Consider the following 137,320-nt stretch of genomic DNA (forward strand, 5'->3'; position numbering starts at 1 on the left):
AACCCATTCTAACCACAACTTCTGTAAATGAGCCTTTCAGGTTGCAGCTGATGGAACCGCTCCACCTGAAAGACACTGACTGGCATTTTGTCTCCGTGAACCCACAACAGCAGGGTACCTGGCATGAAATTCGCTGTAAGTACATCATCGTTGGGGACACCAAACACACACCACAAGACATCGAAATTGCTCCAGGGATGATAACATCAGATCCTGGGCAATTCGTTCTCTGGCTGCACTGTTTCCACCCACCTCTGTTTCTCCCCAAAGGACAAATCATAGCACAAGCTATCCCAGTGCCAAGTCTACTGAAAGCACTGGAAAACAAGGGCCCACAGTCGCTCGGGTCCAGGCTGTCGGGAGGGACAAACCCAAAATCTGGTGTAATGTCAGAGGGGGTGGGGAGTCTAAACGCATTGAAATGCTCTTAGACACGGGTGCAGACTGCACGGTGATCCCAGCACAGGATTGGCCGTCACACTGGGCTTTGCAAAACGTGGCTGGTCACGTTCAAGGTATAGGGGGCTTGCAATTGGCGAGACAATCCAAGAGCATCGTCCAAATTGAGGGGCCAAACAGATAATTGGCAAATATACGTCCGTTTGTTTTAGACTATCCAGAACCCTTATTGGGGAGAGACCTGATGGCCCAGTGGGGAGTCACAATTGACATTCCAGACTCTCCACAGGATTTTTGGGCAGCGGTCACTGAGGAGCGCCCTATCCGAAAAATTAAATGGAAGACAGATACACCAGTCTGGGTAGGACAGTGGCCGCTCAGTAAACAAAAACTTAAGGCGCTGAATGAACTAGTGGAAGAGCAGCTGAAAAAGGGCCACATTGTGGAGACCGAGTCTCCGTGGAACTCTCCAGTGTTTGTCATCCAAAAGGCTGACAAAAGGAGGTGGCGGCTCCTCCATGACCTCCGAGAAATTAATAATGTCATTGAAGATATGGGCTCTCTCCAATCTGGTATGCCATCCCTGGCGATGCTCCCCCAAAATTGGAATTTGGCTGTCATTGATATAAAAGATTGTTTTTTCCAAATTCCCCTGCACCCTGACGATGCCCCGCGTTTTGCATTCACTGTCCCCTCCACCAACAAAGGAGACCCACAGAAAAGGTACCATTGGAAAGTTCTTCCTCAAGGACTAAAGGTCTCGCCAACGATCTGTCAGTGGTATGTTGCTTCCTTTCTGTCCCCAGTGCGTGCAGCCGCAGAAAAGGCCATCATCTATCATTACATGGATGATATCCTTGTGTGTGCCCCCAGTGATGATCTACTCACCCACGCGCTTGACCTAACGATCAATGCATTGGTTGTTGCAGGGTTCGAGCTCCAGGAAAAGAAAATTCAAAGGATGCCACCTTGGAAGTATTTGGGCTTGGAAATTGGAAAGAGGACCATTGTTCCTCAAAAATTAGAAATCAAAACAAAGATCGAGACATATGCAGATGTTCAAAAATTTTGTGGGTCTTTGAATTGGGTAAGGCCCTGGCGAGGTCTGACTAACAATGACCTCGGCCCCATTTTCGATTTATTAGAAGGGGAAAAGGACTCAGGGTCTCCTCGGGCTCTTACTCCAGAGGCACAGAAAGCTCTAGAAAAGGTTCAGACAATAATGTCCACAAGAAAGGCCCACCGATGTCAGCCTGAGCTGCCATTCCAATTTATCATCCTAGGTAAGTTGCCACATCTCCATGGGATCATTTTCCAGTGGGAGCAGAAACAAACACCAAAGGCAGGAGAAACACCTAAAAAGGGCCAAGACCGGAGGGACCCTCTCTTAATCATAGAGTGGATTTTCCTCAGTCACCAAAGGTCCAAAAGAATGACACAGCCCCCGGAGCTGGTAGCGGAACTGATCCGGAAAGCTAGGACCCGGATCAGGGAGCTGGCAGGATGTGACTTTGGGTGCATTCACATTCCAATTGAGATAAAATCAGGCCCCATTACTAAACCGATGTTCGAAGGTTTCCTTCGGGAAAATGAAGTGCTGCAGTTTGCCCTGGATTCCTACTCAGGACAAATTTCTATCCATCGCCCTGCCCACAAACTTTTTGAGGAACAGGCACAATTCAGTCTAAAACTGGGAAGTGTTCAAAGTAGGAGACCTTTAAAGAAGGCTCTAACCGTCTTTACAGACGCATCTGGAAAGTCCCATAAGTCTGTTGCGACTTGGATGAATCCTAAAACTCAAGAGTGGGAGTCAGACATTGCTGAGGTGGAAGGTTCACCTCAAGTTGCTGAATTGGCTGCAGTTGTCAGGGCCTTTGAAAGGTTCTCAGAACCATTCAATTTGATTACAGACTCTGCCTACGTGACAGGAGTAGTATCCAGGGCAGATCAAGCAGTACTGCGAGAAGTGCCTAACATCGCACTTTTCGAGTTGCTCTCAAAACTTGTAAAGTTAGTCTCCCACCGAGAGCAACCATTTTATGTAATGCACATCAGGTCACACACCAATTTGCCAGGTTTTCTCGCTGAAGGCAACAGGAGGGCAGATGCCCTTGCTGCGCCTGCAGACATGGCCCCTCTCCCAAATGTTTTTGAGCAGGCAAAACTCAGCCACCAGCTCTTCCACCAAAATGCACCTGGCCTGGTTCGTCAGTTTCACATCACTCGAGAACAGGCCAGAGCAATTGTAGCCACCTGCCCCCATTGCCAGCAACATGCACTCCCTACGATAAGTGCGGGAGCAAACCCGAGGGGATTGAACAGTTTTGAGCTGTGGCAAACTGATGTAACACACATACCATCCTTTGGACGGCAGAAATATGTTCATGTCAGTGTAGATACCTTTTCTGGAGCAGTCTATGCCTCTGCCCACACGGGAGAATCATCCTCTGATGCAATAAAGCACCTCCTACAGGCTTTCTCCTTCATGGGCATCCCCAAAGAGCTGAAAACTGATAACGGGCCCACTTACAAATCCAAGGAATTCGGGAGTTTCCTGCAACAATGGGGAGTAGAGCACAAAAAAGGCATCCCCTACTCCCCTACAGGTCAAGCTGTGGTAGAAAGGACTCACCGTGATATCAAAAGAGTCCTGGACCAGCAAAATCAGGTGCTAAAAATCGAACCACCCCACATCCGGTTGTCCAGAGCGCTTTTCACCATTAATTTTCTGAACTGTTCCTTTGACAACCTGAATCCACCAATTTTACGCCACTTTGGGGGGAACAGTCAGATGTCAGTGAAAGGAAAGCCTCCACTTCTAGTAAAGGACCCTGAGACTTGGCAGACAGTGGGACCTTACAAATTAGTGACATGGGGACGTGGATATGCCTGCGTGTCCACCCCCTCTGGTTTAAAGTGGGTTCCATCTAAATGGGTAAGGCCCTATGTCCCCAAAGTCTCAGGGGATTCTGCAGAAGAGCCCCAGGTGGCTAACGCTGCCTGGAGAAGGAAACGCCGTGCGTGGTCCCTGGAAGAAATTCCATCTACACTTCCTATCAGGAACAGTTTGTAATATTTTTTTCTGTCTTAAGTTGCCTTTTACCAGTTTAGATCCCGCTGTTGGTGTGCAGTGTCGAGGCACCATGAGACCAAGTCTGCTCCTCGTCTTGCTCGTGATCACCCCACCAGCGATCTCTTGGATAGTCCCTCAGCCCAAAGCAAACGTATGGACCACCTTGACCAAGCCCTTGGACAAGATCACATCTGTCTCTCCACAGCATGTGGAGACAGAGCATGGGCAGGTCTCCCCCGTCGTCTGCTCGGAGGTCCGTGCACCTTTGGCAAGCTGAGCCTGTTCACCCCAAACCGAACCAATCTAATGCATTGGCAAATAAAAAACAATACCCATAAATTGGCTATCCAAAAAAGAGACCTAAGACAATTAGACCCAGACTGTAATTCAGAAATTGTTCACTGGTCCAGGTTTAAGGCCACCGCAATTACAGTCCTTCTGCCGTGGATCTCGGCAGCAAAAAGCATGGGAGAATTAGGCCGATTGGAATGTTGGGTTGCAAAACAGGCAAACCTCACTTCTACTGCCCTGAGTGACCTCCTATCAGACGAGGAAATTACCAGGAAAGCCACCCTTCAAAACAGGGCAGCCATAGACTATCTGCTCCTCCTGCACAACCATCACTGTGAAGAGTTTGAAGGACTTTGCTGCCTCAACTTGTCATCGAAAGCAGAGAATGTCCATACCACAATCAACAAGATGAAAACCATGGTGAATGACATCAAGAGAGAAACAGACGACTGGCTGAGTGGACTGTTCAAGGGCTGGGGACTCTCGGGCTGGTTAGGATCTATACTGAAAACTGTGTTTTCTGTACTATCTGTTCTAGTTATTGTTATTGTAGTTGTTAGCATAGCTTTTGGGTTAATCGAGCGCATGTTTTATAAGTTGATTCCAAGCTCATCTTCCCCTCCTGAAGTCTACCTCCTAGAACCCCCCAGAGCCCCAGTGGAGAACCCAGAAGGCTCAGTTAACACTGACGCTCCTGAGGAAGAGGACCCTACTTACCAGCCATGGTTCGGCGAGCCTTCCGCCCCCCAAACCCAGTCCTCTTCATTTTAAAACAAAACAAAGGGGGAGATGTTGCGGTGTGTCTCCTCCCTCCCAAAGGTAACCCTCTCCCCCCGCCCCAACCCCCATGAGCCCTGGCTGTGAGACAGGGGGTCCAGGGGGTCGAGTGATTGGCAGATTTGAAAGATACCCCCTGCCCCCTGTGGCTATTGGTAGACCTAAGTGCCCCTTCTCCCCTGGCACCCCTCCCCCTCACCTGGTTGGTGGCTACCTGTCCCTGCCCCTCCCCTTACCCCCGGGTTAAAAGGACAATCCAGCCACGTGGCCGGCCGGCCACGTTGGAGCTGCCACCAGGTCCACAACTCTGTAGCTGAAATAAAGACTCTGGATCAAGCTCTAGCAGAAGTGCCTCCTTTCTTCACCATCGCCTGAAGCCTCTCCACTGAGGAATATCGCTCGCAGCCTCTGAGTAACCCAAGGGCGTCACTGGGGAGGAAACATCCCAGCTGCCGCCATTGGACTCAGCAGCAAGGCAAGCCCGGGCAGGTCTCTGTCGGAATATTGGGAACCCCAATAGTAAAGAGACCATTTTTCTGGTATTTAATGTGGTAAGCTTCCTCTGTACAGTCTGCAGCTTCTCTAGAATCAGGGCGGAGATTTCTAGAGGGGCTGATGAGACCCCTGACCCAGGAGTAGACCCAGGAGTGGAAAATCCTGAGTGGTGTGGGAAATGGGAGGATATGGGCCAAATCCTGAAGGAATTTTCTGACCCTATAGTCTGGGACTTTCCATGTGAACAAATTCAGAACCCAGCCAAGGTGGGGAAATACCTGAAAGAGAAGTGCCATGATAACCCTAAGGAGAAAAAGATCATTGCAGTGAGCTGGGCCCTCGCATATGCTTATCGCAGTCTTCTAGGTCCTGTAGGGCAGCAGATAGAGGAGGAGGGGCAGGGAGATAAATCAGCAGCTATCCCAGTCACTCAGGCTGCAGCCAACAGCCCAGGCTTGAGGCCAGGAGCTAAAGCAGACAGTGAGGCTCAACCAATGGCTGTTGCTACTAGCACGAGAAGCAGAAAGTGCACAGACAAGACCAGTTGATCAGTGGATGATGATGATGATGATGATGATGATGCAGGAGAAGGACTCTCAACGCTTCCTGACATAAAATCAGGAGTCATAGCAACAGGCACAAGATCAGAAGCCAATATTTAGTCCTTTTCCCTGAAGGACCTTTGTGGCCTAAGGAAGGATTACACTCGACGACCTGATGAGTCTATAATTAGCTGGTTAGCCCGTCTTGGGGATGCTGCAGGTGAAGCTACAATTCTGGACTGTGGCAAGCACATTTCTCTCACTCTCAGGATTTTTATAAAGGTGCACAGAGAGAAATTAAAGAGAAAACAATTTCTATTTCTGCTTCTTGTTTTTCTCTTGTGGAATGTGTTTGGAGAAGCATTTATCTGGAGTGAACGCTTGGTTGGATCATGGTGGATTGTTTGGGCCTGATGGCCAATCGGATCTACCTGTGTCTGGACTCTGGAGAACAGGGTCACGAGTTGATGGTTAGTTAGATATGATAGTTAGAGAAAGTAGCATGTAGTTTTTAGTATCCTCTTTTATATAGTATATTAATGTATTATAGCATAGTTATAATAAAGAAATCATTCAGCCTTCTGAACTGGAGTTAGACATCATCATTCTTCCCATTGGGTTCACCAGCATCTACAACACTGGACGGTTCTGAAGCCAGGCATTTGGGATCCCTGTCACATGATCCTGTCATCGACCAAGGAATGATGAGGGGGGCTAACCCTCACAGCCTCTGGGCATGGCTCCTGGACAGTGTAGCACAAAGATGCCTGTGTGCAGACAATCTCTGTAGCAGCAAACCCAGTGGAAGACCATAGAACAATGGATCCAATGCCTGAGAGAAATGGCAGTGGCAGCGATTATCTTCTCAGATGACATAACAACTAGGAATCCAGACTTGGTACCATGTACATCTGTGATGTGAAGAAAACTTGTACCACTTGGGCCGCATAAATATGCTTCTGCTTTAGCAATAATGCAGCGGGATGAGAAGGATGAGACTGTGCTCAATATGGCGAAGAAGCTTCGAGCATATGCAGATGCTGTGCATGGCCCAACACATGCCAGAACCGCAGCAGTGGAAACACGTCAGCAGCAATTAGAAGACAAGATAGAGGAGAATCATTAGAAACTCACAGAGGAGATTAAAAAGGACCTTCTCCAAATCTTGGCAGTCCAGATCAGAGGTTCTGGTATTGTCACGATCCACTAGGACAAGCGGGGTCATGATGGTTCGTTTATGGATCACAAAAGTGCAAAAGACAAACAGCAGGGGACCATCAGTTTAATCACAACAAATGCACCTTTATTGAGTGCCCACAGCAAAAGCGATAGAAGGATCAGAAAGGAGATAAAGGATAGAGAGAGAGGAGAAAGAGGGGAAGGGGGATATAACTACCAACATAGAGATGGAGTCCTCATTGTCCAGCCAAATAGATTTGCCGTTGTTCCGTGGAGGTTCACCAAAATCATCTCAGAAAGTTACAGTTTATATAGTCTTTAGCCAAAGCGAGTGGCATCTGGCCAAAAGGTGGGGAAGATTGATGGGCCATTGTGAAGAGACCCCTTGGTCTGTGAATCAAGGGCAGGCATGCAGGGACAAGCCACCGCTTGTCAGAACCTGTTTGAAGCAGTGTTCTGTGAAAGCACAGTGAGCACACCTGCAAACAATCACTTGGCAAGCGTCCACCTCAGCCAGGTCAGAACTCCTGTCGGGGGCCTTCAGCGTCCTTGTGACAGTCATGAGGCAAATGAAGGACACTTTGGACCATCTCTTACAGGTATCCAATGCAGACATTCCCCAGATGGGGAGAGAAGGTACATCCCACGAGCTGAGCTGTGGTTCTTCCTGCGTGATTGCAGAGAAAACACGAGGAGATGGGATGGAAAATCTACTGCTGCTCTGGTACAATGGGTGCGTGAATTGAAGGAAGGCAAGACTCAGAGAGGAAATTCCACCAAAAGGGAAGCAGCTCCAGTTGCCCGTAGCCGAACTTCCAGGTATGATGATGATGATGACATGTCTGATCCCCTTGAAGGAACCTCCAAGATATATGCCCAAGCAAAGAAGGATAATCAGGCTTAGAGGGGCCCTGCCTGTAGCCAGGTAGAGGCTAGGGAAAACTGTTTTTTGGGCTGTGTGGATTGGTTGGCCTGGTACATCTGTGTAGCAGCCAGAGGCCCTGCAAGGCCTCCCTGGCGGTCACTTGCCTACAGTAAGAAATGCCCAGTCATGATGACTGGACCAAAGCAGCCCCTCTTCCACACTGGGACCCTCGTTATCTCTCTGTAAGACCATGGGTCACATTCGCCTCGACCCTTACTATTGATCTGTTTCCCAAAACCCCTGTACCCTATATAAAGCCCCATTTCTGCACAGCTTGGCAGAAGAGCTGTCACTGAAACCCTTTGCAGAAGCTGCCAATAAAGACACCCCTGTGGAACCTCACACAACCTTCTCCCTCTCTCTCCCTGTGTCTGCCAAGGCACTTAGCGAGCAAAGAGCTGAAATCACTGAAGAGCTGAATTCACCAAAGAGCTGATCTCACTTAGAGCTGAGCTGCTTGCTAAGATTGCCTGCAGCTGGGAGCTTGCCTGAGGGACCGGGACAGGTTGTGCTTATCAGCCCAGCGCTATCCGGGACACCTACAGAAGTCAGGGTCAAATAGACCCCAGGAACTCCAGGCCGTAATACATCTGAACCACAAAAATATAAGGCTTTGGTCAATACTGGTGCACAGTGCACATTAGTCCCATCGAGACACGTGGGGGCTGAATCTGTCTCTCTTGCTGGCATGACAGGGGGATCACGGGACTTTACCTTGGTGGAAGCTGATGTGAGCCTGACTGGGAATGAGTGGAAAAAACACCCTATTGGGACTGGCCCAGAGGCCCCATGCATTTTGGGCATAGATTACCTCCGAACGGGGTATTTCAAAGACTCAAAAGGACTCAGGTGTGCATTTGGGATAGCAGCTGTAGTGACAGAGGGCGTCCAGCAATTGAACACCTTGCCTGGACTGTCCGAGAATCCAACTACAGTAGGACTTCTGAAGGGAGAAGAGCAAAGGTACCAATTGCCACTTCAACAGTGCATCGCTGACAGTACAGAACAACTCGGGATGCTGTGGTTCCCATCCATAAGATGATCCGAGAGCTGGGGAGCCAAGGGGTGGTCAGCAAGGCCCAGTCACCCTTCAACAGCCCCATTTGGCCTGTGTGTATATCTGAAGGAGAATGGAGATTGACGGTGGACTATTGTGCCTTGAACAAAGTGACTCTACTGCTGAGCTCTGCTGTGCCGGACATGTTAGAGTTCCAGTATGAGCTGGAGTCCAAGGCAGCAAAGTGGTGCGCCACTCTTGACTTTGCCAATGCATTTTTCTGCATTCCTCTGGCAGCAGAATGCAGGCCTCAGTTTGCCTTCACCTACAGGGCTGTGTGGTATACCTGGAACCGACTGCCCCAGGGGGGGAAACACAGTCCTATCATCTGCCATGGACTGATCCAGGCTGCACTGGAAAAGGGCGAAGCACAGGAACATCTGCAGTACATCGATGACATCACTGGGGAGGGGGGGGAATCTCGGCAATGGAAGTATTTGAGAAAGGGGGAAAAAGTCATCCAGATTCTGCTGAAAGCTGGCTTCACCATTAAAAAGAGCAAAGTTAAAGGACCTGCCTGAGAGATCCAGTTCCTGGGAGTAAAGTGGCAAGACAGACAACACCAGATACCACTGAGGTAATCAACAAGATCACAGCAAGGTCTCCACTGACCAACAAGAAGAAAACACAAGCTTTCCTAGGCGCCATAGGTTTTTGGAGAATGCACGTTCCTAAGTACAGCCAGACTGCGAGCCCTCTCTACCTGGTAACCCGCAAGAAGAACGATTTCCACTGGGGCCCTGAACAGCAGCAAGCCTTCGCCCAGATCAAGCAGGAGACCACTCATGCAGTAGCCCTTGGCCCTGTCAGGATGGGACAAGAGGTGAAGAATGTGCTTTACTTTGGAGCTGGGAACAATGGCTTGTCCTGGAGCCTTTGGCAGAAGGTGCCAGGGGACACTCAAGGCCGACCACTTGGATTCTGGAGCTGAAGTTAGAGCGTCCAAAGCCAACTCTACGCTCCCACAGAGAAGGAGATCCTGGCAGCCTGTGAAGGAGTTCAAGCTGCCTCAGAGGTACAAGCTCTCCTGGAACCTCGACTGCCAGTGCTGGGCTGGATGTTTAAAGGAAAGGTTCCTTCTAGCCACTATTCCACCAATGCCACATGGAGCAAGTGGATTGCCCTCATCACACTGTAACTGCACGCTGCAGTCACCGGGAAGATGTTCTCCAGCCAGCTCACTCTCCGAGACCGATGGGCAGTCACGAGAGTGGCCGCTCCCAGATCTCTACTGAGACCCCCCTGGGTGGCAGTGCTTACAGGGGCTTGCAGCTCCCTGCAGCAGATGGCTGTGGTGTGGGTGACACAGCAGCAACCCAATAGGGGGACCAAGGCAAAGGAATAGAGAGGGAACACTTTGTAGAGGAATTTATTGCAGAACAGGGAAATGCTATGCCTTTGCAGGGACTGGACAACCCTGGCCTGCAGATTACAGAGTTATTGTAACAATCTTGGACCGTCCTTGAACAAGCAGAACAAGGAAAAATGGACCATTGTACAAATACAAAGCTAGACACTATGCAGGATATGAGAACCGCTATGTTAGCAACCCTGACCAAGCGCTTGCAGCATGACAGACAATCAACAAGTAACATGTACGTGTGATTGCAGCCTGTTAGCCAATGAGTGTTAGATAACTGCCGCGTGAACAAAGCACAGAAATAGAAGTATGGTAAGTTTGTTAATAAAATTTGTAGAACGGCATGTAGTCATATTGGTGTGATTGTTGTTACTCGGCTGGCTCTCCAGGGGACCTCTTCATCACTTGTTTGAGTTCCAAGGAAGTTTTATTTCCCCAGAGGATTCAGGGACAAGTGACAACAGCTGAGGGCAAAAAACTGCTTTTAAGGAGAGGCGGGAATAAGGGAAGGACACAACCTTTTACCAATAGGAAGGCATTAGGGGAGGAGTGCAGGGTAAGGGCTATCCAATAGAAGCCAACAAGGGGAAGGAGCAAACCTTGCAATCCAGTCTTGCTTCAAGGAGGGGATGAAGGACAGGGAACATTCCAGAAGGAAACAAAGGAGGTACAAGGAGACTGACAGGTAAACTGACATACACTTGGCAGGAAAATCTTGGGGTGAACAACTCAGGACTGAACCAATTAGGGAAGCCAAATGGGGTACATGGAATGAACTACTACAAACTTCTAACAAGGAATGTTTAAAACCTACTACAGAAGAGTAAACTGTAAAATAACAGACTACCACAGGTCACCACAGATGAGAAATGTTCCTTTGGGTAATACTTTGGGGTGAAGAGAGGATACAGAGATCACCCAAACGGTTTTATTACACCAATCCGGATAGTTATAGGCTTTGTCAATTGGTGTTATGTCTTTTCTGAAAGTGTTTTTTGTCTGGTCAATTTCTGGCCAAATAATCTTCGGACGTCTGAAGTAAAATTTGATACAGTATATTGCTATGGATGACCCCAACAGGTCCAATTCTTGGGGTTCCTCTAGAGCATTGGGCAACATTTTTGACCATTTGTCCCAAGTATCTACCAGGTTGGGTCTCTTACCTGTGGTGCGGAGGAGCTCTGAATTATAGACGGGCCAGTCATCTGCTATGAATTGAATCCCTACTAAACATGTGGAAAGTGGGTTATCAATGCTTCCCATGGATAAGCACATGTTATCCTGTTTTAATGTCTTTGATAAGGTTACCCAAACATTATAGCTAGTCTGTGGGATAATCCAGCTGAAGGCATATGGAACAGTGAAGAGCATCCAGGCAGCAGTGAGGACAGCACCAATGGAGATAATTTTCATCTTTGGACAAGGATAGGGCTTCTGATAGGGAATATAAACAAAATTTGTTATCTTTATGGTGGGAGGATAGGGTTAGGCTTTTCTCCCTTGTTCCTTTCCTCCTTTCCTCCCCACCCCTTTTTTAAATTTTTTTTTCCCTCTATAAGCTAAGGATGGGGGAGTGGGTATAAGGTTAGGGGCTTTTGGTAAGAGTTGAGAAAAGGGAACAATAGGGGGTTTTAGGGTAAAAAGGGATAATTACATGCAATTCAGAGAACAATTTGTGTTCAGGCTGTGTCTGGCTTATGGTTTGACTACTACAGCAGAATGTTGTTCACTTTCTGTTTTGTCTGCTGTTGCATGATGGGATGGTCATTTCTTTTGTATGTGGACATTCAGCTACACCTTCGTCTCCAGGCAGAACTTGTCTGGTTTTGAGGAGGTCTTGTATTTGACTCAGGGGAATTCTTGTCACAGTTTGTGGGAGTAATGTTTGCAGTGCCTAGGTACGGTTTTATGTTTTTTCCGGGGTACCATCCTGGGCCAGATGGTAGTAGAACACACACATACCCTCTACCCCAAATAATCACCTGGAAAGGCCCAGAAATTTGATGTGTTTCTGGGTCCTTCCCTAGCATAGGTGGTTTCTCCATGAGCTTTGCTTGGGTGGTATTTGTGAAGTGGCGAAGTATTGGGGGGTCGGGTTCTTGATGTTGCAGAATTTAGGAAGTTGATGATGGAGAGAGTCTTGTAAAGTCTTTCAACTGGAGATACAATTTTTGTTTCTCTTCCCTGCTGATTGAGGACTCTTTTGAGGGTTTGATGTGTCCTCTCTATGATTGATTGTCCTGTGGGATTTGCAGGTATGCCTTTCTTGTGTTCTATTCCCCATTCACTGAAGAACTCTTTTAACTTTCAAGAGGTATAGGCAGGTCCATTGTCTGTTTTGATTTGTTTTGGTACTCCCAGAGTAGCGAATGCAAGGAGGAAGTGCTTTATGGTGTGCTGTGTAGTTTCTTCTGGATGAGCTGATGCAAATATTGCTCCAGAAAATGTGTCAACCAATACGTGCACATATTTTGACCTTCCAAAAGGTGGGAAGTGAGTTACATCTGTCTGTCACAGCTGGCAGCTGTTCAGTCCTCAGGGATTGACTTCTGTCCCCATAGATGGTATCTGATAATTTTGGCAGTTTGGGCATGTGGCGACAATAGCTTTTGCTTGATCTTTTGAGAACTTGAACATTCTGATAAGGGCAGGTACATTTTGATGATAAAATGAGTGTGACAACTTTGCCTGGGCAAAGATGTCAGGGACGTTAGCAGTTTCTACTGCCATGGCCAATGCATCTGCTTTCTTGTTCCCTTCTGTGATGATACCTGGGAGGTCGGTGTGTGACCTCACATGCCTCATATGGTAAGGCTGCTTTCTGTGAGAGATTAAGCGTGTTAATGCCAAAATCAATTGATGTAACTTTGGATTGGAAATCTCTTTGAGAAGAGCATGTTCTGCTCTCATAGCTATACCAGAATCATGCTGAATCTGTGACCAGATTAAAGGGTTCATCTTTGACTTTCTCAAAGGCTCTGACAACAGCTGCTAACTCTGCAATCTGTGGAGATCCCTCCACTATTTGGATGTCAGATTCCCATTTTTGGGTCTTAGGGTCCTTCCAGTTTATTACAGACTTGTGGGATGACCCTGAGCTGTCTGTAAAAATTGTTAGAGCTTTGAGAGGTGTTTTACTTTGGACTAAATTTAGGGTCAGATTAAAGGCTGCATCACGATTAAAAAGTTTATGTTTTGGGGTATGGATGGAAATTTGGCCTATATAGCTGTCTAGGGTGAATTGAAGATTTTCATTGGTCTGGAGCAAATGCTCCAGGTCCCCAGTTGTCAGTGGCAAGTATATGCATGTGAACTCACACCCTGCAAGAGAGCGGAGGCGAGATCTTTTTTTATTAGATGTCCCATGATTTCTTGGAAGGTGGTAATTGTCTTTGAAGGTTGGTTGTTTGTAAAGATCCATTCCAGTATCAATAAAGGGTCTCAAAGTTGAAGATCCCATTAGGAAAATCAGTCCATAAAACCGGGGTGCTTTTCCAAGAATGATGAACTGGAAAGGCAGGTTGGGCTTGAAGCGATGGGCTTGGCGTGAAGACAGGGTTTCTTGGACCTTGGTGATGGTGTCTCAGGCTTCTGTTGTGAGAGTGCGTGGAGAGTCCAGGTCTTCCTTGCCACAGAGAAGGTTGAACAGGGGACCGAGGTCCTCTGTTGTAATTCCTAGCAGGGGGCATACCCAGTTGATGGATCCGCACAGACTGTATAAGTCTCTCGGGGTTTTTGGGTCATCTCGGATGGCGAGCTGCTGGGGTAGGATGGTCCCTTTACAGATCTGGAATCCAAGATAAGTCCATGGGTTGGTGTACAGTATTTTGTCCTCGCGGATCTTGAATCCTGCTTTTTCTATGGTTTCAATTGTCTTTTTAACTGCTTTGTCTAAGTAAATTTTTTCTGATGCGCAGACGAGGATATCATCCATATAGTGGTAGATGATTGCATCTGGAAATACGTTCTGAACAGGAGACAGAATGTAAGCAACGTACCACTGGCATATAGTAGGTGAGTTTTTAATTCCTTGAGGAAGATAACACCAAGATATCTTTTGAGTGGAGCCTCTCTGTTAAGAGAGAGAACAGAGAAAGCAAACCATGGAGCGTCCTGGGGATGCAGCGGAATGCTAAAGAAACAGTCTTTAATATCTATGATGGCAAGTGTCCAGTCTTGAGGCAGCATCAATGCTGAGGGCAGGCCAGGCTGGAGGGGGCCCATGTCCTCGATGACTTCATTGAGTTTGCGAAGGTTGTGGTGGAGCCTCCACCTGTCCATTCCAGGTTTTTCCAGTACAAAGACTGGGGAGTTCCAAGGGCGAGTGGTCTCCACGATGTGACCTTTGGTGAGCTGTTCTTCCACAAGAGCTTGTAGTGCTTGCAGTTTTACTTTAGAGAGGGGCTGCTGTTCAATCCAGATTGGGTCTTGGCATTTCCAGGTGAGCTGAGGGGTATCTGGTAGTGCATGCTCCTCAGTGGCCCCAGTCAGAAATCCCGACTGGAATACATAGGGAAGCTCCCCATTGGGATAGGACGTCCCTGCCCCAAAGGGTGATGGGGGCCCTTACCACAAATGGGCAGATGGTTGCCAACTTGCCTTCAGGCTCTTCGACGAGAATGTTGTTCTTGCTTCGCAAAGACACTGTGGCTCCACCAATCCCTGAAATCATGCCTGCTACCAGTTGCAGTTCCCAGTGTGCTGGCCATTCTGAGCAAGCAATGATGGTCACATCTGCACTGGTGTCCAGCATCCCTGGTAGGTGGATCTTCTCTCCTCTGCAGGATAGACCACACTCGATGGTAGGCTTACTTGGACCCACAACTTGTGCCCACATTGCTGTAGGGTTGGTAGGAAGCTGCTCCCTGTGATTTTTTGGGAGTAGAAAGGCTTGTGTGATCAGAGTTCCCTGTGAAAGGTAAAATGGTAAGTCTGTGCAGCGCAGCTGGACAGAGATTTCTTCTGGGCCATGGAGAGTGTCACCTATAATTAAAATGTCAAAAAGACCACCTTTTGGCCCATTCTTGCCTGTGGGAACACGATAAACATCCTTATTATTAAAGTCAATAGACAGAGCAGTTACCACCTGGCGCCGGGTTCCCATTTGTATTGCTCCAAATGTTGGATCCTCTTCATGTGGCCTGGAATCTCCTGGGATGATGAATGGTTGAGTCTGGATGGCTTTTGATTTCTTGTCTTTGCATGGGGCCTGGCCATGCTTTGTCACCCTGATTTCTTAGGATTTTCTAAAGCCTTCTGAGTTTACATTCTTGTAGAGAACTTTCTCACCCAACTTTCTGTAAACAACCTATCGTTTTGCATTCTTTCATAGAGGCAGAGAAATTTGATGTACTGGTAGTTTGTCCAGTGTCGTTGGAGAGGTGGCACGTTCACCCTCCAATCCACTGGCACCTTTTGAGAACTATAAATGATTGGAGTCCAAAGAAATAAATTAGTCTCTTCATCGTGACCAAAGCTGTGGTGCGTCGTTTTTCCTTGTGTCCTCTGGTGACAACACTCCACTGGAAGTTTCCCAAACGCTGCTGGTAGCGCTGCTCATTCTGGGGTTTTTGGTAGGTGTTATGGGGGTTTCAGGTAGGTGACCCGTCTGGACAGTCTTTTATAAAGTGTCCAAAGTCTCCACAGTGGAAGCAGCAGGCCTGGTCTTTGGAAGTTACTACTGCAAACACACCAGAAACTCCTTCTGCAATACCCTTTGCAACTGCTTGGGCCACTGTGTTTTCAGTGGACAAATGACGTGTACAGCTTTCCACCATTTGCTCTACGGTAGGTTCTGTATCCCAGGGTAGGACCTTCAGAATTGTTTTACAATTAGCATTACTCATGGCAAGTTTACACAACAGTTCTTTTGTTGCCTCTGTGCTCTCTATCTGTTTTTCCAGAGCATCCTTAATTCTGTCCACAAACTTGATAAAGCTTTCATCTACTCCTTGTTTAATATTAGAGAAGTGTTGTATAGGAATAGAGTCATCTGGGGTAAGAAGTCAGGAGGTTTTTTTTTGCAATAGCCAAGTCTTATAGTGCTGCCTTAGGTAAGGTATTAGCTTGGTCAGAGGGTTTCTGCAAATCCCCTTCTCCAGCCAGCTGTTCGACTGTAAAATCTGGCCTATTTGCATCTTTAACATAAGTGTCTGATAATGTTTTTAATTGTCTTTTCCAATGCCTTTCCCATAGCATATATTCTGACAGGGAAAAAAGGCAGTGGGCAATATTTTTAACATCGTGAGGTAGTAAAACATGTGCAACAAGATAGCTTCTAGGAAATTTCTAAAAATATATGAACTTCAACCATGTTCTTTGGCTGTATTTTGTAGTTGTACAAGTTCTTTATTTGTGTTAGGTTCCCACATTTTTTTAGTGGTGGCACCACCTCTTTTTCTCTTCATATAAATTACTGGGAAGGGAGAAATTCGCTGAGCTAGTTCCCAATCCCCTGCCTGAGTAGTTTCCAATTTGATTAGAGCCCATGGATCAATGTCCTCTGTATCAGAATCGGACTCACTGTCTGGTGACAAGGAGTGTGAGTGAACAGGTGGTGCACTAAGCTTTTTTAGGCATGTTGGATTGAGAGTTTGCAGGGGTGTAGGGGACTGAAGAAAGTGTGATGGGGGTGAAGACAGTGTGAGAGGGCACATGGCAGAGCTTGGCTAGAGGGAGGCAGCAGTGGAGCAGCAATGATAGTGCCACATGTGGCACTGCCTGCGCAGGACTGAGGCGCATGGAGAAGTGGGGCGTCACTGTGGGGGGGTCTCAGAGGTGCCGTTCGGGGGAAACTGAGGGTGGGTGAGTGGTTGCAAAGCCTGGGGATGCGGGCAAGGGAGAAGCAGGGAAGAGGAGGCGGTGGGGTTGGGGGGAGCTGCCTCTGCCACAGCAGGCACGATGGGGCATGCAGCAAGGCTCGGCGAGGCTGCAGCAGACAGGCAGGCAGGAATGGTAGCAGGGGTGGGGAGATCTGTGGCGGGGATGAGACGCATGGCGGCAGGGGTGGGGGGGGGCATAGCAGGCTGCGCAGAGATGTTGGAGTGAGGGGGGATGGATCCAATAGAAACTGGCGCAGTTACACCAGAAGATAGCACGGGGGGGGGGGGGGTGCAAGCAGTGTGCCGTGTATTGCATAACGCATGGAGCAGAATCCGCACTTGCCACGTCTGGTGGGGAAGGCGAAGGATAGGCGGGCTCCGCGGACCCCGTGGGCGCGGAAAGGGTGGGTGGGCAAAACGCAATTTCTGTGTTCCCTGTCCCAGGAAGGGGGGCCGAGAGTACAGCGGTCCCAGGACCAGTGTTTGGACCTGGAGAAAGTGGAGAATGGGATTCAGGTTTTTAGGAGAGGAGTATTATCTGCCATATTAGCATTTGAAGAGACAGTGTCTGGTGGGAGCGATAAGGTTGGAATGCCCTCAGCAGGGGAAGACTGCAGAGAAATTGAGCTCTTTATATTTTTGACGAAAAAGAGATAAAGACCGAGTTACAGAAAAGTCTTCATTAGTTTGGAGAATGTATATTCTTGTTCTTACCGTGTCCCACAAAGAATCTAAACCGGTAGTGTGTGTGTTAGTGTCTGGAAATAATCCATTTTAAAAATTTTTTCAAGTTAGTTTTTGAAAGATTGTCTTTAGAGAAAGAAAAGCAGCGGATAGGATTTCTAGGATTTGTAAATATAAGTATCTCTCATTCTGGGATTGTTTTAATTTACTAGGTTTTGATCCCATTCCAGTATAATTCCCTTTCTACCCCCACCCCCCCCCAAGCAGTAGAAAAGAAAAAAAAAAAACAAAAAAAAAAAAAAAAAAAAAAAAAAAAAAAACAAAAAACAAAAAACAAAAAAGGATCCACAGTAAAAGCACGGCAAAAAAGGCTGTTTTAAAACTAATTCTTCTTCAGCCAAATGTGGGTCAAAAACTACTGGTGGGTGGTCTACCATATCCGACTCCTCAGGATCTTGTCCCAGATTTCGATATGGAGGGTGGTTGGACGCCTCTTCAGATAACTTCTATAATGGAGAACTTTTTTTCAGGAGGTCATAGTGACCCAAGGCAGTGACAATTCAGGAGAATTCTGCTCTCTAGAATGCCAGGATGCCAGCATGCCAGTTCGGTACACCTCGTATTATGGCCTGGAATTCTTGGAGTCTATCCAACCCTGGCTGCCATAGATGTCCTGGATAGCGACGTCCAGCTAAGCACAACCGACATGTCCAGGTCCCTCAGGCATGCTCCCAGCTGCAGGCAATCTTAGCAAGCAGCTCAGCTCTAAGTGAGATCAGCTCTTGGGTGAATTCAGCTCTTCAGTGATTTCAGCTCTTTGCTCGCTAAGTGCCTTGGCAGATGCAGGGAGAGAGAGGGGAGAAGGTTGTGTGAGGTTCCACAGGGGTGTCTTTATTGGCAGCTTCTGCAAAGGGTTTCAGTGACAGCTCTTCTGCCAAGCTGGGCAGAAATGGGGCTTTATATAGGGTACAGGGGTTTTGGGAAACAGATCAATAGTAAGGGTCGAGGCGAATATGACCTATAGTCTTACAGAGAGATAACAAGAGTCCGAATGCGGAAGAGGGGCTGCTTTGGTCCAGTCATCATGACTTGTTGGGGCCAAAAGGCCCACTGGTGAAAGGCTTGCAGCCCTCCCTTGGAGAGCCAGTCCTTACTGACTTCTCACTTAGGGTGAGAAATTCTCCCACACAAAGTCCCTTGCTCCATGTGTGTTAATACATTGTTACATATTGGTTTGGCTTCCCTCACCCCACCTCCAAAGTTGTGCCCGATTTGTTACTGTGTTTTCCCCACCCCTGCTTTCTCCTATAAATACCCCATTCTCTCTGTGCTCTGAGAGCTGGTTGTCACTGGCCTTCCTTCCTTCGCAGAGTGCCCTGCACTTAATGAAGGCTTTCTTTGTGGAACACCATACAGTGCTCAAAGTCTCTTGCTCCATGTCGCCTCACAAAGAGCTAGAAATCACTAGACAGGCTGGGAGACGTGCCTGTGCCCCTGGGCAGTCCTTTTCAGGACAGCTTCTTCAGGGATTGTTGCGGCACTCCACCATCAACGACTAGTCATTTCTTCAAGTGACACCAGGGAGGCCTTGCAGGGCCTGTGGCTGCTACACTCCAAGGGATAAATGGGTTACAGGTTGTTTTTTAATAATTGGGTTTTTTTCTAAGGGTTAAATGGGCTAAGGGTTAAATACCTTTCTGCTTTTAGATATAAGTTGTAATTTGTAAGCAATAAGCATTATGCCTGTGGCCTGAGTTCTCCTCTAACAGTTCCTGGAAGGGAATGCTGAAGCTCCAGTGTAAATTAGATCCACGCTGTCCTCTGTCACCATGTTTGCAAAGGGCCCTTGCAGATGGGTGACAGGGAACAAACCACAAAATATTATAAAGACAAGAAGGGTGAGATGTTACCGTGATTGACAGGGATCTTGGCCAATCAAATGTCTCCCAAGACTGAAGGCATCTCACGGGCCAGGACCTGAAGGGGCATGGAGTTCAAACCAAGGAGAGCATCCAGACCTGGTCTTTCAAATGCCCTATATAAGGGGAGGTGTTGTAATGTGTTTTGTGTTTTTATAATTATTATGTGATGGTTTGTCCTTATACTCCCCATTTTCTTCTAATGGTTCTACCCTGAGTTTACCCTTAATGTCAATCTCCCTGGAAATGCTTAGTCATCCCCCTGTTCCCCCCTTGGTACCTTGTCCATCACCTGGCTCCCTATCCCACTCTTCCAGAATTCTCCACCTAGGGCATCGAGTGATTGGATGAGGGCCAGGGGTCCCTCCTTTGGACTTCCCCCATTGGGTATTGTATCCGTTTATCCCCTCACCTTCCACTCCCTCAAATCCCCCCATTGGTTAATGGTCATCCCTTTTCCCTGTTACCACCCCCCTATTTAAACTGTTGCAAGAGAGCAGAGAGTGCTCTCAGTCGTTGGATCATTTGGTGTTTGGAGCTCCTCTGAGCCTGGATTAAACCAAGTTGCTTCCCCAGCCTTGAGTCGTCTCCTTTCTTTTCTCCTTGGACACTGTGTCTCCTCCACACTGAACTGACAACAAAGCGCTCAGTCCAAGCCACTCCCCAACTCTCCCAGAGATACAGGGGAGTGTCCCCTGCAGCAGTCTGTGTCACAGCTGGGCAAGTGAAGCCAGGGGGCTTCCAGTGGACACAACAGCAGTGACGGCTTGAGAAAAATATCTCTCTGTTGCCACATGAAATCGGGGGTGAGTGGTCTTTGTCTCCTGCGACCTCGCTGCCCCACGAGACCAAACAGATGTTCACCAGGTACCTCCCTGTTTGTGGCCGTCCACTGCCGTGCTCAGCAGGCAGCCAGTTGTGTTTGCACGTGAGCTGCCTCAGGAAGACACGCAGCAACTAGAGTGTTGAATAGCAGAGGCTGGGTGTTGTAGGTGCTGGCGAACCCAATGGGAAGAATGATGATGTCTAACTCCAGTTCAGAAGGCTGAATGATTTCTTTATTATAACTATGCTATAATACATTAATATACTATATAAAAGAGGATACTAAAACTACATGCTACTTTCTCTAACTATCATATCTAACTAACCATCAACTCGTGACCCTGTTCTCCAGAGTCCAGACACAGGTAGATCCGATTGGCCATCAGGCCCAAACAATCCACCATGATCCAACCAAGCGTTCACTACAGATAAATGCTTCTCCAAACACATTCCACAAGAGAAAAACAAGGAGCAGAAAAAGAAATTGTTTTCTCTTTAATTTCTCTCTGTGCACCTTTATAAAAATCCTGAGAGTGAGAGAAATGTGCTTGCCACAGCTGGGCCAATTATTTTTCTTTCAGAGTACAAAAAAGATGGAAAAGCACAAGGAAACATGACAGTGTTTCAGTGGAGTCTCTTTGTCCTGTGAAATTCAGTAGCTGTTTGTATTGCTGTGCTACTGCTAATCCCTTCCATGAAAAAAAACATTCCAGGAAGGAGCAACATCTGACACCTACCAAGTGTTGCCACCAGTTACTCCAGGTGCTGCTACCAACAGCCCCTGTAGGATGGAGCACAGCCCCCAGTGCATGTCAGCTTTGGCTGCCCTCTGGCAGAGAAGCTCTTTCGGGGCACAGGTTTCTGGGGCAGGTGATGGGCACCAGTGCTGCCAGGGCTCGGGGGAACTTGCTTCAGTGGGGACTCTGCCACACCTGCTGATGTCAGTGCTCCCCCGGTGTCCTGGCTTGTAAGATAAGCATATATTCTATTTGCCATCTGTTGGAGGTGGGCAGTTTTCTTATCTCTTCCAATAAGAAGATACCTCTGGGGAGATATCTTCTGATAATGGGCCATTGAATAACTCACTCCGTGATTGATGGGATTACTTCATCCCATTGCGGGATGCTCCACCCAGAGAGAGGAGCCAAGCATCCCTACTTGCATAAAATCAGCATTTTTTGGGACATGATCTCAGCCTCTTCCCTGGATTCCCAAAGGAGCAGCTTCTTCTCTGCTGGATTCCTAGAGGAAGACCAGGCCCATCTACTCTATCACCAGACCTTCAGAGAAAACTACACCATTCTACAGGACCACCGCTCAGCAGCATTTCATCTGCCACTCTAGGAGGAGCAGCCACCACTTAACTGGACTATCACCAACACCCTGACTCCTCAGGGTGTCAGGTTTCTGACTCTATAAGTAGTTTTGTTTGTACTAATTACATTTTTTTATTATTATTATTATTATTATTATTTAGCTTTTTTTCCTAGTAAAGAACTGTTATTCCCATTCCCATATCTTTGCCTGAGAGCCTTTTTATTTTGAAATTGTGGTAATTTGGAGGGAGGGGGTTTACCTTTTCCATTTCACGGGAGACTCTAGCCTTTCTTCACAGACTCCTGTCTTTTCAAACCAAGACACCAGGCCCCAGGGGTCAGAGCAGCATTCCTGCCCTGGTCCTCACATTCCTCGTCTGTCTCACACAGCCACGCTTAGGATGGCCGCCATGCGGGATGTGTCCCAAGGAGGCTGTGCCAGCTTCTGTGGAAGGCCCTGTGCCCTTCCCACTGCAGCTGCGACGGCAGCTGCGGGGGCTCCTTCTGCTGCCCTGAGCCCACAGAGCATGGCAGAGTTTGCTTATGGTTTGAGGCCTTCCTAAAGATCCTGTTGGGCTGTCTGACACACTTGGGGCAAGGCATTCCTTCCAACCTGGGCCATTTTGTGGGGGCTGGGGGCAGGCCCAGGGCAGGTAGCAGGGTATGCAAGAGCCCTTTGTGACATGGTGCTGGGTCTTCGGTGCTGCTTGTGGCTGCTCCCTGCCTTTCCCTGGTGTCGAGTGTCAGGGTATGTATTGCTTCCAAGACTTACCTTTCAGATATAAGATACACTGTTTGAAAGAAGTCACAGTGGAAGGTTAGTGGCAAATGTGGTACAGAGCCTTATCCATTCCTCGGGGAAGTTTTTGTTTTGGAGAGGTACGTGTGGCCTTTACTAAGATTTGGGCTCCTGCCATTTTATTTCCTGGGTTTGTACCTACAAAAAAGAGAATTCAACTGTGAATGAAGTTGTGTGGGGACTTACAGATGTGTTCAAGAGGACACAGAACCTGCCAGGGTCTGGGTGTATTCCCTGTCCCAGAGCAGCATCTACAGCAAGTTTTGGGGATGATGGTAGCATCTAGGCCTTCCATAATCAACAACCAAAAATGAAAACAGGTGGAGTGCCTGTTCTGATCCTCCCCAACCACACAGAGGGGCATGGCCCAGCCTGTCCTAGTCCCTAGACAGCTGAAGCACAGCCCTCCCTCTTCAGCCTGGCATGTTCAGCAGGGAGCTCACTTGAAACAGCTGAAAAACAGCTTCTTCAGGGCCACTACACTGCTCATCAAATATAAGGAAGGTCCTCAGAGAAGGGATAAAGCCTTGGCAGGCTGGATCCTACTCTGGATAAATGCAGCATGGGGTCATCCCATGGAGCTGGCCCCAGTGTGTGAGGATGGGTGGGATGTTGTGTCACTGTGTTCTTCCTGAGAGAGTCTTCTTCCAGGCTGTGGTTTTCAGCACCACTTCTGGTGGGTTTTTTCCCTGCCTTGTCCTAGCTCCGAATCTGAAAGAGAAAATAAAATCCAAATTGCTGTGCCAGTGCCTCCCAGAGCCCGGGCTAGGTCTTTTGATTTTTCCAGAGTGTCATGGTTTGACACGGAAGTGAATTTTCTCAGGAAGTTGGGTCAAACCAATCAGTGGTCAGGTTTGGATATTGGCACCCGGAGTGACCACTGAAGGCATGGACACGCCTCTGAGAAGACAGGGGGTTAAAAGCAAGAACTCCCAAGGGAACTCTCTGGTTTGGGCCATTGGAGAGTGCAGACCTGCCCCGCCCAGCCACAGGCTGGGTGGGGGAGGGGAAGCCATGTGGCCTGAGGGAGGTAGGCCAGGGGCTGAAGGACAAGAACCGGGTGGGCCCCCTGCGGACAGAAGGGTGAAGAGAAACAGAGATGCCTTTGTCTCCCCCCACCCTCAGAGGAAGAGACAGAGAGCTGACGGTACCTGGAATTTGCCGGCGGGGGGGGAGGGGGGTGGGGGGAAGGTGCCCAGCCGTGGGAGTTGGAGTTCTGCTCAGAGATTTCAGCCATCCGGGGAGTCCGAGACTTTTAACCTTTTCCTAGGAAATGAAGGCTTTGTAAAATATTACTCCTCCTCGAGCTGAAGTAGAAAAGAGACAGTCTGGGATCTGACATGTTAGAAGAAGGAATTTTTAGGTGGGAGGAGATGATGAAGTGGCTTGTGGCTGGACTTTTATTGATAGCCATAGACTGAACCACTTTCTCCTGCAACAGAGACTGCATTTTTAGAGGGATGCAATGGTGAGCCAAGAGACCTGCTTCAGCAACTACCAGCACAGGAATGGAGAGAACAGAGAAAAGATGAGGAGTGTGTGGTGATGCCCTCTGTCTTCAGGAAGAAGAGGGTGTGGTGATGCCCTCTGTCCTCAGGAAGAAGATCTCTGTTCTTGAGACCCTCAGCCCCAGGGGAGGAAGAAAATGGGGGGGACTGTGGTCCCAAAATGAGAAACTGAACTGTTGTCTCTTTTGGTCCATGGCAAAGCATCCTTAAAAGAGCCCTATGAGCAGTCTGTCCATGCACGGTGGTGAGAGCACTGTGACATGGAAAGGAGAGTGTCACCATGGCAGATTTTCTCCGGGCAGTGCCATGTGTGATATGGAAACACAGAAGGGTGACAATTGTGTTTCCTGGGTGTTATAAATGAAAAATGATCCAGCCAAATTAAAAAAATAAAAATAATTTATTTTAGCAATAGAGATCTAACTTAGCCAGCCACACGGAAAAGGACAGTGCCGAGCCCGGGATCGGCGCTGGGTGCAAGACACAGAGATCAGCCTCAGCAGAGGTTTCACTCTATGCCTCCACACCACTGTCCTGGTACAAGCGATTTTTATAGGGAAAATTTTGCCTGAGGCCAGGATTTCGGCATTCAGTCCTTTGTTTCATTCAAAGTCCCATAAGTTGATGAGATTTCCTTCTCGGCGACAAGGCAGAGAAATTCAAAGTCTGGTGTCGTGGAAACTCTTGATGAAATTTACGGGAACAGAGTATTCACATGTATCGGCCCGGGGGGGATGTTCCTGATGGTGATCAGCTCCTGAGTGTCTCCATATCGCCTCAGATAAGGCCCATCTCCGGGTGAGCTACAACCCCTTGCTTGTAAATCAGGTTTTAACACACACTCAGTTTTGCCTGAGAAGGGAGGCATTTAATGCCAAAGGGTACATCCTAACAATTTTTAACATTATATAAATATATATTTAAAAAAATGGCGCGAATTATACCTGTTACATATAACACTGGGGGAGTCTATGGTGCAAGAGAGACTCCTGTCTCCCTTGATGGACTGAGTATTGATTATCTGAAGGGTGGCAACTTGATCAGGAATCCTGGGTGGTGTTTCACTGTGGTTTTATTTGGAAATTGGGTGGGAGGAGGAGGAGTGTTTTGGAAGGTCTTCATCCGGGATTTAGTGTCTGTGTTTTTTATAGTAGTAGTAGTTTAATAAAGTTTGTTTCTCTTTGTTATTAAGCTTGGGCCTGCTCTGCTCTGTTCCTGATCACATCTCACAGCATTTATTTTGGAAGGTGTATTTTCATGGGGGGTGCTGGCATTGCACCAGCGTCAAACCATGACACGGAGCAGTGGCGAGTGTGGGGAACTGTCCCGGCTGAGGTATTGCCAAGGGCAGAACCTTAGAGCTCACTGCTCTACAGAGGTGCTCCAAAACGATGCAGCAGGGACTGGGTAAGGAAGGCAGAGGAGACTTTTCTGCAATGAAGTTCCGTTAATTGGAGGGGAGGGGTATAGAAAAGCAAGGTTGAAGGGATCAGAGGCAGAGAGAGGTCTGAGCATCTCTGTGCATGGGATTATAAAGTCTCAAAAAACAGGGGGTGGATACAAAGGAACAACCAATAAGGTGACACTCAGGGTGTGCTTTTGGGCTAACATCGAATCAGGATAAGGGGAGGAGAAAAGGTTCAACAGGGGATTCATCCATGGGATAACTGACAGGAATCATTCTGGAACTAAGGGCAGGGTTGCCTTGACAGACAGGGCAGAAGGGGCAGGGTTGCCTTGATAGGCAAGGAAGGTTCTGGAACAATGGGAGGAGACAACTTGAGAAGCAGCTGGAAGGGAGGGCCCAACTCAGAGAGGAACCAACTAGGGGAAACATGGAGGATAACAGAACATACCATTGAACATTCAGTTTAACAGAACCTAATGAAATAAACACGGATTGCAGCATTGCTGTCTACAGGGGAAGCAGCCAGGTGTGTCTTCAGTGAGAGGCTCCTGGTTTATTCCCACAGAACTGTGGGTTTTCTTTGCCTGTCTTTGGTTTTTCTTTGGTGGTCCCCAAAAGCCTCTTTCCACTGAACAGCTTCTACTTGTCCAGGTAGTACCCAGCAGATGAATTGGGATGTGTCGCTGTAGAGCAGGACGGGAACGAAAATTACTCCAAATCAAAGGCAAAGAGAATGAACTGCGATTTATTTCAAATACACCGCTCTATTTATAGAGAACATCGTGCAGACTAATTTCATTGGTCCTAGAGTAAAGACACTCACACCATTGGTGTGCAGTGAATGACGCACGGTGGCAGAACCTATCTATAAACAATGTGAACAAGAAGATAGATTAGAGAATTATTTACATTTTTTCCCAACTGTCTCCCAGGCTCTCACCTGGTTAGAAAACCTTCTCTTTTTCTCTCTGACTGAACTGAGAATATCCACAGGATGAATCTAATGAGAACACAGTGGATAACTCCTCCTGCATTGCCCATACCTCAGTTAAAGCTGCAATTTTCTGTCAGAACTCTTGTCCTTCTCTGTGTTTTGTGCTCCTGTTTGCCCTTGACTTTGCTTGGAGAAAGCCTGAAGAAAATGATAGATGAGATATGGTGGGACATTCACAATGTCTGGTGCTGAAGGCACAGATCTGACTGTGTGGAGAATTTAAGAATTTGTAGATACAGGGCAGAGGATTTGGGAAATAATTATAAATTCTAGAAAAATTATGAATCTAGACTCTTTTGGAAGGAAACCTATTTATTTTCATTACTCTTTCTAACAGATCAATTCTCCAATTTTTTGATATAGGCACTGAAAATAAATGGGCATTTTTAGCACTGTTCTTTGAGATGCAAGGAATGATGTCTGTCCTGTCACAGACTGGCAGGAGACCTTGCCACCCTGCACTGGACTATTTTCTTTGAGGACTTGGTGAAACCCCAGCTGAAGAATAATCACAGTTGTATGACTTCTTCTCTTGCACACACCTGGATTCCTGAGTAATTCCTGTGTTATGTGTAAATCCCTTTTGTAAAGATATAAAGGTCAAAAATATTTGAGGGGAGAGGGAGTGTTGTCAAGTTAGCAGGACAAAAGGAATTTATAGCAACTCTTTGGCTTTAAAGCTTTCCCCAAGGTACTTGTAAGCAGCTCTGTGGGTAGAATGAGTAATTCCAGAGTATTAAAGTTTGTTGTAGAGACAACAGCACAGCAGAAGTTATTTGTCCTTGCTCTTGCTCATCAGCACAGTCTCTCTTTGTCTCCTTTGTGGCTCAGAGCACTATTAGTTTTGCAGCTTCGGTACAAGCATGGAAGTATCTGGAACAGAGAAATATTTGCAAGAATTTTCTGGGTATGTTAAAAAAACACAACAGCCAAGGTAGTATTGGGCAGACAAGGTAGTCTGTGTTTTAAGGATGCTGCTGGAGCTCTGTGCCCAGCCTGGCTGCACAGGTAGCTGCACCTAGTGGGGTATGTGCTCTACAGTGTGAGCAGGGGATGTGGGGCCTTGCCAGCTCCTCAGATCCCACTGGACACACTACAGGCAATGGAAAATCTACAGCAAATGATCTGTTTGCCAACAGTGGTGTTGGGTCATGCTCTCCTTTGGCATTTACAGGTTCTTTCTCTTACGTTCACAATCACTTGTTTTATTAAATGAGGACAGATCAGCTCCACTTGGTGTGAATGTGCTCCTGTGACAAAACATTCTCAGTGGTTTCTGGGTGTATAAGGAATGCTTAAGGAGAAGCCACTCTAGCTGCATGGTTCATCCAGACCCTCTAATTTAAGTGATTCATACCTCACAGCACACACTATTTTACTACATTGTCATGTAAGTATTACATGCCTTTACTGCTCCTATACACCCTGGTCCTTTCATTTTTGCTGTCACTGGTGAATTTGGGACACCAGGTGGCACAAGATAGTCATGAAAAGAAGAGAATAGGATGTAGTGAAAAAGAAGAACAGGAAAAGGAAGAGTATACCCAACAGAGTCCATGACACAACAATAAAATGTTATTTATGTTATATATCCTGTGACTGTTTCATTTACTGTAGGAGTTCAAGCAAGGAAGTTCTGGGATGTAAATTTACATATTTCACAGTCACTGAAATGCTGTGGAACTCAGGGGGGAAAGTCCTACTGCTTTAAAATTAAGAATATGACATTTCTTCAGAAGTATATTTAAAAAAAAACATATACTTCTGGGCTTACTGGTATGGCTAGGAAGTGCTGTAGATGTCAAGACCAAGAGGAAAACATCAGTCGAGCCTCTGTAATGCAGGTGATACTGACACAGGTCCTCCATACAAAGCCACCTAGTAGCTTGATTGGGACGATTTATATGCTATAAACATTATGAGAAGGATTTTGCACAATCTGATTTTTTATTATAAAAAGAATAATTTGTTCAATAACAAAAAGAATAATTTGTTTTGATTTTCACTTGACAGGACACTGGGACGATCTGTGTAAGTGTGAATTAGAAACACAGAATATGAGGCTGTTGTTCACAGGATTTCATTTGTCACAGCAGGTAGAAGATGGACACCAAAGAGTGGCAAGGATGGTCTGACAACACAGTGCTGTGTGAGCACGGAGAACATGGTTCTATCCCTCTAGAGCACATTATCCCCTTGTGGTGCTGCCTCAGCCCCTAGGACAGGCTTCGCAGTGATCCTTATTTTCATACTAATTTTCTAGGTATTCATGACAAGTGACCTCTGCTCTTTCCTATTTCTTGATCAATGTCTGTCAGGCTGCATGGACCAGACATCACTGACCTTAGTAAATGTAGCACAATGCCAAATACTCTGACAAAAGCACTCCCTGCATGTCTCAAAGTGGTACCCACAGAGAAAAAAAATCACTTAATGTTACATTCTGTACCTCGTTGCCTTTGCATGCAAACTGCAATGATTTCACCCTTCCACAAACTCAGATGCACAATTGCAAACACAAATTCAATTCTGCCTTTTAGGCACTACAATATTGTGGTGGTGGCCTTCAGGAGACCCTGGTTAGGAAATCAGTGTTGTTTCACCCTGCACAGTGGTTTGGTGAGGAGTGAAGAAGAATCCCCATGGTGAATGATGCAGATGAAAGAGGAGGTGTCTCACTGCTGTTCCAGCCAGCACAGCTGTCCTGTGCAGAGGGACATATGGAGTGTTTGATGAGCCAGTTCGATCACACCATGGCAAATGTCACAAGGTGCCTAATGAAGGCACCAGTGATGCTATCACTGGTGCTCACACTTGTGAGGGCTCCAGCCAGCAGTACAGAATGGCTGGGATCCAGTTCAGTTAATACAGTCTCCATTCACAGAAATGTTTATATTACTGTAGCAAGCATTTGCAACATTATGATTATACCACTTGCCCAGTGATATTAATTTTAACACATTCCAGTTTTACTGCAGCTGACTTTCTCCCGTCCTATCCTCAGTAAAGGCTTCTGCACCATGCTAGGTCCTAATGTTGTAATGGTACCATCCCCTCCTACCATGAACTGTCCAACAGAGGGCAGAGAGAGCCTTCATTTTGCTTCCCTGGGAATGAGGATGAGCAACATTCAAAAGTTGGGCATGCCTTTTGGGAGGAGCATAGTTAGCCCAAGGGTTAAAAGGTGGCTGTGTTTTTGTTTCAAGAACACTAGAAATTATTTACTCACGAACATGCTGTGTGTACACCAGTGCAGGCAGAAACTGAAGCAAGACAGGAAATGAACTGATGCAAAGGGAAGCTTTGACTAATTTTATTACCTCTTGCCTCTTATTTTCTTTATGCCCTCAACAAGAGGAAAACCAGAACATTTTGTTCCTTATGGGAATCCTGGGGCCAGCCTGTTACACAAGAGGCTGGTCCAGTCCCTGAGAGCCCCAGGCTCTGGGTTGGCGGTAACTCAAGTGCATCATCTTCTCCTCCCTCTCCAGTCGTAACAAGCATGCGCAGAACGTCGGCTGAGGACCAAACCCTGGGCCTTGCAGAGCAAGTTTAACTGAGTAAATTCTCCCCTAATCCAGTCTGGGAAATCATGAGCACTGCACCTGGTATGTTAATGACATGTGATGGGACTGGTACAGCAACAACCTTCCTGCCCCTGCTGTTACTTACTCTCAGATTGCAATTCAGCGCCCAGTTACTCACTGCATACTAAGCATAAGAAAGGCTGGGTAAAAGAAATCGAGTGAATGAGAAAGATTTCTGCTCAGCCAGGAATCTCCCAAACCTGGACTGTCAGTCCAAGACCAGAGGCTTTGTTCAGAGTTCACAAGTGTAATGCTGCAGCTCCAAGAGACGGAGGGACGTAGTGAAATACATAACTCCACCTCTCACTCATCAGAATTTATAGCTTGTGAGGGTTTTAATTTTTAGCGAAGGACATTCAGGTATCCTGTTACAAGGTGGTACATAAGGTAAGGAAGGGACAGACCCCTAAAGCTGATAAGGACTATTAAAGAGTTATTAATGGAAACCAGTTCATTAGCTTTATTTGGCTTTGGATCAAGCTCCAGGTATTTAAATCATACCTCCTCTCTTTGTATTCGTTTTGATGTTACATGGCTTTTTTTCAGTACCTGTTCTGCTCTGAAACACAAGCTGATTTATACCAGAGCAATTTGCAAGGAGGCAAACCACTCAGGGGATGAGTCAACCTTTCAGATGTAGATAATTCACAACTGTATAAATGAGGAAGGTGATCAGGGTGGGACGAAATTCTAAGCAAAAAGTTCTGTCTCCACAAACATCTGCATGTCAAAAACTCTTCTCAGCCTGGCAGAAGCAGGCATCCAACTCACACTGACACTGAACATCTGCTCCCATTGTATGCCCTCAGTGCCTCATCCAGAGGGCAAAACTGTAACTAGGATCCAAGTGGTGCCTGTGGACCCCTGCAGATCTGTTGTGGTGCCTCCCACAGGCCCAGCTGACCCTGCTTGCAAGGCCTCTGTGGAGACAAGTGCTGGACAGAGCCACCAGTTAAGCACTACCTGGTGTGTTTTACCTTTTCCAGCACCAACATCTCATGTTTGCTTCTGAAAACCCTGCAGCACATTTACAGTGTTATGTTCTTCACTCACAAGGAAAAATAATCTTCAGTCTTTTGCATGGGTAAGAGAGGTTCAATTTTCCCAGTAGCTCCTCCTTCCTTTAAAACATATCTTGGTTGTGTCATTTCCGTTCTCAAGACACCTAATCACTCCCTCCCACTTCTTTGATTATGCACTGTAGAGCAATTGAGTAATAAAACACTTAATTAAATAGCTACCTTTCTTTTTTATACCCTTTAATTAGATTACTTGGAAATAATAATAGTTTCTCACCAACCTGAAGGGTTCATTAATTCCCTGTGCAGATAACAGGAAGTAATCTGTCTTTTCCTTCTGGTATTTTTCTAAATCCTAAATCAAAGGAATCAATTCTGACTTTAAAGTCAATTAGAAATAGATACACTCTGACACTACACCGTTATCTTCATGATTGAAATCAATTCAGACTCTCCTTACAAAATATAAAGCACTTCCTGGAATATTTACCCAACTAACAAAATGCTCCAGAAGAATAAGAAGATTGACATTATAGCACTTACAAAGTGCTTTAACACCAGTACAGAAAAATGATGTGAAAACAAAGTACTCCTGCATTTATAAATCACCAACTTTACACAGCCTTAAGTCAGACAGCAGCATAGTTAAAGACTAACAATTGCTTAGGCGCTAATGGGTGCTGATGACACCTGATGACTGTTCCGCAGTCATTGTGAGATACTTGCTCGGGGCTGTGTCTATCCCAAAACAGGTAAACATCCACACTACCAAAACTGCCTCCATGGAGATATGGTCATTCTGGTCTCCCCAGTACAGGGACCAGCTTCATGTTGTCAAGTTAATCAGCAATAGGTCCTACAGGAAGGTGGAAAAACCCCTTAGGAAACTCAGCAAAGACAAATGCAGGTGGTCAAAGATAGTTCTGGTTCTGGGAGGGAGTAACTCAAATTCAGCAAGACATGGGGTGCTGCCTTGAAAGCAATTTGGTGGAAGAGGTGCTGTGGTCCCAATAAGTTGAGTAGGACCCCAGCTGAGCAGCCTGTGACAAAGAAGGACATTCAGGACTACGTCACCAAGAGTGCAGCCAGCGGGGTGAGGAACCTCACCTTTTACTGTGCAGTGATAACAACTCACCTGTGAGTGCTGGGACCAGCCCAAGCTCCCTGGTGCCTGTCCTATATAGGCACTGATGAACCAGAGTCCAGAGGAGGCCACCAAGCTATCAGGGACGGAGCACAGGACATATGATGTGAAAAACGCCAATCACTTGTCTTAAAATTTTAAGAGTTTAATAGTAATAAAATGGTTATAAAATAGAGTCATAATAATTTGGACAATCAGAGTTAGGACAATAAAGGACAATAAAAGCCAAAGAAATATGGACAGTCTGGGTGCCTTCCTAGGGTAATTGAGACCTGAAAGCAGACACGATAACAAAGGATTGATTAACCCTTAAAAGCAGCAGCATGTTGCATATTCATATATCTCATACATGATGCATAAATTCTTTTCAAAGGGTGTTCTCTAATTATTGTCAACTTCTTCCCCTTAATCCTGCTGGCTCCTTAAAGACAGAGAGGAGGTGGAGGAATGCTTGTCTTTTCCAACAAGGAGGCAATAACTCTTTAGGTGTCTTGTTGCTGTTATCTCTGTGCGAAGAATTTCTTGATTATCTCATCCCTTTCTTGAGCTAGTTAAAAAAAAATCTTACATCATATAGTTTCTATTTTAACATTATGTTATAACCTAAAACTATATCTACCACACTATTTTTAAAAGGTTAATACAGTAATACTAATTAATACAACATAACACATATAGTATTCCTTTGCAATGAGCCAATCATATAATATGCACTTTTCACACATAAGCAGCTGCTGAGAGAGCTGAATTTGTTCAGCCTGGAGAAGAGAAAGCAAGGCACCTTACTGCTGCCTAAAACTGCCTGCTAGGAAGGTGTGAGGAGGACAAGCTATACTCTTTGCAGAGCTGTGAAATCACAAATAAATGTAAGGAAATAAAATGGACTAAGTGTCATCAAACACTGGACTAGGGCACAAAGGGGCGGTGCAATCTCTAGCCTTGAAGGTATTTATCTCTTACCTATGCTGCATTATCTAAGTTGGTTCTGGTTCAAGCATGGGGTGGACCTAGAGGCCTCCAGAGGTTCCTTCCTACCTGAATTATTTTGTATTTAAGTGATTCTGTCAGGATTTTTGTGTGCCTCACACAAAAACCAAACCAAACCAATTAAAACAAATGCCAAAACAACAACAACAACAAAACCCCCCACACCACTAAACTAAAAAATCATTGAACATTTGTAAAGGAGCTAAGAAACCCAGCCCATTTCCAAGTTTGACGAGAGACTTGCTGTGCAACCCTCAGGAAATTATGTAACATTGGAAAGAAGCGGTTTGTCTTGTGAGAGGTCAATGGAGTTGGCTGAGAAAGGAAAAATGGAGGGAATGAAGGTGGGGTCTATTTCAGGAGAGGGAATCCTGTACTGTAGGGACAGGAGAATAATAAGAGCGTTCACTGCTTCTGTTACACAGCCTTGTCCCAACCCTTTACCTGAGGGAACCCAGGGCCCAGAGGTATCAGAGAGCAATGTCCATTTGCAGACTTCTGCTCAAAAACAGAATCCCAATATTTTAATGATCTTGCAAGATTATTTTTATTATCACACAAAAGGTTCAAACATGGAAATCATTTACACCACTCTGCCACACAGACCCTTATCCTCAGTGGCTTCCCAGTCAGCTCTCAGCACCAACAGCACTCACTGAGTGTGGCAGTTCTCTTACAACAGGATAAGTTTCCATTAGGGATGTGCATATTATTACTTACAATAGCCCAACAAAGAATAAACACTACACATATTTTGCCACAAGCACAAATCCCACTGACCAGTCTGGATTGGACTGAGAAATAAAAGAAAAATATTATGAAAATTATTAAATATTATTTCTCAGAAATTATCTCCCAGAAGCACAGCTTCACCATATCAAACCCAGCAAATGTGAAAAGCCTTTGGACAAGATCATCCTGCACTGTTGTGGGAAGATTTCCTATCTGTTGGGGTTTGTACTTGTCAAAAGAAAGTTATGACAGGGAATAGCAAGAAAATTCCATCCTGCCTGAGTATCTTGTAGTTATAAAAAGCATAGGGAAAAAAAAAGAAAATAATGAAGAATTCTACTCCTCTCCCCAAAGGTAAAATCTTGGATACATAGTTTTTCTGCCACTCAATTATATTCATCTTCACTCACCACGTATTCAGTGTTAATTATTTATTTGTTCTTCCAGTTCACTGACAGGCCATGATTTTTACCCGGGCAAATGACATCTGAAGTAGTGTGAATGTGAGGATTGCTCTGCCTTCCTCTTGTCCTGGCAAGCACAAACTGATCAGTAGTCTGCACCTGGAATACATTCTTTTTCTCATGAATTTTACAGAGCAGATGGAACAAATGGAACTTGACTGGAGGCATCAGAAGCTGGAAAACAAAGAGATTAGGGCTGCTGAGGTTGAAAAACAAGAACTTTGTCTGAAATGCCAGTTGGAAAAAGGAGGGTGAAGATCGTAACTCAGAGGACAACTGATGTGATGTTCTTAAAAAGAGACACTGTTATTCACATCTGCTTTAGCAACCTTTACCTACCAAAACCCAGTATGACAAAAAAGAGACTGCAAATGGCCACGCTGCCCTGGGGATGGGTATATGCACGGCTGCTGGATTCCACAGGGGCTACAGGGATGTGTCCTTGGGGCAGCATCCGGCTTCCTCCTGCAAACACTCAACTCTGCTAAAGGTAAAGTTAACCCGGGCAGCTGAGGAGAAAGGTACAGTGCAATGTTCCCACCATTGGGAATCAAACCACAGGCAATCTGCAAAACCAAAGAGTGTTATGTGCCAGCTGGGAGACAACAAACCCACCGCAAAGGATGCCCAGCTTTGGAACTCCAGCTGCAGTCAGCCAGAGCGTCACTGGACAGGACAGGAACTGGACGAGAGACCACTGTTTATGTAGGTGATGCATGAGACAGAAATCTCTGTTAAGCAAGGCTTGTAGAACTCATTTTTATCATTATTAATTTGAACAGAACATTAACTATGGAACTGTAAATGTATGTGTACATGGTCAAATATCTCTAAAGGAACATAAGGACTTAAAGGTGCATAGAAAAGGTTTAGAGAAAATAAAAAACCTTCCAGTCCTTATTTCAGCTGATCAATTTGCTTATCCTTATACTGGGCTGTAACCTTGGCTCCAAACTTGCTTCCCATGAATTCCAACCTCTGACAAAGCCACATGCTCCTGATTTTTCCATACTCAGCCTCTAGCTGAGCAGCACACATTGTTCTGTGCTGGAATTAAAGTGATTTCTGTGCCTGAAGTGATGTGCACGTGTACCTTGGTCAGTCGGAACCACAGATGGCTGATTGGCATCGAAACGTGCCTGTTGGTCTGTCAGGGAAACAGTTGGAGATGCTTTCTTGCTTCGGCCTTATCAATAGAAACAGTCACTTTTAATTGTGGCTGTGAGATCTTATTGGAGTTTATGTGTGGAAGACAAGATGGATTTTCACCAGTTGTAAGAAAATGCTAAACTTTCCACTTGCAAAATGTATAATTTTTCTGAAGAACTATTGAGGATATTCTCCTGCTCTCTGAAGACTGGGTATTCTTTCCTCTGATTTCAGAGCATAGACTCTCTCATTCCTCACTGGCAAAAGAGGAAGTGTATTGTAATTTCTATGCATTCACTTATGCAATAGTGCATTCAGGTTAAGAAAAAATAGACTTGAAACAAGAAAGTTTTTATGTAAAGGTTAAATAGTATCAATGGCTTAAGCACCTGAAGCAGATACTTTAAAATCACAAATGTTATTTTCTTTTCAAAGGGCTTTGTTTTGTGTCCCAAAGCCCACAGTGACAGCAGTGATGTCCCAGCTGCTTGACTGTAACAGACTCATGTTAGCCAGGATGTCCCTTTTTGCTCTCAGAGATTTCCCATTACTGGTGTCACTGCAGAAACGTGGGGCCAGGGATGGCTGTGGGTTCCTCAAGGTGTTCTTGTACCAGCCAAGCCCTCAGGGGTGCTTTGATTATCTAAGATTTTTACTGTAGTGTGTGTATACACACACACACACATACATATATACTCTGTTTACAGAATCATGGATTCATGGAATGATTTGGGCTGGAAGGGACCTTAATGATCTCATTCCACCCCTGCCATAGGCAGGGACACCTTCCACTGTCCTAGGCTGCTCCAAGCCCTGTCCAACTTTGCCTTGGATGCTTCCAGGGATCCAAGGGCAGCCACAGCTCCTCTGGGCACCCTGTGCTAGGGCCTCAGCATCCTCACAGGGAAGAATTTCTCCTCAATATTCCATCTAAGCCTGCCCTCTGGCAGTGGGAAGCCATTGTCCCTTGTCCTGTCACTCCAGGCCCTTGTTCAAAGTCTCTCTCCAGCTCCCTCGGAGCCCCTTTAGGCACTGGAAGGCGCTCTAAGTTTTCCCTGGAGCTTTGTCGTCCCCGGATGAACACCCCCAGCCCTCCCAGACTGGCTCCAGAGGATGTGGAATTCTGGTTGTCACCGTGCATCTCACGGCCCCTCACGTTCCCTCACGGTCTCGTCTCGCCCCTCCCTGCCCCTCGACCCCGTGGCCCGCGCCGAGCATGCGCAGTACTTGGCGCGGGGCACGGTGGGAGTTGTAGTTCTTTGCGCGGACTACAACTCGGGGACTCGGCGCCTGCGCACGTCGCGCCCGACTTTGCTAAGTCGCTGCCGGAGGCCGGGCGGGCCGCGCTGCCATCTTGGACCTGAGGGACGGGAGAGCCGCGGCCGGTGAGCGGAGCGGGGCCGGGCCGGGCCGGGAGGTGGACAGGGGGCACGGGGGTAGCGCTGGGGACGGGACCCTGCGGGCGGCGGGGAGACACGGGGGGCGCGGGAACCCCGCGGTCGGGCCCGGATCCGGAGGGGCCGCTCGCCCCGGGAGGGGCTCGCTGAGGGCGGACCCGCCGCTCTGTACCCCCGGGCCCCGCGGGCAGCTCCAGGTGCGGGGGAGCACCGCTCCCTCCCCGGGGCGCGGGCGGGGGTCCCAGGACTCCCGCGCTGTCCGGCGCCGCCGCCCGTCCGCGACTGCCGGGGGCACCTGCCCGCACCCCGGTGCGTCCAGTTCGGAGCCCTTTCCTCAGCCGTCCCCGGCAGTGTTGTGTCCTTGCCCGGCCGGACCCCTCCAGCCTCTCCCTGTTCCTGGTCGCCAGGATCTACCCCTAAACCTTCGCCCTCTCGGAGGCTCGCTCCGTTCAGGGCTGTGCTTTCCGCAGCCCTTCCAGCACAGCCTCCTTCCCCGATGTGTGTCCCCCCTGTCGCGGGGCTTCTTCCAGGTGTACGGGGGTTCGGTGTCTTTATCTCGGCAGGGTACAGCCGGACATTGAAAGAATGTGTCCTAGCGATAAAGCGGGACTACAGCCAGAGGTTTATCCCGAACTGTGTTCCCTCTTGTAAACACGGCAGAATGGCAACGTTGGTGCCACCGCTCTATTTTGGAAACGCGGACAAGTTCTGGCTGTTAACTCTTCCGCTCCCACGCCGGTTGTCTTTGACCTTGTGTGCCAGTGCTGTCGAGATAAAAGCAGACAAAGGTGTTCGAGGATGGGTTTCTCTAATTTGCTGTAATATTCGAAAATTCAGCTTGTTTTAATTGCTGTAATTTGTGATGTTAAATTGTCAGAAGACCTGATGTGTCTGTGATGCAATGAAAGGGGCAGGTGTAGCGTTTGGGATATCTGTGTTGTGGCAGCCTTTACCCTTGATGCTTCAGGAAATATCCCCGGCAAAACTTACCTTTATAGCTTGGTTAGCATTGAAGAAGTCAGAAACCAGGGTATTTTAGACTGTCTTTTCCCAATACATTGCTGCTTATTGTCGTGAGTTTCTCATTGTTTTGCTTGGTCTCTGCTACCCTGCCTGTCAACCTTTTCAAAGAGAAATGGAGAGACTGGTATTTGAAAGAAGGCATTCTGTGCTGAGGGAGTGACAGTAGATTCAGCAATATGCTTGTATTTACCTGAAAAAAGGCACAGATGTTTAAGAATGAAACATGAATCACAGGCCGTCTTTGGTTCTGAGGATTTTAATGCTTAAAAATGTATTGTTTGCAAAATCAGTAAATTCTTTCCTGTTTTCTTGAAGTGAAAGTCCAAAGCAGTTGTAATTTAATTATAATTACCTTGCTATTCACTACAGCTGTTTAAATCTGGACTGTGTCTAGTGTGCATTCTTAGTTGTGATTTAGCTGACATTTAATCACTGCACTGAATGCATTCACCTCCAAATGATCTTTGGAATAATATGTAGCAGCATTCAGACCCAAAGTGAGTTTTCTTGTCTTTAAAACAACAACAGTAGATGTGAAAGGTAATTTTGGAGTGGAAAATAACTGAGACTTCTGAGTGCTAACTTTGAAAGCTTCTTACAGATTAAAGTTATTTTGGGGTTTAAGAGAGATTGAGAGAAGATTATTTATATGAATTTATTAGTTAAGCAGCATCACCTCTTTTTCTTCCTTCAATTTTCTCTCCCTTAAAGTTATGTTTCTTCTGCTGTGACACAGATCTGAAACATGAGTTACCTTATTTCTTTGTTTTGAAGTTTCAAAATGGTTTGGGGAAAACTACAGCATAAGGTAATAGGAAGAAAAGCAGTAAAGTAGCATGGTGTTTGTCTTGAGGAGATTAAATTTATAGATATTTTTTAAGAGAGCTTGTCATAGACTGCTTGAAAAATGTTTCATGAGGGATTTACAAAGTAATTTTCTTCTTTTTTACAGCATGTGAAAGAGATAAGATGCTTGTCAGCAGCATTATCAGTATCAGTCAATGATAGCATCTAAATAAACATCTTTTGTGAGTTTAAGTTGTTTAAACAAAGTGATAAATATATTCAGCCATAGTGAAGTACTTTTCAAGCAGTAAAACCAATTTGATTTCTTCTTAAAAGCAAGGAAAAGAGTCTGCAAGGTGAGAGTAAAAGAAAGAGCCCCTTGCACATAGTAACGAAGATGCTTCTGGGAGTTTATTTTTAAGCTTTTCTGTTTGGGTGTCCAGTTATGTTCATGTAATGTTCTAGTTTTTGTCATTCTGCTGTACTTACATGTAATTGCAGGGACTTCTTTGTGCCCTCACGACTGAGGAAAGTGAAGGTGTGTGCATAACCCAGAGGAGTGTTGGCCACAGCTCCTTACTGTAACTGTACTTTGCCCGGCTGCAGAAGCATTTTGAAGTGAGTGCTTGCCTCAGAAGAGGAAGTAGACAAGCCATTATTATAGTCTAGCTTGGGAGTATTCTAGAGATTTAGATTTACTGTCTCATAACTTGAGTATTTTTAAAGACTGTAGGCAGTCCTCCTTGTTGGGTTGGTTGGACTGTTAGCTGAGCTAATCCTGTGTGCACATTTTGGTGAGTCTTTTCTCAGAAGACTGAAGCAATAGAGACTTGGTCAATTTCTCTAAGTGCCTGACACTCAGGTTTTACTGTAGTGCAGAGTTGCTGGAGCTGAAGGATTGATATTTTTCTTCATAAGAATTGCAAAGAACATATAATAGAAATGAAAGTATTGAAGCAAACTGGGAAAGAGTGTATTGAAGAAATCAAGGCCCTGTTTCATGGCCAGCTCTCAAGTTATGCCTGGAATTTCTGCTTTTACTATACCAAAGCACAGCAGGTTTTTTTCTCCCCTCTGAGGAAACATGATACCACATCTTGTTGTGCTGGTTATTCAAATAGTTTTTCAAACTTGGCAGTACGTTGCTGTTACTTTTTTTTTTTTTTAAGTTTTATTTTAGTCCTCCTGTTTAGGATCTGATAATTCCTGCCTTCCACCCACCTGCCTGAGCTATTATCAACTGCTGCTGGGAGAGACCTATAGTTTCAGTCAGGCACAGAACTTCTGTCATGTTTGCATTTACATCATTGGTTCTGAAGCTGGAGCTCAGACTCAAATGGTGTTGTTGCTCAGTAAGAAAAGGCCTAGTCTCTTCAGGTGGATTGTTCCAATTTGATTGTGTGGAACTTTGTTTCTAATCAGGAAGTGAAAGTTAGGTGACTTACCATTACCTGAAATGTGCAGGTCTCAGGTTCTGGATTTGGTAGCCCATGATACAGAAGCTGGAGCTTTCAAGAGGAGTGTATTGCTATCAGCCTGTATAAAATCTTCATGTTCTCATTTTCTATTTTTTATAGGTCTGTTTTTCTTTCAATGGTAGCCTTTACACATATTTTTTTTCTTTCTGAGTATTAGCTGGATACCTAGTAATCTTTTTGAAGTTTATTACTAAGGAAATGAATGATCAGGTAAAAGATTAAGGTGATCTTGAAACAGAAAAAGACATGGTAAGGCAGATCTGCAGTCTGCTTCTGATTTATTCATTAATTCATCAAATAAATAGCCATTTGCAGCGAAATATCCATCAGGAATATAAAATTTGTGACTGGAAGCATGTTAATTTTCAGAAAAATAAAATAGGCTCTTTGATCCCTTCAGTTTCATGTGATTAGTATGGAACTTTTGCCTGGGCAAGTCATTCGTAACTTACTACCCTTTTTAGCTTTGCGTCATTCAGTGGAAAAAGTGAAGGAAAGCTCAGTGCTGAGCAGGCTGAAGAGATGGACTGAGACACAGAAGAGTGGGTTGTGTTAATTTTTAACATGCTTTTGGTCAGTATCCATTCTTAGTGCCTCCCCAGTCCCCAGTGCTAGCTAACGTTTAATTATGTATTAATAATCACTAGTTTTGCTTAACAGTTAGAATGCTCAGATATCCAGATTTTTATTTTATTCACTGGCTTCGTAAACACTTGAATGTATCAAGACTTGTTGCTCTGAATACTCCTACTTTTCTGACACCCTGAGGTTTTTGCTCTGTCAGTGCTGCTCTTTTCATTTATTTGTAGAGCAGATAGATGGAGCAAGTTTGTTCTGTATAAGGATTCCTCATCTTTAAAGTTTTTTTTTTTACTTTGGCTTGTCAGAGCCAGAATTAAGTGATCTGTGGATCGCTCTGATTAATTTCTCTTAATAAGGCTTGTATCTACAAGTGTATGTGCCTTGTATATGGACATGTGTATTTCCTGTTGCTGTAAGTATATAATTTGAGAGACTAGATAAGAAATGTGTTGACCAATAAATAAAAAAGTTCATAAAATGGTAATGTATTTGGTCTAATCTTTAACCAGGCTTGCTAACTTCTATGGAAGTGGTGAGCTGCATATTTTCACCAGATTTTACCTCAACACCCTTTCCTGTCTATTCAGATTAAAACTTCATAGGCAATCCTGTATGTGAAGGGCCCTTTATAAAGAAATAAGAGAAAAGAGAATTTGTGAGCTTAGAAGATAAAAAGTGAGACTTATGACACTGACTTGCTTTTTGTATCAGGATCGCAGCATGGTTTGGGTTGGAAGGAGCATTAAAGACACCAGTTCAAAGATCACAAAGCTTCTTTGGTCCTTAAATGTCTGTGATTGACCCAGTGCATGTGATGTCTTCAGTGATGAAGCCTTCAGAGCAGTTTCTTATTCCAGCTGTTTGAAGGGGAATAATGTGTATAATGGTAATGGGAAAGAGGAGGGAAATGCTGAAGGAATACACTTTGATAACCTCACTCTACCTGAAAGAAGTTTCCATAGCTACCCGAACTAAACAGCTCTCACCTGTGTTTTCAGGTGGATACTTACCATGTGTAGCATTTCTAATTCCATTTGAGTGCTCATCACCTAAAGATACAGCGGAAAACTTAGGATCCACAGGCAGTAATCCTGCATGTAATTGGCACGTTCCACTTTGTGCATGTTAAATTGAGTTTACCAGTAAGATTTTAGAATATCTTTTTTTGCTTTGTACCAATAAGGCATTTTGTGAATATTAAAAAGACCAATTTCCAGAGCAACTCCGCATTTATTAAACATTTGCCTGAACCAAATTGAGTTCAGGTCAATGAAAAAGCTATCGTGAGGCAGTGGTGTTCTCATTGTTCTTCTGTGCACTCACTGAATCAGGGTGTTTAACTCCTGTTCTGGAATCTGGTTTGGGCAGGTGGATTTGTGTGGAGACCTGTTGACATTGCTGGTGGTTTATTTGATATTCTCCATGGTTTAAAGGTTTTAAACATAGCCTTTTGAGGTGTGGTGTGGCATATCATGACTTTTTTCTGCTTTCCCTTCCTTTCCACTCATCATGAGGCTCTCTGAACTACAAGATTTTAGACACTAGTGAGAGTTTGAGTTATTAAAGAAAAAAATAACATTTAAGCAACATCTTGCTTTCACGTCTGTGATGTGAACAAAATAATACCGTCCTGAGGGGGATATTAGAGGTGAAAATATTTTCAGACTAATGCCTGTTCGTTTTGATGCTGGAACCTGCCCAGTGCACTGTGTTTGAGTGGAGAAGACACCAGCGAAGTGAAATTCATAGTTACGGGTGGCTGATGTGGGAGGTGAGAGAGGACGGGACTTATAGACGGTAATAATAGGGATGAGATTTATTCTAAGAGAGTCTGTGTCACAGCTGGGATTTCTTTGCTTTTTGGAATTTCACTTCCTGTTTTAAAAAGAGTAAACTCTATACTCTGCATTTCTGCCTTCATGACTTCTAATCTCACACACAGTAATGCAAACTAGATAAAGTGCCTGAACAGAATTTAGAAGAAAATTGTCAGAACTCCTCCCATGGTTCAGATTCAAGGTTTGTATCTGTAAGTATGTTTTGCTGACTAAGGTGGTCATTGCACAGCGTTATAACCCTATGGGCCTGTTCTTTTGCTCCAGTATGTGCGTTCCATTTTGATGTACCACATGATGTATGGCTCGGGAAGCCATGGAGGTGTGGATATATGGTATAGTGTGTTCACAATAAATTATTCTCCTTGCTTAGAATATTTTGCCAGGCCATGCAGAGTGTGCCTATTTTGTTTTTAAAAAATACACTGTTTCACAGTTATCAGGCACCCTAGGCTTTTTTTCCTGAAGATTTCCTGGATTAAACAGGTCAGTGAGTGTCAGTGTATGAGTAGAATTGACACAAAGATAGGGAAGGACTGTGAGACAGGGGAGTGTCAAGAGGAAAGGGGGCCCACTCCTTGAGCAGTATCCAGCTGCAGGAGGATAATTCCCCATCTGCACTGCCTGATAGCTGCAGCAGCTGCACTGCTGATGCGTGTGGGTGGTGCAGTTACCTCTGGTTCACTTGCAAGTTTTGGTGTAGGAGCCAGTCCTGCGCTTCTTCACCAACCTGTGGGCTTCCAGTTGTATCCCAGCAGTAAGGCAAGTCCCTTGAAATTGAAGGATACAGTCAGTGTTTGTTGTTAGAAGATGATCTTGTTCTTTTGTTTTTATTTAATGTGCAATTGTCAGTTTTTCACACGGAAGATCTAGGATGTAAAGACTGAAACTTTTGTTTAAGGAATTTACATATTACTTTAATTGGAAGAATTAAGATTTCTGACATCTGCTTTATCTTTTTATAAAGGTCAAGGAAGTCTTAGGGCAGCCTCAGAAAACCCAAGTTTAATGGAAGTGTTGAGAATATTGGAATAGTGGTACAGTTCTAGGCCACCTTTCTCCTATAGTTTCTGTTTTACTTTACAGAGAGGCATGAGCTGGAATGTAGCAAGCAGACAGATTTTGAAGGGTTGAGATGGCTTTGTTGTCCACCCCTGGTTGTTTGATGTTGCCATTGGGTCACTTGTAAAAAATTCCTAGGAAGCAGATAATGGACTTACGTTGAAATTAGAGAGCATGAAGACGAATCCTCTGGAATGAAAGGTTTTGCTTGCGGCAGCTTGCAGTTTTGGAAAAGACAGTGACCCATAGCAGACTTTCAGATACCTCAGGGTTGACTTAAATAATCTCAATACTTTCTTCCCTCCCTGAAATTGTAATTTTCATTGCGCCTTTTGGATTTACTTTAGTAATAAATAATTTAGTTTAGAAAAATGCAACGTTTATTTTCAGCTGACACTGGATTTTGCACACAGCAGTATTGCTTAATTTTTTTCCAAATACAGGCTTTCCACTTCTAGTTTCTTTGATTCTACTGTTGAAGAATACTCAGAGAAGCAGCTTATTTTTCTTAGGGGGCAGTGCATGTGTAGTCATACCTTACCTGTCAGAATTTCAGTGCATTGTCTATAGCAGTTCTTGTTCCCACAGCTGAGTCGATCAACAGGAGCTGTCTTACACCATCTACTTTGCTGAAGCAGGTACAAGCAGCAAGCGACAAAGAGCTTTCTTTTTCAAGAGATTTCAAGTCATCAGCACATTTCAGATATGTGGTTGTTGCTGGTAGTAGGGAATGATTCATCATTTCTTTGATGAGCCTTGCCAGGATGAATTGCAGAGCTGTGCAGTCTATTTCTATTTCGTTTATTGCTTAGGTACCTACACTGATGATCTGTTTAGCAAGTTTTTATAGGCAATATCTCCTGAAAGCTCCACTGGTCTTTTTATCTGTGTTCTTGGGAGCAAATGAGTGGAGTTGTGTCTGTAGCTCTCTTCATTGCTATACCCACAGAGGGAGGTAATTTTGTGCTCATTAAACCTCCACCACTGCTGTTGGACACTTAAAACAAGGTGCATTGTGTACTGGAGAGTCCTGCGCAGAACATCCTGAAAAATCATGTTAAAGTTCATGTAGACACCAGCATTGCACTTTTGAAAATTGTATCTGCTCCATTTGAGGCTTCCAGGTGAGATGATCAGGGTTGACATTTTGCTGGTAGACAAGTCTTTCCAGAAGCTACTTTTAAAAACATTACAGCTGTACAATTTACAACCATATAAACATGTACAACAAGTGTAATGGCTGCTGAAGTTGTCATTAGTAATGACTACAGGTAATTGGGTAATTGAATGGTCAAACTTTCTGGTTTTTTTAATTCCCCAGAGTTAAAAGCTTTTTGCAGGTTTGTTTAAGTGTGTGTATGAACCATTGATAATGAAATGTAGCTCTGAGAAAGGAATGGGGAAATAATGTGAAGCAAGCACTGAGCTGTAAATAAGAAGTAAAACTAATGGCCGGAGATTATGAAACCCTCTGTAGGTGCTGCCCTCTGTTAATAACTGAATGTGTAACTGCTTCTGAGGGACTTGTTCCTGAGCTGCAAGTAGGTGTTGAAACAGAAGGTGGTGGCCTCATATTTTGTGTTATTGTGCTATTTTGCAGCAGCGAAGTTTCTTAGTGACACTTTGATATGCTTAGGCTGGAGCAGCAGGCCTCAGCCAGAGTTGACTTAAAAGATGAACCCTGGGCATTATGTGACTAACACCATCAGTATTATTTAGCTAAAAATAAATGACACAGATGCTTATGCTAGCTCTCTATAACCTTGTGTAGTTATCTGCAAGAAATGTATCATTTTAAGAAATTTTCCCAACTGACATGAATAGAAGTTTGTTTGTAGGGTATTTTAGGGGAAAACCCTCCCAGCCAAGGCCTGGGCTCTGGCCAAGCTCTGGCCCCTGCTGGTCGGGAAGTGTGCCATCAGATCCTGGAGTTTCTGTGCTAAAAATATCATCAGGTCACTTTGACTTGCTGATTTGGGCCTGTAAAAGCTGGACCCATTTTCAGAGAGTTTGGAGACCTCACCTGTGGGTGAATGCACCAGGTGGGATTTTCCCAATTGCCAGGAAGGGTTCTTCAGGTCATCACTGCAAAACGGGGCTCTCCAGTGACTGTGGGCTCTGGATGATGGTGGACTATTTAGGCAATTGGTGATGTATCTTTCTCAGTCACTATCTTTTCTCTCACATAGCAATTATTAGGTGCATTACCTTGCTTCTTTTTGCTTGTTGTTAAAGCCAAGCGTGTAGTTTTATTGAATGTATTATTTTGCTTGTGTGTTGCCTTAATATTCATAGTCAAATAAGACCATTCTTTCCATTTCTGTCCTTTAAATCACCCCTGTTAATTGGCAGAACACACTTTGAAAGTAATGCCTTTGAAGTACTTTTAAAAATAGCTGTAATACAAACATCACGGATTTTTGTCTGATGACAGGTCACAAAATAATGTGTCAAATTAGTTAAAGTTCAGGTGGTTCTCTTAACATATCCAGTGATACCATTCTTTTATCTCTTCCAATAAGCATCAAATTAAGTTCTGCAATTTCTGAAATTTGCTCATGAAGGTTGACTATTTCCACCTTTTTAATTGGAAAATAACTTAAAGCAGTAGTGTGAGCTGTGATGCTCTGTGGGTATGTCTGTACTAGGGAAGGGAAATGGGAAATGAGAGATAGTGGATATGTGAAAATCATCAGGCTAAAGTGGTAGAAGAGCACATTGATGGGAAAGGCAGCTATGTTATGCTGTGCAGCTATATTATACCTCCAAAATCAAATTACCTGTGTAGACATTGTGGAGATTTTTGACAGCATCATTTTTGTTTAGTTTTAGAATCATAAGTGAAACTTCAGTGCCAATCTTTCCCACTGAGGTTTGGACTAATTTATAAAGACACTTAGGAGAAGCTTTTAGAAACTGTTAGAGGATCCTTTAAGTGACTCTCCAGCCTAATTTTGTCCCAGATGGGATATTTTTTTAGGTAATAGAGAGTAATTAGTTTGATTGAAAGTACCAGGACAGTTGCTTTAAAGAAGCATGGGAGAGATATGGAGCAACATACAGGTAACTGTCCAGATTTGCTTGGGTAAATAATAGCCATATAAGTTAATATGAAGGAAATAGATGAAAGCATCAACAAATTATGATATCTTTTTGAATAAACAGAGTATCGCCCATGATATTTAATGACTTTCTCATCTCTGATGTTGTTTTTATAATGATGGGATACCACAGGTACCAAGGCAGAGATATGTGAATTTTTAATGAGATTTCTTATTAGGACAGAAGAAAATGAAAATAAACCAGGGAACTAGTGTGCATATGAAGTGCCCAGTAACAGCTTTATGTTGGGACAGTTGAACCAGTTGATTTTTGCATGTTTTTCAGTTTCATGTAACCTGATTGTCATTAATGGGAGCTGGCTAACACTTGGGTCTGTGTAGTGCTGGACATGTAGGAAATTTACTCAAGCTGTATTGCTGTGTTCATTATAATGCACAGCAGCAATAAGGGAAATGGTTGTTAAAAGTGAGAAGAAATACCTGGTGGAGACTTGTGCATTGAATTTTAGTGTAGGACATAGGAAAAGCTGTATAAATGAAAATCTTGATGAACATTACTGAACCTGAAGAAAGTGCAGTGCTGATTTATGCAATCTGTGCCTTTCTATTCAAACTACTAAAACTTAAGCTATATTAATAACTGAGCACTGAAAGGCATCCTCAGTTTGGAAAAAAAATAGCCTATATGACCAGAGAGGAGGAATCTGCTACAGGACAGAGACTCAAAAAGAACACGAAGAACAGGACAGGTACAACAGGAATTACTGAGGTTGTTTTAGGGAACACAAAGAATCACAGAATACCTGAAGTTGGAGGAGACTTCTGGACATGGTCTGATCCAAATTCATCTTCTTAGAGCAAGGCTAGCTAGAGTGGTCAGTAATGTGTTCAGTCAGGTTTAGAATGGCTCTGGGAATGGTCATTTAACCTCTCTTGACAAGTTCTCTGCTCTTCAGCCACCCCACAGAAAAATAAATAACTCCATTCCCTGTTTTTAAGTTGAATTTCCTGTATTTTAATTTGTGCCTGCTGGCTATTGTCCCATCCCTTCGTAGTGCTAGAGAGAGTCTGCCTTCAGTCTTTTAACCCTTCAAGTATTTATACACACTGATAAGATACTCCTGGTCATTCTCCTTTCCAGACTTAACAATCTCAGCTTTCTCAGCCTCTTCCCAATCACTTTATTGTCTCTATAGCCCTTTGCTGGTGTCACATCAGTCCATCTGTGTCACTCTTGATTTGGGGAGCCTAATTCTAGAATTAGAATGAAAGAGAAAGATCACCTTTCTCATGCTGCTAGTGATGCTTTTTCCTAATCCAGGGTGCTGGCAACCCTTTTATTTGTTGTTATTGTGAGGAAGCATTGCTAGTTCATGTACAACAGCACTAGTATCTTCTGCAGAGTTGTTTTCTGTCCAGCTGCCCCCTAGCCTTTACTGGTGCATGGGTTTATTCCTCCCCACATACAGAACTTTGCACTTCCCCTTGTGGAATTTTTGTTCCATCCGCATATTTGCTGAGGGTGAGCGGGGTCCAGGTTATAAAAGGGGAACTTAAACAGTGCTGGTCAAGTCTGTACCCCTGGGCTACAGCACTAATGCCTGGGTTCTAACTGGGTAGTGCACTTCTGATCCCAGCCCTGAGAACCTTGCCCTTCATCCAGGCTTGCAGTCTACCCCCTAGTCCTGCCTGGCCCCTGCTTCATCCCCTTGTGTGAGGATGTTGTAGGACATGGTGTTGTCCCAGCTACCAAGTCATCAAGTACCAAGTCATCAAGTACAAGGAAAGCTGTTAAGTCTGTCAGACATTATTTCCCCTTTATATAGCCATGCTGACTAATACAAATTGTTTTCTTGTCCACATTAGGTTTGGAAATGGCTTCTACAAGAATTTGCTCCCTGACCTCCCTGGGGTTGAGTGATCAGTCTGTAGTTTCTTGGATCATCCTTCTTGCTCTTTCAAAGAAAGGAGTTTCGTTTGTTTTTTTCAATACCAGGAGTGTGGATAGTCACTCACAGGAGTTGGACTTTTCACTTCACTGTGGCACAGAGTGGGCTTCACTGATTTTCTCTAATGCATAGAACGAACAGGAAAAGAAACTTCAGTTTTTCAGCATCTTTCTGGATGCTTAATACTTCTGGAAATTTATAGTCCTTGTGATAAAAAAACACTTGTCCTTACACAGATAGTGGTACTCAGTGACTGCTTCTCCTTCCACATGAAACAAGCAGTTCTGTGGTCTGGCTCATCACTTAGGCCTCAGGGAGACAGTGTTACCCTGTTTGATGACACAAATATGTTGTGCTTTATGACAGACTTTTTCTTTTTACCTACAGCATTCATCATTCATATTAAATAGACATTAATTGTAATCTTAATCTATTTGGCTAAAAATACTCTCTTTTTTCTTAGACCAGAGCACAGTAGTTAAAACTTCCTAGTAGTTTTGTAGAAGCAATTGTCTAGCCTTGATTTTGCGCAGAAGGGAAAAAGCACACCCACTGTCCCACTGATGGAGAGTGAGAAACTTTGGAATTTCCTTTTTATAATTTTATAAAGGAAAATATTCTGAAAAAGAATCTTCTCTGAAACTGTCAGAATGGAATGAAAGGTGGCAGTCTAGAAACAAAGTGGCCCAGCAAGGTCACACATGAAAATACTGTTGTTCATGTGCAGGGAATTAAAGAAGGTGAACAGAAGTAATGCAAAAAGAGTGAACTTGAGTCAGTGAATGTGAGAGACCTGTGGAGGTTTTCCTCATGGCTAGAATGCATAGCAGAGAGAACAGGAAAAGAAACAATCTTCATTAGCGGATTAATTGTTTTAATTTGCACAAGGATTGCACTTTGGAAATTAATCCACTGAATGTTCTCACAGACTGCACTTGATTTGACTTGTGAAATCAGCTTGGATCAAGGAAGCTGAGTTGCTTTTGGACGAAACTAAACTGGAAGCTGTGGTCCTGCTTGTGTGGGACTGTGGGATCCCAGTGGAGCTGTTCCAAACTAAAACTCCAAGAATATACCCCATGTGGGTTTCGGGTCTGCAGACCTTCCTGCATGGTCCCATTCCTGTTGTACTACGCTGCTTGTGGGTGTGGGCACAGCAAATCCTCATGGGGTAGTTCAGAGACCATTACTGGAAAAGGCTGTGCTGTTGTGAAAGGGGCTGCAGCAAAACAGAGAGTTTTACAGCAGGGAGAGGCAGGTTGACTACAGTAATTCTGAAAGGTGTGGGCACAGAGTTTTTAGGAAGATTAAAGTACAGGAGGTGAAAATGGCTCTGTAAGAAAACAGCAGTCTGTTTTGGCAAGTAATTCCTGAAGCGAAGCTTAGAAGCCATGTGACAATGGAATTAGCTGGTATAGGCTGAAGTAGTCTTATTCTTAAATGCAGGTTTTATTATTCTTTTTATTTTAATTTTTTCTGAATGTGTACTATATGAATAAGTTTTGAAAATGCAGCAGCAGTGAAAGTCTTCATGAAGAAACAAACCAAAAAACCCCACCTAAATTGAGAATAAGTGAAGCATTTATATGGATTGTTACTAATAAAAGGTGCAAGGAAATACACATCCTAAGGTGTTAAAGGAGTAGCTGAAAAACTGAGCAGGTGAGTCCTTCCAAAGGAGTTAGCTTGGAAACTGTTCTTAGTCTTTCAATTGAAAGCCATCTGAAATTAATGTACAAGCATAGAGTGAAAAAAAAGATTGCACTTCGAAGAATTAAATCGTGTAACAAAATAAATCTTGTATACAATGTTTGGTTTGTTTGTTTTAACTGTTAGATTTTTCCCGTGTATTTAGTGAAGCTGTTTGATTTGTGGTACGAAGTTTTGACAGAAGTAAGCAATACTAACTGTGAGAAATCTCTTACCATATTCTTGCCAATATCAAGAGGAATAAAATTTCTAAGGAATGCATCTTTTTGTAATTTCATGTTTAATGTGATTTAGTTTCCTTGGTAGGTTTCAGCAGCAGTGTGGTAGGGAGATGTGAAAGGCTGGCATGTTAAGGATGCCATTATGCACATTTCTGCCCTAGTAAAATAGCATGTGTTTGTGTAAAGCCTCAGAGCCACTCACTTTGTTGTCATTGTATCTGAAAACATGAATATCTGTTAAGATGCCTTTATTATAACTTGTATTTTGCTCCTAGTTGAGTGTAGTGAACATTTCTACAAGACAGTTGAACAGCTTGGGTTTGTTTTGGAGGACGTTGGACAGAATGACCCCCAGAGGCCCTTTCCAGCCCAAATCATTGTTTGTTTCTATTAAAAACAATAAAAGGAAGAAATTGAAAGCAATTCCTAGATATGTGTTCTTGTTTTAAGATATCCTTGTATACTGTTTTAGTAACCCATTTTCATTTATGTTATTTTCAGATCATTCTTAGATCGTGTTTTGCTTAAGTGCACGACATAGGGAAGAGCAGAAATACATGGAAAGGGTCTTTTGAGAGGTAAAGAAATAAATGTAGCTTGGCACTTGTTTAGACTGTTTTCAGAAATCTCCAAGAGTTAAACCAAGCATACTTTTCTCATCCTCAGTGCAAATTTTCACAAGATTAGGCACCCTGACTTCAAAGTCAGTGCCTATTCAGTGTATTTTGTCTCCTTGTCCATAATTTTCTGGATGCTTCACAACAATCAAATATTTGGGTTTTTTTCTGGTGTCTTTTAACTATTTCGAGTTTCGTTCATGTGTTGCATGTTTCATGGTTTTAATCCATCAATGCCTTTGTTTTAAATACATAAGTGTTAGTTTGTATTTTTCTGTACTGCTTCTACTGATTTCTTGCATTACATGAAAACTGTTGAAATACCTCTTCCAGGCAGTCATCAGTTAATAGATTATAAGTAAGAAAATTGCCTAAAGGAGGGGAAATAATGTAAAATTTTGACTTAATGGTTTTCCTCTGAGTGATCACATTAAGATTATTTCATTGCCCTAATCAAGAATTATTTTGATAACATGAATAAGTAGCTTATGGCTTGTGGATTTATGTGGCTATCTCTTGTCACTGCTGTGTCATGCAGCTGAAGCAGTGATAAGCAGAGGCCTCCAGATAAATTCTTTCCTTCCCCTTCTCATAGCAATAGTCAGGAAGGGACTTTGGGTAAAGTTCTTCAGAAGATTCCTTTGCATGCTGTCATGGTAAGGTCTAAAATAATCTGATGCGAACAGCACCATGGATATTTGACTGAGATGCTCAAGCTTGGTATTTTTGCTTTGTAGGAACCTCTCTGCCTCTGAGCCAGCTGAAGCTAAACATGGCTGTAGGGCTAAATAAGCTTTTACAGGGCAGATGGAACAAAACATTGTTTTGGGTTACTGTTTTGTTAACTACCTCGTGGTACTTCTCTTGAGTGCTTCTTTGGGCTCAGACTCATCCTTTCTGATAAAATGTGAGTTGAGTTGGGAAATCTGATCTCTGAATTACAAAACAGATGTATTTCTACAGTCAGGGCGGGATGTTACTTGGGTGAGCCATAACTGATGCTGTGTGGTGTAAGATACTGTGTTTATCAAGCAGCTGCAGTTTATAGAAAGCACTAAATGTTCTTAGATACCTGGTCAGGTTAATGTCAGAGCAGTTTAACAGTCACTGCTTGCAAGTGTCTGGCCACACTCTGTGCTTTTCCCTGGAGAAAATTCTCTTCAAGGTTACCACTGAAAATCTACTGTTTATACTTTCTAGGTACTTTCTTTACCTCAAAATGTAACAGTTGTGGTTTTTTAAAAGTGAAATATAAAATGTTTTATTGTCTGTTAGGGAAATACATGCTGTTGATTACATTGCTTCAATCTGTCTTATTCTCTGAGAAAGGGTAGCCCTAAAGTTACAGCACAGAATATTTTTTTAACCTCTGTTTCCTCAAAAGTACATGTAGGACATGGTTCATAGTGCAAGGCAGTGGAAGAATTAAGAGGGGAAGCTGTAATTAATTTCTACAAGATATGAGAGTTCTGATTGCTAGAACTTAATGCCTTTGTATAACAATCTAACAGTCCTAGTAACAGGAATATTTAAGGTCAGAGGTATTTTGGAGATGCTAAAAGGGCATTTCCTTGTGGAAGAAGATTATTGCTCATTCTGAGGAGTTGTTTCACTCTATAGTCAAATCATTCCCAATTCTAGGACTTTTACCTTTTAAGGGTATAAACTCTCTGCTCACAATACTGTCACCTGGTGGGTTTCAAATTGTGGGTTTAATTTGTGTTTTGCAAGCTGAACTTCATTTGAGCCATTCTGTAAGAAATGTGATGGTCAGAGCAGAGCAATGGGGTGGGATGACCATGACTGGCTGCCAGGTGTTCACTCTGCCTCCTCAACCAAATAGGATTAGGTGTGTTTGATAAGTAAAACTGTTGTGTGCTCACACCTTTAGGGGTGTCCATTGAGAAAAGACAGCCAGCAGTGAATTAAAACTCTTGACCTTCCAGAAAAGGGGGCCTAGGAAAGAGTTTTGCCCATCATGAACTAGATAAAAGAGCACAGACCGCTATAAATGAGCTTTTACTTTGTGTGTTGCCAGCCCATGATAACGCCTGGGAACTCTCATCTGTAAAGGAGCAGGCTTGAATATCTGGTTTCTTGAATGAAAAGCAATTTGTCTTGTTGTGCAGGTAGCAAGGTAACTACTTACCTTTCCACTCCACAGATTGTAACTTTGTTCTGGTCGTGAGTTCCCACTGAGAAATCTTTCTGAAACCTCATCACAGAAACATTAGAATGAAACAGTTCTGAGTCAGTGCAGTGTTCTGTTGAAACGATGTGATTACCAAAGATTTTTTTGCAAAGAATTTTAAAGGCCAAAATTAATTTCTAAAAGCACTGGTTTGTAAAATGCAGGAGTTAATCCAGTTGAAGTCCAATTAATTTACAGGTAAATCCAGTAATTCAAAAATCTGTTTGAGTTTGTGGTAGTTACTTACAACTATTCCAGTTTCACTGCCTTCTCCTCTGTCATCTTAATACTAGTTTAATTCTCTGTACCAGGGGTTACCATGCATGCCAAGTTTCATAGATGTTTTCCAATGGCAGCATTTAAGAACCAGCCATTTTAAGTATTGCTGTATTTTGAAGATTACAGCAGTGAACCAGCTTTAGCTTAGTGGTTTGCATATATGAATTGTTGTCCTCATGGATTGTACCATGAGAAGGAAATGGCTGAAACAAAAATAGACCATCTCTTTGTTTTTACAAATGGCTTTAATTATCCTGTGCAGCTCTCTGCATTGGCTGCTCTTGCCAGGCTTTTGGAAATGAAGCAAAAGGCATATGATGTTCGTGTACATTTTTCTCTTTTTCCATTCTTTGAGCATTTCTTAAAAGTTAGTAAAAGCTAACATCCTCCTAATTAGGAAGGAAATCCATCGGGAAGTTGTCTGAGTTGGTGGCAATGCCAGTTTTATCCCTTTTGTCCTGCCTGCCACAGTTTTAGTCTAAGAACAGCTTGTGGTTGGGGAATTTCTGTTGATGGGACTCAAGTCAGGCAGACTCTCTGACCGGAGCCAAAGAGAGCCAGTTCCCCTGGGAGTTCTTGCTTTTAACCCCCTGTGTTCTCAGAGGTGTGTCCATACCTTCAGTGGTCATTCCAGGTGCCAATATCCAAACCTGACCACTGATTGGTTTGACCCAACTTCCTGAGAAAATTCACTTCCGTGTCAAACCACAACATACTGAAAGTGTGAAAAACTGTCAAATTATGCTTGTCTTTCTTGGAATTTTTTTATATTGCAGTTCTGTTTCTTTACACGTCTTTTCCCCATTCTTTTATTCAGAATGAAATGACACGTGTGTAGAAAAAAGTAGTGTGAATGATTTCTGCTGAGGTGCAGGTTTTATAAGCAGGCTTCTTGTTGCAGAGAAATGCTAATGACTGAATTCTTTATAATTTTGCTGTAAGTCTCCAGTTTGGGAGGCCTGAAGACAGTTTAATTTGGACTGCAAGAAGTGTTGGAAGCATTTTTCTCCTTAGGCTGAAGTTGACAGACCAGTTTTTCTAACCTGTGCCATTTGCACAAGGAACACTACCTGGTGATCCCAAGTATTCAGGGAAAAGTTAAAGTGAGTATCACTGGGTGTCTGGCTGCAACGTTTCCAGTTATTCTGCCTTTCATTGGGTAATGTCTTTGCTTTGGTCATCAGGATGAATGTTTTTCAACGTTTCCAAATTAAAAAATTCAGATTCAGAAGAGTTTCCCATGCTCAGTTCTCTCTTGCAGTGGTAGGTATTTAGGAACAGGGAATCAGCACTGAGGATTACTGTTGCTTAAATAATTGTTTCTAGAAAAGGTGTTTAAGGTTGATAGTATGTAATTTCTTAGTGTTTGCTGCTGTAATTTAAGATCTGTTTGTGACAATCATTTTTTGATGCCATTGTTGTATATCAGTATGGTGTCACACTCGTCGTTCGTGTTGCATTGAGGTCACAGGAAGTTAGTAAAACAAAACTCAGTATGAGACTTCACAGGGTAAAGAGTGTCCCTCTCTTTACCACAGAGAATGTGATGTTTATCTTTAAAATCTGACATTACTTATACCGTCTCACACATTTCATTAACTCATCCTCTCACTTGTGTACTCTCAGACACCAGAACATTTCCGTGTGTTGAGGTGGGATAGCCAGTGTCTCTGTCATGCTTTGCAGAGGATGGAACTAATGGTGTCTGTCACTGTTTATTGTGCTTCAGGTTCCTGTTGGTGATAACAAACTACTTCACATATGGATATTTTATATCCTCTGGGACTCAAGAGTTGTTTTTTGCTAGTCCTTTGCTTCAGAATCTGGCTTACTTCAGCTTCCATAAATCTTCAGTGGAGGCTAGTGCTGCTTGTTTTTTCCTTATTTGGAATATCCATCTCTTTAAAGTTACAGTCTGTTTTCCTGTTGGGCTGACAGGAAATGGAATGACATATGTGATGTGACATAACCCTGTTGGCACTCTCCTCTTTGAAGCACAGGCTGTTTCGCTGGTCAGGCATCTGTGCTGGCGTCTTATCAGAGTGAAGGCATCCTGGCCTTGACACAAACACTCCTGTTTTATTCTTGGAAGAAGTGCCCTTTGTTATCAATCAAAGCCATTTTAACTCTTGTTTAGCTGATTTATGCACATTTTCATCCCTACTTTGTTCATCTCAATTTAGCATCTTCATTACATTCTCTATAAGGTATGTTTGCTCATAGCAGTAAAAGATTCAGTAGAAGAGTTCAGAATGGCAGCTCTAGAGAACAGATTCAGATAATCTCACTTGTAGAATTAGACCTGTTGATTTAGAGAAGATGTAACTTCTGACTCTTGGAAAGGGTGCAGAAATGATCATCTGTAAGGAGCTGTAACAAGAAAGTGATTCCTTTATTGAGCCAGGAGTACAGTAGATTATATATATTGTATAGATGGATCAGGTATGAAAAAATATACAATTTTAAGACAGGATAGTAGATGAAGCTTCTACTTCAGCATCAAGGATTTCTCATTAGTAAGTCTACTGTAGGGTCAGGACAGAAGTTGGGCTCCTCTTTTTCATTTGTTTTGTGGTTTATATATTTTGCTTGTCCCTCCTTGCAGCTTCTGAAGGTCATGTCACTTGGTTTGCTTCCCAAACCGATTAAATTGTATTCCCCACAACCATATTTTTAGCCTCTGTATTGAATGGGCTCCAGTCGTATCTTAAAGTTTGGATCTCTCTTGTTTCTCTCAGAGCAGCTGTGTGGATGTTGGCTTGTACCTGAATAACCTGAGCATGGAGGCTGCAGGAAGCTGTGCCTGTGCTGCCTCTGATGGCAGGAGAGACAGGACCACACAGCTCAGTAATCCAGCCCACAGCCTGTTTTCAGACCCATCACGTATCTGACATTTGTACAAAAACCAATTCGGGCATTTTAAATTCCAGAAGTTGTATTCTGGCACAGACTGCTTGGATTTTCCAGACTTCTTGGTGAATGGATGTAGTGCTGCTCGCAGAGTAATGGCCAAAGGGAGCCAAGCTGCATTCTGTATTAAACATCTCTGATCCATTCCTTATATAAATAGCCTGTGATGCAAACCTCATAATTGCTTCCCTTCCAACATGTTCTCAAAAGTCTTATAATCTGTGTCTATTCTTTTCTCCCTGGTTGATTACTCAGCAGTTTCTCCCTTTGTCTCTTTTGACTTGTTTGAGCAAACCTGCCCACGTCCTTAAAACTTATTTTAGGGGAAAAAAATATGTAAACCACTAAAACCAGCTTTGTCAAACCACATTTTACTTTAAAGATGAAGCTTGAAAAGTAACTGCAAATTTGCTAAGCAAGTTGCCAAACTCCCTGGACTTACTGTGTAGTAATAGCGAACGTTAAAGAGAAAAACCTTTTCCACAGTATACATGCCTTCAGTTAAAGAGAGGCTTCAGTGTTTGGGGGGAAGGAGAGGAAGCATTTCTGTAATTTCTCACACACAAAAAAGTGCATGAATTTATCATGTACCTGTTGATAAAAGGGACATGTTACATTTTACATGCAGTTTTTTGAACAAAATTTTGTATATTTTATGGTTTTTTTTTTTCCAAAAGTCTGTATTCCTGTCACATAGTGAGGTTCTCAAAATCATTTTTAAAATTACTGGGTATGTTAAAAGAATTTTTTTCATTATGCAGGTTTTTTTCTCCATTATTGAAATGGCAAATGCACTTTCAATAGGAACACCTGCAAAGAGCAGCTTAGCCTATTCTTAAAATTAATTACTAAATATAAGACTTAAAACAGCCAACAATGTGCAATTACTTCAGTGTTTTTTAAATTATAAAGAGCATGTGCCAACATATTTCCAAAGCTATGTGTATATAATACAGTCACAGGGTTTCCTTCTCACCTCAGTGTCTCCTTCCAAATAAATACAAAACAAAATTACCTTCTTCAGTGAGCTGATTCCTTACCAGATAAATTCCAGTGCTGAATCAAGTCACTTAAATAAAGTTAAATTGGTGTGACACTGAAGGTCTCTCAATCCATTGATAGCATTTTTTTTTCCTCTCGATACTCTCTGATTTTTGTGGGTTGAGGAGCTCCTGCCCAGCTCTTCCCTTCCTTTGGTTTAACCAGGAAGCACTAAAAAGGGTGGGGATAAAAGCAGCTTTCTCATGATTTCTTAGAAAAAGAACTGAGATCCTCCTTTGCTGCCTTCCTTTTTCCCAGTGTAGCATTTAGGTTGTACTCTCCTCCTTCTTTTACCCCTCGCACTGTAAACTGTGGTGGAAATTTGTTGTCTAGGATGAAGATACACCAGCAGCACTGGGTCAGGCCAAGGGGGAAGCTGCTGGGAAAGCACTGCAGGTGGGATTCAGAGAACAGGACCAAAAGGATGCATGGTCTGAATTTCCTGCTGTGAGGCAGATTTATTTTAAGTAGTGTTTGTTCAAACCTGCCCGAGTACCAACAATGGTGTGTGCAATTATGAAGCTGAGTATAATTTATCTAATAATTTACGTATTATGGTAGGATATTACAGAATCAAACCTCCCTTGGAGCAGGTATGCAGCCACTGAGGAAGTTCAGACAACTATTTCAGTGGTTTATTTTTAGTTGCAAGAAGATACTTTGTCTCTGTTCTATCTTTTTATATGCCACACAGTTTGTCTTGTTCATTTCTGAGAAAATCATACTTACCTGATCATGCTCTGAACATCCATTACGCTGCCACAGTCGTTCTGTCAAAGCTCTCAAACGTTTCAGCTAATGTTCCTAAGTTTCAGATTCTGACAGTTTCTTGGAAGTGAATTGCAACATCTGGGAGAAAAATGGCAATAGGAGTTTGCTATAATTTAAAACAAAACAAAACCAGAACAACAAAACACCAACCAACAAAAAAAAAACCTCAAAACCCAACCCAAACCACAGAAAATCCCTAAATATCCATGAAGATGTGTTTGATTTTCTACTGCCGAAAAAAACTTGAACGTGCATTCTCAGCTTTGAAATGACAGTTTCAACTTGTGAAAGTGCTCTTATTGAATTTATAAAGACATTTGCTTTTTACATTCCTATTAGAATATAATATATATTTCTATTATAATAAAACTGGATGGAAGTACTTTAAGAATGATTGAGGATTGTTTTGTTTATTTTGTGATTAGGCTTACAAGTAGCCCTAGGCCAATTCAGAGTTGAAATAATCTGCAGCTTTTAATAGAGTAGTTTTTTACCCACAAACAAAATCTGTTTGGTGTATTTGTTACATAAAGAGGAGTAAAATGTTAAAAATTAAGTGTAAATAGGCAACAGCCGAATATGTGTGACTGATGGCATTACTGCCTTTTGTACTCTCATTTGCTTCTTTCTAAGTCTAGCTCATTAATCACTGCAGATTCTTCTTTGGCTAATCAGTATATCTTAGCTTAGTTTCCTAACAGAATTAGGTGTTGATAATTCTACCTGCTCTCTTCCCATTTTCCTGAGCATTTCACTACAGACTTTCTCAATTACTAATCCATTCCAGCTAAAAACTGATGGAGGTAGAGAAGTTGATGAAATTTCTATGAGTTGTGAAAAATCCAGATAAAGTATATACATGCATGGTAGGAAAGGGACTTAAATTAGGGCCCAGCTGAGAGAAAAGGTGCACTGTGTTTTCTGTGATTATTCCTTGCTGGAAGCTTGGCGTGGAACCAGCTATTCTGCTTGTGGAGTGTGAAAAATGCATATTATATGATTGGCTCTTTGGAAATGTTAAAATGAATACTATATATGTTATGTTGGAAAGTTATGCTGTATTAATCTCTTTTAAATAGTGCTGTATTAATTTCTTCTAAGTAGTGTAGTAAATATAGTTTTTAGGCTATAGGATAATATTAAAATAGAAACTGTGTGATACAAGATACTTTTTGTAACTAGCTCGAGGAATGGATAACAAAGAAATGCTTCGCACAGAGGTAACAACAAGAAGACACCAAGATTCCAAGAGAAGACTTATTGCCTCCTTATTGGGACAATGCAGACTTCAAGGGACCACGGCGATTGATTTACAAGATGAGGGGGGAAGTAGGCTTTAAGCAGAAACACCCTTAGTTTTGGAAGGAGTGTTTGAATCATGTGTGAGATATATGAATATGCAATAGGCTATTGCTTTTAAGGTTAATCCTTTGTTAGCAAAACGTGCTTTTGTGGCAGAGCAAAAGCTCTCAGACGTCCATAATTCTTTGCTTTTTATTGTCCTAACTTTAATTGTCCAAAATCTTATTGTCCTAATTTTTATTACTATTTTCATTACTATTAAACATCTAAACAAGTGAGTGGCATTTTTCACATGGAGTCTTTCTCAGCAGGCACTTAGGGGGAGTTGAAGAAGCACTGGAGTCAAGGTATTGGAAAACATGGAAAGAGAGGTAGGGATGTTGAGATGCAGGGCAGAGGTAAATTGTTGCTTCCTTCTTCTTCCTCTGGAACTCTGCTTTTCCTGGTTAATTAATGGAGCTTGCCATAGGTGCACAGCCTCTAGATTCTAGCAAGAGTACAATAAAATAAGTATTTTCAATTTTATTGTTCAAAAATAATTAGAAAATTTCTAGCAGCTGAGAGAACTAAGCAATGTGTAGTACAGTCTCTTTTTTTAGAAGTTTTGGCAGGCAGTGTATTCCTGGAATTTTCCTTAAGCTGGTTGTTGGTGAAGGCCGTGTCTCCCATCATAGACATTTATACATCCACATGTGTTAACTCAGCAGGTGATTGCAGGACACTAATTTCAGATGTGGTTAAGCTGCTAGATTTCTTCTGCATATTCTCAATGAAAATTATCAAATGTTACTAAAATAATTTTAATGAGTGTATTTGCTGGGTTAGAAATGAAAGTTGGCTTTAACACGTGCTTCTGAATGAGTGTTCTATGGTGTAAATGCTTAGTGTGGGAGTTCAGTAGAGAGTGATCCCCTTCAGGGATCCCAGGTGTATTCTGTGCAGTATTATTTCTCCAGCTGGGAACTGGAAGCTCTTTTGTAAATCCAAGCTCCTTCAGACTATCCAGTGTGTCTGTGCTGATCTAGATGTAATCTGATTGCTTTCATACAGCATAAAACATACTCGGGGAGGTTGGTACAACCAGTCACAGGAGCAGAATTAAGAATTGCCCTCTAAATAATTTAAATTTAGGCTACTTTTTAGATACGTTAAAATCTTTTTCACGCTAACATTCAAATTTGTGTGATTCACATCTGAAATTTAGTAGCAGCATTGAACTCTACTAATAACACCAAATACTATTTGAGCAAGCCATTAGTATCTTTTTTGGTGGTGTCACATTTTGCAATTGGAAACACTGACATCAGCAAGCTGCAGGCTGTAAGAATTACCCATTTCCCAACTTTCAAACACCTGTGGGATTACGATTTCTGCAGTCAGTGTCACAGACATTTGCTTCAAATCGCAGCCTCCAAAAAGAAAGTTGCCATATCGAGACCTGATCTCCTTGTACAAATTCTGGTTTCCTTGGTGTGGCTGAACATGTTTGGGGTTAGATAAACTGCTTGTGGTGTTATCAACTGTAAGTTCATAAATGGAGTCTTTTGACTCATGATACAGATAGCAGCAGCCCAAGCTAATGCTTTCCTTTCCTTGTTGAAAGTAATGGGTGCAGAAAAGTGCTTGAGAGCTGGCATGGGATGCTTGCTCTGCGTTGTGGTCCTATCTGGCGACTGCCCAAAGCAGAGCATCAGTGGGGTCTCAGGGCTGAAGAGGAGCTCCCTGGACACAGCAGCTGAGCCCCACAAGAGGGGGGCACCCAGAGAGGTGCATGAATGGTTTGCAGTAGGTTCTGAGGAGTGAGACAGTGTGGAAGTGGCACAAAGGAGGGAACAAGGCATGACAGGAATGCATCGAGTGCTCTGGAAGTTGTATCCAGCAGGCTGTTCATTTTGCAGTGCAGTTCAGTTGGTAAGAGATGCTGAGATGAAATGTGTTTTAAAAATTAATAGGTGACAGGGGTATTCTGGGTATTTCCAGAATGATGACTGTGTTTAATGTAATAGTACACTATTTAATTTCTCTGGAAGCTCTATGATGCACATTGTCCACCTTGTCTGCCCCCACAAAACCAAATGCTGCAAGGAGGAACCTGTGCTGCCTTGGGCTGGGAGGATCAGACCAGCCTTGGTGTGAGGGTTGGGGTGTGTCAAGAAGAAAAGTTTTGCAGTAACTGAAAGTTGTCTTGATCTCTTTCAAAAGCGGTGTGTTTCTTTTTTTATTAAAGTGCTTCATAGTGTTACGGTCCCTGTCTGTATACTTGCTCTGACCAGATAAAACCAAAAATATACAAAAGCAGGTTTCTTTAAATTTGAAATTCCCTTTTTAATTTAATATTTTATTTTCAGTCATTTTGCTATGCTTGTGGATTGTGGTGTTTGTTTATTTTTAAAAACCAAGTAGTACTTAGCACAAAAAAATAAATCTACCCAGGATTTATGACATCAAGACAAGCAGGTGTTTTAGACTTAAGAGGTACAGCAAACTTTGGAATTAAAACATTAGTCACTCATTAATTAGCAGATTGAAGTGACAAAATCAAAAGACCTCTTTTGCCTAGAACCTAAATAGTTACAAGTCATGTAATCGAGACTGAGCCCTTTGTAAAGGATTTTCTGTAGTTTGGGGAAATGGAAAGGAACTAGACAAAAACCAAGTATGGTGGGTTTGTTTGCACTATAATGTATCCACATGTCAAAAGCCAGATGAATTTTTGAGCTTCTGAGTATTGAAATGTTTGTATTCTCTCTTCATGCAGATTCAAGATCCAGCCCATATTATGGCTGGCAGTGGGTCCAGATCAGGACCAGCCAGTGGGTTGTCCATGAAATCACAGCTTCAGATCACTGGTGAGCCTTCTGAAATTACCTATCTTTTCTGCTTAGAAATGTGACAGTGTTTTTCCACAATTAAACAGAGTTTACTGTATTGCATTTCAGGAAGTTTTACATTGTAAAACAACCAAGAGAAGTCAGGATTGATATTAGGCCATCATTACTTGGCAACTACTTTACTCTAGGTTTTATCTAAAATGCATTTTGAAATGATACATATGTGTGTAAAAGAAAAAAGAAAGGAATAATTCTTTTTGGTTGCTGTTAATTAAATTGTACAGGCTGTCCTCCTGGAAATGTAATAGTGCATTACGATACTGCTTGCACTTACTGAAACTTGGCATAATATCAAATCTAACACTTTTTCCTGATACTGCTGTTCATTGAAGTTGACTTATGACTTCTCCCTTATTGCATGTTTTTATGGCCACCATTGAAATGAGTTAAAAAAGGGACAAAAAATTTAATAAAAGCATTGGTGAGAATATCACTGTAATTGAACAACTCTGGATTGTTTGGAGATGGATTTACATTACAGCCCTTGCTTTTTGTAGTGCCTTACCAACAGAGCAGCAGTTGAAATTACTTTTTAAGGTTTCCTCAGTTTTGCTTTCTGGAAATTTAACTGAGGCATCAGAACTGAATGGGAGATCCAGGGGTGGGTGAAGTTCTCTATTTACAAGCATCAAGAGTAAATTTTGCACCCTCAGTGTGAAGACCTGTGGGCCTATGCAGTAGTTTCAGAAAAGGGACATTGTGGGGATGGAAAGAATGATCAAAACTAGATAGAAAGCTTTAGACTAGGAAGGAGGTTGGATCTCACTGTTACACAGGCTGTAGCTGTCCTTCTTAAGTCACAAGCTTGTGTTTACTCAGTAGGCTGTGAGGCTGTAGAGAAATCTTGTCCCTACGAGTTAGTATTGGAGAGAAATTGGAAGAGGTTTTCACAGAGTTATCTTGTCCACACACGGGTGGAGAGCAGAGCCAAGGATTGAAGTGGTGATTACTGTCCAAGGCTTTCCCCACTAAAGGCCTGAGACTCACACAAAGACAATGAATAAATGACTCAGTGTTTAGAATTGAGATTACTGAGGTATTTGAATTTCAGGTCTGAGTTTCTGTAGATGTTCAGCCATGATCTGCAGCAAACTTGCAGGTGTTACCTCCCAACTGCCCTAGCCTCAGTGCTCCATTCTGCTGCCCTCATTAGTTTTAAAGGAAGTTTCAGGCGGTCTGGATAAGAACAAACTTAGAGAATAGGTACAAGTCTGCTGATTTCTGCTGCTCCAAAGCAGGTCTTTGAGATAATTAGAGATGTTCAGGTATGAGGTGCTATAGCATAGAAGTACTGGAGACAGGAGGGGAAGGGCGGGGAGGTGTTTGTGAAAATTAATGAGTTAAATTCTGTGAGATGTCTGTAATACACAGAGAAGGAGTGTTCCTTGGGAGCAGTTTATACTAAGCTACTTCTCTAAATCTCTAAAGGTGCATAGGCTATAAAGGGAATCTGGGGAGATTAGCCAGATGGGCCTGAATTAGTAATTTCTTTTTTAGGATGTAGTGAGGCTGTGGTGGGTGACAAACACACAAAAGAGCAAGATGGTTTTTGCTAAAACAGTGAATTCAGGGGCCAACTGGAAACGATAATATGTTTGTCTTCAGTACTGTTTTGTGAGTTCAGTGTTACCAGTGAATCCAAGAACACCTGGGACTCAAATATCAGGGTAGACACACATCGTAAAGGAGGCAGCATAGCAGTGGTGTTTGGAAAGATGGGAATGCTGCAGTCAATAATACTGAATGCTTAAAAAATCCAAACACCAGGAAAAAACCTCACCCACCACACCCCCTCCCCACCAGAATTAAGGCTCTAGAGCTACAAGTCTTGTCCAGAGTTGTTGTTGCTAGAACAGGAGGTAGCAACTGGGACCCAGGGTTTGGATTCAGCTTTTCAGTAAGTTTGCTTAGCTACAGAAAACATCACACAAAATTCATTTTCTCAGTGATGTTCTGCCCATGAGAAGTTGTGGCAATTTTCCACAGTGCCTTGATGAGAGGCAGATCATGTTTCGAGCCTTTTAACAAGCAGTGTAATAAACTCCAGGAATTCTCCTGGCTGGTGATAGACAGGAGACCGTTGTAGAGGATATTTTCTGCTTTCAACACCTAAGCACTTCTGTGAATCTTGTACTAGTTATGATTAATAAGAGTGTCTGATGTTGCAAAAGTATTGTTGCATGTTTTAGGCATTTGTGTGAGCTGTGGCATTGTATAAATGAGCTGGAATGCAAGAGGGTTTTTATCCATCTAATGTGGTTTTTTCCTTGAGTGTTACTGTCAGGCATCAATGATCTGGCACTTGAATACTGAAGCACCCAACTGAAAAATACTATTTGTAATTGAAATCTTCCTGAGTAAATTACTGGTTTTTCTCTTTCTTAACAGTTATTTCAGCAAAACTAAAAGAAAAGAATAAATGGTTTGGACCTAGCCCTTATGTGGAAGTCTCAGTAGATGGACAGTCAAAGAAGACAGAAAAATGCAACAATACAAATAGTCCAAAGTGGAAACAGCATCTTACAGTGTAAGTTTGGTTTTATTTTCCAATTTATTCGAGCTAAATTAAAGCAATTGACAGTGGGCTTGAAGATTGTGTTTTTATTTTAAGCAAGTAGTCAAGTGTTGCATGAGGTGGTGACATTTGTATAATTTTTAGAGTAAACATAGTACAGTCTGAAAAAGATATTTACAAACTATTACACTGCTTGTGCTTATATTTTGTATTGCTATGTGTGGCATATCAAAGGAGCTCTAATTCTGTAAGTAGTAAGGAGAGTAAAGTAATTTAATATTAAAATTGATGGTCCCATGCACATTTTTGTTGTCTTATTTAAAGTTACAGCTTTCAGAAGTTCTGTTGCTAAAAAGTGTAGCTGTTCTTTGTGTCCCACTGTGGTGTACCATGCCATAACATAGGTAGTTGGCTCTCTCTTGTGCACTTCTAAATTCAAGCACAAATCCAAAATTCCCATTTAATTTCTGCAAATTGTTAGTACAAAAATAACATCAGATTCAAGATGAATACAGCTGTTGGTGTTTGCTTGGCCCAATATTTGTATTGTGAATAAAGAAGATACGCAAGTTCTATGACATTAGTGTTTTCTTACTGTCACATGGAACTCTGGGATAAAGATCACTCCGTGCTTGCACACGGGACAGGGACTTTTCACAAGGGCCTGCTGGATGGGATATTAGGAAGAAATTCTTCCCTGGGAGGGTGCTGAGGCCTTGGCACAGGTTGCCCAGAGAAGCTGTGGCTACCCCATCTCTGGGAGTGTTCAAGGCCAGGGTGGATGGGGTTTGGAGCAACCTGGGATAGTGGAAAGTGGGGTGGAATGAGATGGGCTGTAATGTCCCTTCAATGCAAACCATTCAGTGATTCTGTGATTTGCTTGTACTTAAATTGTAGATTATTCTTCTTGAAGCATCTGGAATGTTGCCTGAGGAAAACTGCTTTTGTATCTGTACTTTTATTGTACTTTAGATTATTGTGAAGCTTTAGTTGCTACTATTTACTGCCTTAATTTGCACTGAGATATATTAAGAAAAAGAAAATCTTGCACTTGATGTGCATGTAAGTGTACAAGAGCAGAATTTTCTTTTACCTTTTAAAGCTTTCCTTTTTCTCTTTCATTTTTTAATGGGAATGTTCATGGTTTGTGCTGTGCATATCCACACAATAATACATGGGCCGTTTTTGCACTTGTTGAGTAAGAGCTAAACACAGACACCCCCCTGTATATCAGCTTCATTGGAAATTACACTAAAGCTACATGGAGCTTAGTGAAGTAAATTGGTTTTTAGGAAATATATTGGCACAGCTGCCTATATTCAGATTCAGGATAAAAAGAAGTGCAGTGACTTCTGCAAATGAGGTTAGGCCCTCTTGGGGTTCCTCTCCCTGGGGTTTGTTAGGTGGATCTTTTGGAGGGATTGGCTGACTGTGAAAGTCTGGACTTATTGACCATATACAGCTGAAATTATCCACTGAGAAAATAAGCAGTCATTTGTACCTATTTCTCACAATGAAAATAATTTTTAAATGTATAAATGTTAGAGTATTCCTTATAGAAAAAGAATATCAGCATTAAAAATTACTTTGAAGTTGTTCTCACAGAACTTACTGTGTATTACTGTGTTCTATATGCTGGTAGTTTTTCTATATTTCCCTTAAAATAGTAATAATAAAAAATTATTAGGTCTATGAACAGTCTTGATTGACATGACATATCCAGGTGACATGAGAATGTGATAATTGGAAATGGTTTGATGTTACCACCATTATTTCTTTGTTCTTATATTACTTCTAGTGACAGTGGAAGTAGATGGCTCAGTTCACCCCCTTCCCCACCAAAAAATGCCCTTACAGTGCTCAACTTTTTCTTTTCAGAATTGTCACTCCTGTAAGTAAATTAAACTTTCGAGTCTGGAGCCATCAAACATTAAAGTCTGATGTCCTTCTGGGAAGTGCTGCTTTGGATATTCACGAGACATTGAAATCCAACAGCATGAAACGTAAGTCCAAGATGGAGGGTACCTTGGAATTGTCTGATAGTGAACATGAATGCTGTGTGCACCTCTGGAAATGGCCCTTAAGTGTTCCTTTTGGTGCTACTGGTTGCTTTTATGAGCTTCCTACTACTTTTTCAGTTAGTTTCATCTTTTTTTGGTTACACACAGGCTGCCATTGTGTCCCTGGAAACAAGATGGTTTTTGCTTTGCTAGTTTGTGCAAGACTGAGTGAAAGAAAAGAGTTTCTTTTATATAGCTTAAAAATTCAAACTATGGTTGGTATTCTGGTGCTAGACAGGAAATGTGTAAAGTTATTTTTGTTCTAAATAGTGCTACAGGGGTATGTTGTATTATTTCATTAATCTTGGATCTAGTTAGGCTTTGGGCAGTATGTGCATCCTGGGCAGCTTGAAGGAGGAATACAGAATTCTACAGACCCATTCCAGCACTCAGAGGGCTGCAGCACAGAGCTCTGTGCTGTTCTGCTTTTGTTCTGTCCTTTAAGGAAGTGTTGGCTTCCCAGCTGTCACACATGGGTGTTGCAGATGGAGAATGTTGACAGCAGTGAGAGCTGCTCTCCTGGCAGTGTCTGTCCTGCTGAATCTGGGTGAAAATCCCCGTGGGTCAGTGCATTTGCATCTAACACCCTGCACCTGTTGGAGCTCACTGGGGTTTGTTTCAAACCCTTTCAGCAAGAATGTTTATTTACAGTTCTCTTTCACTGAAAACTTTGAATGTACCATTGGTCTGGGGATATGATGGAAAATGTTCTGAATGTGAATCTGGATGTCATTAGGTAAATGTGAAGCTTTTTAGTCAGAAAACAGAAATTGTATCTGCTCTTAATCAAGAATAAAGTGAATTACACTTCCTAACTCTATATTGAGAGCAGGTGCATTAATTGCTATAAAAATGTGAGAGTCAATTTCTGCTGTAATGATAATCCTTCCTAGGCAGCAATATGATTATGCTCTAGTTTTGCCCTTTTTGTAGAAACAATAGCTTTCTAATGATGTATGAAAATGCTCGGTTTTACCACACAAAAAATAATGGAGAGGTAGAGCTGTAGTTCTGTGGGGTGTTTTGGGGTTTTTTCCCCCCTCTTGATCACTGAGGTTTCTTAAATAAAAAGTTGGCTTCTTGAATAAAAGGCCCTTTTTTCTCATGCAGTAAGATAAGCTCCCTTTGTTCTTTGTTCTTTTCCAGTGGAGCAGGTAGTGGTGACGTTGCACCTTGTCGGTGACAGGGAGCCAGCAGAAGTGGTGGGAGATCTGTCAGTCTGTCTGGATGGGATGCAGGTTGACCCTGAGCTGCTGACCAACGGGGAAGCCTCAAGTACAAGAAGTAAGTAACTTTAAGTCCAAATCTACGTATATCTGCTATGCAAAGCCATTTTTGGAGAAGCTTTAACACAGTCTTTAAATAAGCCAAATAACAGCAATTTCTGTAACTTTCTGTTTATAGAGATCAGAAATCTCATGCATTTTTGAGGTGGAGTCACAGTTCACGGGGCAGACCTTCAGCCTTATTACAAAAAAAACAGATCAGCATCTTTATTTTCTGCACTTTGCAAATTTTTATCTAGCAATCCCAAATGTTAATGAAAGCCTCTAGCTTCTCTGAATTTTAATAATGTCATACACAGAAGAAATGCAAAGTTGGTTTGATCTCATCATCATCCTAGTAATAAGTATTCTGCTTACTAGGAGACATGGGTTTATATTAATTTTTCTTAAAATAGATCATTTAAATGTATTCATAAATTTATTTCCCCGTGGAGAGCTGCAGAGAGGGATCCACTTTGTTTAGTTGGTGTGTACAGTTTTCAATTTAAAAAACTTGAATACATTTAATATCTAATTACAGTAAAACAAAAAGGTAATTTTAATTCCCTTGGAGCAGGACAGTGCAACATTTCTGAAATACTGTACATTGAGAAGTAGAACTAGGTAAGAATTATTTTCCTAGAAAGGAACAAGAGAGACACTGGGCTCCAGTCCAAGCCATACCCTAGGTCTAGTTCCTGGGGCTCCTGTGGAGCATGGGGCAAGAGACTGTCTGCAGTAGTGACCAGCTGAACATTTAATTGGCAAGTTCTAGGTTTCTGGGCTGGTTGGGGGTGGTGTTAAAGTCCTACAGAAAGTTGCTTTGAAATTTCATCTGAGTATCATAGAAAAATGGAACTAATACACAAATTCTGTAACCGTTTTTTATTAGAGCTTTTAGTCCATTTTCTTTGCGTTTTGTTAAAAGGATCAATTGCATGGTCTGATTGTGTGGAATCTTGTTTGTAAGTAAAAGCCAGATGCTGGTATTTTGTCTAACTTACAGAGCAGGGCTGAGGTGTAGGGATAGAAATATCTAGTGAAAGTACCAAACTTTCCTTTTATGCAATACTCGATTTTCATCTGTGCTTTCTTGGATTTCCCAAAGTTCACCTACTGAGAAAAAGGTGTGAAAAGTCATGCAGGTAGTGGAATTGAGTACTGTTTACGGGGTTGGGCTTGACACAGCAAGCCCTAAGCTCAGCAGAAGGTTCCCAGATAATCAAGGAACTGGAGCACATAAGGAAGGAGTTAAATGTTAAAGTAGTCTAGCACATTGTACAGACTAAAGGCACTTCAGGCAAATACATTGTTTATGGAGTTGCTTTTAAATTAAGATTTCTCTTGCTGGGATTTAATTCCTTCCACGCACAGTCCACTAACAGCTTATTATCCTAAGCCTTTCTGTGACTACATCCTTGTCTTTGGCATAGATCTGTCCACAGTTCCCATCAGAACTGAAAACTGGTTTCTTTATTAATGACATTTGTTTAACTCTATGGAAATAACGTATTGGTGCTATCTACATGAATGAGCAGTTCTGTGCTGCGTATTCAAGATTTGCAAATGCTGTCACAAAACGCAAATATTTCCAACCTGGCTGAATAAGCAGTTGCAAAACATTTGCAAACCTAGGCTGAGCTGCTGTAATGCTTTTGGAGTGCAGCCATATTTTGTGCCTGCTTCAATGCCTTTATGTTAAATAATTTACTGAGAAGGGGAAGGGTCTGGGCTAGAGAGCCCCAGAAAACAGTGTCCCCAGCCAACCAGAGAGGAGATGTCAGTGAAGTTTTTGCCCTTTCTGCTCTGTCTGCCATCACTGAGAGAGTATGAAAAGCCAGCTCCACTTCAAAGAATGAATACTGCTTTTTATACTGCTAGAAAGACAGTGTGCGTGTTTGGGAATATTCACACAGTCAATTGATGTCCTGTTACATCTTCCGTAAGGTGGAAGTATTACACTGGCAGTGATTAAAAAAATTGTATTCACACGCACAAATAGAGACATGCAAAATATGTACAGCTTTGTAACCCAGTAGATAAGCACCACATAGTCTCACCTCCACACTTGAACTTAGTGTGAGCATTAAAGGCTGCTGCTTTCCTTGGAAATTATTCAGAGTGTTGCTTATGCTTCTGTTGTCTTTTTCTTCCTGGTATTTAAGGTCCTACACAGAGTGAAAGCTCCAGAATAAGAAGTGATACACAGTAAGAGCTTTTTCCTCTTTTTTTTTTTTTTATTCTGTCTTTTAGTATTCGCAGTTTTATTGTGTGTTTTATAAAGAAGACAATGAAAAATTTATGAATATGCCCTGCAGCAGTATCTTTTAAGATCTAAGCATGCCCTAAACAAAAATACTGAGCTGTTGCTCAACTCCATTGTCTGGCCTCAGTTTTGCCTCCATACCTGACTGATCTTTTTGTTTTTTCCCTTTGTGTTCCTCATCCTTCTCCCAGTGATTACCCAAAGTAAAATATATATTTAAAAACCCTGAAAACAAATGGCACTGGTTGTTTTTACACTGGTTTGCTTTATAGTATGGGGGTGTCAGAATTATATTTAGCTTTGTTAAGAAGATCCCAAAATCTGTCTGGCACTTACAGTGCACTAAGGCTGATACCAGATTATGAATGTTGCTGCCTGGTAGGATAAGAGTGCGCCCAGAACCATGTTACTTTAATTGGTTCCCAGTACTACAAGTATTTTAAGGATCTGTACTAAACACAGCACTCTGGATGACATCTGGAGTAACCCAGCTAAATTTCACTTTTTTTCAGTAGTTTGTGTTCTTGGCTAAGTTGTCTGAAGTGTTCCCTTGAAAGTTTTTTTTTGTTCTGTTTTCTTTTTGTGTTTGAATTTTGTGTTTGAATTTTTAGATGCCTGGATATTCAGAATACCCGAATTTTATAGAATAATAACAATAATTATTATAATGATTCTGTTTTGGTATCAACCAGGGGGCTTATAGTGGTCATTGTGAGGATCATGTAAATGATCAAGAAAGTGACTTTCTACAAGGGCATGATGTGAAAGAACAAGGGGGAATGGCTGAAAAACTGGGGCTAAACCTCCTATGGATTTGAGGTCACTAATGATTTGGATCCATTTATTTTGTGGTTGGTGTAATATGAATCACGTGCACCACACCTGGATTAGAGCAAAAGTGTGTTTGACCATGTTACAGAGGTTAAATCAACATGATTTTACTTGGTCCTTTATGACTTGAGATTTACTTAGCCTTACCTACTGGGTTTTAGTTTGTGTCCATTTGAAGGAATGGAATTTTAGAGGTACTGGGTTGAAACTGTAGCCTCTTCCTTCATTTGTGATGGCTTATGTAAAGCCATTACCTTGACCTGTAAATCCACTAGAATTTTAGTTGACAACCTTTTTGTTTTGCCCAATATATTCTGAAAATAAAATGCTTTAGACTAAAGATGTAGATACCTCTAACTCTGCTTAAGGAGGTACATATATATCAGAATAATACTCTGCTAGGTGTAAGTGAATAGCACAGCATGGGTCAGTACTGCTATGTAGTTTCTTAATTCTTGTAAGATTGAGCAGTTTATATTCATAGGTGCTGGTCAAAACTTTAATGCTAAATTCTCCAGCCCGTTCCAGAATTGAGTTTAGAGGAAAAAATACGTATGCATAAGTGAGATTTCCAAAAATTTGTAGCATTTTGTGTGTTCTAAGCATATGCCAGTCTTGTGGAGTAGAGGTACACAGGCTGTTCCCATGTGTTAGCTTCTCATCTCATTAAGGACTCATGGGCAGAAATAGCTGAGCAGCAAAATCCAGAGCCTGGACCTAAGGGCAAGTGTATCAAATTGGGAAATGAAAGAGGAGATTTTGATGATAGATGTTATATGCATCTATTTCACCACCTTTCCATTAGCTGAGGTTTCAAGTACCTCTGGAGATAAACTCTGAGTGTGTTTATACAGATACATAGATACTTGGAATTATTGTGAGTGTTATAAATCTCACCTAGTTGTAACTATTGCATTCTAGTGTCCTTCACATGTCTTTTCAACCCCCCTGAAAGTGTCCCAGGCCAGGCTGGATGGGGCTTGGAGCAGCCTGGTCTAGTGGAAGGGGGCTGGAACGAGATGATCTTTAAGGCCTGTCCTAACCCAAACTCTTCCATGATTCTGTGGTCTGCAAAGTTTCATGTCACCTGTGCACTACTAGAACAGTTCTCTGTGTCTTTTCCTGCAAAAGGACTAACTCAAATGGCCTTGAAAACTGTGAGGATGCTGCTTCCAGTGAAAACAAGACTGTTAATGGCAGTGACTCTCCGTTACTCACAAATGGAAACTGCAAACCTGCCAGACCTCCCAGGCCTGCCAGGCCCCCGCCCCCCACTCCCCGCAGACCCCCGTCAGTTGCCGGTATGTCCATCATGGTGGGCACTCCTTGAGTGAACGTAACTGTTTCTGCTCCTGATGTTTAACTGCACTTTGGATGGTAAATTCTTCGGCAGGTCATTTCTGAAGGAGTATTTTTTAGCTTGCATTTGGTACAAGTTGTTTAGTCGTTGTTCCTGTTACTGGAAATTTCTTGTTTCCACGTCTGCTCGGGGGGGTGGGAGCCAGTGGTGGTGCTACAGAGAGTGGAGCTGGGACCAGGAGAACACAAGTGAGTGCTGCTGCTGCACTAAGGCACCCACTGAGGGTGACAGGAAATCCACTGAAGGCTCACAGAATTGCCTCAGGTTGATAATACTGTGTTCTGAGATATGAGTTACAGGTTTCTACAATTGCAGTTAGATTCTGTAAAGCTGCAGGACTTAAAACATTCATTATTCTTCTCTGCTGAAATGGATAGATTTTTTTTTTATCTAGTTATTTAAAAACTACCTGAAGGCTACTAATTCTGAAAAGTTACTTGATGTTTTTTGGGTAATTCCTTTACCCCCATACAATGCAGTGTTTCTGTAGTCTCTTTATTACAATTGATAAATGCTAGGTCTGGATGGACCCTGCAATACAGTAATTACTTTATAAGATTAATCCAGTGCAGTTAGTTAATGAGACTTGACCTGTGTTCAACTTGTAACCCCACCCACCGAATGGCATTAAGATAAAACTGAGAACATTTAAAGAATGTCTGTGTTCCCCTCCCATTGTGATTGTTACTTTCCATGCAATATCAAATCTCTTCTTGAAAATGTTATGCTTATCATCACTTAAATTATTATTCCAAACAATAAATGGAAAATAATTAATTCATTAGTACCAAGAAGTAGTTTTTTATCATCATTTAATGTTTACAGAATGCAGACAAGGTAAATATTTATCAGAAATACTACAATGCTGTTGATGGCAGTTCTTGAATTAAAGCATTTTTACAACGAGACAGAATTGCTACAAAAAACAGAGTTTTTGTTTGAGCTACAAAATGTGGCTGTGGAAGTAGCAGTTCTGTTAGGTTTGCTTTTGTAATGTGTAACTTCTACAATAGATTGGTGATAAATATCAGTTAAAGGCTTTTTCTCTTCTCTTCTCTCTCTGACATCATAGCAAGTGCAAATGGTCCTTCATCCACATCCACAGAAAGTGATGGGGCCAGTGCAGGATCACTGGCAGGTACAGCCTCAAATACACCTTCAGAGCAGAGCCCTGAGGGGGCAACAGCTGCAGCCACAGCTCCTGCCACTCCTGCACTCACCACTCCTCCAGTGTCAAGACAAGTCCAGCCAGTAAATCCTTCACCTCAGGCTCTTACTACAGTCAGCCAAGGTCCTCTTCCACCTGGGTATGGGTTTAATGACTTCTTTCTCCCCATGTGTGCTGACTTTTCTGGTGTTACTTTATTTTACTTACAGTAGGTGTAAGAAACTATAGATAACATCTGCCTTCTGCTGCCTGACAAAAATCCCCCAATATGAATTTGGAGGGTTTTTAACTGTTTTTATATGGTCGGTCTTCAAGCATTCAAGGAAAGAATTACTTCTGGTACTTGTCATACATTCCCATGTCAGTGAAACATAAGTTTAAAATAGTGTGACAGCTTGTTGTCTTCAAATTAAAATAAAGTCAGGTAGGAAAATATTGGTACAGATAAGTAGACAAAAAGCTGCTATTGCAGTCCTGAAGGTTTGGATTTCATACTGCAGCTCCTGAGAGGAGCCTGGACATGCTGCTGTACTTTGGGTACATGTGGAATTTGTCAGATGGTTGACCTCCTGCCTCAAAGCTCTCAACTTTAAAAAAACAGTAGCAAAAACATTTCTGGACTCTCTGAGTGAGGGAAATCAAAAGCTTCCCAATGGTGAAATTAGTGAATTACCTGCCCTGATTTGCAGGTAGTGGAACCAAAAGGTAGGAGTGATCTGAATTACCTCACAGGATAACAGAATTAAAGAAGTGGTCTTGAAAACAGCAGTTGTTGCTTTATTATTTTAATTCCAACAGAAATGGTAAATAGTTTTTTTTTTCCCCCTGTGATGTTACATCTGATGCAAATAAGGGGTAAGTCATTATCCCAAATACTACATGTGCAGAAAATGTAACCAGTGCCCTTATGGTGATCTCTGCATATACTTGATCACTGAAAAATGTGCATATATTGGATTAAAGCTACTCTAAAAGGGGATTCTGATCTGTAGTTGGTTCTGTTCAACAGGTTATTGATACACTTGATATTGAATACAAAACTTTGCTAAAATTTTACACCTAGGCATGAATTTGAGCTTTACTTTCCCAGAAAGGTGGTCGTGTACAATGTTTTTTTATTTTAGTTGGCATAGAATCACTGTTAATATGAATGGTACCACTGTGTGCTGCACGCTGTTCTGGTGCATCTCATAAGCCAAGGATTAGTTTTAAGCATTTTGTTTAGAAACAAGCATTTTATGAAAACAGATGTTTCACATCTTAATGCTGTAGATGAATGGTTGGAGTAGTTTGATCTGGAGGAAGATTAAACTTTTTGATCTATTTTCAGTTGGGAGCAAAGAGTAGACCAGCATGGTCGCGTGTACTACGTGGATCATGTTGAAAAAAGAACAACATGGGATCGGCCAGAGCCTCTTCCTCCAAGGTGAGCCAGGATCAGCCATACGATCATCTCAGATGTCTGGGCTTTTCAGGAATTAATTGCCTGACAGTTTGCTAAAGCTGGAACAAATATTTGAAAACAGAAATGTGAACCCAGTTGCTCCAGGTAGTCTCCAAGGAATGCATATGGATAAGAGTTAAATGTCAAAAAGAGCCAAATCTGAACTTCCTGTCAAAGATTAGGCAAGTGCATCTTTACTGAGAAACAGATTTCAGTTAAAGACAGTAAGACACCCCCAAGAGTAAAAGAGAACAAAAACCACAGAAAAGTATTTTAACGCTGAAGTAACTATCAGCTTGAGCAGGAATGTTCTTGGTTACCTCTTATCCCGAGGTTACTGTTTGCAGGCCTTTGATCTTGTCTCAGGGCTCCCAGCTGCCAATTCATTATGCACATAGAAACCAACTTTTGTTATTAAACTTCTCCAGCTCTTGGCATAAGAACAGCCAGTGATGTTAGCTCATAGTTGCTGTTTTTTATTTTTTAACAATATAAGAAAAGCACCAGAGTTGTTCTGTTGCACTTTTTCATCCTCAAATGGTTCACACACCATAAAGAATTACAAAGTGAAAATGTGGAATGGTAAAGAGAACTTGTTAAAGAACAAAAACTGGCAGTCTCATAAATGGAGCCACATGTCATGTTTCAAGTGATTCTGAACTTTTTGAGCAGATGAACTTGTATGTTGCTTAAGCTTACTTAGAATAGGAATGTTTTCTTTCAAGTTTTGTAAGTAGTATTGATCTCATATGAACTGAAAATTAGGAAAAAAAAAAAAAAATCAAAACACCAAACCCCATGCCCAAGCCTTTATTTTCTGCCAGATCAGAGTATGAGGAAGTCTTGTGTTGACTAGCTTAAAATGTCAGTGGGTTTGCTGTATTGTAGGAGAAACCAGCAGGCTTGTGTTATGGGCTGGGTGGGATAACTGCAGTGATGCTAGCACAGTGTGGACAGTGGTCTAGACAGCTTTTGACAACTATTTCAAAAAACTCGAAAAATGCAATAAATGGAATGGGTCTGACTTTGTATAGTATGCAACAAATAAAAGTGATTCTCATAAAAAAGTCTAGCTCTTGCATAATTTTAGCAGAGGGTACAAGGAGAAAAAAGCTGCTGATTAACCCATGCTTTCTGTTCCCTTCCACCACATTGGCCTCCAGGTGCCTCTGAGCCCTTAAATTGCCAGCTATTGACAACTGTGGCTTGTCTTTTTCCCCAAAGCTGGGAGCGCCGAGTTGACAACATGGGGAGGATTTATTACGTTGACCACTTCACCAGAACGACGACATGGCAGAGGCCGACGCTGGAGTCTGTCCGGAATTATGAGCAGTGGCAGCTCCAGCGCAGCCAGCTCCAGGGAGCCATGCAGCAGTTCAACCAGAGGTTCATATATGGGGTACGGAATACGTGGGTGACTGAGGGTTAGGGTGGTTTTGGGGTTTGGGCATGCCTGTGGGTGACCTTTCCCCATAAAGGCAGCAGACTGTTATGGTTTATGATAATGTATCTCTATGTGTAGCATGGCAGGGAGGGCTCATTGTAATGTTAGTTCATCTCCTTGCAGTCAGCACATGGGGTTTAGTTGTCACCTCAATATAGGGCTGCTTCTTGGATAAAATTTATATACAATATCGATAAAGCCTTTGGCTCAAAACAAGCTACAGCTTAGTAATAAGCTGGTTTAATTGTATAGTATCTTTTGTGTTACCCTGGCCAAACACATGGGAGAAAAGCAATACATTTCTGCTCTAGGTAAAATAAATTATGCACAATGGATGTTAGGAGAGCAGGGAAATTGAAAATAATCCTTCCAGCATTTTTACTCCATTGTTTGTCTCTGAATAGCAGGCATTAGATCACTCAAACTCATGCTACTCATGCTCATCAACAATGATGTAGGTTTGGATTTGCTGTACATGTGAGAATAAAATGGAGCCTGTAAGTGGTGGTAGGGAGAACTGTACTGAGTGCAGGAATGAAGTTTCTGATTGCTTTGGGTGCTACTGTACTAATTTCCTCATGCGTAGGCAGGGGTACTAAACAAAGAATAATTATTTCTTGGCACTGTAGTTAATTAAGCATGCCAAGGTCAGTAAAATGGGCCTTCTCTGTGGAGAAAAAGAAATAGTTGGCATTTTTGCTTATGTGTAACATTAACAAAAATGCATTTACTTCAATAATTCAGGTTGGCTATGGTAGAACATCTGGAAAGCAAATGACTAGTCATTAATGCCTCATTTGTTCGTGTGACTTGCAGAACCAGGACTTTTCATCCACACAGAACAAAGAGTTTGATCCTCTTGGCCCTCTGCCACATGGATGGGGTAAGACTAACTTGAATGTGTTTTGTAAAGCAATGTAATTAAACATTAAAGCATACTTCTGCCAAATTATTTGTCAGCTGATCTAAGCTAGTTTTTAAAAATTAAAATCTACATTTAAAATATAATAAAATTAGATTTAATCAAATGTGCTATTAAAACAGAATTCTGACTAGGCTATGCTATTTCAAAGTGGTTTAGAAACTATTAAGTGTTCTGGTTTACTCTACTGATAACAAGTGTAATAGCTGCTTTAGACAGTCATCCTTTTGAGACCTTTTCATTCCCCTCCACCATCCCATTCCTGCTAAAACGGGCTCCAAATCCTCTCTAAATCAAACTGCTAAATTCTTTCTCCAAGACAACTCTTGAAGAGTTTTGTTGGTCTGAAAATGTTTTTTTATCGTGACAATTAACTGCTTCTTGATTTGGCCCTCTCCCTGGAATAAATTTGTTCTTGAACTTTACAGGCTTGAGAATTTACAATTAATACAAATTTTGGCAGGGTGTAATAAAAAATAGAAGTGTAAAACTGCTTTCTGGTGTGACTATAAAGCAGATAAAAAATTCAAGTTTTATGATACGTAGGCAAAGCGCTCAGAATTCTCTTGTGGAATTTGGAGCAAGTAATTACTTGGCAGAATTGGACCTGAGTTTTTTGGGTTCATCTGCTTTTCAAACAGAACTATTTGGATTTTTAGTCCTGGTATTGGTGCAACTTTGTGCCATGAAACTGTTGTTCCCTACACTTGTGCTTAGGTACGTTACATATAATATTTCACAGAAAGGTCTTTAGGCTGGCAGTGTCCAGTAAATGGCAGACTTAGTCTCCACCTCGTGTGGGATTCTGCTGTCAGGCTCATAGGCAAATGCCTACTTACAGACTTCTCTTGGAAACTGAAGCTTTTGAGCTGTGGTAGGCAGATTTTGATTCATTTTTGTAACTTGTTTCTCTTGCAACACCAACTAAAAATGGTATGAAGAGCTGCAGAATGGTACAGAGGAGCAAGTCAGGGCATTTCTCATAGGCAGTGTTAGGTCAGTGTATGCCCATGGTTCATCTGAGAGAAAATATAAGTGGATTTTCTTGGAAACTGCATTGATTGTGTTTTATTCCCTGCTATCATTTGAATTTGAAGCCCCTTTGTACTTTCTTGATGCTTCTGTGTACATCTGTTCCCTCCTCTGTGTTTGCTTTCTGTGTTGCTTGTCAGGCACATCACAGTATTTGACAGAGCTGAAGATTTCTGTGGACAAAACAACTCGCAGTTTTCCCAGTTTCCAATTAATTTCTCCTACAATTGAAAAATAAATTACATAGTAAGGAGTAATGTCAATGAAAGTGAAAATATGTTGGGTCAGAGTAGGTACAGAGAAACCTGAGAGCAGGAGAGGCTGGGTCTGGTGATTGATATTACATTTTTGATGTAGTCACAGCAATATATTAAAGAGGGAATTGAATTTGTTCTCCTTTTACATCTTTTCAGAAAAGAGAACTGACAGCAATGGCAGAGTGTATTTTGTCAATCACAACACACGAATCACTCAGTGGGAAGACCCCAGGAGTCAGGGGTAAGAAATCAGTTGAAGCTGCATGTATGATGAAAATGTAAATGGAATTAAAATGTAGCCAAGTAAGTGAGAGTAGAGTGAGCCAGGAATTGCTGCCTACAGGTGAGGCATGGATTGTGCTATGCAAACATCAGAGAGCTCGATAAAAAGTTCAGATATTGGCCGAAATGGAAACTGTTGCAATATTACTGTGTCATCCTACAATTACCAGGAAAGCCTTGGTCAACAGTAAGCAATAAACTCATTCCCCAGGACAGCTTCTACTTTTCATAGGTAATCAATTACATTTGTCTAAACATTTGTGTCATTGGAGGAAGAAGATTTCCTTTGTATGATGATGGGATAGTGCAGAGTCTTGAGTAAGACTTGGTTGTTTCCCACACAGTCATAGAATCCCAGAATGGTTTGGTTTGGAAGGGACTTTAAAGCCCATCTCCTGCAACCTTCCTGCCTTGGGCAGGGACACCTTCCACTATCCCACTATCCCACTTGCTCCAAGCCCCATCCAGCCTGGCCTTGGACACATCTGGGGATTCGTCGGAGACAGAAAGAAGACAGAACCAAAAAACTGTAGCACCTTTCCTCACACCTCTTTAAAAAAGGAGGAATAAAGGAGACAGAATTTGAGGCACTACTAGAAACACTACAGTTCTGTTTATTTTGGACTCTGTCACTGCAAAGTCTTTGAGGTGGCAGGAGGCAGGAAGTTGAGGGTGAAATGCGTTCAGTCCCAACTGCTGTTTGAGCTGAAAACATCTGTTAGGTGAAGCAATTTCACCTGTCCTCCATGGAGGAGGGGAAGGAGGACAGCAAAGGCTGTGTGAGAGGGGCCACAGCTGTAGCCACTCACCTCCGCAGCAGCCAGCTGTGGAGAGCAGTTACTCTTGGAGCAGCCCAGCAACAGAATGCTTGGGCTGCACAGTCAGAACATGGTATCTATGGGGGGAAGCCACTGGGGAGTACTTCACAGTGATACTACTCAGGTCTCCCAGATAGATTGAGATCTACTTCTGTATATAGCAAAACTGAGTTGAAAATGGGCAAAACATTCTACATGATCAGTATTTGCATTTTCTTTTATTTTTGTCATTCTGAAACATTATTGGCTGCTGTGATTATGCATGAGGTACCAAAAGCTGCTTATTAAAATTATATCAGTTTTTGAGTAAAAGCCTCATAGTTAGAAGATAAAATTCTGTTGTTTGTGAAGAAAACAATAAACCTTGCTTACACTTTTTCCTTAAGGTTTTTTCTTGCCTTTATTTAAGGTATTGCAAGCAAATGGGCTAATGTTTACTTTGCCTGTCCTTTTCATCTAATTGAGAGTTGACTGCAAATTTTGGGCGGGGGGGAGGGGGGAAGCTAAAATAAATCCAAAAAGAAACTTTCTCAATCTGTAGACTTTCTAGATTTTCCACGATGCTTACTGTCTCAGGTATTACTCAATTGACATAACGGATTAAGTTGATCAGTTCCCATGTATTTTCTTGTATCCGTAGTCAGTTAAATGAGAAGCCCTTGCCAGAGGGCTGGGAAATGCGATTTACTGTGGATGGAATTCCCTATTTTGTGGATCACAATAGAAGAACCACTACATACATAGATCCCCGCACGGGCAAGTCTGCTCTGTAAGTGTTCTTAACATTTTACTAAGATTTCAAAACTCAAGTTTAGCACATGTAATTTTTGAAATCTTTATTTTTTTTTTCCTCTTACTACATTATTAGGCAGGAAGGTTTTACATGGAGCAATGCTGCTTAATTACCTGGGATTTTTCATTCACTGAAAGTCCCTGAAGAAGGCAGAGTTCTGAACACTGCAGAATCCTTCTTGCCACATAGTGTATGAGATTTGAGAGTAATGGAGGAGCTGCATCTCTCCTGTTGATGACCAAATCCCTTTCTTAGTGTTACTAGTATCTCTCTTTATAAAAAAAAACCCAGCCCTCTCTTTTTTTGATTTTTTTTTTTCCCTAGGAACCAGAATGAAGTTGAAACCAGAATTTACCTCCCAAGTTAACTGAATGTCGTCCCTTCTATACTGTTAGAATCTTTTTTTACAGTTAATGTTCAGGTAGTGTTTTAAATGTACTGTTAAGCATTCCACACTTTAAAAAGGAAGATTTTTCTTTTTAGTTTAAAAACAAGAAATTACACCCCAAAATCAAAAAATGTGACTAGATAGCCAGCTAAACCATACAGCTGTCTAACTAATACATTTGCAGGCTTTTGCTTCAGTTACAAAAACACTGGGAAATTCATTCTTTTCCTCCTTTTTGGTTGCAGAGACAATGGACCCCAGATAGCTTATGTGCGTGATTTCAAGGCCAAGGTTCATTATTTCAGATTCTGGTGTCAGGTATGGATTCATTTTTTGGCAATATTTGCTTGCATTTTTGGTTTTGCTTACATGCTTTCAATGCCTTCTTCAGTGCCATCCAATAAAGGGAATCAAACTGCTCTAAGTTTAAACGTGAGTTAAATTAGGAGGGAGTAAATGCAGGAAATGTATAATCTCATGTAAGCTTTAAAGTGATGTAACTTTTGGCTTTAAAATGTTTTAGAATAAAGGAAAACATCAATTTCCCTACTTTGTTTGAAGTGGTGGGTTTCTGAATAGTGTTTTCTTGCTGCTGTTAATACAGGAATATATGGAGGCACAGTTTTTTTAGAGTTAATACAAGATCTACTTTCTATATGAATACCCACTTCTAGCAGAAAATGCAGGGCACTTGCAACACAACAGACGTGTCTAAGCACTGAGGGATATACTGTGGTGCACATGGGCTGCTCTAACATAATTTCAAATTCCAGCGTGTCAGTCTTGGTCCTCTAAGCTCCTTATATCAAGAGATGAAGTAACTTGATGCTTAGGAAAATGTCTTTGGTTTAAATGTTCCAATTTTCAAGAGTCACTGAATTATCCTTTGAAAATGGTGGAGAGACTAGCCTTGTTTTTCACTTGGAATTTTGTGCAGTATAGCCTGGATATTCTAATTTTTTATTAAATTTTTAGAATCACAGAGTGGTTTGAATTGTAAAGGACCTTAAAGATCATCTCATTCCAAACCCTTGCCATGGGCAGGGACACCTTCCACTAGCCCAGGTTGCTCCAAGCCCCATCCAGCCTTGGACACTTCGAGGGATCCAGGGGCAGCTACAGCTGCTCTGGGCACCCTGTGCCAAGGCCTCCTCACCCTCACAGGTGCTGGGAATTCCTTCCCAATATCCCTCCTAACCCTGCCTCTGGCAGTGGGAAGCTGTTCCCTGTGTCGCTCCAGGCCTTTGTCAGTAGTCTCTCCATCTTTCTTGTTGGTCCCTTCCAGGTACTAGAAGGCCACAATTGGGTCACCCTGAAGTTTCTCCAGGCTGAACAATCCCAGTTCTTTCAGCCTTTTCTTATAGGAGAGGTTCTTCATGTGTCTCATTAATTCTGGGGTAGAAAGTCTTCCTCAGTTGGAATATGTTATTGATCTTCATGTTTTCCAGTATCTTGTAGGAGTCCTCCTGTTCTGAGCAGGATCTGGAGGTGTGTTCGTGTCACTGTAGATAGCAATGTTGGAACCAATTTGTTCTTGGATTAAATTACAATTCAGATACCTTGATTGCTGGGTTTGTTTTATATCGATTGATGAAATTCAACTGTACCTTTTAATATATACAACAAATAGCAGTCCAAACTGAGTAGTGGAAACTTTGAAGTGATTGTACCCTTCACATCTAAAAAATTTCCTTTCAGCAACTGGCAATGCCACAGCACATAAAGATCACAGTGAGCAGGAAAACATTATTTGAGGACTCATTTCAGCAGGTATTGTGCTAAAACATTGGAGTAATGGGCATGAAAAGTAGTGTTATTAAATTTATTCTCACATGTCATTTTTGAACCTTTGATATCTTGCTAATGTTACTTTAAGTCAGACTAACAAAAAAATTACTAGTTAGGCTGCATTCACACTTACAAGATCATGCTAAAATCTGTAGTTCTGGTACTCATTTATCTGACAAAGGTGATTTTTTTTGTCCTCAGAATGATTTAAAATCTGAGTTGATTTTGAGGAGAGTGCTGGGGCAGAGCAGCGCCCCATTCTCAGGATATTTTTGTATTGTGCTTATGTTTGTGCATTTTTCCTCACAATGTGTTGTACTAGCATGGGCTATGTACAAAAAATACATTAAGTTGATCTTAGTCTGGTTGTCTTGAAATGTGCAATTTTTTTTAAACAAAAATTATTAATTCTATTTGCATTATTATGAGTGAAATTCTTATTAATCTCTATAGACCTAAGGTTAAAATGTTAAGCTTTAGTTAAAGTCTGTAGACTCTGACTAAAATTTTTCAGAATTATTAAATGCTTTAATGCTTGTTAGAAAATAGTAATAATTCTAATGAGTGTTTATAGCTGTTTTCATAAAAAGAATTGATTGTTTTTCTTTCACTAAGATAATGAGCTTCAGCCCTCAGGATCTCCGGAGACGTTTATGGGTTATCTTCCCTGGTGAAGAAGGTTTAGATTATGGAGGTGTGGCAAGGTAAACTACACTGAAATGGTAGATAATAACTTGTTCTGCTAGTGTTGATGTGATGGCTTCCCCAAAGTACTTAACTGCAGTGCTTTCACAATAGGAGTGAAGTTTATTCCTTAGCTTGGAACATCTGAGGAAGACAGTTCTGCAAGATGTTAGCATGTCTTAAAATTGTGTAAAATGATTTTTATCTTGCATTAGGAGTTACTTTAATCATCTCCACGATTAAAGAGATACAGTTTACTGAACTAAAGTGAGCCTTTGACCCAACTGTTAATGTCAAAATAGAATTTATTGAAAAAGTGAACAGAAACCTACATTTAAATCCAAAGTCTTGACTGGAATGTAACTGAGAAATGCATATGTTAATTGGCATTCCCTAGCCCTGGATGTTTAGATCAGTGGTAGGCTTGTAATGTGCTCATTTAGATAAGAGTGGGTTTTATCCAAGCCACTGACAGTTGTGTATCATTGCAACTTCACATTTTAATTTGTAATTTGCTGTAGTTTCCCTCTGGTGTCAGTGTGGGTCAGCTGCTCTCTGGGGAAAGAGGCCCAACAAGGGCCTGAGTCAACATGAGTTAGCTACAGTAATTTCTGCTGTGATTTATTTTGAAATGTGTTTTTATTGTTTGTGTAATTTCAGGGAGTGGTTCTTTCTATTGTCACACGAAGTCTTGAACCCCATGTATTGCCTGTTTGAATATGCAGGGAAAGATAACTACTGCTTACAGATAAACCCAGCCTCTTACATCAACCCAGACCACCTGAAATACTTCAGATTCATCGGGAGGTTCATTGCCATGGTAAGTCCTAAGGCAGGAAGCAGGTCTGTCCTGTAGTTTTCCTATAAATAAATACTGTGCCATCAGATGGATAATGAAAAAATCCATTTTTGAGCTGACAGTATCAGGTGTTTTGGCTATAACTCCTGTTGGTATAAGCTTCTTCAGCATATTGGCAGTGATGGTACTCAGGTTGGTTGAATTCTTTGGCTGTCAGATTTCATGGGCACAGAGAATAGAACGTTGTCATATTAAGTACAGAAGCATCCTTTGCATTATTTTGTCTGTTTTTGTGTTCCTCAGGCTTTGTTCCATGGGAAGTTCATTGACACTGGTTTCTCTCTGCCATTCTATAAACGTATCCTAAACAAGGCAGTAGGACTCAAGGATTTAGAATCTGTTGACCCAGAGTTTTACAACTCCCTCATCTGGGTAAAGTGAGTTTGACTTCATTTTGTTCTTGAAATAGCAATACAATGTTTTTTGGTTTTCACTTCTGCCAAGAAGTAGGTGTAAATCTATTACTAACAACCCCACGGAAAGGTATAATCTAATGTTGCAGAGCAATGTGGAATATTTACTGTGACTTTAGATACACAAAGAATGATTTGTTAATGCAGAGCCTTTCTGGTTCATTGAATGCTCCGTGCAGCATCTTGTGTTGTGTTTTTATTGGCTGTTATTAATTCTAGTTAGACATACAGATGTAGCAGTGTTGAACATGGTTACAAATAAAATGGCTTGAGTAAATTTGACTGAGACTTCTCAGATTAAAAGAAATCAGCAAAAACCCATTTAATGTTTCTCTAGTACTGGTTTAGTTAGAAAACAAAATCTTTAGTGCTACAAGAACAAGAAGTTAACAAATGTAGTTTATTATTTACTACCACATAATTCTTCTGTTAGTCACACTTGCAATTTGACTACAAGGTTGGTATTGAAGATTTAATGCTTTAAAGAAGTTCTAGCTGTCCTGGTATTTTTGCCCCAAGCTTAATGATTCCAAACCATTCCTACCTGCAACCTTCCATGTCTGCATGGTCAGGCACCTCTCCGTCCATGCTCTTGTGGAGTCCTCCTCTTCCACTCTTTTGCAAATTCCTCTCCAGAGACTAGCAAGTAAAAAGGATGTGGAGTTTCTAGACCACAGTTATTTTGGATTTATGTATTACAGATATTTTAAGAAATATTTTTTAAAACCCCTTCGATCTAAAGCATTGTAATTTTGTACTGATTTTGTCATAGGAGGATGCCACGTGTTTTCATCCGTGGTTGATGTGCAGCATTTGTTTCAGTAACACAGTTTTTGGTTTTCTTTCAGTTAAAAATGTTAACAAATATATTAGAAGAAAAAGAAAGACAAACTGAGTAAATTTTTTTCTTCAGCTATAATAAAAACAATTTTGCAGAAAAATTAGTCTTTCTTGTGACTAGAGACAAAACATTTCACTTACAAATCACACTAAGAATAGTTTTAAACATGGTTTGAAAACTTCATAGGAGGTGTGAGAATAAATTGGGTTTTGAAATGCAAAACTAAATATATAAGCCAAGATTTTAATCTGTAGTGGTGATTCTTGGAAGGTTCATATTAAATACTGAGGAGCAGAGAAAGCAGCATGAGATGTTTAAGAATTGAGATAGGAATTTTATTTGGTTTTCAGAGTAGTATGTTCTGCACTCCATGGATGTGCTGCTAATGTGCCTTCATTGTAATTCAAAGCAATTTCTCTAGTGATAGAAATCTTGTAGGCTGAAGTGCAGAAAAGGCTTTGCCCCTTTGAAAAATCACTTAAGGATGTGAAAATTGGAGAAAAGGCTTCAGACCTCCAGGGCTGCAGTGTCCTCTTAGTCCAGACCCAAACTTCAGTGTAGCTAAGTCTGCTTTTCTGTAGTGCTGCTGGAGGTACCCTTGAGGAAAGGACTGCACTTCTACAGGGGAGAAGAGCCATGTCTGTCAGGACAGACATAACTTTGTTCCTCACAAAAAAGCAAATTTTATAACTTTGCAGGCAGCATTCCTTGCCACTTGAATCAGAGGGCTGTTTTTCTCATTCCCACAAGTTTGAGGATTTCACAGATTGACTGAGTTTGGAAGGGGACTTGTAGAGGTCATCCGCCAAACCTTGGTGCCCAAACCAAGCTGGAGCTTTCATTTTAGAAGGGATGGATGATGCAATAAAATCAGCCTTTCATCTGAAGCCTTCCGTCCTCATCCAAGGTTTCATGCAGTACCGTATATTTTGGAAAGATGAAGTTCAGAAATGCAGTTGCATCATAGGGCTCGATAAACCATAGCCATGTTTTCAAGACTGGTATTGCTGTGTTATGGGTCAGGATAAATATCTGGATTTTGCACTTGATTTTGGAGGAAAACTATAATCAAAACCTCTGTATATACAGGCAGTTCTTCACTTTCCAAAAGCATAAATCAACATATAAACTTCAGGACTTCTGGCAAGGCCATAATTACTGTGTAAGGAATATTTCCTTATCTTGACTATTTAACTCCACACCTTCTACCTTAAGGTTCTTCATACTCATCTCTTCTGCTGTGTGCAAGTTCTCAACACAATTCTTTAAAACTGTATTTTTTTTTCCTTCCAGAGAGAATGATATTGAAGAATGTGGCTTGGAAATGTTTTTTTCTGTTGATAAAGAAATACTAGGTGAAATCAAAAGCCATGACTTGAAGCCAAATGGCAGCAACATTCTGGTCACAGAAGAAAATAAAGAAGACTACATCAGGTAAGAATAAGTGAAGACTTTAAAATACTGTCATTTTCTTTCTTTACGTTCTAGCAACAAAAGACTGTGTCATCCAAAGCGTTGCTGAAAAATTGCTGATGCTGGCAACAAGTAGCAAGTGTTTGGATCTCATATTTGAAACAGGAATATTGATAGACATAAGTTTCTAAAGTCCACTTTTCCTAAAGATCATGGTTAGAAGAAAGTCCACTTTTTTCCTAGAGTTATCTCAGTTTAGCAGAATACCATGACAAGAATTGTGACTGTCATATATTTAATGAAATGTTACATCTGTTTATTACTGTAATTATATTACTTTATAGCCTGCTGATGTTCTAGCCAGCCATTTCTGGTTCATACGGGGTTTTGAGGGGTTGTTTTTTGTTTGGGTTTTTTTGAGAACATTTTTGGATGTTTTTCTGAAGATTCTTATTTTTCAAGGACACTTCGGAATTGCTATTAGTTTTATATGAACTGGTCTTGTAGGTGTAACAGTGTTTTGAATGATGCCATAGGTTGTATTGTCATAAAGTAAGGATCATATTTGCAGCACCAAAATGTTTTAAAGCAATAGATTAAGAGTGAAGGAGCCTAAGAGTGATTAAGGAATTAACATGTGTACAGGGACCTGCTTTGTCCTGAAATGTCCCCTCCTTCCTCAGTGTGCAGCAGTACAGCAGCTCTGATTTAAGGTGTGAACTTCAACATAAAAGCTTGTAGGATATGCTTGCAAAAAACATAATCGCACATTGCAGGCACAAACTAAACTGAATCACAGAGAATTTTCCTCTTTGCTACAATGTGTTCTGTGAAGGCTTTTTCCATAGGCAGGGGGAGGGAGTTGGGAGTGGGCTGTTTTCATCACATGAGTAATCTGCAGACATTTCAGTGATTCACAAAAGAGGTGGTGTTTGCACCAGAAACATACTGACATTTGGCAGGAGAGAGATTCTGCAGAAAATCATTCTTCTCTAGTTCCTAGGAACCCAGGGAGAGCTCGAATTACAGTTTCATTCAGATTCTTTTGCCTTACTCCCAGTCCTGCTTTAAGTCCCCCAAGTTTCTAGGACTGAAATGAGGAATAGCCACCTCTCCTTTAGACTCCAGCACTCCTGACAGGTTAGGCTTGAATTCAGCATAATATCTGCTTCTCCCTGGGTTCAGGTTCTCCGGGTCTCCTGCCTGCTTTTCACCCTTTTATTAATGGAGAGTGGAGTTTCTGCCACAGAGCAGTTTCATGATTAACAGAAACAAATATGGAACTTTCCAAATGGACATAGTCACTGCTTGGTAAGCTGGCAGTCCTGCTGCTCTTCACCAGTACAACTTGGCTTGTTTTTTAACTTGTCATGGATAACAACTGAGATTTCTGGGGAGAATATCAGACAAAATCTTCAAACACCTTAGGACTGCTGTGCTCTCATTAATGCAATCAGTGAAGAGATGCTGCCTCCTCTTTGAGTCCAAAATACTTCTGTAGCAGAACGGTTGAACACTTAGGGTAATTTAGAGAAAAAATGCAGTCATTTGCACAGAGTAAAGGCTGCTGATAAAATTATATGGTGGTCTATCCCCAGAACTTTCCAGACTTTCCATGTTTTTTTAACTTAGCTTACAGTTCATCTCAAAATAGTTAAAGATGTGGATTTAGGTTAGCATGAGCCATTTAAATGATCGTGGTGTGTCTTCTTTTCCAGGCTAGTAGCAGAATGGAGACTGTCCCGAGGTGTTGAGGAGCAGACAAAGGCTTTCTTTGAAGGCTTCAATGAAATACTGCCACAACAGTATTTGCAGTATTTTGATGCAAAGGAACTGGAGGTAAAGGATTGCTTGGCTATTGCTGGGTCCAGGTCATTACACATAAAATAAACTCCAGTCAGTGCATCTGAAGAACAGAACTCACTGAGGCTAACAACTCCGTTTTATACGGAATATGGGGGAAACTTCATGGAATAGTATTAGACTAATGTGTTTTCCTTAGCTTTCCTTTTTGCGGCCAACTTAGATGTTTCTAAATGCCAAGATTCTGTCAGCAGAAATTTCTTACTTTATTTTTGTGATTCTTTGATTTGCCTGTGTTCAAAGAATGAGTAACTTGACAGAATGAGAGATAAAGCCAGATAGATATGCAATGGATGGTTGCATATAGATTGGGCCAAGTTCTTGGTTTGGGTTTGATCTCTCAAAATTACACTTTCTGAATCATCTGTTCAGTTTGAAAAGTAAAACCATCAAAACAAAACATCCCATCCATAGTGAAGAATTGTATGGCTGGGCAAAGATAAACTGGCTTGAATGTCTACATAGAATCCCAGAATGGTTTAGATTGGAATCTTAAATGATCTTGTTCCAGCCCCCTTTCATGTGCAGCGACACCTTCCACTAGCCCAGGTTGCTCCAAGCCCTGTCCATCCTAGCCTTGGACACTTCCAGGGATCCAGGGGCCACCACAGCTTCTCTGGGCACCCTGTGCCAGGGCCTGCCACCCTCAGAGGGGAGAATTTATTCCTAAAATTGCAAACGATTACTCCATTTTTCACAACAGAGATGCTCTCTAATTTGTGGCCTCTCCAAATACACTTCATGAACCAGTCTTTGAACCATTCATCATCAGTCTTTGTTTATAGAAGTTTGGGATGAAGTTTAAAATTAAAACCAAGTGCACTGTTATTGCAGGTGCTGCTAAGTGGGGGTCCAGTTGTTCTTTTTTGCTGTGTGCGAGGTCACAGAAGGAAAGTGGAAATTTGTGCTCCTCTGCTTATTTCACTTTTTCTGCCCCAAAGGTGCTTCTCTGTGGAATGCAAGAAATTGACCTGAATGACTGGCAGAGACACACCATCTACAGGCACTACACCAGGACCAGCAGGCAGATTGTGTGGTTCTGGCAGGTTTGCAGATTTTGCTTTATTCTCAGACCAGCAGAAGTTAGAGAGCACAGCTCAGTGGACAGTGGTCAGAACACTGAGCTCACCTGCAGAGTGCAGATAGAAACTGTTACTGCTAATCCATCTGTTCCCAACAGCCAATTTACTGTTCATCTGTGGATGGTGATGATGTAAAAGTCTGAAGATTAAATCTATCCCTAAATTTTTTTTTCAATTACTGTTTTTCAGTTTGTGAAAGAAATAGATAATGAGAAGAGGATGAGACTGTTGCAGTTTGTGACTGGAACATGCAGATTACCAGTGGGAGGATTTGCTGACCTCATGGGTATGTATTAATAACCCTTCTAATGCAGGAGATATGTCTAAAAATAACCTAATTATATACTTACAGCATTTTAAATGAGTTTTATATTAAATGCTGTTTTGTAAGCCATGCATATACTTGAGCTATGATGGAAAAAACATGGAAGGAATGTTTACACCTGTTAATTGCACTTTAAAATCACTTCAAATTGATTCATTTCTCCACATGCGTACTTTGATCTAGGCAGAGCTGTAGAGTGAGACAAACGTCCCTCTCCGTGCAAATAATGGAAATCCTGTCTTTATTTAAGCCTTGCATGCTTCAGGTGTGTTACAGTGATAGAAAGGTAGCTGGACTATGCCTTATCTATTGGAATTTGTTACAGGGAGCAATGGACCCCAAAAATTCTGTATTGAAAAAGTTGGAAAGGAAAACTGGTTACCCAGAAGTCATACCTGGTGAGTACATAACAAATCAGAATATTGCTGTTGCTCCAGTTTTGGTGACCACAGACTTCTGTGACATTTTAGTAAATGGCTAATATGCTGAAATGGTTGAGACTCTCTGAAAGCAAACACAAATTACACCAATGAACTATGTTGTTGAATGATAGCTGAACTTCTGAAAAACTCTTGTGGCATGGAATAGATTCCACTGGGAATTCCATGGATTTTGTAATATATTACTGAAAAATTAAAGTCATTACCAGTAGTGTTTAACAAGGCTGGGACTATCCTTTGTTATCACTACACTCCTTAGTAAAATAGCCACCTTCACACACTTCCAGAGAAAAGGTCACTTCTACTCTTTGGGTAGGCAAAATCACACAAATTGAAAATTGTGTGTCTGAATGATGACTCTAATTAACCACCTAGAAGTTGGTTTTCCTCCACCTAGGAAAAGTTAATGAAAACTATCACTGTATGAGCACTTGAATACTAACCTCTGCTCTCAGAAATACATACATTTATATCAGTAGTCAGCTTTTTCCAGGGTATAAATCCCAGTATCCCATCTCCACAGCAATAATTCCAATCACCCATATTCATAATGGATTTTTTGTTCCTACTGAATTCTTCATCAGTACTTAATATTTTTATTTTACAGTTTCAATCGCTTAGACCTTCCACCTTATAAAAATTATGAGCAGTTAAAGGAAAAGCTGTTATTTGCAATTGAAGAAACAGAAGGATTTGGGCAAGAGTAGCTGAAATTTGCACCTTGAAGAATGTGAACCCAACACAATGTATGTGCTTCACTTCTGCTTGTTGCACACTTCCTTGTAAAGTAGACATGACTTGGATTTATTTAACAGTACTAATGTATGTTATCCTGGATGTTATCCACCTTAACTTTGGATTTCTACTGAGCACTTTCAGAAATCAAATGCGCAATCCAATACGGCTACAAGTGACTAATGACCAGAGTAGAGGTTTAATATTGGGTTCTGCTTTGTTTTACCATTCATTAATTAGAATGTGTCCTTAATGACTGACAGATTTTTAACAATAGTTTTGTCTTTCCTTTTTAGTAGCATTTTTGCTACTGATGCACTGGGAAGTTCATTGGTAGCTGCAATGCTGCAGCAGCATCCTGAGCCTCCTAGCAGCAGTGTCAGAGCCAGCCTGGATCCACCTCCGTGCCGTGAGCAACTCCAATCCTTAAGCTCCTTTTTCTAACTCAAGTGTGGCCAGACTGTTTTTCCTTGCCTGGAGTCTGCTCACGCGCCAGCTGGACTGAAGCTGCTCTTAAGGGGATGTCAAACTGTGGCACAAATCCAGGGCATAGCTTTGCTTTGGTTTATCCCACTCCTGCTCCTGTGAGCAAAAGAGACACCTGCCCAAAGTGTTTGGAACACTGCTCTGTGCCCTCTGAAGGGTTCAGAGCTTTTGCTGTGTAACACATTTTAGCTTTGAAATCAATATTAACACTGTGGTACTTCACTTGTTTTGCAAAAGACAAGCCTAGCTGGGATTGCACTGATTCCATTGAGGTTCCTGTTTGCAAGCTGTTGGTCAGCAGTGTTAATGGACATTACCCTTGGTGTTTTTCCTACATGTTGCAGTCAGTTTGCTCCGAAGAGTTCGTTTGGCTCTCAGGAAGAAGCACAAAACAACTGGATTCAGAAAATGATCCTACTCATCATTTCTGTGGATGAACTGATGTGTGAGACTGGCTGAGGCAAGAGGATTAGAAAGTTCAGACACGGATTACAGGTTTTTGGGAAGCTGGAGCATCAGTAAATAGTTCCATAACGTTTGAAACTAAAGATTTTGGGGAGGTTTCTAAGCTAATTCATCCACTTAGCTGCTCACAGCTAGTAACTTTTGTAGCAAGTTCCTGTTGAATTAACATCTATTATTTCCTTTTAGAATCAAGTTAATTCTTTTCTGGTTTACAATAACATTTTGCATTTTACTCCTCCTTTAGACTGAATGCACTTTTTGGGTCTGGTCAGCCCTTTCCCTTCCGCCGAAGGGAGGAAGTCAGACACCAGTGAAATGAGCTGTAGCCACAGTAAGAGACCTGACACTTGAAATAACATGTAGCACATGCTAAAGCAAACCTGCAGCTCAGAGCAGTCACTGGGGCAGGAGCTGCATATAAGACTGTCTCAGATGACAGAGCCGAAACAGGACAGTGGGAAAGTGTAAAACTGAACATTCAGTCTGGAAAACAGCATTTCTTTCCTGCTGTCTTATCCATCTAAACTGCAAGAGGGAAAAACTGATTCAGGCCTAAGAAGAACCAAGACACTACAGGTTTTAACTGACTTCACAAGTGTGTCAGGACTCAGATAAATGCTTTGGGAAGGCAGGAGGGTGGGGCTTGTCAGGCTTAATTGAAGGAGGGCCTGGGGAGAGGTGCTGATGATACAGAAATGCCCCTCATCTAAAGTTCATTGATGGTGAGAATTCACCTTCAGGTGTGACTGGGAGGAGACTTGCCAACTTCCACAACATTTGGATCTATGACAGTATACAGATCATGAGAAAAAAAAGCCTTATATATAAATTTTCTGTTTATATTAATTCTTACAGTGAAATGTAGTTATCTAACATATTTACAAGAGAGATTAAATTAAGCAAGATAATGCAAGGTTAAGCTATGAAAAATAGTCTATGTTCTGCATTATGCTTTCTGATTCGTGTAGGGAACCTAGAACTATTGTTCATGTATAAATATCACCCAAAAGGCTGTCAGCCCTATATTTTTAAAATAAAGAGTAGTTATAATTGAAATAGCCTTAGCCCTAGTTCTATAGGGTTTGGCTGTTAAATATTTTTATGGTTGAAATGTTTAGTTCAGGAAAAACATACCTGCTTGTATATATTTTTGATGTCTAGGATTCCACTTATTCCATTGTTTCTTTAATTTAAATGGCATGTTTATATGTCTTTTCTGCTGTACCAGGATGGGAGAAAGGGGACTGGATATTCCAAGCACCAGATATGATTTAAAAATATTGCAAATAAGGAATTCATTGAGGGGAAAAAATAATCAGTGAAACGTCGGATTTGGCCAAATAGAAAAAGTTTAAAGCAACTTTACACCATTACATTAACAATATTTCTGAAGGCACAAGTTCAGATTCCTTAGGCATTTGACTTGTGAATGCTAACAAATCTGTTAAATTTTTACAGCATGTTGTGTAGAAGTTAAAAGGAATTATACAAGCCACTGGTGCACTTTTCAGTTCTTTCTGGGGAGCTGGTGAAGCAATACAGGGATGAGCCCAGAGCAGCTGCTATCCCAGATAACAGGTATTTGTGGATTGGATTTACAAGTGAGATTTTCAGCAGAGATTAATTAGTCTCCCACTGCTTCAACTGTTTTAGCAACCTGAGCTGCATAAATTCCTAGTATGTCACAAATGTACATTCATATGCAACTGTCAGTTGATCCTAATTACCAAGTACTAAAAGAAATTTTATTTAGAGTTTTCCCTCATGAGAATGACATGAGAAAATGAAATACTGAGAATTAACAAAGCCTTACTGTTACAAGTAGCTCAGGAACTGTTCATTTACTAATGACATGCACAGTAAATACATTCTTTATCTGATCTAGTATGGAAGTTTGGGGTTTTTTAATCCAGTTGCTTGTGTTTAAAAAAAAACCTTTTTATTCTTTTGAGAAAAATAAAAAATTGTTTGGGGGCTTAGGTTTTTTTTGGTTTTTTTTTTTTTCTTAATTTTATTTTACTACATGCTGCACTGGGTTTGTAATCTCAACTCTTGTTATATTGGTATCTCCAGCCCCCTTTTTTGTGGTGTCTTTTAATTTTCTCCAAGAATCACTGTTTGTGTATATGTGCTCTAGTGAACTTGTGTAGAAACTGGGATCAGCAGCACTGGATTGTAAAATACTGTACTGAAGTTCATTGTCGATATTTCCTTGCATTGTAATTTCAAATACTCAGGTAACTGTAACAGTATCTCAGTAAGTCAAATACTTTTATAAAACTACTTAAAGAGCTGGTGGTCTGGTCCTTCTTCCTTATGTGTGACAGAATATCCAAGTGGAAATGAATTGTCTGTGTGCTCCTGGGAGCAAGGGTCAGGCTGCCGGGACTTGTCCTTCCTGTAGGATTCTTCAAGAATAGTTCTTTCCCAAGACCTCGTCCACCCTTGTTGATTGCATTGGATATTGAAGAGGAGATTTTGGACACAATTTGTGGATTTTTAGTGCTTGTGGATGCTGCCCTGAGGAGCCAGTGAGGGCTGTGAGGCTGCTGAGGTCTGAGGGAGATGGGGTGGAGGGAGGTTCTGCAGGAGCCACAGCTGTAACATCTCATTGCAACACTGGTGCAGGGATACCAACAATGAGGAATGACACTACAAGTGGTTAGGATTGGTAGAATGCCACAGAGTGGGGGAAAGCTCCAGTGAGACCAACCAGCCTGGTAGTGTCCCTCTTCCTCCTTGAAGGGGCAGGTGGCTTTTAGATTCTTCCTGTCGTGAGATCCTCTCCTGATGGCCATAAGCTTTCCCAGATAATTGAGATGGGCTTTGCAGTGAGGTTCCAGTTTCCTCAGTGCTCACAGGGATGTCCCGTCAGGTCTTAGGGTCATAGAATACTGGACTTGATGATCTCAAAGGTCTCTTCCAACCTAGTTAATTTTCTCATTCTGTCTCAGGGTCCTGATTCTGTCCAGTTTGGTCAAATGGTCCCTAAAGTGGTGATCCTTCCCTGAGGGGGATATTCCCTGCTGCAGACCTTCCCACTGGGTTCTCCCTCTGCTGACTTTCCCAGGCGTTCCCACAGGCTCGGTTAACTCAATTTTGTCAGGGGCAGCAAATCCCAAGGATGGTTTTCTGTGCCAGGGAAATACATGCAATAACAACTGCCTTTTTCTGCAGCAGGGAGGTTGGTGTGGAGTTGCTTCCTCCAAGCTTTGAATGGAACCACTTAAAAGCATCCTAGTAAGTTGTGTAAACCCAGAATTTGACGGTGATTTGAGCAGCTTTATATGAGTACAGCTACAAGGGTGTTTCACATACACCTGAAGTTTATTGTTAAAAGGCAAAAATTATTCACAATGCAATGTATGATAAATGTACATCTCCATTTGGTGCATCTCCAATGTTGCACCATTTTTTTTCTATTTCCTTTAATGATGAGGGTGCTAATGTCAGCACTACCCCTGGGTGGGAGTGTTGAAGGTTTTGTTCATGGCAGGATGGGAATGGTTGTTTAAACAAACCCATGTTTAGTTGGGTGTCTGATGGCAGCTGTGCACTGCTTATTATTGCCCAAATTATCCACCACATCCTTACTATTGCCCAAATCTTACCATTGCACAGACCAGAAATTAAATCAATCCATGGCACATTGACTTCTTGTAGCCAAGCTGTAAAACTCGCTGCTGCACTGGTAAGAGAGATTAGAATTTAACTGAATTAGGTTGCAGAGCTGTAAATAGCCACTAGAAGACAAAATAGCCATATCTCTTGGATCCTAAAGAAGGATTTTTTTTCTGATCTCTGGCAATGCCTGATCCAATTTTGATTCTCAGCCCTGTCAGCCCAGCAGTGCACAAATGACAGGGCTCATTGGAGAAATCTTGTTTTCCCTAAGGAGAATGCAGACTCTGACAGATTGGAGAGGCCAGTGAGCTTACCTGCTCTGTCAAATCCTGGCTTTAAGAAGGGGAAAAAAAAATCTAAAAACACTTTATGAGGACATGTTTTACATTTCACCCAATACCAGCTCTCTGTGACTGCTCTGGGAGCTCAGTGTGAGCCCAGTGTCTGTTTGCTGATTCCAGGGTTGTGGTCCCAAAAGAAGGAGCATTCAAACTGATAGGGAGTAGGTTTAGATTGGATATTGGTAAGAAATTCTTCCCTGTAAGTGTCGTGGGGCTTTGGCACAAATTGCCCAAAGAACCTATGGCTGACCCTGGATCCCTGGAAGTGTCCAAGGCCAGCTTGGATGGGGCTTGGAGCAACCAGGAATAGTAGGTGTCCCTGCCTCCGGTGGGAGGGGCATGAGATGGCCTTTAAAGGTCCATTTGGACCATTCTGGGACTCTGTTTCCCTTCTAGCAGAGCCTGAGGTCAGAGGGAAAAGTCCCAACTGTTGCTGTTGCATGTGTAGAACAGAGCTGGGGTTATGGGGATGCAGTTCTTGGATGTGTTATTTTGTTTTGCCATCAGACTGTGGGTCATCCCCAGTCCTTCCCCCAAGGGAGCTGAGAGCTCTCCCTTTCTCACTGGCAGGGGCAGCACTCACCTTTACCCTCAGGACACGATCCCCGGAGCTGTGGCAGGGAAGTCCCAGGGCTTTAGAGTGCACCATGCCCTGGAGTGGCTCTGCCTCTCTTCCGGGGGTGCTCCAGCAGCAGCTGAGGGGTTGCGGCCATAACGGGGGAAAAGAACTCCCTACACCCGTTATCATGGAATCACAATGGTTTGGGTGGGAAGTGACTTTTAAAAGCCATCTCATTTCACAGCCTGCCCTGGGCAGGGACACCTTCCACTAGCCCAGGTTGCTCCAAGCCCTGTCCAACCCCGCCCTGGACACTTCCAGGGATCCAGGGGCAGCCACAGCTTCTCTGGGCACCCTGTGCCAGGGCCTCACCATCCTCACAGGGAAGGATTTCTTCCTAATCTCTAATCTAGACCTCCTCTCTTTCAGTGTGAACCAATCCCCCCTCGTCCTGTCACTCCAGGCTCTTGTAAACAGACTCGTCCCGCCTTTCCTGTAAGTCCCTTTCAGGTACTGGAAGGATGGGGTTTCACGCTGATGTCCCTAAAGCGCGATCAGAGACCCACGGCGTTCCCGGGAGCGGCCTCGGGAGCTTGGGGCAAGCTTGTGCAGGTTCCGAGGGGTCTGAGGGTTCGGGGCGGTGGCTCCGGTGCGGTCCCGCCCCGCGCTCCAAGCGCTTCCGGGGCAGCGCCGGGGCCGAGACGGGGCGGAGGCGGCGGCTCGATCATGGTGGGTGAGGCCGGTCCGGAGGCCGGGCGGGGCCCCGGTGCCGCCCTCGGGGGTCTCTGTGCCTCCTCGGCCCTCGGGGGCTCCTGCGGCGGGGCCGGTGCCGGCTCCCCTCAGGCCCGGGCGCTGCCCCGCGGGCGGGGCCCGGGTAAAGGCGAGACCCCGCTGCGGACTGCGGGGGCTGGGAGTGCCCGGCCCGGTTCGGTTCGTGTTGGGTTGTGTGTCGGGTCCTGTGTCAGGCCCCGGGGCGGGCCCGGCGGCCCCGCCCGTCCCCCCCAGCACCGGGCCGGGAGCGCTGCGGGTCCCGGCGCTGGCTCCGAGGGGCTTCACTGGCTCTGCCCGGCCCTGAGTCACTGCGGGGAGAGGCCGAGCCTCCACCCGGTCCAGCATAGCCCTGTGCCGGGGGAACGCTCACAGCGAAACCTGCATTTCCTACGGCTGCCAGGGCACATCCCTAAAGCTGGAAGCAGTCAGGAAAAAGAGAGTGGTTTGGGGTGCTTAATAACCGGGGCTGCATTTGTTCTGTTCTGATTGTATTGAAGGCTTCTCCGTGCTCAGATGTGTTGCTGCCTACTGCATGTTGATGAAACTGGGGATCAAATGTATGTCAAAATTTGTAAAGAAATAGATGCTGACCACAGTTGCAGAGAGAAAATTGAAATTATCTAATAAGATGTATTTTTTTAGGCAAACCTAGGAGTTCAGTTATTCCACATGAAAACAGGAAGATAAAGGCTGCTGTTTTACATATAGCAAAGGGTATTTAGCAGCAAAATGCTGTTGAGGGAGTGTTTGTTCTCCTTTTCTAGAGTGCATCTCTCCTCCTCCATGTGCTATCTCTTGTAGTTATTCACCCCTTCATTAAAATGGGGTTTGTGTGTTTCATGAATTAAATACGTAATTTTGTTCTCAGTACTATTTTTGTTGGTCTGGTGAGCTGCATTGGCTTGTGGAGGTGCTGGTCAAGCCCCAGAGTAGGAATAGGAGGAGCAGGACCTTCCCACATCAGCAGCAGTGAACTGTCAGAGCAGATCACCCACCTGTGAGTTAGATCTGCTGAAGGTGTTAAGAAGAAATTAAGAACTGGTATCCTTCTTTTTGGATGCTGCTTTGCATCTGAAAAGGTTTGCTAAGGTCCTGTGAAGGAAAGTATTTAATCAGGACTTAAATAGTGCTAGTAAGAAGGCAGGAAATCAGATCTTAATTTCTTAATAGATTTAACATTTTGCCACTATATTTTCCCAGCATTTGTACACCCTTTCATTTGTTCTTTGTTTAATTTCCCTTGTGTTCCATTTGCGAACAGTCCAGCATGCAAAAATAATCAAGAGTTTTGTTGAAAATACTTGAATTTTTCTGTGCTGGATCACACAGAAAAACTTCTGCTTCATAAAGACCAGCTCGGGGTTCTCATCTCTTGTGAGCCACTGGCTGTGTTACCAACAGCACCCTGAGGGAAGTGCTGGCGGTGCTGGGGCTGAGCTGGTGTTGTGTTGTGCTGTGTTGTGTTTGTTGTTGGACAAGGTCTCTTCCCAGGGAACAGGGCGTGTGACATCTTTGTGCCAGTTTGCTGTGGGAGGAAGTGGAGAGGGTTGTTCAGGGTGTCCAGGGAACACAGCCTTGGAACACAGAAATGCCCCTTGTAGGTCTCACCTGTCCTGGTTTGGGTGATTCCGGTCTCCCTTCCTAAACCATTTATGGGGGACTCTGCCTTGCAGGATCTGAAAGATGCTGCTTGTTTCTGTTTCCTTTGATGGGAATAAAAAATGCCAAATACTCATCCAGCTGTGGCAATCATCTCAGGTGCAAGGGTTTTCCACCCTACTACAGATGCCATAGTTATATTTAGATGGGTGTCTTGTAGCAGGAAAGTTGTGCAGAAGGTACTGAAACCTCCTTTGATGGGTTTTATAGAGCAGACGAAGGACTATTGCCTTGGCCTACGTTTACCTTTTTCCTTTTTTTAAGTTGTAAATTACTGGCAGTGGTTACAGCCTTGCAGCCATCCCAGCACAAATCAGATTTACAAACAGTGTTCATTCATTGTTTTCCCCCTCACTTCTCTTATTTGTAATTGCTTTTGGCGTTCATTTGCTAAAAGGGAAGGTCATCTTGCACCTACAATTTATCTTTTTCTTACTTTTTTTCATAAATCCCATGCCCATTTTCAAAGATTGTTTTTGTTTGACACCTAAATTGTAGCAGTCTGACTGCAGCTTCCAGCTGCAAGCCTTCAGCAGGAGGCTTGGAGAGGAGGAGAGAGGGGAGTTCCAGGATGATAATCACAAATGAGTGAAGAAGACAGGCAGATGGAAAATAACTGGAAAGGTCATGCAGAAAAGGTGGCACCAAAGTACAGACACTTGGCTGTATAAACCAGTGTAGGCAGTGGCTTTTTAATCATCCCTGTGCAGCTTTGTGTTCAGCCATGTTATCCCAAAGCTTTGGTGGGAGGCAAAGAGCAGCTGTAACCCTGTAACCCTGTATTGATTTGTACTTTGTCTTGCAGGCTGAGGTGGAGGAAACACTGAAGCGAATCCAGAGCCAGAAGGGAGTGCAGGGAATCATCGTGGTTAATTCGGAAGGTGCTGTGTCAGCCTCACTTTTCTGACCTATCACTTAGTCCAACCATCCGCTTTGAGGGCTGCTGCTTGTACTACTTGCACTTAGCTTAGAGTCTGGCTTTGGGAGAGGTTTTCCTGCAGCCCAAGGAGACAGACAGTAGTCAGGCTACAAAAGAAAATTGGTTTCCAATTTCTGGAAGCTCACATTATTATTTCAGGAAATAAATTAAAATAATTTGCACAAGCATTGAAATAGTTATATGGCAGTGTTTGAAACTGGATCTGTGAAAACTTTCCTCAGTAGCACTGAGGCTCTCACAAGATGGAAATCTTGCTGCTGGGCCTGTCCAGAACACTGCTGGCCTGGCTGACTCCAGTTCTTTAGCACTGTCTTGTGCTTGTGGTCTCATGGAACTCATCAGCAAGTTGTCTCTTTTTGAAGTTTCTGAAGAGTTCAGCAGACCAACTTCTTCAGAGGACTCTCAATATACTGTGAGCAGAAAATTGAATGTTTCCTAGAAGTAATCCTTAGAACAGTTGACAGTAGCTACATGTGAATATACTGAGGATCAGATCATGCAGCTTGGCTCCTGCTCGCTGCTTTTCTATGATGGTTGAGTGGTTTGTGCTCTCTGTGCTGCAGCTGCAGTTACTGGAACACACACCTGGTTCTGCCCTGCAGAAATTGGTACTTGGCCACTGTGTTCTGATCCAGGAGCTGGGGTTTGACTGGCTTTTGGTGGGAGAACACATCTAATGAGTGGCTGAAGTGTAAGGGAGCTCTGTAAAGCTCTGGCTGAACAGTGTGTCTGCCCTCCAGGCTGCTTATCACTGAACCAGGGCCCTCCCAGGACTGCACCTCCTCTTAGGGCTGAATGTTGGAGCTTCAGCCTTGGAGCTGTGTGATGCAGCAGCTGATGTCCTCCATAATCACTGATCCCAGCCTGGTGTAGCTCAATATCATTTAACTGGTGTTGGGGATCCTTTCTGAAGTAAAATAAGTGTCCCCGGTCAGGAGAAAAACCTGCAACATTGGTATTTCTTCTCTCCTCTACAGATGAGTATTTTTGTTTAATTTATTTCTATTTCTAACTCTCAAAATGAAAAAGTAAAGCACTGGTGCTACTAGAGGTAAACAGTTCTCACCTACACCTGTGGTCCCATATCTCAGCTTTTTTGTATCTTGTTTTTCTTCATGTTTTCCTCTTGCCTTCAAAGAGAACACTCCTAACCCCTGGTGGGGTGGCAACCAGGGTTGGACCTGGTGATGCTGAGTGCAGGGTTGGTTCTGGAGGTTTGTCACTGAGCCTTGCTGTCCCTCTCCTGCAGGTATTCCCATCAAGAGCACCATAGACAACTCCACCACCATTCAGTACGCCGGCCTCATGCACAGCTTCATCATGAAGGCCAGGAGCACCGTGCGGGACATCGATCCCCAGAACGACCTCACGTTCCTGCGGATCCGCTCCAAGAAAAACGAAATCATGGTCGCTCCAGGTAGGAGAGAGCAGGGCAAAAGCAGGAATCTGGGAATCCAGCAGGATTGTTTTGACTTGAGACTGACACTGTCAGCCTGGAAGGAGTCTGCCTGCTGCTTGTGTTCGCATTGGATAATCCCTTCTCTCCAAGAAGCTGTTCTACTTTCTGGAGAGCTGAAAGCTTTATCATTGACCTAAGTTTGCTTTGTCATGTTTGCATGTGGCAAATCCCTTCCCTCATTTTGTGTAGATCAAAGTAGAAAGTATTAGATAATGCTTGAGAGGGTGCTGCACCCTCTCATGCTTTGTTTTTCAGTATAAAACCCTAGGATTTGGAAAGAAATACATTCTGGGAGCAATTTCCATTCAGAACTGTGGTCTGAGTGATAAAACAAGGCAATCCTGACTTTCCAGTTCTGGGAAAAGTATTAGAGCACACTGTAGCTGTAATCATGAGTCATGGTATACAGCAGCAGCAACCTTCTTTTCAGGAAACATCCTCAGTATTTTGTTGAATTCCAGTCTGGGAAGCAGTGAGATGAGTGCAGGTCACTCATGTGGTGGGAATTCAGCCTTGTCCCTGCGTGCTCCCTGCTGGGATGGGGCTAGTGGAGAGGCCAAGAAGGGAGTGGCAGTTCCCCGTGGCAGACATGGGTCAGGGCAAATCTTACCACAGGTTCTGGTTCATGCTGAGGCAGCCTCAGATTTCCATAGGAAGGATGGAAAGAGGAATAAGCATTGCTCCAGAAAAAAAGCTGCGGCCCCCAGTGTACCTGTGAGAGAAGGGGCAGTGGCCACCTTACACCAGTGTGGCACGTGATAGTTACTGTAGTTTCCTGGTATAAACTGGGTTAAATTCAGCTGCCTTGGGAACATGCAGTTTCTGAAGCTGAGAGTTTTTCTCAGTAAAACAGATAAAATAAATTATCTGACACTTGGAGCTATTTTGCTCATTGAGAATGAATGTGGGGGATCTGGAGTTCCCACAGCGCATCAGAGAGATGTGAAAATGCTGGAACTTACTGTTTCTGTGAACAAATGCCAGCAGTGAAAGAATAATTTTCTTTTTTTTTTTCCTCTCCAGATAAAGACTATTTCCTGATTGTCATCCAGAATCCAACTGAATGATTACACTGACTCACTCTGGTTTTTCCCTTTGCCTGTTTTGTTTTCCCTGTTTTATTTTTTATTTAATGGTAAAGGGTAGAGCATTAGTGTTAACTGTGCTGTGACTCTTCAGTAAGGTTTGGGAAAAATAAAGCAGGTGGTTTTGTTGTCTACAAACAGAAAAAATGTTGCTTTTTGTATCACAAGTCATTTTGAGTGGGAGCTGGTGAGTTGGAATTGGGCAGTAAAAATTCTTTTAACAGCTAAGATAATAAAATAAAATTCTAATAATAACAAAAAAATAATATTCTTTGTATTCTTCTGTGCTTCTTTCACCACTGAACTCTGCTTTTACACTCTTGGTTTTGAATGGCTGTAAATATGACTGCCTGTCCTCTAGTTGTGTCTTACTCTGTTGGTTTTAGTTCAAAAAAGTCTGGCCATAAGAAATAAAAAAGCATCACCAGTAACTGGTTTTGTCTTGAGTGTTTTTCTTCTGAAGATTTTAAGTTTTCTCATGATTGATTGAGCTTTTCTTCAAAAACCAGAATCTTCCTAGGACTGTTTTTTTTTTTTTTGTCTGTTGCTTTCTCTGAACAATGCACTCACAATTGGCTCTTGTGTTGTAGTGTTTTCCTGCCACTTTCTCTCTGCTCCAGACAGAATTTTCATGGCTAAGGAAGGCCATTGAGGCCACCCATGGGAGATCTCACACTTTCTCAGCTCAGTAGCCAGTTTGATCTGCTGTTTTCCTTTAGTATTTTTTAATTGATGCCATTAAAGATAAAAAAACCCCCACATGGTTACTTCAAAATGTTCAAGGGGTTATTTTGGTGGAGTTTTTCTTCAGAAAAAAAAAAATAACAGGGCTGGAGAAGTGCTATGGTAAGTGCAGCTGTGGAGATTTTGGTAAAAATGTTGGTGTTGAGTTGGACACTTGTGGCTTTCAGAGCCCCGCGAAGGGTGGGTGTGTGGGGACTCAAACAGCCAAGGTACCTTGCATGTTCAGAGTTTTCTCTGTGCATTTTCAGACCTGGACATGAATTTTTGGACTGTGTATAATCTTCTAGGTGGTGGCCATGACCCTGAAGGTCAGAAATGCCTGTTGGGGTTTGTAGCCCTGTAGCATCAGTGCTTTGGTTGTCCCAGCTGCCCCTGTGACTCAGTGTTGGTTGTTGCTGTTCATGAGCTGATTCTCCCTCCTGCATTCTTTTGGACACTTCCTTAAGGATAGCTGTCCTACCAGTAGCTTTGTGTCACAGTAGCTTGGGACAGAGAGTGTTGAGTGTTGGTTTTACTTAAAACAGGCTGTAGTAAATAACCTATTGCAAAACAAAAGATCATGGCCCTTTTCTGTTGTGTCCAGATCATAAACTTGCAGTGAAATGACTGAACTCCTGCTATGTGCTGGTTGGTTGGAGGGTTGGGGGTTGGTTTGGGGTTTTTTTCTCAGGGATTGAGAGCAGCCTGGCATGAAATATACTTGGGAATTTGAATGAAAGGCTCTTAAGCAGGGTTTGTAGTCAAGGAGTTTGTCAGATCCATCTGGGCAGGACCTTACTTAGGCCATGTAGTGCCACCTTTACACCAGCACCCAAAATTAATTCAGATTTATTTTTTAAAACTGGCAAGAGGTGAAGGAAGAACAACAACTTCCATTTACTTAATATGGAACAAAGTAACTAAACTAAATAGTAACTAAACTAATAAACTAAACTGAAGTTTATTTGGATCAGGACCATTAGAGGGTCACAGAGCTGTCAGCAATTTCAATGTATGAAAGTTAGGGGAGGGTTTCATTTTCCTATGTTATCATAAACAGGGTCAAAAAAAAAGGATGGATGGAGCTCAGTTTCTGGTCCTGTGCTTCGTGAGTCTGGGCCTGGTTATCTGTATGGTAAAACTACTGCCAAACTGAGGAAGAGTAGAAAAATGAGCATTACTAGTCCTTTTTCCTAGCCAGGATCACAGGAAGCCTGAGCAGCCTATGCCACCTGCAGCTTGGAGTTGCTCTGTGCTAGGGCTGGAGACTGGCCTGGTTTGCTGTCTTGGAAAAGTCAGTTCTGGTTTTGGTGGATCCCTGTTGGAGGCTGAGGAAACATCCTGCTGGTAAAACAAACCCTGATGGATTTACAAGGTAATGAAAGGGAGTTTGGGGCATGGCTCTGGGCTGGGAAGGGCAGCACTTAAGACCCAAGGATGTGTTGCCTCTGTGCTGAGATAAGGTTCTGACAGAGGAGTGGAGGTAACACTGTAAAAGCTGAGCTTGTAGACACCTTTTGTGGATTTGTGTTGGCTCCAGAGCCCTCCCAAGTAACTCCTCCCCTGCCTAAGGTGGCTGATGACAGTGTCCTTCACATATAGGACATGGAGAAGCTGTGGCTGCCCCATCCCTGGCAGTGTCCAAAGCCAGGTTGGACAGGGCTTGGAGCAACCTGGGATAGTGGAAGGTGTGGGCAGGGGTGGGACTGGATGAGACTTAAGGTCCCTTCCAACACAAACCAGTCTGTGATTTATGTTTGATCTTGTCTTAGCTACTTCTCTAGAGGACAAAGGCAAAGAATTCACACCAAGAGAGGCTGGGCTAAAGTGAGCAGAGCTACAGCAGCTCCTGGGACCCACCAGCTGCAAGAGAAGCAGAAGTAGCTGGGGGTGCAGGGGCAGGAGCTTGGACACTGCCTTGGCCAGCAGGAGCCTGGGCATCAACACAACTCTGTTGGCAAAAATACACTTTCTTTACCAGGATTACAGGATTCCTTCAGGGAGATTTCCCTCACTGCCGTGGTTTCACAAGGTCCAGGAGTGCTCATTTTCAGTGGTGCTACACTGGCATGCGGCATGCGGGAAGCTCCTTGTTGATTCCGGGTCATGTTAGGACAGCTCGCTGGTGCCTTAAACCTTTGACTGATCGTGGGAGAAGGGGGTTGGATCTCAAATGCACCTCCTTAAATAAGGAGTTTTGCCAGGGACATCAGTAAGACCAGACAAGAGAGGCATTAATGTGTGCAGAATTGTTCAGGAAGCTGAGGGCTGAAGAAAGAAGTGTATACATTAAATCAAACTTATTTGATCCATATCCCATTTCTGGAGGTACACTAACATGCTCAGAAACTCCAGAGCTCCTATGAAATGGAGTTTTTTTTCCCTTTCCAAGTGTCTGAATAATATTCTGTGGAATTATGGCCCCAGTCCTGCAATGAGGTCTGCATGGATAAAACCTGGGACCGCATCACGAAATTGGAAAGACTTTCACATTCCTCTCATCGAAAAGAGGTTCACACTTTATAGCAACAGTAACAAGTCCCATTGCTGAGGATGAAATCTGTAAAGGTCATCACTTGCCATGTCTGATTCAACATTCCTGCTTTCCCTTCGGTATTCTCTGATTAACAGGACCTATATCAGGGATTAATATCTCTACTTGTATCTTAATTATGAAAGTGAATCTGAAGAGTTTATACTTCCTTACCAGTATGTGCTTGTTTAGCTACTGCTTGGTCAAGGAAAATCCATTATATTGGGCATGAAAGTGTTTTCTTTCTTGGGTAAACTCAACAAGTAAACAAGAATTTTTTCAATTCTAGTTAAACGTATATTTGTTTAAATTGGTGACACAATAATTGGAACAGTTTTTTCAAAACTGCATTTTTCATGTATTTTTTTTTACCAAGGTTGTACTTAATCCTTTAACATTTTGTGTTTGCTCCTGTTTTGTGCCAATTCACTGTAACAATGAGATATTGCTCCACACCATACAGCTCCTGTTGTGGCGTGCAGTGAGGAGGGATATTAGACCTGGTGAAACACTGATGCTCTGTTTGCAGTTGTTTTTGATTCATTTACCAGCTCCAGAAATAGCTGCCCTATTTGTAGTCATGCTGCAGGCTTTAATATATTCAGCATAGCCATGGCTGTGAATGCAGGAGGGAAAACAACGGGCTCATTAGCGGGGAGATGATCGGGGTAGATGTGGGAATCGCAAATGTCAGAGTATCTGTGAGAGAGTAGATTACATCCAGGTTTGTTGGTTGGAATCTGTGGTCTGAGCTGTTGTGGCTTCATCCCCACACAATCCTTCCTTCTCCTCCACCCTTCTCACAACAGCCACATTTGCTGCCCAAAGCTGGCAGTGACACTTGGAAGATGTTTGAGTCAAGATGTCCAGAAGATGCCACTGCAGGCCGGAGTCATGGACACCTCTGTCCTTGGAGCACCTCTGGAAATCCCAGCCCAGGTGTCCTTCTACTGCCTTAAGCAAGGCCCTCAGGTACTCTGCTCCATCAGGACTGGAAAAAATGCTCGTGTTTGGAGTCACCTCTGAATAAACCACTATGTCCCATCAGGAAATGGGGATGCTCTGCCATGGTGTTCCTTGTGTCACGGCTGTCCTCGTGTCACTAGCTGCTCTCTCCCATGTTGGGGCTTATAAAAAAGAGAGGGACAGATAGTAATGGGACAAGAGGGAATAGTTTTAGACTAGAAGAGGTGAGATTTCGATTGGATGTTGGGAAGGAATTCTTCCCTGTGCGGGTGGTGAGGCTTGGCACAGGGTGCTCAGAGAAGCTGTGGCTGTCCCATCCTTGGAAGTGTCCAAGGCCAGGTGGGACAGGGCTTGGAGCACCCTGCCATAGTGGAAGGCGTCCGTGCCCGTGGGAGGGGGTGGCACGGGCTGGGCTCTACGGCCCCTTCCAGCCCAAAGCCGGCTGTGGCTCCGTGCTTTCCGTGGCCCCCGGGTCACTGCGGGGCTCATCGGGGGCGAGCTCCGGGGTCGCGGCGGTGGGTGGGGCCCCGGGCGGGTCAAGCCCCGCCCCATGGGAGGGGCAGGGTGACGTCACCGCCGCTCCGCCGCAGCCCCAGCGCAGACGGAGCCGTCCCGGTGCCGTCCCGGTCCCGGTGCCGTCCCGGTGCCGTCCCGGTCCCGCCGCGATGCCCTCGGACCGGCCCTTCAAGCAGCGCCGCACCTTCGGTGAGCCGGGACCGGCCGGGAGCGGCCGCGCGGGAGGGAGGGACGGACGGACGGACGGACGGAGGGACGTGGGGATCTGCCCTGCGCCGCCCCCGCCGTGCTGCCCTGCGGGGCGGCCCCGCCCGGGCCGAGGCTCGGCCGCCGCGGGTCCCCGCCGGGCGCGGCCGCGGGAGCAGCGGGGCCCGGGCCGGGGGCGGCGGTGCGGCAGCCGCCGCGCGGTGATGTCATCCCGGCGGCCCCGCACCGGGGGGGCCGCGCCGCGCCCGGCCCGAGCGCAGCGATGTCCCCGGGCCATCCCCGCTGTGTCGCCGCTTCTCCCGGGGACCGGGGTCACCGGGGCGCGGTGGCGGCCGCAAAGGGCCGTGGAATGCCCGGGACGACGGTAGTGGCCAGGTGTCCCTTTTGGCTGTCAGAACACAAAGATCTCCCCAAAGATCGCCTTCCGCGCTCCCCATCTCGTCGGCTTTGGGGCGGTTGTTGTTCCAGGATGTCGCACGCCCTCTGTGATGGTTGTTGAGACACGGAGGAGTCAATGCTCGCATCCTCCCCACCTCTTTGTCAGAGGTTCGTGGTGGGGAGGCTCAAAAGGTGAGGAGGTGACTGTAGAAAGTCCCAGATTTTTATCTCCAGACGCGATAGGGGAATCCGAGGAAACACCAACTGCTGTTTCCCTTGACCTTTGCCAGCTGCCGCAGGGAGAGGTGTGTGTTTCTGGCAGGTTAGATTCCTGGGGAGAGGGTAGCAGTTGAACTTTACTCGCTGTATAATGCTGAAATCGGTGTTATTCATGCCATTAAAAAACCTCATATTGTGCCAGAGACTGTCCAAACGCAGGTGAGGGCGTTTCCTATATGAGTTTTAAATTGGAGCTTTTGCCTGCTGAAAACTGCTGATCCAGCCCCTTGCTGCTCTCATGGAAACTGTAAATATTTGGTATTTTATTGGCACAACCCTTCTGGCCTTGAATGCTTATCCAGCCCTCCCCTGCCACAGGACCGAGCCAAGGGAACACGCACAAACAAGAACCAGCCGAAGCCTTGGGATCCTTGCTGGGGACCCTGCTGTGTTCTCCTAAGCTATGTATTAAAACCAGTAAAGTCCTAAATCGGCCCCTTAGTAACTACCTACTGTTAAATTGGTGAGAATCAGCTTATTATGGTTAAGAGGAGCCTGGTTTGCCTTTGTGGATTGCTCAGACTTTCTTTGAGCCAAAAGGAAAACAAAATCTGAGGCTCAGTTGAAAGAAAGCAGGATTAAAATAGCCCAGGAGGGACAGAGAGGGTGAGGGAGTTTGGTGCCGGCAACTGCAAGTGCTCCTTGTTTCTCCGTACTTTCCTCTGCCCTTTTGCTCTCTCAGCTGACCGGGCTGCAGAGCTGAGCCAGGAGGAGGAGGAGGAGGACGCCTGGCAGCCCCCGCAGTTGCTTTGGGTCAGGGCTGGAATTACTCTGTTGGAGAAAGTAAATACGGCTTGTTTTTGTCTTTGAATCATTACACAACAGGAGCAGGAAGCGATTGTTTACAATGCAGCTGGAGAGGGCTAGTGGAAAACATCTCCAGTGATTCTGTACCCTCAGAATGGCTTAATTTTTAAGGCTTCAAAACTTTACAGAAATGGAACAGTTCCAAAAAAGCAGTGAAAAGGCAGAGTCAGGGCTATGGCTGTTTACAAAAGGCACACAGGCTCCAGTTTCATGGCAAGTGGCTGCCTTAGGTCTTGGGCTGCTGCTCCTCAGTGAAGATTCTGCTTTCCTCAATGCTTGTGTTACCCCTTCTTGTATTTTTGGAATTTTTTCTGTGACTTTCTTATGTTTGTTCAACTGCTTGGTCTTGGGTCTCTCCTGAGTAAAATTCCTGATTTTTCCTCATCATTGTTGAGGACTTGAGAAGGGGACTGGCTGGGAAACACCAGGGGGTTGATCCAAGATGTGTGGAGAGCACGGAGCAGTGACTCCTCCCGTGATCTCAGGTGCTGTTCCTGGTGGGCAGGTGAGGTGTGTGAGCTGGTCCTTGGCAGCAGAACGTCCTTGCTGTGGGTGCAGGGGGTAAGATGTGGCAGCACCCTCTGCATCCATGTGCTGAACCCAGAGGCTGAGGCATGTTCAGATCTGTTGCAGGAGTCCACAACAATTCCCAGAACAAAGCTGTGGTCTGTGTCAGAGGAACAAGCTGTCCTGGCAGTAGTGAGAGCGTGCAGCAGCCTGACGACACCGTTGCACTTCCCGAAAGGAACACGAGTCCTTGAGAGCATTGTCCCACTGCTCCTGAAGCGGGGTTTGCATTGGGCTGGCAGCAACTGCCAGCTGTGTTTTCAGTGCAGCACAAAACCAGCGTGGCGATGGACACGGGCCTGGATCCTGGACTGGCCAGGTGACCCAGAGCGCCTCGGTACCGTGCCCCCGTGTCCAGCAGGAACAGAGGCAGGAACACACCTATGTGTGCCTGGTGGCTCAGCTGGAGCCCCTGGCTTGGTGACAAACAGAGGTTTGACCTCAGCCTCTGTGGACAGAGTGTTCCCATCCCAGGTTCTATCCTCTGGGAGATCTGCCTTTGGTTGTGGGAAGCCACTCCTCTTCAGAGGAAACGCAGTGATGGGTGTGGAGCAAATCCCCTCTTGGCTCTGGGGATCGGTGTCCCTGGGGACTCATCCAGCACAAGCCAGCCGTGCCTGTACCCACTGAGAGACCAGTAGTGGCTGAATTGTCTGCCTCACACACCATCCTGTGCTTATCACAACACTTCTGCTCGTTGGTGGCTTGGAAAAACATCTGGATATTGATGTGAGGTCGGTCTGTGAGCCCTTGCTGGTCCTTGGCTGGTTCTTGGGTGTCTGTGCTCTGGCAGTTGTGCTTTGAGAGCTGGGATTCCTTGAGAGGAGGATGCTGCTCCAAGTTGCTGCTTAGCTGCCTGTGTCTTGGATTAATTACTGAGGACATTCTGTGACTTGACTGGATGTGGAGGTAATTATCAATGTTAAAGAACTGAACAGGCTTCCAGAACAAAAGCCAGACTGACATGTAGACCACAAATTTTGATTTTTTTATTATTATTCTTTTATATAACACAAGGTCCTGACTGGCAGCCAGGAATAATAAACCCTGTGTGTTTTGTTCATTACTTAATTTTTTTTTTTCACTATAAAAACTTCAGATCTTCCTTTGAGCCAGAAGGGTGGAGACTGGTGAATCCAGGGGCTGTCAGGGTGGTAGGCCCTTGCCACCTCTGTCATTGAGTGGCCATGAGCCATGGATAAGTCATGTCCCCTGGCTTTGGTGTTCCTTCTGTGGTCAGTCCCAGCAGGGATCACAGTCACAAGAGTCACTTGGGAGGTCTCGCAGCGTGTCACCTGCTCGGGTGACATTCTGTGGTTGACTGGCAGCGTGTAAGCACTACTAGCTCTGTCGTGCTGTTGTTCGCTGCCTTTTGTCCTCAGAAGGTGGTTTAAGGCTGTGAGAGAAAATGCAGGAGTGAATTCAAGATTCTGGTGTCTGGCACATGTCCCCAAAGCATCTGTGCATGTCCAGGCCTGTTTGTGCACAAACAGCAGTGAACTGTGCTGGGCAAAGGCCCTTGGTGCTTGCAGGTGCACAGTGGGCTGCACCAAATACAGTCCTGCCAGCACTGCCGGGTCTTGCTTTCAGCAGTTTGAAGTGTCCTGAGTAGTTCTGAGAAATCTGAGTGTGTTCCTGCTGTCTTGGAGATGGATGGATGGGAAGGTTGTCCAGGTGGAAGGTCACGCAGCAGGCAGAGGGAAACTCTGGCACAGCAACCTCCCGAGGGCTTGTACAGAGGGAACTTGCTGTTCCTTTACCAAGGATAGTGAAACTGTGATTAAATGTTGAGCAAAAAACCAGTTCCTTATCAGAAACTGTGATGTAAATGCTCTGTTTGCCATCCTGACATGACACAGAAGGTGCTGCCCATTTCCCCCTCGTGCTCAGAGGGTGCAGTGAGTTTTAAGCTGTTTGCATGACTGGAGGTCCAGTGCTCATCCTGCACGGCCCATGGCAGTGCAGGGGTGGATCACAGAATCCCAGAATGCTTTTGTTTGGAAGGGTCCCTAAAGGCCATCCCATTCTACCCCCTGCCATGGCAGGGACACCTTCCACTGTCCCAGGGTGCTCCAAGCCCCGTCCAGCCTGGCCTTGGACACTTCCAGGGATCCAGGGGCAGCCACAGCTGCTCTGGGCACCCTGTGCCAGGGCCTGCCCACCCTCCCCACAGCCAAGAATTCCTTCCCAGTATCCCATCTAACCCTGCCCTCTGTCAGTTTAATGCCATTGTGCCTTGTCCTGTCACTCCAGTGGGTACTGCTCAACCAGAGGACAAGTGTCTTGACATATATTTAGAGTTCACAGTTGTGGTGTGGCTCTGCTTGATCACGAGCTGAGCCCTTATCATGATTTGCCAGATGCAAATGCTCATTCCTGGAGTCAGGCTCAAAATCATAATCCTGTTACATTTTTTAATGTTACTCCTGTTACATTTTTAAACTGCTAAGAAAAATGAAGGTGTTTCCTCTTTGTGTTTAAAAATCCATTTTCAAGCTCTGTTCTGGAGCCAGGAAGATTGGGAATTTCTGCAAATTAATAAGGTTGCTGAGATCCTTCTGCAGTGACAGGGCCCCAAGAACCTGGCATTCCGAAATCCTCCCAGACACTGCACATCTGGTATTGCAGCTGTAGTGATGGGATGGAGAGTCATGAAGACAGAGCATCCACTGCTCCATGTTTATGCTGGTAATAACTTCCAGGGACAGTGGAGCTTTGGGCTCTACCCATTCTGTGATGCAGAGATATGTTTTTATCAGTTCAAAGCTTTTAGGTTCAGAGCTTTTAGGTTTGGTCCTGAGTCATTTGTCCTGTCTGGAGCACCCAGCTTTGCAGACAGACAAAATCAACGTGACAATCAGAAGCACTGTCAGGTCTCTGCAGTGCTGCTGTCCTATGTAGCCTGGGACAAGCACCCTCTGGGGCGCTGAGGACACCTGCCCTGGGCACAACCTCCTTCTTTCCTGGATGTGGGGGTCTCCTGTCACTCCTGCCGCAGTGCCACTGGCCTGAGAAGGAGCACTGGGCAAGGACAGGTCAGGTCAGGTGCTGGGTGAGGCATGACACACTCACAAATTTGGGTGTTTCCTGGTGGTTAGAGCTGTCTGGCCTTAGGGTGGTGTGATATTACAGAAATAGTCATTGATGTTCATCTGGAATGACCTGCATAACTGGCCTGTGTCTCCAGGACTTGCCAGCTCATCCCACACATATCCTGATTTCACACCATCCAATTCCTCCTCTCCTGACAGAAAATCTCTTGGAGAGATGTCCATGCTCTAGCAGCACTCTGCCCTGGGACTGACCACAGCAGCTTCTTGAAGAAACCTGTTTATTTTTGCATCTGCTTCAAGTCTTAGGCAGATCCCTCTCCGGGCTGGCTGCAGGGTGTTGTGTGGATGGCAGGGAGAAGCCACAGGGCCAGCAGCCTGCTGGAGGTGCCAGGGATGTCTGTACACTTTGGAGCTGTGGGACACAGGGATAGACATAGTGCACGGATGCATTTCTGGTCTCTGCTCTCCACACACAGCCCTTGCCCAGCTCAGGAGCTGTTTATCTGGTAGCACGCCGATGACGCTTCCAGGTGGTATTTGTTCTTACTGGTGTTTTCCTAACAGCATTCCTGCTGGTCACAGGCAGCAGGGCCTCTCCCTGTTGCCCATCTGCTGCCTTGGGGCAGCACCAGTGCCTGAGCAGTGCTTGTCTAGAATCTCCTGAAAATGGTGCCCCTTATGCAAGAGCACTGTTGGAGGACTTGCCATGTGTTTTCCTTCTGTCCCACCATCTGTATCTTTTGTCTGCTGAGGCTCTTTGGCATCCAGGACTGTCCTTTCATCCCGTGTCTGCACAGTGCCCAGCACAGCAGGGACCTGGCTCCCGTGGCCAGGGTTCCTGGGCACTGCTGATAAAAAAGGTTCATGTTTGCAAAGTGTGGCTTAAAATTTTCCACTGTTCTCCTCAACTGCCATAATGATCTCATCCTGCATTGCCATGGGATACACTGTGTGCTCGCATCTTTTGGAGCACAGCTTGGGAAGGACCTCAGTCATGAAAACAGCCAAGATTCTGGTGTTTTGGGCAATTTGCAAGCTTTGCTGTTGGTACTTAACAGTTGAAACAGCAGTTGGAGGAGAAAATTCCCGGCATATGCAATGCTACAAAAATACTCCTATTTTTCAATAGGCCCTAGCAGAGAAGTTTCCCTGGGAATAACCAATGAAATTGTGTGGGTTTTATCTTGCTGCCATCTTGAGATCTGACATCCTGGCACTGGGGAGAAGTCTGGCTTCCCTCATGGCAGAGATGCGGTGCCCACAGCTGGAGCAGGGATGGGTCTCTTCCTTCTCAAGCAGGTCATCGCTCTTTGCTGAGCTCCTTGGAGCAGCAGGAGGCTGGAGCCCCTCCAGCCCCTCTTGTGTGGAGCCCCTGAGCTGCTGCAGTCAGGTGTGGTGTTCTGCTGCCCTGGCAGCGAGGAGGGACCAGAGGAGGAGAACATGGATGGGGACAGGGCTGTGTAAACAGTTCTGGTTTGCTCTGTGCATTGGCTAAGGATTAACTGTAGCCAGGTGCTGCAGGGAAGGGGAAAGTCTCAACTTCAGCACAGTTTGGGAGAGATACAGGAAGAGAACAAAGCTTGTAAGATCAGGCCTGTTGTGTATGAATGTGAGTGTGCAAACACTGCAGGTGCTGGGGTGGGGGCATCCTGCCTGTCCTCAGCACCATGGGGGCTCCGGTGCTGGGCTGGCACCTCCAGCCAGGTTTCTCTGAAGTGCCCTTTAACCATTTTCTCTGTATTCCTGTGACTTAGATTAGACTGTATAGACACTGAATTAAGGCTGGTATTTATAGCTGTTCCTGCTGTGTGATGTTGATGCTTTCATGAGTCACAGGCTCAACCTCTGGCTCCCACCCCAGGCTGGAGGAGGGTGTGGGTGACCATCACTATCTCTTGTGCCTGAACTCCTGTGTGCACAGAAACCACCCAGGGATTGATGCAGCTTTTCCTGATTGCCAGGCCTGCTTCCTTGGCTCTCCAAGGCTAGGATGAGACAGAGTGTGCTCTTTAGCTGTGCTTTAGGTGTCCTGGAAACTTCTGCCTGTAGATTCAGGAACCTGAGCACCTTAGGTGGGATTGCTCTCAACTGCCTTCCCAAAAGAAGTTTCTGAAGTGAGCAATTCCAGGCCAGAGGAAGAAGTGCAGTGCTTGAGGTGTTTGTAGTTGCAATCCGTGGACCTGGTGGAGGGATCCAGCAGCCCCCAGAGTAAAGCAGCACCTGCTGCCATTCCCCTGTGATCACCTGCAGATCAGCCTCCTGCCACAGGGTCCCCTGAGGTCAGGAAGGCTGTGAATGCCCTGGGTCCTGCTGGCCAGAGGGAGCAGGTCCTGGGCATGTGGCAGGTTTTAAAGGGTGAGACAGGGGAGCTTCCACTGTGGCCAACAGACTTGAGGGTAGCTGAGAGCTCTGTCACTGGTGTCTTGTGCCCTTGATTCCTCCTGAGCATGGAGTCAGCAAGACCTGGAAGGATCTTTCTGCAGCAGCCACCTCTGTCCAAGGCACCCCATCTGCTCCCCGTGGGGGACAGAGGACTGTGGTCCCAGGGGTGGGATCCTGAGGCACTGATGTGCAGCTGAAGTGATGATGGACCCTCTTCCTCTCTGTGGGACACCTTTTTCAGTGTTGGGCAGGAGGCACCTCTGTTCCCACTGTGTAAATGAAGGTGGTGATGGCTTGTGTCACCTGCTGTAGCTGATGATGCTTCCAGGGAGCAGGAAGGGGTGTCTGGCATGCGACTGCTCTTTGGCACACACAGCCTGGGCTAGCTGGATGTTCCAAGATTATCTTCATTTACTAGCCATGATAACATGCCTTCAGAAAATTCCTCCTCTGACTCTTCTCACAATTACCTGCATTGTTGGGGCTTCCTGTCCTGTGACCTTGCAGGGCAGCACATGGTGTTTAGGAAGCTCATGCACATGGCCATCTGATCGTATGGAGAGAGAAGCAGGCTAGGGTGGACACTGAAGCCAGGATGACTGGTCAGACGTGAGGACACAGCTCTGCAGGCTCTGTTAACACCCAGACGTCTGAGCTGGTGACAGTCAAGCTGCTGGAATTTCCAAGGTGATCAGTGTTGTCCAGTTGAGCTCTGGATCTCCGGCCTTTTGGATGCTCCATCCTGGAGACGAGGGAACATGTGGAAATGGGGCTCTGTGGGAAGGGGCAGCTGCTTCAGCTCCGGCTGGGTGATGTGGGCTGGGTGCTGCTGGCACTGTGTCCTTCAGCATTCCCAGGGAGGTGTCTCTGTACCAGTGTCACGTGTGCTGCTGATAGCTGTGTGACTCCCTGGCTGATTGGTACCTCAGGGGAAAATTGTCTGTATCACAAGGATGACTCTGGATCCCTGGAGCACTGGACTGGATGAAAAGGAAACATGGGGAGCTGCATGTTCACTCACAAAACCTAAAACAAATATGCCTGAATTTTTCATGAAATCCAAATAATCTTGCTCTGTGTTGCTTGCCTATGGAGTCCTACAGAATAAAAGATCTAACAGTTCTTAGCAGAGCGATATTTGCCTCTCAGAGGAAGCAGAAATGGTGCTCAAAACTTTCTATGATCTGGTGATTTTGTAGTCTTGTGGCTTTTAAAGGAGCTCCAGTTTCTTCCCAAAGTAATATCTAGCCAAATTCAACATATAAGCAATAAGGTTTTATTGAGTGCTCAGAGGAGAAATTACCAGTGTTTCTGAGGAGAAAACACTCAGACACAGGCATTTATCCTACCCTCCATTATCCCAGTGGGCCATGGGGAACTGGGGCTGTGTGAGCTGGTGAGGGGCGTCGGGCTGGAGCCAGTGCCGTGATGATCCCGTGAAGATCCTGCAATACCCAGATCTCTTTTCTAGGCAGTGCTTAGTCACCGATCTTCACCCCGGCTTAGTTTCTGGGCATTTCAGATGTAGTCTGTGAAGCACTTCCCAGAGTAGTGGCAGTTCCAGGAGGAGGGCAGGTCTGTAGTGTCCCAGGAAGAGCATGCACAGAGGCCTACCTGGCTCTGGTACTGCTTCTTCCTCTGCTGTCTGCTGCTTTGGGGTGTGGAAAGAGGAGAGCCCTCTGGTAAAGCAGTGAGGGGTATGGGCATTCTCCAGTAAACTGGAAGAGTGCACAAGCTTTGTGTGCTGCCTGTTGTGTGTGTCAATAAACTCTGGAGGAAAATGGAATAGAAAGTGTGAGAACTGCAGGAAAAATCTTTCTGTATGTGGATCATCTCCTTGCTTAAGGTTTTCTTCCTGCCTCCAGGCCTAGGAATACTTTCTGTCAGTCAGGCCAAGAGCTGTTGTAGCTGCTCTGTAGGTCTGTGCTAGGGAAGGAGTCCTCCTTGGCGAGGTGCAGCTCTTGTGGAACCAGGCACTGTGCCAGAGAGTGCTTGGAAGTGCACAACAGGCAGAAGGAAATGGCTAAAATCCAGCCCCAGCTGGAGAATTGTCTCCATGGGGGAAGCATCCAGGAGACACAACAAGCCTGAAACTTGCAAAGCACAGCCCCCAAAGCTGTGCTGCTGCCCCACACCCATTGCCCGGAGCTGCCTTTGCTTAGGGTGGCTTTAAGTTAGTTTTGTTAGCTTTATGGTCTCCTTTCACTCTCCTGATTTCCAGGTGTGCTGCCCAGTTTTACCAGGCTGAGTGGCGTGTCCCAGCCTGTGGGGTGCTTGGGGCAGCCATGAAGGGTTGGTCACTGAAGCTGGCGTCTGGCAGACCATGCTCAGAAAAGGCCTGGTGAGCAGAATGTGCATTCCTTGGGAAATGTCCCTCTCTCTGGGTCAGGCTGTGGCTTGCAGGGTGGGCACCTCATGTCTGCCTGCCCTACCACACACAGGTGTTTCTAACTTTATTTCTTTACTTCTTTCTCTCCAGCGGATCGTTGTAAAGAAGTGCAGCAGATCCGAGAGCAGCATCCAAACAAAATCCCGGTAAGTGAATTGTTCTCACTCTTCTGTCAGACTTTGTTCTCAGGACCCCTCTGTGCTCCTGGGTGGCATCCATGAAGCTTGCAAAACTTTGCTCCCTGGAATCAGCACAGGATGGTCCCCATGAGCCTCCAGTGCCTTGTGTGTGCCAGCTGCTCAATATCAGACATGTTCTCTGCAGTGCAAAGGACAGTCTGGTTCTAAAGCTCCATGCTGCCCTGGAGGCAGGGGACTGATTTCATCTCAAATCTATTTCCAAGCAAGTGCAATAGGAGAAAACTCTGAAATGGCTTTTCTTTTGGCTGTTGTAGCTACCTGATTTTTCCTGGATAACCTGGTAAGGATTTCTCTGCCCAGAGAAAGATGTGTGGGCTGATCTTCGCTGCACTGAAAGCACAGAGTCTCTTTTAGGATCATTCATACCCGTTCTGTGCTGTCCCAGCACCTGTAGTTGATGGGCACAGGTGAGACACCATGAACTTGCAGTTCTTCCTGCCCGTGTCACTCCTAATATGCTGAGTTGCTCTTTGGCTGTGAGTGTGCTTTTGAGTTCCTACCTGAGTATTTGCTTCTCTTCCTGAGAAGATGGAGAACTTAGAGGAACATCCCGTTCCTGGAAATGTTCAAGAGCAGGTTGGACAGGGCTTGGAGCAGCCTGGTCTAGTGGAAGGTGTCCCTGCTCAACTTTAAGGTCCCTTCCAACCCAAACCATTCCATGATTCTATGAAATTATGTACTTGGGGCTTGCTCAACTTACTATTTGCTATATCACAGCATCTATGACCAAAAAGACAGGATTCCTAGTTCAGCTCCCTCTCGGTGTTGGATGAACGTCAGCCTTGTCTTAAAATTGTAGACTATCAGTATTTGGCCTTCAAGACTGAATGTCTCAAACTGCTCTTGGCCCATCTTAGACCACTTCTGCCTCACTCTTGTTTTTACCACAGTGTCTTCTAGCCAGAAGAATTCTTTCCTCTCCTCTCCTCTCTTCCCACCACCACTGTGGTGTTCATATGACGTTCACGTGTTTCCAGCTCAGCAGAGCAGGGCCTGGCCCTCACAGCACCCTGGGTACCAGTACTCCAGGTCATCAACACATTGATTGACCTCTGCTTTTAACATGGTTTTAATGGCATTAGACTGGCTCTGCATTTCTCCGGAGTTGTGGCAGAGCTAATTGCAGGGCATTCAGGCTCTGGCACCAAGGCCAGGCTAGAAATAAGTTGTACATAAAATGCAGACATGTGCATGTATCAAGTGCCTGCACACAAATGTGTGTTATTTGGGGAATGGACAGAAGGAGCCAGAGCTGTGCATCCACAGGCATTACTGAGACATGGTGGGAGAGCTCCCATGGCTGGAGTGCTCTTTGTGTTGGGGTCAACACCAGAATGCAAGTTTTGCTGGAGGGGTTAAAAGAATCAGGTGGTGAGAAGGGTCATGAAGGCCTTGTGGGGTCCAGTCGTGTTTGTGTCACTGCTGTCTCTAAAGGCCTGGTCCCCGTTAGACCCCAACACCAGTTTGGTGCTGTCTCTCTTCTTTCCCGGGGCAGGTTTCAGTGCTGGACAGTGATCAGAGCCTTGTGCAGGAGTGTGGTGTGGGCATTGCCATGGGTCCAAGCACTGCAGGCTCATTGGCTGTAGGAAGGTCTTGGTCAGCTGTGAAAGACAGGAGCTGTGTTTTCCAAGTGATTGGCTTCCCTGGAGACGCACTTAGTGATTGTTTTCCAAGTGATTGGCTTCACTGGAGTGGCACTTAGAATTAGCAGAGGGGTTTGAGCCCCCAGCCCAGGGGAGTTAGGGAGATCCAAGGTCGCACCCTTACTGCTGACGGAAACCACGGCAAAGCTGTGCGGCACCTGCTGCCCTCCTGCATCTCCAGTTTCCAGCCAGAGTCCTTGGGCGAGTCCCTTCTGCTTTGAGGGGGGGCCAGGAGGATTTGCAGAGGGCATGGCCTGGCTGTATGCCCAGGGAAGAGCACGTCTCTCCTGTTTCCATGAGTGTACTTGCAGGGAAAGCTGAGGAAGGGACTGACGTGGAGTTCTTCACTTCTGTTTCAAGGGAAGTCACATCCCAGGATACCCCACTGGCACATGTAATAAGGACATAGGAAGGAGCCAGGTCCCCTGTCCATCTCATGCCAGAGGCTCCTTTGCTGTCTCTGCATTTCCCAGAGCTGCCTGTTCTGGTGGAAGGTGCTGACCACAGGCACACCTGCTGAGAAGGTGAGATGGTTGTGTTGGCAGCAGGGGCTGCTCATGTTCAGCTCTGTTGGGAAGAAATCTCCAGCTGCTCCTCACAGGGCATTTCCTCCTTGGGCAGTCAGAGCAAGCAGAGAACTTCCAGCCTTTTCACTGGGACCCCCGTCCACAGCCTTAATACACGTTTTTGAAATCATCTTCTGTCTTGTTAGAGGACAGGGAGCCTGTGTCCCCCGCACTGTCCCTGCCTGCTCTCAGCCCCAGGGATCTTTCTGGAGATGATTGGGCCCTCAGAGAGTCTGAAGTTGCTGGGGAGCAGCTTGTGCTGGGCAGCAGCGGGAGCAAACCACTTTCCCAAAGGCCTGCAATGCTAAATTCAGGCAGGCCTGGTGAGTTGTGGGCTATAGAGGGGGGTGAAGGCAGGGCCACCCCTCGTGCTGGCAGGGAGGGCTGAGGGGCTATTTGGACTATGCAGAGAGGGCTCTGTTGGGTTCATCTGAGCACCCACAGAAAAGCATAGAGAGACAGTGGCAGGTGGGAGATCCCACATAATGCCCTGCCCTGGCACAGGGGTGGATGGAAACCCAAATTATAGACTCAGAGGAAGAGACAGCCTTCTCTGGGCTCCTGGGAGGGGTGTTCTGGGGAGTTGCAGATCCAGTGTCCAGCACTGACATGACACTGGATGGATCAACACCAGAGTACCTTTTTGACTGAGGGCTGCTGTGTCTGTTGCCACTAAAGGACCTGCACCCTGCTGTGCCAGAGGGGGACAAGGTGAGGCTGGTGCAGTCTGTGCTCGTGTGAGTGCTGTGTGTGTCTGTGTCAGTCTCTGTGCCTGGCCATGGATGTAAGGGAGGTGTTACGTACATACATTTGAGCCTCTGTGCCTGCTGGGAATACATTCCCGGGCTCACTCCTGGTTGGACCTTGCCTCTGTTGACCACCACATCTGGCCATATTCCCTACCAAACTCCCTTTCTATCTCTCCAGACTGGCCCCAGAACAAAGGCTGTATTTATAAACACTGTCCAAGCCCCCTTTGCAGTGGGACCGCGACTTCAGGCTCTGCCCTGAGTGTTTCCCCTCCCCACCTGTGCCCACTCATGATTTCTGCAGAGATCTGTGGTGGGTTCCCTCTGCAAGAGCAGGCATCCCATGCTGAGGAACCCCTGGCTCAAGGCAGCAGCTTGGAAGAGGATACGGGATGGGAGGTGGCTGTGTACACCCGCCCTGTGGCCACAGGGATGTAACTTTAGCATTTGATCATGCTTTTCCCTCCAGAGCTAGACAAGAACGTTTTGTCCATTGGCCACCTGTTCTCATAGCTGGGTTACCCAAATAGCAGCTCATGTTCTGGGAACAGAAACTCTTGGAGTTGTTCTACATGAGAGGCTCTGTGTCTGCTCTGGGCACAAGGCAGCTGCTTCTCCAAGAACCAGGACAGCCATTGCATCCCATTCTTGGATTAATCTAAACGTGGTTCTTCTTGGGATGGAACTGGCTGGTAATGAGAGACACCAGCCTCTGGTCCTGCTCTTGTGAGAACTGAGGCATCATCCAGGTGTGCAGGGCCCTCTCTGCAGGTAAAGGTGGGTGCACAAACAGCTGCTGTGTAGCTGCTCCTTCGTGCAAACCAAAAAGCTGAAGGGCCACTGTTGCCTGTGAGTTTCCCAGCAGCATTCTTGTATGTGGCTGTTGTGAGTGCTCAGCCCCTCAAGACTACTCCTCTCCCCACAGCCAAAATACTCACCTGTCCTTGTGAGACTCAAGTTAAATGCAGTAGGATGGTTCTGCTCCTCTTGTCCTCCCTGTGCCCTCCTTGGAGGGATGAAGGGCCATTGACAGGTATGGGGATGTCCCAATGCATTATTTAGTCCGTTGCAGAAAATGGTTCTTTAATCAGATCCTCCTTTGCCAGAGAGGGCTACCTGGTGTTCACATGCTGCTAGCGCAGGTGTTGGGTTGCCCTTCGGTGAGGTTTGTCCAGGGTGGGCTCTGCAGAGGCCGTTTTGGTGCAGATCTCCCAGCAAGGCACCTCAGCCCCACGGCCTGGGGGGCTCCTCAGACATTCCCAGCTCACTGGTGACTCTGCGGTGTTCCAGCCAGGGTGTCTGATCCACCTCTGGGGGAGGCTGGCAGGAGTTCCACTGCTGCTGCTGCTGCTGCTGCTGCCAGAGGCCGATGTGTCAACAAGGGATCAAAGGGAAGGGAAATCCGAATTCCCAGAGGTTCCCCGGTCCTTCTGGCTCCACAGAGCCATCTCCTGGGGATCCTCCTCTCTGCACGCTGCTCCATCCCTCTGCTGCCAAAAGCCATTTGCAGTCTCTCGAGTATCTTTGGAAAGGACCTGGGAAAATTCCTTGCCTTACAGTGAAAAATAATGGGTGATGAGTATCCAAGAGCCTCTCTGTGGGGAAATCAACAGGTTGCTGGAGAGATGTGAGAGAGCATTACTGCAATGGGAACATACTAAGCTGTATATTCTTCACTTATTTTCATTTTTCTTAAAACTACATTCCCTATTTTAACTTCCTATCCCTATTTTAACTTCCTACCACTTTTTTTCTCAGAATACAAAAGGTACCTTTCCAAGCTGGTTTAGAACAGCAATTGTAGCTGCCAGCAAACAGCTTCACGGAAGAAAATCATTAACTATAATAGCAGGAAAATGGATCAGAAATCACAATTCAGCCATTTCAGAATGTAGGGATGATAAGAACTTTTCCAAGCAAGATGTCTGGCAGAGGAGGATGGGCTGGGTTGTCTCCATGGTGGCACCATGCAGGAGTGCTTTGGAAGCTCAGCTGGGGTGGCCCTGGGTTTCTGATCCTTCTTGGAGTCAGTGTGTCTGACTGTTAACATAAGGAGTGGGACTGGTGAAATCCAAACGCCCCCTTTCTGAAGGAATGCTTGAGTGGCTTCACTGGAACTTCTGAAAACAGCTTGCTTGGGAATATCCACAGCTGTTCCTGAGCAGGCAGAAGGATGCTGAATGGCAGCAGGAAGGAAAGGGAGCAGGAAGGAAACTGCATCATGAGCTGTCTGTAGCTCAAGCCAGAAAAACCTGTGGGTTTGGTCAGTCAGAAAATAGTGTTGAAATACTTCACTCCTCTTCAGATGTCCTGCACGCCAGAGGACAAGAATCTGTATCAGTCCAGCGGTGCCCACTGTTTCTCAGCCAGCAAGAGCACTTGGTACTTTAGTTCATTGTTTTGGACACTCTTCACTGGCTTAGGCACAGGTGATGGATGAAGTGCCACCTGCAGCCAGCCTGGTGGTCACTGCTCATGTCCCTTTTTTTGTTTTGTTTCCTGTAAGGGTGAAGCAAAGTGAGGCTGTACTTCCGCTTTTCTGCCCATGCTAGTTGGATTTGTATCTGACCTTGGGACCAGCGTGTGGGGCACTACAAACATGACTAATCCTACCCTTGACTTTCCCCCCAGGTCATCATTGAACGCTACAAAGGGGAGAAACAGCTGCCAGTGCTGGATAAGACCAAGTTCCTTGTCCCAGACCATGTCAACATGAGTGAATTGGTCAAAATAATCCGGTGAGTGGGGTGGTCTCAGCTGGCATGTTGACAGCCTGTCCTCACCCACAGGCCACTCACTGCAGGGTGGTGGGGTGAGGGTGAGGCAGAGGCAGCTGCCGAGGGCAGGGATGGGGACGTGGCAGCCGCAGCATCCTTGTGTGTGGTAACAGACTGTTGTGGGGCGCAGGGGAGGGCAGGTTCTTAGCACCTTGTGAAGGGCTGGGGTCTCTCCCTCAAGGGGACACTTGTGAGCAATGAAGGGGCCCCATCCCCTCTTTTTATTCTTCAGCTTAGAGGGAAGAGGCCCCTCTGCTTGGCCTTGCCAGTAGCACTTGGAGAAAGGGGGCTTTGCACAATCCTGACTCAGCAGGCCTTGGAGCCTTGGGCAGCTCAGCTGGACTCATGGATACCATGTCCTGAGTGGTGGGAGGAGGTCCCGAGGAAGCCCTGGCCGTGCTGGCCTGGCCTCAAGGGAATAGCATTGCAGGGGAGGTGGAACTGGCTGTCAGCCCCAGGTGGGCTGACCCTGCCTCTCCTGCCCTTGCCCCCACAGGCGCCGCTTGCAGCTGAATCCCACCCAGGCGTTCTTCCTGCTGGTGAACCAGCACAGCATGGTCAGCGTGTCCACCCCCATCTCGGAGATATACGAGCAGGAGAAGGACGAGGATGGCTTCCTCTACATGGTCTATGCTTCCCAGGAGACCTTTGGCTTCTGAGGGCTGCTGAGAGGTGGCATGTGGAGACAGATGAACTGTGGCACAGAGGCCCCTGGCCTCGGAAGACAACACAGCCAGAGGCTCACAAGAGTGGGGCTGTGCTGACCCCCTTCCTCTCCCTCCCTCCCTCCCCTTCCCATCACCCTGTCACCAAAGAGGTTCGTGGCGCGTGTTGGACTCGCACAACCCTTCCCCTCTGTGTAGGTCAGTCCTGCTCCCCCCAGGTGCCCGCCCAGGTGTGTGACACCCCCCACCCAGCCGTGCAGACCCCACGTGGGGCCTGGCCCCCTGTCCCCGTGTCCCCTTGTCCCCGCGCTGCTCTCGCTGTGCTGTGTGTGCTCTGCTGCTGCCAGACCCGCTGGGCCACCATCAGTCACCCCAGCACAGGGAGAGCCACCTCTCCCCCAGGCACTCATAAAGGGCAGGAGGTCTGCAGAAGCAGCTAACAGATGTTACCATTGCTCCCGAGTTTTAATTGATTTTAATTACACCCATATCAGATTCTTGGTGCTACTGAGTAGATGTAGGCGTCTCTATAGGACTGTGGATAATGTATATCCTTTAGATTTATTTTATTGGTTTGTTTGTTTGGGTTTGTTTGGTCGGTTTTGTTTGGCTGGTTTTTTTTAAGGATAGATTGGAATGGGGAGAGGGGGAAACTTTCCTGTATTCTGTAGGTAAATAAATCAGGCTTCATTGCACTTTAAAGCATAGTAGATGTCAGAGTGGAATTTTCTTTTAATTTATACAGGTTTGCCATCTATAGTGCTGCTCCTTTGTTGACAGTTGTACCTATATTATCTTGTTTCTTTTTTTTTTTTCTAATAAAATTAATTTCCCTTCACTCTATCTCCCCATTGCATGCTATTTTTCAGTCTCAGTGTGTCAAGGAGTTCACTGGAGGAATGTACTGATTTATATTTGCTAGGTTCCTGTCCCTGTTTCTCATGTATTATACAAAAAAATGTATATGATAAAATCCCCCCCCAGTTTAATCTATACAAAGGTATATATATATATATATATATAAATATATATATAAAATAAACATAAATTCAAGTTGTGTCTTGTAGGAATGTTCTGTTCCCATCTCATTTGTCCATGTCAATGTCTCTGGTATATCAAATGTGATGTGTGTTCCCCATGTTCACTGGTGTGTGTGTGTACCTGCCCAGGCTTCTGAGCTGGTTAATCCAAGCTGTGGAGGAGCAGCTGGTTGGGACTGAGGGGCTGGGACAAAGGGGGAAAGATTGGTTTAGAGAACCTGTGGATAGTGACACAGGAAACACGGTTGTCCTTGCCCTACCAGTGTAGAGTCTCTTGTCCTTTGATTAAACTTCCTCATCTGGGAACAAAACTTGAGGTGGAGGCATTTGTAAAGTTTATTTTTAAGGGAAGCTTTGAGCAGTGCAGGGAATCGTGGCTTATCCTGAGCCCTCCATCAGACTTGTTCTCCAGGCAGAGGCAGGGGCTGATGGTCGCTTGGCTGGTCAGTGTCTTCCTGCTCCTCGGCTCACTCTACTTTTCATCACCCAGCAGAAAAGGGTTTAGGCACTGAAAAAACTTAGGGCTTGCCTGAGTTGCAGCTCACTGTGTTGTTCTTGCAGGGAATCCTCTCTCCAGGAAAGGAGATGGTGTGAGGGACAGCTCCAACAGAGCACTGCAGGAAGATGTTGGAAGCCAGCTGGAGCACAGCTGCCAGCAGAGTGTAGGTGAGAACAGCTGCCCTGCTGGTCCTGGCAGCTAGAGCAGCTGTGGATGTTGCCCCTTACACCAGCCTCATATTTAAACTCCAGTCCCTGAGGGAGAGTCCTCTCCCATCCACCTCCCTGTGGGATGGGTGCTGCAGCTGATGGGGCTGTACACCAGCAGCCCCAGGTCAGCCCATGAGAGGTGCTAAAGGAGATGCAGATGTGCTCCAGCAGCCCCACATCCATCCAGTGCTGGGCCCCAGGGCTGGAGGCAGCTCTGCAGGTGGGGTCTTGCCTGAGTGGGGCAGAGGGGCAGAATCCCCCCACTCCTCCTGTCCACACTGGGGATCAGCCCAGGACACGGAGGGGCCTCTGGGTGCCAGCACACATGGCCAGGACATGTCCACCTTCTCATCCACCAGCATCCCCAAGTCCTTCACTCGGCTGCACCGGGCTGCTTCCCATGTGATACTGTCTTTGAGGTTTGACCACTTCCAGGATCTCTCCTCTTACTTTTTTTCCAGGCAGTTCTTTGCTGTTACCTGTTCTTCCACTCTGCCCTTAGCTCCCAGTGAGTTCTAAATAAAGGTAACACCTGGAGTCTCTCCCCAGGGGCACCCAGCAACCCTGCTCATTCTTACACAGCTACGTTTATCCATTCAGCTGGGATCTGCATGGCCTGGCTTCTCATACCTGCAGGTTCTCAAAGGTCTCTAAAAGGGAATGCTGCTGTCTTGTCCCCTCCTCTCCACATGGGAGATTAAAGTGGGTCCTTTCCTTGTCCCCACCCCATTCTGCTGTCCTTTTATGTGCAACCTCCAGGAAGTTCTGTGTGTTTTGACACAACCAACTGCTTGGGCTTTCTGTGGGTTAATGCCTCTGGGCATTGCTTTAGGCATTGAGTGACTAGTGGATGATACACGTGCCAGACTGGCTCCAAGGACTGACCAAAGCTGATGGAGCCAGCCAGCCTGACCAGAGCTGAGCCATGCAGCTTTTGTGGCACAGCTGTATGACTGATGCCAAACGATGGAGCCACCAGGGTAGGAGGAAGCTGAGGTTCCTCTGGGAACAGCAGAACGCAGGAGAGCCTGGGACAAGGGTAGGTAGGGCAGAGCACTAGCAAGGAAAGATACAAATGCAATGCTGATCATTTTCCCTCATGACAGAGGAGACAGTGAAGACCTGAGGATGAGCGTGACAGTTTCAGAGGGCACTTTCAGTCCCCCATCTGTCTCAGCACAGAACTGCACATCCTGTGCTGGTCCGTTCATCTTGAGGCCACCCACAGAGATGCTGTGCAAGAGCCTGGGGTGAAGCTGCACTGCACTGGGGCTGTGCCTCACAGCATCACTCAGTTACCTCAGCCAAGCCTCTGCATGTGTCCTGGTTTAAGGTAAATTTGGGAGGAAGCTTCCAAAGGGGTCCCTCCAGAAAGCAGATTCAAGTGGCCCGTCCTCCTACTGGTTCGGGAAAAGATTTCCTTGGAGAAAGTCCAAAAACCCTGTTTATTTAACAAGCAAAGTATTCACAAGCATAAGAAATTAATAACATTAATAAAACCTCTCGCTGTTCTGAAGAGATGGCAAATTCAGAAAGTCCTTTCAGTCTCCAATCAGTCCCTCCTGTGCTGGAAAATGCCACTTCCTGGGCCCTGGTGGGCCACCAGTGTGAGTTCCAGGTGTTTTTCTGGGTTTTCAGTCCAGAGCACGGACAATCAGTTCCAAGAAAAAGAAAATCCAGTCTGGGGAACTTCTCTGGCCTACCTAAGAAAAAATAACTAAAACAAATAAATAACTAAAATAGCTAAGAAAATATCATTAAAAAGCAAAGGAGAGCTCTCTCCTGCTGTCTGTGCTGCTGACAACACAGTCTGTGAGAAGAAAAGCTGAAGCTCTTATCTATGTTTTTGAATACAGCTGCCTTAGACATTCCACCACTTCTCCTTCTCCCCCCTTCACTCTCAGATCTAGTTTTAAAGGTGCAAAACTTACTTCTGGGCTAAACAGACAAATGGGAATACACTTCAGCATCATAAAGTCACCCTAGGTCATTATGATACTTGTTGCTGTAGGGGTACAATTCACACCAAAGAAGGCTTCAAGCATCAGCCCTTTATTTTTCCTCAGTACAACCTTTTATACTTTTCATCTTACATGCATTGCACGTGTGTGCCCTCTCCCCCCTGTTGTGATTGGTCAGTACACCTCACGCCATGTCTCATTGCCTTCAATACTGTTCACCTGTCTTGTGCAGTTGTAGCCCATGAGGGATGAAGCTCGGCCGCAGCCCCACTCCCAGTTACCACAAGCTGCGTGCCTAGAGTTACACTGCACCCACCAGCAACCAGAGCCATGAGACTGTAACATGTCACCTGGTGACTGCTGACACAGGCTGTGACTGATGCTGGCCCGTGTGGTCCCCTCTTGACACCCACCCACACAATGCTGCTGCCAGGGCCACCTGATCCCCCTTGTCTCCAGGATGGGTAAGCCAAGCTCCCACAGCCCCATGTTACAAGCTGTGTGCACCAGACCCTCTCCACCTGAGGGTCCCTGGGACTTGCTTCAGTTTGGCACTGTATTTCTTGTCATGAGGGAGCTACAATTGCAGGCACGGTTGGAAATGTGGTGGACAGGAGCTGAGCAGGAACCAATGCTGTCCTCCATCCACTGGCCATGCCGTGTGGTCAGTTGCCACCATCCTCACTGCCTAGGTACATTGCTTTTTAGACACCAGTTGTCCAGGTTGCCTCAGAGTAATCTGGAGAGGTCCCACATCCAGTTTTCCATATTCCAACAGCGCTGGCCTCCCCATCACCCTTTACAACACCAACTCACATTCCCAACTCCAGTCATCAAATCCCCTCCTAGCAAACCACAATCACAACTAGGAATAATCAGAAACTCATGCTTTTCAAATCCATCTCACACATTCAGCAAACTCTCACAAAGTGTCCCCGTGTTACTTTTATTTGCCAGCAAAACTCAACACACACAGAGGCAATTTGCATATACACACACACACATTGACCAATAGTGGTTGAAAAAACCTGCTCATCTTTCCCACTTAAGAAAAGAACATTTGAACCATTATTCCCTCTTTGGCATAAAATTCAAATTAGATAGAGAAGTTCAGGTCTGCTAGGGAACACACTTCTCAGTTCAGCAAGGGCTCCAGTGTTGTGAACCCCTAGTACAATAGCAGATCCTGACACCCTTAACAATCATAAAACTGAGGTGCCTTTCTAACCAATTCCTGCAAGGGCCCACTTGGCCACTTCTTCAGTCCCTGCTCCCTCTGCCTGTGGGCTCTCACCCTTCCACAACTGCAGAATTCTCTGCAAAATCACTTGCCTCCCCAGTGACCCAAACAAAATCCCTCTGTGTATCAGGCCAGGCTTGGGTCCGCCGCTGCTTCAGACTTGTAACCCCCTTTTGGGGGGAGTTTCCAAGGGTTTGGTGGTGCTCCCCTGCCTCGCAGGAGGATGGTGAGGGGAGGAGGACTTCCAAGACCCACCCCCCACCGACTCCTCCCCACCCCCCTTCCCAAGCTGAAGTTCTGCAAAAAGTTCTCCTTCCAGAGCGTTGTCCGCAGCATCCTGGGGATCCTGCAGTTGAAAGGGGGAGGTGCAGGTCGGGGAGAGCCCACAACCCCCTGCTCCAGCCACCAGCTCTTCCCATCCCCCAACTCCAACTCTTTGTGGGCTCTGGAGACTGCCCAAATCCCTGGATTCAGCTCAAGCGGCTCCGTAGAGGCAGTACCTTCCCAAAAACCAGCAGGCAGTGTTCCTGAAGCTGCTGTTCCCCAGGGATCTGTGAGGGGCGCCTGGGAAGTAACAGTGGAAGGATCCCAGAGAGGTCCCCCAGTTGCTAGGAAAATCCACAAACACCAGAGGTTTATGTCCAAAACAGAGATAGAGGAGTCCTTCAATTTTATTCGAATAAAGGGAGAGAGTCCACCGGGGTACACACCTGCGGTCTTTTCTCTCTCTCTTGGTTTCAGAGAGTGCAGCCTCCTTTTATCCTAACTCCCAGCTGCATGTTGCCCTCTTCCTTTGGCCATTGGCTGAGGTACTAGGAAGGTACAGCCTTCCCGAACCACCTACCACATATTTCCCCCTTGAACCTGTCACTTTACCCCGAAGTTCAGAAGTTCAGGCTTGTGCAGACCCGTGTCTGTTTCAGGAGTCAAGCTGTCTGGAGTCTGCAACAAACATGCAAAGTTAGTAGAGACACTAAGATCCGTTTCAAAGACGTTGACACCAACCTTCACCCATCAAATTGTTTGTAAAGACGTTAGCTTTCTTCTCATCCTTTTGACCTTTTGTCCTTTTCCCTGTAGATGTGATGAGCCTTCATTAGTGGGGGTCCCTACACTGGTCAAAGGTGACAACCTCCAACTGACACAGGTCGCCTGTACACCCCAAAACCTCTGACTGCCACCCCTATAGGTGGTTTCCCCACAGGAAAGAATTTCTTCCTCATGCTCAGGTGGAACTTGCTGCTGAAGAGTTTCTTGTTCCATTGCTGGGCAGTGCTGAGCAAGGGCTGGTTTCAGCCTCTTGGCGCCCGCTCATTAGATGTTCACCCAGCACAGCGACAGTGAATGCTCCTGCAGAGCTTCTGGGGCAGCTTGGTCTGAGGAGAAAGGGCCCTGCAAAAAGAATCGCAAGGCAAAGACATCATTATCCTTCACACAAGGTGAAAGCCAGGCTGCCTCCAATGGGATACATCCCTCCGCTCACCCAACAGCAAAACTTGCTGTACAAGACAAAAATGCTGGCTACTCCTCACCTCCCTAGTTCAGATTCCCTTTTGCCTCTGTTTGAAAAGCCAGGTGTCTGCTAAGGAAGGCAGGAGCCTCCCTTGAAACGGAAAATGCAAATGCACTCCCTCCGAATTATTATAATTTTGAAATTAAGGGGTTCTCAGCAAAAGATATGGGAGTAGGAATAACAGTTATCAGGAAAAAAATTAAAAGAAAACATAAAAATAAAAATGCAGTAATACAAAATAACGCTGTTATAGATACATAGTATAATATTGGCTTTTTGCAAATATTAAAATATGTGAAAAACGCCAATCATTTGTTTTAAAATTTTAAAAGTCATAAAATAGTTATAAAAACAGTAATAAAAATTAGAGCAATAAGAATTTGGACAATCAGAGTTAGGACAATAAAGGATAATAAAAGCAAAGAATTACAGATGTCCAGATGCTCTCAGGCACTAAGCCATGAAAAGCATGCCTTGTGAACAAAGGATTAACCCTTAAAAGCAATAGCCTGCTGCATATTCATATATCTCATACATTATGCATAAATTCCTTGCAAACTAGGGATTTTTCTGGTTTTTGTCAACTTTTTCCCCTTAATCCTGGCTCCTAAAAGATGGACAGGGTGGAAGGATGTTTGTCTTTTCCAATAAGGAGGCAATAACTCTTGATGTTATCTCTGTGAGAAGAATTTCTTGATTATCTCATCCATTCCTTGGACTGGCCACAAAGAGGTATTCTACATCACATAGCTTCCATTTTAATATTATGCTATAGCCTAAAACTTATTTAACACACTACTTAGAATTATTAATACAATATTACTTTTAAAAGGATTAATACAACACTACTTTCAAACATAACACATATAGTATTCATTTTAATATTCCCAAGGAGCCAATCATATAATATGCATTTTTCAAAAAATGGATTTTATATGTGTGGTGTTAAAGTAACTTTGTTATAAAGCGTTACAGGTAAGTAATGTAATAGTTGGCTCTCACAATTACAAGATAAATATTATGTATATGTTGTGTAGTGATGTTATTGTAATATGTCCCCCATAATGGCCTTGGTGGTTGGGGCATTTAGTGGGAGGGCAGGCTTGTTACTAAGAGGCACGGCTTGGCAACACCTGACCTCCAATCACGTTGCAAGAGAGCAATCTCCACCACTGGACAGTGAGGAAGAGTTAACCGACAGACTCTGGGAGGGGCCAGGGTTACCTGATGCAACACCAAAGTTATAAAAAGTAGAGCAGCCATTTTGTGAATGAGCCACAGGGCGGGGCTCCCAGGCCTGTTTTTCCTTATTTAGTCCTTTTGTTATATTTTTTGTTAATGTTTAATAAACCTTTTAGCATTTTTAAAGTGAGCAGTCATTTCTCACATAAAAATACAGTTTTTATTTCTATTGTTAATTAGGCTTAGACATAGTAGTGAAATAGCTGATATAAGTATGCTTTTGTTAAAATTCCTGCTTGAATGGGACAGAATCCAGTGAACACATGATGATGACACCTGCTAGAGATCTCCCAACTATCAGCACTCACTGTCTGAAGACAGTGTGGACAAAGGCCCAAAAGCTGAAGGTTACAATAAGAATGGGCTAAAACCACAACCAAGGAATACTCATCCTCTAACAAGGTGGACCTGAGGAGGAGCCATGCTAAACAGTTCTTGGAATATGTAAACTCATTTTGGGAAAAGTTTACTATGCAGAATTGTTTATGAATATGTAACAGGCTGATGCATTAGAAATGGTATCTAAAGGGTGTTTCCAAAATAGCAGGTGTACTCTTGGCTGAGTGCTGAAATGCACCTGGCCGTAATCTTTGCTTTATTGTCTTTGTCTCCTATTATCCTTTATTAAACTTTTTAAATTTTCATAGAAGAGTGAAACGTGTTTTTCACACTGTCAGAGTCAGAATACAACCCGACACCCTGTTGGTCAGGGTGCTGGCAGCAGTCTGATTAAATGGTGGCTGCAGTCCTCCAGGAATGACGGCTGTGGTTCTGTTGAAGCAGTGATCGTTAAGAAGGGTGCTGTTTTCCTCTGAAGGTCCAGTGGTCCTGTAGATGGGCCTGGTCTTCCTCTGGAAATCCAGTGGAAAAGAAAGCTGCTCCTCTGGGAATCCAGTGGGAAAATGCTGCTGTGGTGTTCCACACCTCAGATCATATCCAGGTGAGAATGCTTGGCTCCTCCCTCTGGCTGGAGCACCTCACAATGAAATGATGTAATTTTATCAGTCATGCAGGGACACTCAATGGCGCATTAACAGAAGATATTTTCCAGAGAGAGGATTGTTTGTGGAAGAGATAATGAAAACTGCCCAATTAACAAATACCTTGTGGGTAGGTAACAGAAGATAACTCCACCACGTCTAACAGATGGCAACAGAATACACACCCCCAGCCACATCTTGCATTTCCAATCTAAGACACCTGTAAAAATGGCTTTCAGTGTGGCTGAGGCTGTAGAAGGGAAGAGGATGACAGGTTACAGCAGGGAAGAGGAGCAGATGCAGTCTGACCTGGTTTGGAGGAAGCACAAGCAAGGCCTTAGGAGTAAACACTTTATTGACGGAACAAGGGTGTGAGGTTTGCTGGCCGGGGGGTTTCAGCTCTCCTGCCACACGCCTTGCTCGCCTCAGACGAGCTTTGAGTGCACTGATCTGTGCCGTGCTCTGTCCTGGGCAGGGGGCGTTGGACCCTCCGGAGGGATGGGCTGTGGGGAAAACTGTGGGTCCAAGGAGGGGAGAGTGTCCTCAGCAGCACAGCTCTCCTCTCTGCCTTGGCACGTGGCTGGGTTTGGGACAGGCCATTGGAAATTCTGCCTGCAGGTTGGTGCAGGCCTATGCCGAACAACCCACCCTAATACAGACTGAACGATCCAATTTGCCATGGTCCTTATGTCCCAAGTGTTGCCTGAGATTGCTGGATTCCTTTCTCTCACCAAGTTCCCCTTCACCATTGCTGGATACTCGGGCTCCATGGTTTTGGCATAGCCTGTCCCTTTTGCATGGAGCTGTGTTCCTAAGGCAGGCAGCTTTACTCCCGTGCTTTCTTCCTGGCTCTGTTTTTCAGATGCTCCAGGGAATCCTGGTGGCATCTGTCCTCTGGAGACCTTACCCTTGGGAAGCTTCAGGATTTTGGTGTAGTCACAGCTGGAGTCTCCTCCAAACTGAGAAGCTACCATGGATTTCTAGAGGCAGGGAATATTCTTGACAACTTGGATGGTGAGATAGTCAAGGCAAGCGTGTAAACATCCTCTGTCTGTTTCAGCTTCCTTGGGTGTGTCTGCTTGGGTGGCTCCTCCATCAACAAGCTGCTCCTTCTGCCTGGCTGCCCTCCCTGACTCAGAAGCTTTGGACTCCAGATGGTCCCCCAAGATCTCCAACACCATCGCTAGAAGCTCCTTGGCCACCAGTTCTATTTCCTGTTGGCGGTCTAGTGGTGGCTCTGCAGGCTCTGTTCTCACAGAGCTGCCAAAAACTCTTCCTCTGATCCCCTGAGCAGTGTTTCTTAAGACACTGACACGCTGGTCCCAAGGAACCTTCCGCCTCGCAAACACTTTGTACACAATGGTCTCAACCAGCTCTTGGAGCTTCTGGCCTTCTGCTGTGGTCAGCTGCTCAAAGACAGCTTTAAAGAGGCCATCGGCAGTGTTGTCCGGCTTCCTCTGGGAGCCAGCGGCTCTGCTGGCATCTTTCTGAGCCAGCTCAGCCGTGGAGTGGGTTTGGCCCTTGTCTAAAGGTGCTTTCACTCTTCTGAATCTCCCTGATTTCAGGGGGGGTCTCTTTGCTCTTCTGTGGAGGTGGGCAGGAAGGTTTCTGAGGCTGCAGCTGCTGCTGTGCCCTGCAGGAAGTGTCAGTGGTTCCTGACAGTTTGGGACCATCCTTTAATTTGGCCAAAAGTGGCAGAAGCCCTTCCAGAAAGGTGACACCAGGTTGTGGGTCATGGCGCCTGGACAAGCACTCAGCCCCAGCTTCCCTGGGCCACGTGGACTGCTCAGCCACGAGGGCCGTGAGCCCCGCAGCGCGTTCACGCACACCCGCAGCTGGGGCAGTGCTCAGGCAGCTCCAGCAGCTCCAGCGTGCGGTCCCGGAGGCCGAGTGGGCGGTCCTGTGTGCAGTTCCTCGGCAGCTGCAAAGCACAGGTGCTGAGGAATACACCTGGTGCAGGTAGCTCGGGGTGCAGCTGCAGTGCCAGCTCCAGGCTGAGCTCTGGCTGGCAGGAGCCCAAGGGAAGAGCCCGTGACCTGCTGACCCTTGGCAGGACAAAGAGCCCAAGGACCTGTGGCACAGCCAGAGACAGTGGCCGCTCAGAGACAGGGCAGATGCCAAGCCTCGGGAGGAAGAGCTGAGACTTTGATGTGCTCTGACCATGAAGGCGTAACAGCCCAGGGGTTCGAGGTCCCTCCCTGGAGGCACCGGCTCGGGCTATTTCTGTGTTCCTGTGCTGCAAATAAATTGTTTTGTGGAATGAGACACGTGAGACTCTGCTGTGGGAAACCTGGCCTGACTGTGTGAGAGTGGGGGGAGTGCAGGGAGTCAATGGGGGCACCCTTTGGCTCACCTGAGCCACCCACTGCAAAGGGGATTTGGTCCCCGCAGGAACAGTCTGGTGATGGGAGTGTGAATGCCAGAGTGCCTCGGGGATGCTCAGACAGGGAAGTTTCCTTAACAACAGGGCTGCCTGAGAGCTGGAGCAGAGCCCAGGCCGTGCATCCGCTGGGCTCTGCCCGTAAGAAACCGGGCAAGGTGCAGCAGGGTGCCCTGTGCTGGGGAAGGCCACCAGGCAGAAAAGGAAATGGAACAAATTAAACCACACCCCCAGTTTGTCAGATCGCTCTGTCTGCGTGCTCATCCTCTTGGACTTGACCTCAGCGTTTGAGCAGGCACAGAGCGCTGGGAAAGGGAGGGCAAGGCAAAGCAAAGGCAACCACGGTGAAAGATTTGTCTCATGGCTTGGCTCTCTTAGGAGAAAAGCCTAAGGTGTAATTATTGACAGTTCCCACTGGATGGCTCCCGAAGCCCAGCAGGGACGGCAACGCTGAGCACAGCCGGCAGCTTCGATTCACCTCCAGCCGTTCTCTCATACCACAGCCCCGTGTTACCAACCACAATAGAATGATAACCTTAGCCCAGAGCCAGGGAGGATGAACCTTCCCACGGGATCACACACACCAGGAAGGGTTTTATAAAATGCACCTGTGAGGGCACGGGCAGGAACTCCAAGAGAAAACTGTGACCCACAGCTGTTAAATAAATACAAGAGATGCTCACAACAACTTTGTTTTAACACACTCTGCTCAGATCTGTTGTTATCTCAACTCTTTGTGCCCCAGTTGAGCAACAAGGACTGTTGTGGTTTAACCCCAGCCAGGAACTCAGTGCCACGCAGCTGCTTGCTGCTCTGGTGAGATGGGGGACAGAATCCAGAAAAGGTAAAACCCACGAGTGGAGATAAGAATAGTTAAAAAACTGAAACAAGACTAAATATATTGACACTACTGCTGCACGACTATTAAGAATAGTAATGGGAAGGAGAGAGAACAGAATAAAACCTGAGAGAAACCAGCAGTGCCCAGTAGTCACTCATCACCCAATGCCCAGCCTGTTCCCCAGTAGCAATTGGTGGCTCCTGGCCAACCCCCTCCCAGTTTCTGTACTGGGCAGGAGGTTCTGTGGTCCGGAACATTCCTCTGGCCAGTTTGGGTTGGGTCTCCTGGCCATGCTCCCCCTTGCTGGCAGAGCATGGGATCCTGAAAAGTCCTTGACTTGGAGTGAGCTCGACGGGACTCCAATTCAGCGTGTTACAAATGTTGTTCTCACTTTGAATCCCAAACACAGCACTGCAGCAGCTTCTGGGGAGAAAATTATCTCTCCCCCAGTCAAAAGCAAGGCATCCAGCAGCCCCCGAAAAGCCCTCCCTGTGAGCCCTGACCGCTGCAGTCCCCACCTTCCTCACCCTTCAGTTCTCCCCAGCACCCCTGGAGCCCCCTGCCCCACCAACGGCCCCCTGTGACCCCCAGAACACTCCAGCCATGCCTTGTCTCCCCCCACAAACCCCCAGTGATGCCCCCAAGACCCACTCACGCCTTCAGCTGCTTGAGGGCCATGGTGGGCACTGCGGGGGACCCTTGCCCACTCCTGGAGCTGCTGCCTGGTGCCCAGCTCTGCTCTGCCCCCTGCACTGAAGCCCTGGCATCTCCTCTTGG

General features: G+C 44.5%; 3 protein-coding genes and 1 long non-coding RNA gene across 7 annotated transcripts; all 4 read left to right on the top strand.

Moving 5' to 3' along the window:
• The first annotated feature begins 6,213 nt into the window (after positions 1–6,213).
• LOC137484384 (uncharacterized) lies at positions 6,214–7,737 on the top strand. Its single transcript, XR_011004854.1, has 2 exons — positions 6,214–6,767; positions 7,356–7,737. It is a non-coding gene; the product is annotated as an uncharacterized lncRNA (long non-coding RNA).
• Positions 7,738–36,732: 28,995 nt separating this feature from the next.
• Positions 36,733–95,091, top strand: ITCH (itchy E3 ubiquitin protein ligase). 3 transcript variants are annotated; one of them, XM_068207431.1, is made up of 25 exons: positions 36,733–36,839; positions 62,429–62,519; positions 64,950–65,088; positions 66,955–67,079; positions 68,283–68,420; positions 70,567–70,609; positions 72,630–72,799; positions 73,931–74,165; positions 75,357–75,452; positions 76,695–76,869; positions 77,731–77,797; positions 79,282–79,366; positions 80,866–80,994; positions 81,652–81,724; positions 83,105–83,176; positions 83,810–83,898; positions 84,539–84,698; positions 84,981–85,114; positions 87,285–87,425; positions 89,123–89,243; positions 90,209–90,313; positions 90,539–90,635; positions 91,000–91,072; positions 91,722–91,860; positions 92,680–95,091. In XM_068207431.1, exons 2-24 carry the CDS (start codon positions 62,450–62,452, stop codon positions 91,819–91,821), a joined length of 2,637 nt encoding a protein of 878 aa, XP_068063532.1. In that variant the 5' UTR covers positions 36,733–36,839; positions 62,429–62,449; the 3' UTR covers positions 91,822–91,860; positions 92,680–95,091. The 3 variants fall into 3 exon arrangements, with proteins under 3 accessions (XP_068063532.1, XP_068063531.1, XP_068063533.1); XM_068207430.1 differs by having other exon boundaries at positions 91,722–95,091; XM_068207432.1 differs by lacking the exons at positions 89,123–89,243; positions 90,209–90,313; positions 90,539–90,635; ... (1 more) ...; positions 91,722–91,860; positions 92,680–95,091 and adding an exon at positions 88,590–89,042.
• A 910-nt stretch (positions 95,092–96,001) lies between these two features.
• DYNLRB1 (dynein light chain roadblock-type 1) lies at positions 96,002–103,669 on the top strand. 2 transcript variants are annotated; one of them, XM_068207434.1, is made up of 5 exons: positions 96,002–96,040; positions 97,754–97,819; positions 100,560–100,635; positions 101,944–102,111; positions 103,177–103,669. In XM_068207434.1, the coding sequence occupies exons 1-5, from the start codon at positions 96,017–96,019 to the stop codon at positions 103,218–103,220; spliced, it is 378 nt and encodes a 125-aa protein (XP_068063535.1). In that variant the 5' UTR covers positions 96,002–96,016; the 3' UTR covers positions 103,221–103,669. The 2 variants fall into 2 exon arrangements, with proteins under 2 accessions (XP_068063535.1, XP_068063534.1); XM_068207433.1 differs by lacking the exons at positions 96,002–96,040; positions 97,754–97,819 and adding an exon at positions 97,830–98,053.
• A 4,362-nt stretch (positions 103,670–108,031) lies between these two features.
• On the top strand, positions 108,032–125,704 carry MAP1LC3A (microtubule associated protein 1 light chain 3 alpha). The gene is made up of 4 exons (XM_068207435.1): positions 108,032–108,165; positions 118,129–118,184; positions 123,828–123,934; positions 124,470–125,704. Exons 1-4 carry the CDS (start codon positions 108,126–108,128, stop codon positions 124,630–124,632), a joined length of 366 nt encoding a protein of 121 aa, XP_068063536.1. The 5' UTR covers positions 108,032–108,125; the 3' UTR covers positions 124,633–125,704.
• Positions 125,705–137,320: the final 11,616 nt, after the last annotated feature.

The sequence above is a fragment of the Anomalospiza imberbis genome, chromosome 17 (genome assembly GCF_031753505.1).
Source record: "Anomalospiza imberbis isolate Cuckoo-Finch-1a 21T00152 chromosome 17, ASM3175350v1, whole genome shotgun sequence".
Classification (NCBI taxonomy): Eukaryota; Metazoa; Chordata; class Aves; order Passeriformes; family Viduidae; genus Anomalospiza; species Anomalospiza imberbis.

What these genes read in the sequence shown, in the direction of transcription:
- ITCH (XM_068207430.1), top strand. Translation starts at nt 62,450, where the DNA reads ATGGCTGGCAGTGGGTCCAGATCAGGACCAGCCAGTGGGTTGTCCATG. An exon ending in CAAGGTCCTCTTCCACCTGG is followed by an intron (nt 74,166 to 75,356) that starts GTATGGGTTTAA and finishes ATCTATTTTCAG; the next exon opens with TTGGGAGCAAAGAGTAGACC. An exon ending in ATTTCAGATTCTGGTGTCAG is followed by an intron (nt 81,725 to 83,104) that starts GTATGGATTCAT and finishes ATTTCCTTTCAG; the next exon opens with CAACTGGCAATGCCACAGCA.
- DYNLRB1 (XM_068207433.1), top strand. Translation starts at nt 97,862, where the DNA reads ATGTCCCTAAAGCGCGATCAGAGACCCACGGCGTTCCCGGGAGCGGCC. An exon ending in CATCGTGGTTAATTCGGAAG is followed by an intron (nt 100,636 to 101,943) that starts GTGCTGTGTCAG and finishes CCTCTCCTGCAG; the next exon opens with GTATTCCCATCAAGAGCACC. An exon ending in CGAAATCATGGTCGCTCCAG is followed by an intron (nt 102,112 to 103,176) that starts GTAGGAGAGAGC and finishes TTTCCTCTCCAG; the next exon opens with ATAAAGACTATTTCCTGATT.
- MAP1LC3A (XM_068207435.1), top strand. Translation starts at nt 108,126, where the DNA reads ATGCCCTCGGACCGGCCCTTCAAGCAGCGCCGCACCTTCG. An exon ending in CAAGCAGCGCCGCACCTTCG is followed by an intron (nt 108,166 to 118,128) that starts GTGAGCCGGGAC and finishes CTTTCTCTCCAG; the next exon opens with CGGATCGTTGTAAAGAAGTG. An exon ending in GAATTGGTCAAAATAATCCG is followed by an intron (nt 123,935 to 124,469) that starts GTGAGTGGGGTG and finishes TTGCCCCCACAG; the next exon opens with GCGCCGCTTGCAGCTGAATC.